This window comes from Perna viridis, chromosome 12 (assembly GCF_037379345.1).
Source record: "Perna viridis isolate PV_CMFRI_1.1 ecotype Kerala chromosome 12, ASM3737934v1, whole genome shotgun sequence".
Taxonomy (NCBI): domain Eukaryota; kingdom Metazoa; phylum Mollusca; class Bivalvia; order Mytilida; family Mytilidae; genus Perna; species Perna viridis.
The window spans coordinates 36120712-36264890 of record NC_142456.1 but is presented as its reverse complement, the minus strand read 5'-3'; the positions used below and the strand labels follow the sequence as shown (position 1 = coordinate 36264890).

The 144179-nt window shown below is 32.3% G+C and overlaps 6 protein-coding genes and 1 pseudogene across 15 annotated transcripts in view; 3 read left to right on the top strand and 4 right to left on the bottom strand.

Annotated features, from left to right (window-relative positions):
• LOC148602142 (uncharacterized) overlaps window positions 1-11149 on the bottom strand; it is a 16538-nt gene extending 5389 nt beyond the window's left edge. Inside the window, exon 1 of the mRNA XM_088555759.1 lies at window positions 10999-11149. Coding sequence (XP_088411885.1) covers window positions 10999-11094 — 96 coding nt within the window. The 5' untranslated portion in view covers window positions 11095-11149. The remainder of the gene's footprint in view (window positions 1-10998) is intronic.
• A 27410-nt stretch (window positions 11150-38559) lies between these two features.
• On the bottom strand, window positions 38560-54060 carry LOC148602141 (forkhead box protein J3-like). Its single transcript, XM_088554986.1, has 9 exons — window positions 53683-54060; window positions 49344-49418; window positions 48509-48595; window positions 47565-47675; window positions 46948-47062; window positions 45946-46068; window positions 44591-44728; window positions 42825-42952; window positions 38560-41800 (listed from the first exon to the last, which is right to left on the bottom strand). The coding sequence occupies exons 1-9, from the start codon at window positions 54046-54048 to the stop codon at window positions 41687-41689; spliced, it is 1257 nt and encodes a 418-aa protein (XP_088411112.1). The 5' UTR covers window positions 54049-54060; the 3' UTR covers window positions 38560-41686.
• Window positions 54061-61983: 7923 nt separating this feature from the next.
• Window positions 61984-86982, top strand: LOC148602139 (uncharacterized). Of its 10 annotated transcripts, none has more exons than XM_088555314.1 (19): window positions 61984-62002; window positions 67660-67753; window positions 68769-68825; window positions 71210-71336; window positions 72265-72354; window positions 74199-74386; window positions 74819-74867; window positions 76279-76399; window positions 77182-77273; window positions 77717-77810; window positions 78925-79030; window positions 79412-79923; window positions 80518-80653; window positions 81072-81164; window positions 82077-82193; window positions 82844-82983; window positions 83338-83403; window positions 84179-84323; window positions 85012-86982. In XM_088555314.1, the coding sequence occupies exons 2-19, from the start codon at window positions 67705-67707 to the stop codon at window positions 85239-85241; spliced, it is 2412 nt and encodes an 803-aa protein (XP_088411440.1). In that variant the 5' UTR covers window positions 61984-62002; window positions 67660-67704; the 3' UTR covers window positions 85242-86982. The 10 variants fall into 10 exon arrangements, with proteins under 10 accessions (XP_088411440.1, XP_088411437.1, XP_088411436.1 ...); XM_088555311.1 differs by having other exon boundaries at window positions 61986-62165; window positions 67663-67753; XM_088555310.1 differs by having other exon boundaries at window positions 61986-62165.
• Window positions 63046-66832, bottom strand: LOC148602140 (uncharacterized; annotated as a pseudogene).
• Window positions 86983-93526: 6544 nt separating the features above from the next.
• LOC148602138 (proteasome subunit beta type-6-like) lies at window positions 93527-102598 on the top strand. Its single transcript, XM_088556930.1, has 6 exons — window positions 93527-93656; window positions 97352-97419; window positions 98869-99000; window positions 99751-99880; window positions 100644-100788; window positions 102386-102598. The coding sequence occupies exons 1-6, from the start codon at window positions 93570-93572 to the stop codon at window positions 102514-102516; spliced, it is 693 nt and encodes a 230-aa protein (XP_088413056.1). The 5' UTR covers window positions 93527-93569; the 3' UTR covers window positions 102517-102598.
• Window positions 102599-104680: 2082 nt separating this feature from the next.
• LOC148602137 (pleckstrin homology domain-containing family M member 2-like) lies at window positions 104681-130854 on the bottom strand. The gene is made up of 16 exons (XM_088556929.1): window positions 130697-130854; window positions 129446-129555; window positions 129003-129112; window positions 127380-127504; window positions 127087-127149; window positions 126447-126578; window positions 121993-123089; window positions 121340-121409; window positions 118441-118596; window positions 116451-116539; window positions 115306-115432; window positions 113823-114046; window positions 111998-112232; window positions 111135-111308; window positions 108867-108986; window positions 104681-106663 (listed from the first exon to the last, which is right to left on the bottom strand). Exons 1-16 carry the CDS (start codon window positions 130766-130768, stop codon window positions 106562-106564), a joined length of 3006 nt encoding a protein of 1001 aa, XP_088413055.1. The 5' UTR covers window positions 130769-130854; the 3' UTR covers window positions 104681-106561.
• Window positions 130855-130975: 121 nt separating this feature from the next.
• On the top strand, window positions 130976-138783 carry LOC148602136 (uncharacterized). The gene is made up of 6 exons (XM_088555306.1): window positions 130976-131206; window positions 132162-132227; window positions 132635-132720; window positions 133395-133512; window positions 134604-134662; window positions 134961-138783. The coding sequence occupies exons 1-6, from the start codon at window positions 130994-130996 to the stop codon at window positions 135064-135066; spliced, it is 648 nt and encodes a 215-aa protein (XP_088411432.1). The 5' UTR covers window positions 130976-130993; the 3' UTR covers window positions 135067-138783.
• Window positions 138784-144179: the final 5396 nt, after the last annotated feature.

Here is a 144179-nt window from a genome sequence, read left to right as displayed (position 1 = left end):
AATTTGGTCACTGGGTATATTAACACTTAAACTTTAGTTTCGTTCAACCACAGAAAAGTACGGGAACATTTCCAGCTAGAATATTTTGCACTATAACCAGTGATTACAATTTCAATATATATATCAGATCCAAGGAAATGAACATAGTAAACGTTGTATTTAGGACGTTACAAATGTATTTAATAGTTGCATTGATTATCTTGAGATATATTGAATCAATCCTTACCTCGTTTTTGTACAGACTCATGTTGCATTAGCTGCATCAAGCAAACTAGTTTAAAATGTCAGCTTAGCCTAAGCTAATTCATTCATTCTTTTACAGTTATCATCAGGTAAATATTGATGTATATTCTTGTAAATAAGTACAGTTAAATAATTGAAGCAATATAGTATCACCCTGTAGCATACGCGAGTACTTTCTTGGTGTTTTACTATCCAGGTACCACTTGGATCTTTACCGGTAGTTTTATCAAAGTTCAAGAGATTAAGCTTAACAGCCTCGCCCAATAAATCTGAATTGTAGCATTATCATGTAAGTTGCTAAATAATGATCAATATAATAAAAGTACAAGGAATAAAACTGGATGGAAAAATTACGCAATGCACAGTAGTATTACCTAAAATGAATATTAATGATGAGTATATTTTTTACAGTGTCATAGTTTTCCTTTACTATTTTGTCTTCCCCGGAATAAACATTTTTTGAGCGACTCGGCGGGTGTCTTTTTTATTAGACGCTTACCTTACCAGTGCACCTGTTTTTTGTTTGTGTCTGAGTTGGTCATTTGTTTCTACTTCTTTGTACGTGTTATTTTGGTTATTTCATGTTTTTGTTGTGTGTGCCTGTTGTCTGCTTGTTATCCTTCGATTATTATTTCGACTCGAATATCGGTTGCCTTGATTACTCTTTGGTACATTCTTCCACTTTCACAAGTATAAATGACAACAGATATTTGCTATTTTAAAACAGATAATATGTATTTTCTTCCTGCAAAATATTCGATAATAACACTTCCCATACTTAAGTGTCTTTTATAGCTATTATGTCATTATGTGTTCAATGGCAGAAAAGGTTCCGGTAACTTTTACCAGATTTAACTTTAAAAAAAAAAACAAAAATAAAATATCATATTCAAATGAAAGTACCGATAAAAATAGTGGGTTTTTTTTAACCTTCGTCAGATGCCGTTCGAATATACCAATGATTAAGTGAAATATAGACACTGTCATATATTGAAAGAAATGTTCTATCGTTGTCTAGGTAAAATACATCAGGCCAAAGGGCCACAAAAGTAAAAAAAACCTTAATTTTGAGAGTATTCTTAACTGCCATGGTAACTCTAATCAAATTCTTTGAAATTGATGATGTCACAAACAGTTAAGATTTATTCTCAGACTGAATAATTTTTCAAATTTTGTGGCTCTGGACCTACCAATTTAAAAAAGGATCGAAAAGAACAAAAATTAAAAAATGTTAAAATTTATGCTCGTAAAATCAAATTATAACTCAATAAATTGTGTTATTTTACAGTAATTCTGATTTCTTATCAACGTCCTATATTTGAAAAAAAAACATAAGAGATAGACTAATCAAAATAAAAAAGATATTGATTTATCCTCACTTATTTCTGTCAGTTGAAATTCTATATCGATTACATATTTTCCATTGTTTTGCAGTACTTCAACACAACCTTTCCTGTATGGAATTATTAACGATGCGAAGAAAACAAAATCAACATAAAAATGAAAGTCAAGCCAGTCCGTGATATTTTATTCTTTGTAAAAAAAAAGTTTTCAAAATGCAACTAAATGAGACTGATATAAACAGGACTTCTTTTTCTCTTTTTCACTGACTCTGTTTATTGATATTTTGAATTTTTCTGAATGGCTTATTCTAACTTTCCATAATCGTTCGTTGTATAAATCTTTAATACTTTCATTATATCTCAGAGTATTGTCTTACATTTGAGTAACCTTGACTTGTATTAAGGGAGTATTAAAGTAATCTACTAACCTCGCTAAACAAAGTCAATCAATGATTACGTTTCTGTCATTGACATCACCAGATTCTACGCACCTTTTACACCTTTACGTAAGTTAAGCAGCTAGATCGTTCTCGGATTAATCCTACATGAAATCTATTTTCTGGTGTTTACAATAACAATTACAGATGAACTTTCTATTCATGTACTTTTCTTTGTTTATACACTTTACTTCTGATGAATGGCAGAATGTACTGATACTCATAGAATAAGAGTGAATAAATAAACCGATTTCGAGTATCGTACGAGTGAGCAACATTTGTTCCTTTCATACGAGTTAAGATCTAGAAGACACAAGTGTAAAAATAAAGTTGTCAATATTTTTATTATGTTAATGAATAATAAACGTTTGTAAACGGTGTTAATAGAGGATTGATATTCTTATCATCAATGATGTCAAATAAAGATTGCGTTTTTAGAGAAGTGTGGAATGGCCGCAGGAAGTCAGAAACCGAACTTACAAAGCTTGTGGCTCATGTGTGTTATCGAAATGTTTTACAATTAGACAGGGAATATCAAATAACTTACATCTACGTATATGAGAAAGATAACTATATTTCTAACTTTAAGTACACTCAGTACAGCCACTTGATGAATTGAATGCTTTCATTTCAGCAGTTTACAATTAAAATAGAATGTTATTAATTGACTCTATCGTATTGTCCTTGTTACAACATAATCTTTTCTTATTATCTAAAATCATTATATAAAATACTTAAGCCTTTATCTGAAAAGCAAAGCCAATATTCATTTTCTCAATATTTGCCGCGTTCCGATCCCTGTCGTTCGGAAATTATTGTGTTCAACGTAATGCAAAACGTTCGAAAATTTCGGGACCTCACCATGAGCAATCTATTTAAGAATATAGAAGATTTTGTGGAATTGTACACACGGTAAAAATTAATTGTTGTATTAATTTAGTTAGAACATAAGCCGATGAAATTTTGTTTAGTCAAAGGAAGTTAAAGAAACTTTGCATGATGTTACGTGACATTTTAATGCTTATGATCGACCTTTTATCTCACCCTTTTGAGCTGCATGTGAAAAAAATCTGTAGTCCTTAAAAGTGACTTTGGAAGCTATAAGGGACTGTGCAATATTTATCTGAGGGAGGGGCCAGTGCAAATGCAGACGGGGCAAGTACTTTTTTCGTAAAAATAATTAGCAGGGTAATAAGTTTTTTTTAAAGTCTTTTGGCGGGGCACAAACTTTTTAAATCCTAATATTAAAGACATAATAAAAGAACCAAGTTTTTCAACCAAAAGTAAATGAAATAACAGTAAACTATAAAAATTCTGACTAGAGTACATGTTTATTTATGAGAAATTATATCAAATGCACATTTATAAAATTAAAAATTTCATTTTATTTTATGAATAATACCAATAAAAAAAATCCAAGTATCACTTGTTCACGAATTCTAAAATTATATATCATAAGCAGACAAATCAATTTGATTGATGATTGATAAGTGACATATAGTCATTTGAAAAAGAATGATAACTCTTGTAAAATGTGAATTTCAAACACGATCCATATATCTTTTTCCTCAAATATCCAACCTCCCACTGAAAAAATACAAGTGGTTTTGTGATCCGCAAATCTAAGGTTTCTATGCAGGAAATAGAACAGAAATTGGCTGGTTTTTGATATGCATAAATGGCCTTTTGTATGATTTTTATACAGACTGCTACTTAAATGTTGACTCTTGCAATTTTTTTTATTTTTATGGAATTGAAGATGCGTTATAATTTAAGATCTATTTTTATATTATGATTGACAATTAGCGGGGCTGCAAGTTAACTAAATTAATTGAAAAAGGTATCATTACGTAGTGTATTTCATATTGATTGAGTTATAGATCATCGACTTGTCATATGCCGAGCCTTGGAGCTTAATAAATTTGTACTAAGCCAATATAAAAATTACTACGTAAAGATACTGTATTATTTCAACAATAACAGCGACAACTCCAGCTAATTAAGAACTATTGTCGGAAGTAATATTGAGTTCATTATTGAATATAGAACAAAACGTAATCAAGGAATGTTCCATTGAACCTGTATTAGTGGGAGATGCGACGATCATTGGTCATAAAGAAAATCATATATATTTACTACTGTATATATAAAGCCCACAGTTGTTTCTATCGAAATTTTATTGGTCTAAAAACTGATACATGTTTTTAAACATTTATATTTCATTTCTATTCGCGGTAACGTCCTTGCTTTGAGTGAATCAAGTCCCGTGTTCGACCCGGCCAGTATCTTAAAATGTATGGTCAATGTCTCTCTATACCAAGCACTCCATACATATACATTCCGGATTATGATAATTTTGTAAACATTATGTGTTTGCAATATAGATAGATGAACAACTAAGTCTGTTTAAGTAAATGGTACAAAGTTTATAACAGTAAAAGAGTAACCAAGGGAACCAAGGTTATAGCGTTATAGCGGTAATCAAAATAATGTATTTCAGGGACAAAGACCAGACATGGAAAACAGACATACACAACAAAGAACATAAAGTAACTAAAATCATGCATACAAAGTAACAAAAGTAAATGAGTAACTCGGACTCCACTAAAAACTGGAAGCATGGACCAGGTGCACCGGTAGGGTAAACTTTAAGCTTCAAAGTTTCACAATGATTAAAAGGTTGTCTGTTTATTCTTCACATTTTGGCGAATTTCAATACTCAAAGTCAATTGTTAAACGACCACAGCCAGTCCTGTCGGATATCAATACTACAGTGATACATGTCTAAATCCGAAATCATGTCTAACCAGACCCTTTTAAAAGTCGCCACATATAGAGTTCTTTTTCATATTCCCGACTTTGGTTTCGATATTTAATATTTTAAGCAAAGGGGAGCAACTCTGTACAAAGTTGTTATCCGACAAATTGGTTTACTGTCCAACTGGAGCAATGGACAGCAGTAGACTTTAAATTCAAATATTTAAATTTATTATATCCTTGGTAGGTACCTGGATACTTTTAAACAACTTATTTCAAACCGTTCAGGTACTTACCGAAGTGAAAATAGTTTAAGTTTACAAGACAAATGTTAACTGTTTTTCCTTTCCCCAAAGAGACCGCCAACTAGGTTGAGGGGTGTTGGTGGGTTACTTCGTTTTGAAAAACTTGCTAAATTGGCTTGCATTTCGTAAATATGAAAAACGACTATTGTAGTGTATTTCAACCGAACATCTGTTTAAACTAATTTCGAAGTCGATTAGGACAGTATAACGTATAACAAAATTCTGTGAATTGTGCCTAAATACATCAAATGAGGTGAGATTATCAATTATAACTGTTTATTGTGGTAGAAAACAAATCATTAAATTGAGTGAGAAATGTTAATGGCTTGATATATTCTCGGGTTATTTAAAGAGTCTTATTTCATCAAAATGAAACCAATTATGAATTATATTTCTTTCTTTTTTTTAAATAAGAGTATTATATAGCTTAGTGTAGGTAATTAGTCATAAAACCATCTTTGAACCGTTATGTAAACATCTACAGGAATATTTTGTTCACATTTAAGAAATAGACATAATTCAAGGACTAGGAATACACCGTCACAGGGTTATTTCAGATCTGTGACATGGTGTATTTACTTTTGGCCGAGCAGGTTTGGCAACAATTAAGGCAGATGTAAAATACTTTCTGAAAGTGAGAATAAACCTATTATGTCAAATCATTAGCTCACAAAAGAAATTACCACAAATGTTGCACAGCATGTTTATTGCTGATCACAATGTCGGCTTTTTGGTTATTTAATATAACTAATCAACATTGGTTAAAAAGGCAGAACCAGTCAGTCTTTCTATATTTCTATTACTTTTCCAAAGTACACTGTGTTTTTGTAGCCTTAGCAGTAGGATTAAAAAATTATAAAAGATGATTTATTTGCTAAAAGTCTTAAAATAACTAAATTGATAAAACAACCATACAATCTAAAAAAGAAAAAAAAATGAAATTGAAATTTTAATGGTAAGTTATGACGTCATAATAGAAAATAGCATCGTGACGTCATAACGTGATTAATGTTTATACTATCACTTCCTTGAGAACTTGACTGCTTACTTTTCAATAAATATGATTACTTTCGATATCAAAGACCAATGGAAGGAAATGTTTAATGCCTAAATGTTTTATTTTGTTTATATAAATTTATCTAATACGCAATTTAATATAATAATGTCTAATGAAAGGAAAGCGTTATTATTTTTGCGAGTATTTATGGTGGATTTTTTGTCGGTAAATAGTATTGAACAATTTTAACATCTAAATTAGACAATATATTGTTTAAAAATAAGATGGTGATTAACTTGATTGAAGGTCTTATTATTCCGTAGAATCTTCTGTTTTTCAATTTATGCAGATTACAGCGTGAAAATTACTCGATTTGATCTTCCTATCCAAATACGATAAATACGGATGCAGTATGGATGCATTAGGGTGTTTTAGCAGTAAGACGCATTTGTTACAACAATAGTTGAATTTTTGCTAGACTAAAAGGTAACGTTGGTCAATTTTTGAATGAAACTGTATCATATAAATGGCAGAGAGGTTATTTTAATGATGATTAATTACATACAAGTTTCTACTGCTTTGCGTTGGATCTAGTTCTCAATACAATGCTATATTTGTAACGTTATCATTCTATTAAAGCTGGTGGGCTAATTCATCCTTTCACAATGTGCTTATATGTTTGTATCGTTTAGAAAATTAACGCAGCTTTTTTTTTGTTTTTACCTTTTTGTCAATTTATCTAATTTTGGCAACTACTTTTGATTTCAAATTTTTACCACAACACGAATTTCCGGTTATTATAAAAAAAAACTCAGCAGTTGCTTAATGGCTAAGTTTGATCAATGAAACTGGGGTTAATAAAAGGAAATGTTTATAACTTTTAATGCCAACTTACTAAAATTAGCATGGATATTACTTGGCAAGCTTCTTCAAATTGCTTTTAAAAAGACATTCCTTGATCAGTCAGATGATGTCATTGGATATGTCACTAGATATTGCCAGTATATTCTAAAAGATAAACATATTAAAGATGTATGTGATGCTAGTGTTGCAAAATTATCTGAAAAATAGTTAAAATCCCATCGGTCTGACTTTATTTCTTTGGCAGGAGGGCAAATAGCAAATAAACAATCCAAAAATGATGTTTTTTCCCATAATGTGTAATCTATGTACTGCTTAAAATTACGGTCACTGAAACTTATATCCGAGTGAATATGTTAGTTTCGTATTCGAGTTGATAATGACGACGTAACATTTTTAGCAATTCTTTAGACTTTATTTCTAGATAGGTGGAACAAAACAGGGAGATTTTTATTTTCAAAAACGAAATGAATTTGTTGCAATTTTTAAATAAAAATAATTACCCATTCCCTCAATAAGAAATATTTATAATACGGACCACCACAAGGCATGTTACCATTATGTATGTTGGATAAAAAAAAGTGAAAAATAAGATAAAGACATTTCTTAATTTCCACTTCACGACATACCGAATAGAGATGACTGCATATGATCTAGTCTTCATTTGATTGTCTCAATGGAGAAAAACAAACATCGATTGTTCTCCTCAAGTCTGATGACAATTGAGTTTTAGTGATTATCTATCCCTCTATGCGAAAACTAGTATAGCCCCTTGCAGGTCCGGGTGTTAAAAGAATAGGCCTGCAGCAGCGCTAAGCTTGTCGTAAAAGGCGACTAAATAGTGCTCAGAACCCTAGCCGGGGGCTAAGGCGCTCTGCCCACAGAGCAACTGGGATGTGTGCCCCAGGTGGTGGAATGGGGTATCCCTGGCGTGTTACATGCTGGGGTTGTCAGGCTATAATACGGAAAACCTGACCGCAAACCATAGTGGTGCACCGTGTTGGGAAAGATGCCACGTTCCTCGCACGTGAAAGATCCCTACTGTGGTATTCTCCCGGAGTAGGAACCATAGGGCTCCGCCACAGGAAGCTAAATTGCCCGACCCTACCCACCTCTCCCTATTTCTAGTGGCAATCAAAATTTGTCGACCCCATTGTCCTTGTGTCCCATCCCTTTTTCATTTCATTATCATTTCATGTTCATTTTATCATCAATTTCATGTTCATTGTCTGAATATAGCTGAAATAGTGCTGCTCGGACGTTAAACCCCAACAAACAAACAAACAAACATAAAACTAGTGTACAATTGATCGTGTGTATCTTTTGCCCCCACCCCCCATTATTACAAAACCGACAATTAGAGTTTTAACGATCACCTCTCCATGCCTTATTCTTACTTAGATTGATAATTACGGACTTTATTGGTCAAGTCTGGCTGCCTAGTTCTTACTGTAATTGGCACTAAAGGCATGATTTAAACTTACATCACTAATATCGAAGATCACACCTTAATTGACCTAAATAATCAAAATAGAAGTAAAATAAAAGGAGGGCAAATTTGAAAGTAAATGATTACTCGAAACGTTCATGCTTAATTACTACAAGTTAGTAATTCAAGGCATAATTATTGAAAATTAGATCTTAAAGCATCAATTTGCTATGAAAACTAAAGCAAACTTTTAGATGGATCGATCGATTGAATCTACTTACGTATATCGATCTAAATTTTCGTGTTTTTTTCAAATATAATTTAATCAGTAAATTTGTGATTTTGAACGGACTTAAATTTCGGAGTTTGGACGAATAGTTTTGTGAAATTTATAATAAGAATATTTCATATCACTTTCAAATTTGACAATAGATTTAAATTTAGAAAAATCAAAATGAACATGTTGTGCAGTTAAAACGGAATTGAAGAGAGCCAAGATTCGACCTGTAATCAAATGATAGAAACAAGACATTAAAAATAGACAAACACAACAAAGTACCCGGAATAACCTAAGAAACACGCACATAAAAACAAAATAAATGAGCCATCCGAATTGTGAAAAAACTACGAGCATGGTTCAGATGCAATCGAAGGACAAGCGTCACCCGAAAATTCGTAATCACGAACGTCACGATCTTTGCAGTACTTCCGTTCCTTCGAGGAAAAAGGACCCATACTACCGTAGATAATGTGTCGTGATTGTATTTGAAAATAAATTGTCATGTAACCTATAATACAAAATCGTGGCTTGTATTGTAATCCTTTCAATATCGATAATAAGCTATTAAATAAACCAAGCCACTGCTTTAAGTCATGTTTATTATAACACTTGCTTCAACAATGTCACCAATTAATGCGACAATGTTTAACAGACAATACTAGGCACATTATAAAACGAACTAATTATAAGAGACACCTGTATTATTAATATGTTATGGTAACATTGGCACGAATATTGTAAGTCGTTCACATGCAACGAAATTCAATTTAATCAATATTAGTCTTAAACATTTTAAGTAGCAGTTTTATAAAACTCAGTCAGAAAGTGATTCATGCATGTCAAAAACCCATCAAATTCATTTTCTTTCTTAATTCAAAAACGGTTTCACAGCACAAACCAGTCTTAGTTTGTCATTTTGGTTCTTTTACTTTAAAGATCAATATATGCATAGATTGTGAATGAAATTTTTTATTTTGCAAGATTTACCATTCTTGATTTGGTTGGATTTGGTTAATTGTAGAGGAGAGAATTGTATTGGTAAAACGGAATTGATTTAAGCTAAAAATTTTTCAAAACAGAAGATTAGTTCAGAGACAAAATCAGAATACAACAAACATGACTAAAGCGTGAAAACATGAGACAAGAATCGATTGAGAAGCAGAATAAAATATAGTTACATATAAAAATGAAGATAAAAAAAAAACATTACACACAAAAAAATCAAACATTTGCAATATGAACTCCCACAAAAACTCAGCATTGACATCAGATGCTCCGGAAGAAAAAGCATGTCCTGCTTCGCTTGAGGTACCTAGCCCATTGAAAGCGAATAATTTATGATGGTTACCGCCATATAATTAAGAGTAATTGAATTTCTAGTAGTCATTTGTATTTCAAGTAAGCAGGGATAAGATAATAATGTTTGACTATCAGCAAATCATTTTCATTGAAACTCCAAATCAAGCATTTAAAATAACAATTTACTCTATAGTACAAAATGACGCAATTACAACCGCCCAAGGAGACAATGCAAATTCAATTTCAAACTTTAATTTCATGTAATGCAAGACATTCGAATTTATTAATCCTCATACTGATTTTATGTAAATACCAGAGATAATTGGAAAATCTAATTGAATAAATTTGTTACTTCCTAGAACAGATCAAAATTGTTATCTTTGTGGTAAAGAGGCTGTAATTATTATGCTTCATTTTGTATCTACTGCGAAAGTTCTTTAATTCGTTGCAACCAATTTTCGTGGTTAAGGTAAAAAAAAAAGCTAGTTCGTGGATTTTTGAAATTCGTGGTTTCGAGGTTTCAGTATACATATCAGTGGGATTCTCTATTTTGTTGGGAACCAAATTTCGTGGTTTGGGCTAACCACGAAAACCACGAACAATATTACTTTCAGAGTATTTTTTTTCTTAGATAAAATATTTCTTCATGTCGCATATTGTATACGTATCTAACCATTAAGCTCCGCGGTTAATTGCTAAAATTTAATTAAGTTTTAAATAATTACATTTCCTTTTAATAAAATAGAAATAACACTGTAAAGGAAGATTCTTTGTTTGTAAACACAATAAAAACAAACGTTTGTATATTGGAATCTTAAAGGACAAATATTTTTGAATATAAAATATTTTTTTTGAGAATCGATAAAATCAAATGAAATCTCTCACCATAGAATGAAAGTGCCAAAAATATCTGTAAAGGTTTTGCAACCCATGAAAGTTCGTAAATAGCGAAAATTCTTGAAAATATAAAAAAAAGTGCAAGTTACTAACTTTGTATACAAATTATCTTATTAATACGACAAAAATACAAACAACAAATTATCCTACCTTTTGTCTTAGTATAGTTCTCAAGGAATCATATTCTGACTTTACCAAACATATAACAATTGCTGTTAAGAAAAGCTTGAGAGATAGGTGAAACATGTTGATGACAGTGATGATGACACTTCTAATGAAATATATTGCTTATATATGATTATCCTATCCGTAGGTGTAACAGACCATTTACCATCTTTTATTGACAGTATGACATGGAAATAAGCTAATTATTGTTTCATTTACATTTAACAATGGATTTTAATGATTGCTGGTGAATCACAGTAGTTTGTATTATAATTTTGTATTACTTCGTTACTTGTTGTGTTCCTCGTGCCGAGTCGTATATTGTGTGGACAAATTTCAAAGGAAGACGTCTATGGTGAATATTCCTTATAAAATATTGATGCAGATGCTGAACAGGTGAAATAGTAGGAACAAATTTGGAATCAAGTCTTGTTTTCGACTTTAAAATTACCTTAATATCCGTTGTTTAAATAGATTCGCGTGATTTTTTTATGGGGAAGAGCGGAATTGTCTTGTATGAATAACTCATGGATGGATAATTACTTCCTACTATCAATAGAAATTAACATAAGTATCAAAGCGGTACATCAATATCATTGCTACAATCTAATACAAATGTTTACTTAGCTTTGGGTATGTTTCAAATTTGGCTGAATATACACAAGAAAAAATATGTGTTTTAAAATACATGTTTTGGCTGTAAATCTACATAACAATTTACTCTTTTTCCAAAATCTTATAAAATGCTTGTGACTTTCATAAAAAATAAACATGTGGAAAACTAACTTTTGTTTTTACGAGTTTTGTCTTCAGTCCAACTCGAGTGTTTCCATATGATGCACACGTTAGTCCTCGGCGAGTGAAAAACAGACGTAGTCATTTTTTTCTATGGAGAGATCATAGTTGACTCACTAAAGAGTTGGTAATTTTGGATAAAATATATATACCGGAGTGCAAGCAAAAAAAAAGGGAAAAAAGCGGAGACGGGTACGATGACCCGTCCACTATGATATGTATGTACGATCACCTGGAGAAACCCTGGAGAGATCGAGCCCGCAATTTTCGTCAGGACTTGAAACCGTAACCTCCGGTTGTACTTGAACGTCGATGACAGTCGAAATGTAATTAAAGGAGTCTATTTCACTTAAATAATAGATATTTTGATTCGGCCTGAGTTTTTTTTCTTAAATTCCATATAAAATCCCTAAATTTCCGTTCATATTTACAGATTTATAATTTCAGCATTCTCTGTTTTTTCTTATTTATTTGTAAAATCTTTTATTTTAAATTATCTCCTGTGCAAAAAACCAACACGTAGGTCCTCGACATGAATTACACGAACTAAATAAGAAAAAAAGATACAAGGAACAGACAATCATTAATCATGAGCTGTCTTCAAAGAAATCAGAAGAATAGAAAATAAAACATGGTAACCTATATAGTCCTTCACTAATCCGTCACAGAAATCTTTCGTTCTATATTTATGTTCATATATATCTGACATTTTCATGCTGTTACAGCCAAGGGAAATAAAAATTATCATTATCGAAAAGACTTAATTTTGGTGCTTTTGACACAACAAATGATTTGTCACACGACTTATCTAAGTTATTTAAAACATCAGGTACATTTCCAGATGAATATCAAATCAAGATTGCCGAAAATGCAAAAGGTATAGTACATCCACCAAGACGACTGCCTGCAGATATAACAGATAAAGCAATCATTAAGCTGAAAATGTAAAACAACACGGTAACATAACAAAAGATGAAGAACCAACAAAGTGGGTCTTCTTACCTGACCACAATCAATACTTCTATAGGCTGGTTTATGTGGTTACGATTACCTTTCGAAATAAATGTGTGCCGCTAATTTATTAGCGCATAACGGATCTGACGTTCAAATGTATTTCTGGTGCCACTGCCGTTAATGATGGCAAAAGATGAAGAACCAACAAAGTGGGTCTTCTTACCTGACCACAATCAATACTTCTATAGGCTGGTTTATGTGGTTACGATTACCTTTCGAAATAAATGTGTGCCGGAAATTTATTAGCGCATAACGGATCTGACGTTCAAATGTATTTCTGGTGCCACTGCCGTTAATGATGGCATTATTATTGTAGGCTATAACACTGAGGGAAATGACAATATATCATGGAGCGTGCAACTAGCCACGACCTGCCTCTGAACATTGACAATAATATTTCATGGAAGTCAGAGGTTGCATACATGGGACACGTAATATCCGATAAAAGCTATGCCCAGATTCTGCTGAAGTGATAGCAGTTAACTACATGCCTCATGCTCAACAGACCAAAGAATGAATTCGAAATTTCTTGGACTAGCTTAGTACTTAGCAAAGTTCTTGCCTAACCTGAGTCAAGTGAATACTCCAGTTACATTTCTCGTGAAATCTGATGTGCTTTTCACGTCGGAAAGCGAATAGGAAAAGAGTTGGATGTTATGTTTGTCGGGACAGTATAGGAGCTTTCTTGATACAGGAAGACTGTGTCATTGGTTATGCTTCACGTTCGTGGTCTAAACCTGAGAGGTGATATGCACAAGTTGAGAAGGAGATGATGTATATTGTATTCAGCGCAAAGACATTTCATTGTTTGTTTAATATGATAAAAAAGACATTTTATTGTTATATTTTGGCGAGAAAACAATCGCGTACAATAATCATAAGCCACGGGAACAAATATTCTAAAAGCTGCTGTTAGCTGCATCCCTACTCAGAAAATGACGCTCAAGTTACAGTGGTATGACATTCAAGTATGCTATAAAAAGGAAGGATATTGATATACCCGATGATCTTTTGAGAGCTTACTTAACCTGCACTCACGGGAAAAAGGAAGGGAACATAGTTCAGGACATGATGTGTATAATATCAATCAGTAAGGACAAATACTCACCTAAATTAAGGTGACGACAAAAACTGAACTACATTTATAGCATGAGATCATCCTTAATGGATGAGGAGGCACGAAAACAGAATTTGTAAGAGAGTACGGAGATTCGAATGATCAAATATCTGTTCCAGATGGTATCATTTATCATTGCGTATGGAATGTTCAGAAGCTTGCCGAAACTACGCAGACTTTTTGTATCGCACTAGAACTCTAACAAATAGGCTTCTGGAACAGGGTTATGTTGCTACAAGATTGAAGTCATCACTACAGAAGTTTTATGGTCGTCATCATCATCATGAACACGTGCATAGTTATGGTGTTTCTATCAGCACCATGACAACTGATTTATTCAACGGGTCATAGTTTTCCTTTCCTCGTTTGTCTACCCCAGACTTGACTTTTTGAGGGCAACTCGGCGGGTGTTTCTAGAAAAGCAGAGGACGCCTACCCTACCGGTGCACCTGGTCCATGCTCCCAATTTTTCGTGTATGTATGATTTTAGTTACTTTATGTTCTTTGTTGTGTATGTCTGTTTTCCATGTCTGGTCTCTGTCTCTGGATTACATTCTTTTGATTACCGTTATAACCTTTCACGCGGAAAAGAAAGGACTGAACTATTTCGTTGATATATGAGAAGTACACGTTTCAAAAGTTGGTAATAACTGTAAAATAATTTCATATCTAATTACTTTATATAAAAAACGGTAACAATTATTTTTTTATGACTGTACTAAGCCTCAGTGTTAAAAAACTAGTGGTTGTCTCTTTGTTAGGCATCGACCTTTTTTATACTGGGAGAATTATATGGAAAAAATAAAACTTTCCAAATTTGAACAAAATTATTTTTTATTACTTAGCCATGGATAGACAAAATATGATTCAATATCCCCTCATTACTTAACAATGTAGATTTTCAAATAAAAATGTTCAACTCCGGCTGCTACTGAAAAAAAAAAAATTTGCGCTTACACCAAAACAAAAATTCTAACTCAACGTAAAATCCCATGCCCCATCTCCATAATAATGGTCTGTGCCTTATGTTCCGAATTTCATTGATCGGTCAATAAATCAAAAAGTCGGTCAACCAATTACTAAGTTTTCGAACCAGTGTTTGACTTGATTTTTTATATTCAGCGTTACGTTGGAGTCACGAATTAGGTGTTTTTCATTTACATTTTTGTATTTTCATTCTAAAACAGAGCTTTAAAGTTTGCATGGTTTAATTCATTTGTGAATTTAACAAATCTGCATACTTTTTATCCTAGAGACTGTTAAAAGTATGAATAACTTAATTTATTTGAACAGAACACAAGTTGAAAAGAACAGAATATGTATTGGTTAAAATATAGAATCCACATATTTGGATTGCTCGCAAAACAATACCAAACAAACAACATATTTATGAACAGTCATACAAAACACAGTGAGAATAAACTATATATCAGTGAAAATAGTTTATTTAAGACACACATCGTGAAAGAAAGGAAACGTAATGTTATGGTATTTAGACATATATTAACACACTGTTCGTCACCTACCCCTTTCCCCAGATTCCTTTATAATTTGTAAATGGCCCCAGTATCGTATTGCATATCCCTGAGCGGGTGTACCTCAAAATATGGATGCTATAAAAATATAGTACATTTTTTTTTTTTGCCTCTCTATAAAGTAATGTTCTGTCAAAAGATATGAACATTGACTTATAAAATAGAGCAAACATCACACTGTAAGATGAAAAACTTTTTAAAAAGAAAATCTATCCTAATAGCGTATAAATGTTCCATGGAAAAGTTTGGGCTTGATGAGTGCAAAACGAAAGTGAAAGTAGAGAAAATGGCTATTTATAGTTCAAGACTTTTCTGCCCGATCTTCGTGGACTCATCCTATTTTCTTTGCGGGAAATTATTTTTTTCAAATGTCATTAGAAATGCTACATAAGTGAAAGTTTTATTGAATCTATTTACATATTATTTTTTTAAATCCTAAAAATATGCACTTCACTTTAGAAGTCTATGGGAACATTAATACGATATTGAGACCTAATAAATGTTACAAGATGTACTAGTGTTACACCCAATTGTTACAGGAACTTCTTGTCTTTAGTGAGACCAAATAATAACATGGCTTTCCGGTCAGTCGTGTTGAAAAGAGTATTGACGGAGTTTTCCTGGGGTTTTCGTAGGCACAAAGGATCATCCGTCAAGAAATATAAAAGCACTGATTTGAAAGTGAACATACAAAGATTCTTGGAATATGAGGATTATAAATTAGGGACTGTTAAAGCATTTGGACATATGGATTGCATCATTAGTATGGTGAGAAACAAACGTCGAGACATGTCATTTTCGGTTTTGTCAGAATCGTTCAGCAGTGATGATTCACATTGGGGTTTTGATTGGCATACTAATGAAAACATAAAACAAAGTTACAGTAGACCAGTTATTTCTCTGACTTTGAAAATGGATATCAAGCTTTAATTGACAACGTAAATGGCAAAGAATTAGAATTAAAAAAAAACAACAATTGCTATACAAGTCATTGAGAGATTTTTCCATGAAAAAGGTGAATTTCCATTTTGTTTATCTCACCTAGACCAAAGTACAGTTACTCATTATGCATTTAATATTTACAGGAAATAATCCCCCAATGAAAATATCTATCTCACTGAAAAAAGAAATAAATAAGATACATATTTTTTTGGAGTTAATATAAACATGTATATACATGCAATTCATTATGAATCCCTATGGCCCGAAGGATGTGAACTTTTACCATCATTGTACGTCCGTCGACATAATTTGTTAACTGTTTCAAAAATCTTCTCCTGTTAAACTCGTGGACCAATACACCACATCTGACAGTCATTCCCAACTGTTGTCTGACTGATAGACTGAACTGGCAATTCCTAATTTGCAGTCCAGTAGAATACTATTCTTGTCTGACTGAATGACCAGTGCCAAATTCGTTGATGTAAATATAAGATTTCTGAATGAAATGACAGAAACTTGGAGATAGTGTATTGAAACCAAACTTAGCATAACTGTTCCTTAGGACGTCATCTATATGTACAAAACTGATGCTTTGAGTTTTGATATGTTGAAAAAATGGATATGATTAACAGAATCACCGATAATTTTATCATACCTTAAACATATATGTATTTGTCCTAAAGTCTCTTTTTAATTATTTTTTTATAGAAAATTATGTCGCAATCACATGTCCATCAAAGTAGAACTTTATAATATAATGCCTTGAAATGAAAGTATCTTGTTTGATACTTCCATCAGTCCAAAATTGGTTTCCGAGGCATAACTTAGAATGCATTAATGGATTTCCATTAAACTTACACTGATGGATACTAATGGCATAATGAAGATACATTGTTTTGTAACCATTGATTTTGGGGTCAGTACATTTGTAGTTCAAATATCAAGATCGCATGCACTTAATGAAATATGATTTTTCACCCAAGTTTTGCTGCTAGGAGGCATGTTCTTTATCACTGCTCTTTAAAACATGTAGTACAATTCTTTGTTGATTCTCATTTTAGAAGAACATGAAAGAAGGCTGGTCAAAATGTTTCTTAACAAGTCCCAAATGACAGAAAATAAAATATCCGCTATTCTTGCCAAACATCTTCTGTCTCAACTTCTCCAATATCCATCCAATTATTTTCCTGATGATCACTTTTAAAGGAGAACTTGATTGCTGTCCATGTGGGTGTGGAGTAACTATTCACTTCGGCGAGACTTATATTGGTAATATATATTATTATAACACACATGCATACAACAATAAATCCGTTTCTTGATCTCTAATTATTCTTGTTTATATGATTCGCTTCTACTACATACACTACTATCAACCAAAATTTTAATTTCTCCACTCTTCACGGTGAAGTCACTCATGTCCTCCATTGTGACTCCACCAAAGTGAAAACCGGGATAAAATTGCTCCATTTCAATAGTTTTCAATATTTTTTGTTCTGTCAATTACTTAGATGTTATTAAACTGCTAGAACCATTAAATATGCTTTGGTATAAAGGCGGGAGAAGTTAATTACAGTCAATTTCTGAAATGGTGATTCCACTGTGGAGAGTGGAGACATTGTGACTCCACTAGAAATATCTCCACTGCGGAGAGTGGAGACATTAAAATTTGTGTTGGTAGTAGTGTATGTGGGTAATCTAAGGAAATTGTGCAGTTGTGTAATATCAATGTTCCCCTTGAGGCTTTCCAACTGTGTACAGTAATAAATGGGGCAGCATTTTGTTGTTTAGATGTGGAACTTTAAGTAGAAAGAAAGCATGCATGTTAGCTTTAATTGTAAGTAGACCACATGGCAGCACCCCTAAAAACATTGAAAATCCTTTCTAAATTTAAAAACAGTCCCTCCATTAGCATGGAGTCCAACATACGTTGGTTTGAGAAACCTAGATGAAATTGTTTCTGAAGGATTCACTAATGTCGATAAAGGTATTATCTTTCGGCCATGACCACATGAATGTTTCTATTGAAATTTACTTTTAAATATCTAACATATATAAAATGTTATTGACCAAAACCATTGACGACCAACATGTACATTATGAAGTCTTCAAATTTTTCTCAATACTTTTTCTCCAATATTTTTCAAGATGTTCCACTTATTACTTATTATCTAATTTAATTTCAAGAGAGTACGGCTCGCAGCATATTCTGATAAATACATGGCACACCTCATACCTGGCATCCAATGCCATGTATTTATTGCTTATTGGCTCCTAATTAACAGGATCCTCATCCCCCAGCATCACCTGTATCCAATATACAGAAGGAAGTGACTAATTAACTGAACAGGTACATTGATCTACTGGTGGTTTTACCTGTATAGTTAATTATCTCACACAGCTGGCTAACTGTGTATCTTAAAATTGATAAAAAAGTAGAAAAGTTAAAAAAAATTGTGTTAAAAGCAAGTTTTTATTGTTATTTTCATATTTTACAAAATTTTAAATATATAACATGACATTTTGTTTTCTAAATGATTGAATTTGATTTAATATCAAATTTTGCATTTTAAAAATAAATATTACTTTTTTCTGATGTAAAAAAACAAATTTTGACTATACAATCACAGTGTGTATTTGTTAACTTTTTTCAATTTCAATTTGAGTACAAATTTGAAAACCATAACTGTGACATTTGTAATTATTCAACTCACTTTTTTACTTTGAAATTGAATAAGTAAAAGAATTTTTTTCTGCATTGAAAGAAAAGGAAAATAACTACTTGTTGCATTTTATGCACTATTTTATTAAGGTTTAACCAGTCTCTTCAGTAGAAATATATAGATTTATTCTTATAACTCTGATAAACCATTTATTAATTACCTCAAGTGGTTTGTGTCAAGAAAATACTAATCACAACTCAAAAATTCACTAAATACCCATTTAACTTATCTACTTGTACCTGTTCAGGTGAATTGGTAAAATTTACATGGGATACCAAAACTTACCTTCAATTAATTTATGAGTTGTATATTAGAAATAACAGAGATAAACTTCTCAGCGTTGTGCCAGGTATGCCAGGTATTGGAGGTACGTATACCTGGCATTTATCAGACTATGCTGCGAGCTGTACTGTATATATCTGTTGCCAGAAGGTAATACATGTACATGTAGTTTTGTCAACCATATTGACCTTACACTTGTTACATCCCAATAATTGATCAAAAACAATTTTTTCAAACCAAAACGACCCCCTCTCAGTGTACATTGGACTCCCCAATAAGAATACATGGCAAATTATAGCATTACAAATGTTACGATTGAGCTGAGAACATTAATTCTTCTCTAAACTACATAAAAATGGGTATCGATTTATTGTTGATAGCCCGCTGCATATGTTGCGCTTCGCCATAACTACATATATATGTTCTTTTTCAAATAACTAATCTTATAAAAAGATATACAATAAATACGGTTTTTCGGTTTTGGGTCAAATTAATTTCATATTTGATTATTTGGATTTATGCTACATGTACAAAGGGCTGATAGACCTCAATGCATGTACATGTATCCATGATGGTTGTTTAATACATTATGTACCAGTATATTATTATTATAATTATTTTTTAGGAAGCCCACACCTTTTCTACGGCTTTGCAGATATTGTCATTTTTCCAACAAACAAAGATTTATTCATTGATGCTGATAATTTGTTAATTGCATTTCAACATGAAATTGGACACACAATGACTTAAATTCAGTAAATGTTTAGTATGGGAGAATCAACACATTATATTTTGAGCATGAGGAAGGCGCAGATTAAATATTACAAGTATTTACCTATTTCCAGGGAAAAGTATCTGTCCAAGACTGACACATAGTATAAAAATGTAAAACAATACAGTTGTAAAAGTTTTCAGTATCTGCTATAAGACATATTGTGGTAAAATGTGATACATTGTACATGTATATTAAAAGAAAGTTGAATACATTAAGTATGTTCTTGTTTCTGATATGTGGCAAAGCCCAGTGGAAATTTCATTATTCTGATATCGGGTACATTTACTACATACATTTGTACATACATGTACAGTATGCATTAAGGTGTCCATCTCTTTTTTTCCACTTGTGTTTACACATTAAGCCAACACAATGGACAGTCCAATTAAACCATACTTTTAAATTTAAACTTAACCATTACTGTGAACAAGGATTTATATATAACTCTGTGCTGTGAACACATATTTTGCATAACCAACCAGTTTATTACTTAAAGCAGTCTTCTAGGATTCTATTTCAGGAAGCCATGCAATCAACAAAGGCTAATTTTGGTATCATTATCGCCAGCGCTTGTGACTTTAGTGTGACAGGAGTGACATACAGGCTTCTCTAATTAAAGAACATTATTATTTTTCATTATTGCCAAATGTTAAATGCATACATTAAAAATAAAAAAATATAGCATTACACCACAGCGAATATCATGGATACGTGTATCTGGACTTACATTATATCACTATACTGAAAGTTGTACAGTATGAAAAATTAATATGGATGGTCTTTAACATCATGAAAGTGAACTGCTATATGTACAAAAAATGTAAAATATTTTTATAGTTGCAACCTCTGCAAAGTCTACTTAAAACCTTGCAATCCCTTGTTAACATGAATTTTCAGAAGGGTCTCTGTACCCTCATTGTGTTACAGACCTAATTAAGATTACAATGTACATGTAAGTAAAGTTGCCACATTTTGATCATTTTAATGTATAAAAATGGTACATTATCTGCATCTTGAAATTTACAAAATAAATCATAGCACACCTTCCAAGTCATCCAATTATTAGTGGTATAAACAATGAATTCTCCGGGAGGAAGGATACAATATCAAGACTGATTATATTTAAAAGGTAGAATGTAATATTGAGTATGAAGTTGAATAGAAATTTACCATGACATTAAATTTAATGTGAGCATTTTAAACGGTGTCATTTCTTTTATTAAATTTCACAAATGATAATAATACATTATGATATCAGAATCAAAACAATCCAAACAAAAAGAATCTTAAAATAAAGTCCATATAAGTAAGCATCTCAATTTAAATGTCCATAATTAACACAAATATTATTCATATACACAATGCGCAAAGAGAAAGGCAGGTTACTCCGTCCACATTGCTTCTAAGTCCACACACAAGTACACGTAGTCTATGCGTTTGCACTTATTTAAAGCATGTGTGTACATTATATGTCTATTTGAATAACAAAGAAGTGAACTTTACCTTTGAATATTCAATCAGTCACTATGCAAATTATCTATCGTAGTAAGTTATCTGAACCAATCAAAAAAAATCCGGAACTGAACTTGTTCACTTAATTTTTCTCTGAAATAGATGACAATAATTAGAGAGGTTCCGATGATGTACGCCATATTTCATTAACATCTGAGGCGACTTAGGTTTACCTATCTATGCACTCCCCTGTCAGGGTAGTCACAAAAAACTATGGTAGGGAGGGTAGCAGGAAATATATATACTATTTTGTTTGCCTAATGACCACAGCACAAATGTGCATGTACTTGACATTTGGTATCTGGTTTTAACAACTACATGTAGTCACATTCATTTTGTTAAATTAATATAAGACTTTTTAACTGGATTTTCGTATAGAAAAAAGAGGTTATAAGTGTGCGGGTGTATGGAGGGCTACCTTGCAAGCGACTTCCATACCTTTTCCATTAAATAACTTGAATAATATTTGGCTGATTGTTTTCAAATTTTGAAATTATGTTAAGAATGATAAAATACATGTCAAGATGAAATATTACATATATTGGCATTTTTAAGCGGCAGTCATTTTTGTCCCAAAAATAGGGACTTTGTGCTAGAAATATTTTGACAGCTTCTTGTCCTACTACTTTTCTGACACAGTTATGATATCTGGTACGCGATCATACGAAGCATCAAATATTGTGTCTAGTTTATGGAATGTTGCCTGTAATGACATACACATACGTTATGTAGGATTGGGCCTAAAAAAATTATGTGTTTCTGGTAACCCGATTAACCTATTTTTAACCCTTGACTTTTTTATGGCATCGGTGAATTTTTTTTAATCTGGAAATTCATTAATTGCTGTCATTGATTCCGCCTTTTATTGTGTTTAAATTGCTCTCAATTACCACCATCAAGTAATTGTCATCGCAATGTATTGAGCATAAAAATGTACTTATACCTAAGAATACATTATATATTTATACAATATAAAGACTGTCCATGTATATATGCATGAAATGCAGACATTAATGACTGGTAAACATTCATAGATTTAAAAAACAAAAAAAACAAAAAAAAAAACCTACCTACCAACCCTGTTTTTGAAGGGTACGTTACTGGAAACACATTTTTTTAACATGAACTACATATGGCAGAAATGATTAATAATATTCTATGTGCAATTGTATAAGAAAACAATTGAATCAGTTTTATTACATACAATTGTATGCTTATATATGATTAGAACAGATATACTGAATATGAAAAAGAGGTAACGTTCCCATCAGGATGAAAATGTCAGGCCAAGCCACTCATTAGTCTTTAATGAATGATGAGGGAAAACCCTCATACCACAGGGCATGCTGCAGCTGGCCCCAAAACATCACTGCACAAAGTCCAACGCCCTAGACCACTCGGCCAGCTAGGCCAGATATAAACTTCGACCAAATAACAAATTAAAAACAAAAATCTACCAAAATTAATACCTGATTTCAGATAAGGAAGTCAAATGACTCAAATGATCATAGCAATATCCAATCAAACGTATTGATTAAACGATCACAGTATGAGCTGTAATAATGTATAATGTTATTATATACACCAAACCCATACTTCATAAGTAATATGTTATCTACTATGATATAGGCATATACATTGCCTATAGAAGCTAGCACCGATTCAACATTTTTGAGCCCTTACTTTTACCTTAACGAGGAGCTCTGGCTATATCATTTTAAGATTAAGTTGGTCCAATATTCAGAATATGTATCTAGTCCAGAATACAAACAGTTCTCAACGGATGGTGGTAATATTTTCTACATAGCCTGTGACGTAAACGCAACTGACAGTTACACAGAAATTCGAGATATGATTGCCTTCCCTATCTTAGAAATGTCATTGCTGTAACGGTATAGCAGCTTCATACTGTTGGTTAAGGAGGTAGACCTCAGATATATGTAAGGGACACAACTATTGCAAATCATGGAAACGTTTGTATTCAGTGTTTTACATCAATATCATGTTAGCATTAAAGTAACTTGGGTTGATTTCATTCTGTTTTAAATGAAAGCTTGATAGGCTTTGGTGAAATTGAATAAAATACAAACATATCACTGACTTCTAGAGTTATGTCCTTTACCTTAGGTATGCTTCCTTAAATTTAGAGCAAATAGTAACATTTTTTTCACTTGTCTGTTTGACAGGAACTTCGAATGGTAGGTCAAAGAATATTTTGCCTGATTTTGCAGTAGGAAAAGTAATTTTCACTTTCATGACCGGATTATGCATGATATACCATTGCAGTCACGGTCCGTTGACTTGTGAATTTTATTTTGACTATGTACAAGTGATGTCTTGGTTGAACTACATATGTGTGAATGCTTCTGTGTTATTTATTATACCGGTATACACATATTCCCTGCAGTTGTGGGAGATACGCGGAAGTAACACACGAGGTAGATATGTCACTCGGGACATAGTTGAGGGTGATATTTTCTGAGTGTTACTCAGTTTATCACCCTCTGCTGCAGGCAATATGTATTATTATTATACTTCATACAAAAATCACAAATTTCTACTTGGAAAGTACTATTGTTCGTGGATTCCAATTTTCGTGGTTTTCGTGGGAAGGCCAAAACACAAATTTCGCACCCAACGAATATGTAATTTCTAATGATGTGAATGCTGAAAACCTAAAGACAACGAATTCAAGAATCCACGAACTTGTGTTTCTTCTTAAATCCGAAAATTGGTATCATGAATAATAGTACTTTCACAGCATTGAAAAAGCATTCATATGTTATTTTGTTCTCATTGAATATTCCTTCAAGTGAGAGGTTTGAAGACTTACCTTATTAGTACTGGAATCTTAAAGTATATAAAAACCCATATAAGCAAATGTAAATAGCAGGATCATCTTCTTGTTCAACAAAAGTGCTGTCTGTATGAGTCTCCATAATTTCGTCCGAAGTGGAGGAAAGATAACTGTGATACTGTTTACTCGAATAGTGATTTTAATTAATTAAATGTGGTTCTGAAAAAATCATTGTTTTAGGCTACGATTTTACAAGCTAACTTCATTTAAAAAAGATAAAAGTTGCTACAACGAGCAACAGGTGATCAGTATGCGAGAGTATCACCTTAACTACATATTTGTCGCTTTTGGAGGTACAATTCCTCTCCTAACCGATTAAAAAAATTACAGTTCTTTGTTCCTTCAAAATATTGTGAGAGACAAAGATATTACTTTCACTTTTCGATATATCGACGATATTCTCTACATTAATAACTCTAATATTGAAAATGGCTTACGTTTATTTATTCACCAGAACTAGAAATTACAGAAGCTATTGACACGGCGTCCTCCGTGTCATTTTGGACCTTCTCCTCAAATTTGACAGTAGTAATCTCAGTACCAAATATATGACGAACGAGACGATTTTGATTTTAAAATTATAAATTTCGCTTCTATAAATGATGTTTCTCGCCTTTTAAAGTATATCCGAGACAGTAGGGACTATTCTGACTTGGTTCCCTTGATTACTCCTTCAGACTCCACCGTTACCTTAGAGACAGGCTTTCGATCAAAGATGACTTAAAAATACGTCTCATACGCTGCCTAAAAGTCCCAATATTTATATCTTATTGAAAAATATTCTGTTTCTAACAAACGTATAATTGATGGATGTTCATAATGACTTCAAATTTATTTTCTGTAGTTTTTATTTGTATATTTTATCATTTCATCTTTAACTTGACGTGTCTTCTGCACAAAGTTCAAGACTTATTTTGAAGTTCCTTAATATTTTTGTGTAGTAGTTTTTTTATCACTTATTGCTCATATCTTAGGCACTCTTCTAACCACTCAGTATTGCCCATTTGTGTTAAAACAAATAGTCATCTTTAAACAAAAAGACGCAGTAAAATATTATTATTCTTACTTATAATTTTCATGAAATAATACATGGCACGCAATTTCAGTTTTCGATACAGTTTCTTCGAACGCCACTAAGTCATCTGTATTTGGCCAATCGGGAAACAGAATTGCTATCAGGTGACTTGTGTTTCCATAGAAAGAGAATCAAGGGAGCCAAGGTTATAGCAGTAATCAAAAGAATGCAATCCAGGGACAAAGACCAGACATGGAAAGCAGACATACACAACAAAGAACATAAAGTAACTAAAATCATACATACAAAGTAACAAAAGCAAATGAGCAACTTGGATTCCACTAAAAACTGGGAGCATGGACCAGGTGCACCGGTAGGGTAAGCGTCCTCTGCTTTTCTAGAAACACCCGCCGATTTGCTCATAAAAAGTCAAGTCCGGGGTAGACAAGCGAGGAAAGGAAAACTATGACCCGTCGAATAAATCAGTTTTCATGGTGCTGATGGATACACCACAACGATCCACGAGTTCACGATGACGACCATAAAACTTCTGTAGTGATGACTTCAATCTTGTAGCAACATAACCCCGCTCCAGAAGCCCATCCGTCAGAGCTCCAGCGCGATACAAAAAGTCTGCACAGCTTCGGCAAGCTCTGGCATAATGTATGAGTTGTAATATGAACACTCCATACGCAGGTGCTGATTTGATGTTGCCACAGATGAAAGGAAAGTTGACAATTCTGAATGAAATCATCACGTTTGTCGTAAAGTTTGGTCAATAGTTTTCCATCGATTTTTAAGTGTAGGTCAAGATATGAGGCTGACCTTACAGTGTCTGTAGTATTCTTTATCTCACGTTCCCTGAGGTAGATGCAATGTATCAAATCCCCGAAATTAGGATTGTTTGAAGATTCTATAATTCTGAATGAATATCACGTTTGTCATAAGTTGGTAAATAGTTTTCCTTTACCATCGATATCTAAGTGTAGGTCAAGATATGAGGTTTACCGCACAGTGTCTGTGGTATCCTTTATCTCAAGTTCTTCGGGGTAGATGCGATGTATCAAATCCCCGAAACATGTTAAGGTCAAAGGGGAAAAACTATACTGACTGCGTAGTGAAAAAATACCGGAAAAAATGGACCGTGAAAGAAGCAGGAGGTTTTACAACATGATTTAACCCATCTTTCGTTTTGGAAATGCCTGTACCTAGTCAGGACCATTGCGGATGTTTCTATCTCAGTATTTCACCCTCATATTACGAAGTGTTGTACCGACTTTCCTGTTGACTTTTGCCTAAATCTTATATGTTGGGTAATTCTGTTATTGCACTTAATTCACCACAGAACTTGATTTCTATGTACAGCACCAACATGATTTGACTATTAAAGCCAGACGCTACATGAAGTTCTACCTCTAGCATTAGAATAAAGAAATCAACTCCACTTGTCATAGCAACAGACACCGTGATATTTAGTTATTTAAACAAAATGACATTCACATTAAGATTTTTAAAGAAATTTTATCAGAAATCCTTGTACTCCGCAGACTGGTTATATAATAATACACCTTATTTTCAGACACTATACGACAATCGAGTTTGAGTACATACATGAAGAAAATCACTAGCGTAAGTAAGTATATTAGCAATTTTTTCTTTTGTGTGATGAGAAACAAGGGTCGATTTAAGGTTTTTCTGGTCATATTTACATTTATTTTGAATAGATTTAAAGATGTAAACGAAATAATTCGATCATTCTTTTGTGCCTTAGGAAATTCTACATCGGAAACGAAGTGTATATAACAGGACATAATATTTCCGAACCGTCACGTTGCTATTGAAGCATCTGAAATGACAAAATTACAGGAAACACGATGTAATAAAGTGGTATAGAACGTATTCGATGCAAAAATTATTTCCGGGAGTCAACCGCGGTCATTTAAAAATAGTCATTGATATTTCTAATTGAGAAGTTATATGGGTTTACAAAGAAGCATAATTACTAGACGCTTAGGGTACGTCTGCGTGATATGGAGTAAACGTTCTCGTAACCCATCTAAATCGATTGATAAATCTTATTATATCTATAGCGATAGGCGTTCGTGATTCCTCTGTATGGACGGTCAGTTTTCTTATCATGGGTGTTAGGAAATAATTTTTAAACTTTTAAATCGATCAGATGTGGTCATTTAAAAATTGAGCTCATCACATCAAATGTACTTTACAGAACTTCCACTATCTGTAATGTGTGCGAATTATAGTTTGTTAAACAGTTGAGCATGGGAGTTCGTTCCACATACTTTGACTACCCCCCCCCCTTATTATAAACACAACGCATCTTCATTATTCTATTCCAACATCAACATAGTGTGCTTCTGATTCACTAAGAAATCAAGGGAAACAAGATTAGAACGTTAAATAAAAAGAACAGAATCCATGGATAACGACTAAGCCAACAAATAGACACCAAGAACTATGGATAATGACTACACCGAGAAAATAGACACAAAGAACAAAGAATATTATCCATCGATAGCGACTAGACCGAGAAAATAGACACAAACAACAAAGAATGAATCCATGGATAGCGACTAAACCGAGAAATAGACACAAACAACAAAGAAAATAATCCTTGGATAACGACTAGACCGAGAAAATAAACAAAGAACATAATCCATGCCTGGCGACTAAACCGAGCAAATAGACACAAAGAACATAATCCATGTTTAACGACTAGACCGAGAAAATAGACACAAACAACAAAGAACATATTTCCATGGATAGCAACTAGACCGAGAAAATAGACACAAGCAAAAAAGAACATTATCATTGGATAGCAACTAGACCGAGAAAATAGACACAAACAACAAAGAACATATTTCCATGGATAGCAACTAGACCGAGAAAATAGACACAAACAACAAAGAACATATTTCCATGGATAGCAACTAGACCGAGAAAATAGACACAAACAACAAAGAACATATTTCCATGGATAGCAACTAGACCGAGAAAATAGACACAAACAACAAAGAACATAATCCATGGATAGCAACTAGACCGAGAAAATAGACACAAACAACAAAGAACATATTTCCATGGATAGCAACTAGACCGAGAAAATAGACACAAGCAAAAAAGAACATAATCATTGGATAGCAACTAGACCGAGAAAATAGACACAAACAACAAAGAATATATTTCCATGGATAGCAAATAGACCGAGAAAATAGACACAAACAACAAAGAACATATTTCCATGGATAGCAACTAGACCGAGACAATAGACACAAACAACAAAGAACATAATCCATGGATAGCAACTAGACCGAGAAAATAAACACAAAGAACACACTCAATGGATAACGTCTAGACCAACAAAATAAGCACAACAAAGAACATTACCCAACTAACAAGCAAAGTAAATGAGAAACCCAGTCCTCTAAAAGTGGTAATATTGACCACATGGATCCGGTCGTGTGAGCGTTTACAATATTAGGACAGACAGACAGACGACAGGGATTTCTATGTCTGTTCCCGCTCTGTGTTTGGGCACGCGACAATTAAGTACAAAACACCTGCATAAAATAATACAAAGATTAATAAATTGATCAAAACAAGTTCACTTACAATACCTTTGTCCGCCCGTCCAATTATAGCTGGTAGTTTTGACCAGATATGATAACAAAACAATTATCTTGAATTTTGGAAAGCTGGTCTGCTTGTAGTACTAATATAAATATCATTAAAATGCATTATGTAATCAAATTGAGCAAACAAAAATTATGCAAAATAACACCCAAAAACTAAACAAGAGGTTGTATGCTATGATAGCAAAAGCTCATATATGAGTGGCCATTCATGTCAAAATAGCGTTATTTTCATCTAGATGTTATTTTCTATCTAGATACTTCTAAAATGTATCTAGATGCTTCTAACAACTATCTAGTCTAGATACTACTAATAAGTATCTAGATACTTCGCATGACTATCTAGATGTTTCATACAAGTATCTAGATGCTTCTCACAAGTATCTAGGCACACAAAAACTCCTCACGAGTATTTAGATACTTCGCAAAAGCATCTAGATGCTTCGCACAGCTATCTAGATACTTCACAAAAGCATCTAGATGCTTTGCACAACTATCTAGATACTTCTCACAAGCATCTAGGTGCTTCTCAAAGGTATCTTCATACTTCGCGAAATCATCTAGATGCTTTGCACGACTATCTAGATACTTCGCAAAAGCATCTAGATGTTTCTCAAAGGTATCTTCATACTTCGCGAAAGCATCTAGGTGCTTTGCACGACTATCTAGATACTTCTCACAAGCATCTAGATGCTTCTCAAAAGTATCTAGATACATTGCAAAAACATCTAGATGCTTCTCAAAAGTATCTAAATACTTCTCAAAGGCATCTAAACACTTCACAAAAGCATCTATATGCTTTGCACAACTATCTAGATACTTCTCACAAGCATATTGGAAATTTCGAGAAACAAAATTGAAAGTTGGATACATTGGCAATTAAAACATTTGCATAAGAGAACACATTTTCGCAATTATAAAAAATATCTTGAAAATAAAAAAAAAAGCGAATTAATAAGTGTGATTATTACCCGAGAGAATTATTGTTAAAAAGTTGAAAAAGAATCTCAAAATAGATGGTAATATCTAACATAAAATAAATTATTTATAACGATAGAGGAACCAAACGAATCTAATCCAATATAATGTCAAAAAGGAACAATAGGTCAATTAATGCCAGAGATTAAAAAAAGGAATATGGAAAAAAAAATGGAAGAATAAAAAACAGAAAATACAATAAAATGAAACAAAAAAGGAAACGTCAAAAGAAGTACAAGCCAAAAATACAGAAAGCGACGAACTATATCGATATGTTCACAAAAAAGACCCTGAAAATAATCAGATATTACTACGCGCCAAAGGCCTGAAATTTGTACCCAGTATTAAACCAAAACATGCTGAAATATCTCTTATACAAGACTTGGTAGAACTAGGTAGAAAAATGCGATTTTAATATTTATTTGACTGGATCTAATGAATTCAATTATCATCCCTTCCGAACAAAAACTGGATTCAAGCCAAATGCAATTGAAAACTACATTTTTGCAACCAAAATCGAATTAAATAAAATACCAATGAAACCATTCCGAGACAACTTATCAAAGCATGAAAGAAGCATGAAAGAAATGCACTGCACACATTAAGACAGAATGATCGAATAACAATTAAAAATAAGCAGACAAAAACTCATCAACGGTTGTTTTAGATCTTAAAATAGCTAGAAAACAACTAAATGAACAAATTCAAGAATCTCACACAACAAAAATATTACAAAGTGTTAGTGCAATCATTTATCATCTACACGATAACAGTTTCATTGACGACATTACATTCAAATATCTGGTGAACAATAAATCAACACGATTAGGTAGACTTTATTTTCTACCAAAAGTACATAAATTAAGTTCCAAAGACAGGGAAAGAATTAAAGAGAGTATAAACAATATTCAAAATATAGAAATCTCTGGGAGGTCAATTGTATCATTATGCCGAAGCCCATTGGGAAAAGTAGCAGAATACATAGCTTATTATTAGTCGTCAAACAGTTCTTGGCATATACAAAAGACTCGACTGCATTCATTAATAAGCTTGAAAGTGTCAATATCAATAAGTTATCTTGATATTACAAGTATGTACACAAATTTACACCACTCCGAAATAATAGATACCAATAATAGAGCGTCGCCTAAAATACTAGAATGTAAATTCGAAATTCCAATTCCTCCAAAAAGAGAGTTACTAAAACTATTAATATTAGCACTTGAAAATAATTTGAATTCAATGGGCAAATATATATACAAAAAGTAGGGATGACCATGGGTTCACCAATGTCTCCAAGTTTGACTGATTCAAGAATGTTTAAAATTATCTCCGAAATACTAGAACGATTCCTATACTCATCGAATTCTTTATTATCAATATATAGAGACGATGCATTTTTACTATTCAAAGGCAGCAAGCATCTTTTGGAGTTATATAATATCGCAAATAACGTACATCCCCTCCTAAAAATCTGATCAACAAATACAATTTCTAGATGTACTGGTTTATAAAGACTAACAAGACACTGGATGTCAAATTGTATCGTAAACCCAGACAACTTCCAATACTTAGAAAAATCGTATACGCCCACCCAACCTCTGTCTTCAAAGGATTCATAATTGGGGAAGTAACACGATTCATTAGAACAAGCAGCAACAATGATGACTTCAACGCACATATAGAACAAACTTTCCCAAACGGATTACAATTTGTATGAAATTAATCCATGGATACTAAATACGCTTGAGAAACTTCGGAAAAATACATTAGGGTATTAAAACTAAAAATAAGAGATCTCCGCCTTAAGATTTTGCTACTAAATTCAATTAAATCCATTGTTCAAACAATTAGGAAGATGTTTGAAATAAAACACTGGCATTTCATCGAAAACGACGAAGAAGCACGTGCATTATTTCTCAGACCCCCGATAATAGCTTACAGAAAAAAACAAAACAAAAAAAACAATATAAAAAATGTCTAACCTCAGCAAAATAATAAACAATCATAGAAAATGGAAAGTTTACAAATATTTTCAAGTACAAACAGATTCACCGGGTGTAGTACTCTCTGTCAAAATGAAATATACTTAACACTATCGATATGGAAGGCTAGAGTACCTGATGAGGATGTACGTCTTTGGTCATCTTGACCTAAATGATATCCGAAACACAAGGGGAAGATTCCTACTGACTTAATATAAAAAGAAAGGTAACTGCTACCCTTATGAGTAAATTGAACATTACAGGTCTCAGTATCGTATTAATTTTCCCATATACTTCTATAGTAAAGTGCATATTTTTAGGATTTTTAAAAAAAATATGTAATTTGATTCAATAAAACTTTCACTTATGTAGCATTTCTAAGGACATGTGAAGAAATAATTTCCCGCAAAGAAAATAGGGTGAGTCCACGAAGATCGGACAGAAAAGTGGTCTTGAACTATAAATAGCCATTTTCCCTACTTTCACTTTCGTTTTGCACTCACCAAACCAACCTTTTCAGTGGAACATTTTTATGATATTATGTTAGATTTTCTTTTAAAAAAGTTCTTCATCATACAGTGTGATGTTTGCTCTATTTTATAAGTCATTGTTCATATCTTTTGACAAAACATTAGTTTGTAGAGAAGCAAAAAGAAAATGCACTATATTTTTATAGCATCCATGTTTTGACGTACACCCGCTCAGGGATATGCAATACGATACTGGTACCTTGCAGAGGTGATAACATTATTAACAAAATCGTGTGTAGAGAAAAAAAATTTAAATAAAAACAGACAATAAACTCCTAATACTTATTGGAAATATGCAGAAATTCTGTTGAACCCAACAAGTGAAAATATATATTATGAAACAATATAAGAATCAAAATAAACATAAATATGTTGTAGTTCAATCCTTAATCATAGGAGGGATAAGACAGATGTTTATCTATTTAAACAAATGCAACTCATTTTGAAAGGTATTGGCATTGAGTTCTGCTGGGGTAGGAATACGGACATGTTTTATTATTACAGTTTATCTAATTAAACAACTGCAACTCATTTCGAAAGGCATCGGTATTGAGTTTTGCTGGGATAGGAATATGGACTCTTTGAATATGAAATCTTTAATTATTTGTAGCTTTGACATTGATCGTCAAGCGCGGACTGAAAAGGTTGGGTGAGAGAAACGGTTCGTCTAGTTCCTAAAACCCCGCCAGCTGGAAGTCCCGTGCTAACCAAGAGGCAATGAAACAGAGAAAAGATGTTTTGCAAAGTTTCTAAATGCTTGTGAAAACTATATAGATAGTTATACGAAGTATCTAGATCCTTGTTAGTAGTATCTATATAGTTGTGAGAAGTATCTAGATATATGTTAGAAGTATCTAGATAGAAAATAACATCTAGATGAAAATAACGCTATTTTGACATGAACGGCCACTCATGCTCATATGGACCGTTGGGTCATGCGAGCTAAAAAGAGAATAAAATATGCAAGTCACCAAAAACTATTGTATTGAACCTTTCTTATTTATACACATTTGATAGTTACTCAGCTGGATGTAGAAATTTTTACAAATCATTAATTTTTTATCTCATAGTATACAATAATTATGATAGAATTATAAACTTACATTCAATTTAATGAACCCTATTCACAATAGATAAACTGTTAAAAGCTCCTAATCAATACAAGCGACGTAACCCAAAAATTAAACCTCGTCTTCCTCAAACTGAATGGCATCTTGTGATATAACTTCAAAGAGATAATAAATTATTGTCAGGACATCAGAAAAAAAACTTGCTTCTAGCCCTTTCTAGGCCCTCATTCTGGAAGGTCATAACGTGCCCTCCCCTAATTAATCATGGCCTTCCTCTGTTAGAATTTCAAGGAGATCCCGTCAATTTTACCTAAATTTCTACCCCCTTTTAAGCCTTCATTCATTGACATTTCAAGTCACAACCTCAAAATTCAATTCCATCTTTTTTGAAGAATGACAAATGCGTGGTAAAATTTTAAATAGATTGATGCACATTTACTAAAAGTTTCTGCCTGTACATAAAAATTGAATTCATCTGGCCCCTTTTTGGCCCCTCATTCCAAAATAATTCATGTCATAACTCCAAATATCTTCCTAAGCCTACCTTTGCTAATATGGCAGCTTGCTCTCCAATATCAAAGAGATCCATTCTCTTGAAGTCATAGTTAATATCAAGATAATATCAGGATAATGTTTTTGGTCCCCTTTTGGCCCCAAACCTCAAGGCTTCAAGTCACAACCCCAAAAATCAATCCCAGTCTTCCTGTTGTTGTATGGCACCTTGTCACAAGACAAATTGCCAAAATTTCATTAAGATCTATACAGTTATACACAAGTTATTGAGTGGCCATGGAAGTGTCAACAGACGACGGCGACAACAATAGCATGATACCATTTTTTATGGTCGAATAAAAAGCAATAAAATAAAATCATATTTGTAAATAGACTACATAGCCTATAATTTATTTAGATTTTAAAACAATCCATAAACCAATTTTGGTATATATAAAACAAAATTATCAACAGTCATGACAGAGATATTAACAACATTAGATGAATTTCTGCATGAAAAATTATGCTCAGGTGATCAACAATACCTGGTTTTTTACCGGCTCAGGTGTGACATAACATGTTTTTTACTGTAAAGGTGTGTCATGAGTCTTTATATATATTTTTCTACTTTTTTTTCAGCCCAGGCTTTGTACTATTGGTCTATCTTCTGTACCCGTGGGATATAAAAGCTGAAAAATGATATATGTAATACTATACAAAATAAAGTTGGCAATCAATGATATGTTTTAGAATGCTGTATATTAGTTCTAATGGCTGCAAAAGCTAAACAACCAAATATAATTCCTCAAAAGAATCAGGCAAAGGTGTAAAAAAACACTGATGCAATAAATTTGTAGTATTAAATATTGCCTGTACTAAAATTGACCAACATTATGTCTTGACCGAACTTGAAATGTTGAAATAGAATGTTAAAGAAAGATCAAAGAAATTTTGTCCTGAACTTTTTTTATTTGTTGTGCACTTACGTGGGTACAAAAAGTGAAATTAAACTGGCATAGCAGTTTTTTAATCATATTTCATCAATTGTCTGATTCTTTATGTGACTAATTCTTAACATACGAGCAAAACAAAAAGATGATACCATTTGTAATACAACTGAACTTATACATTTTAATCTGCTTGTATAAGCAAAAAAAAAAGATGGGTTTATTTTAGCATATTCTGACACAAACAAAGAAAAATAAGTTAACTGATATCAATGATACTTATCAAAGAGCTTGAAAAGAAGGAATTTTTAAACTAAAAAAAAAATTTTTTTTTTAAATTAAATACAACTCGTCAATTTTCAAATAGCAAGAAGCTTGCAGTGAAGTTGATTATTATTTTGAAATCTACTCTATCCACTTTTGATTAAGATATGTGGATTTATTTGGGGGGAGGGGGGACTTAGAATAGTTTAAATTATTAATCATATAATGGATAACTGGAAGGTCTTTAGCAATTAATATGTACAATTTTCCATCATTTTGACAACTAATGGGGAGATAATTTCCATCACTATGACAACTAATGGGGAGATACTTGATCTAATTTGAGATTATTTTTTAGCTTCATTTTTTTAACAAATTGGGAAACTTTCTTCAATAGAAACAGCCATATTTACGTATTAGATTAAGTCAAACAAAGGTAAATGAAAACAATTTCCTCTGTTAAACATTTAACATATATATACATGTACTTTGCATTTTATCACTAAAAAGATGATAAGGAGTCACTACACATTAACAAGGACATTTAAATATAACTCTTGCATCTTTGAAATTTGATGAATTTTGACACAACTTGATGATACCATGTGATTACAATGGCAACAGAATAACAACATATGTTTTATTACATGTTTTAGATATTCACCTTCAAAAGATTTACTTTGTTCACATAGAGGACATGTTCACATGAACTTTGTAGAAGTTTCACATGACTTTACATTATGCCAGATGTTCACATGAACTTGTTATGAAATTCTCAATATCACATGACAAAGCCTTATATTTAAGTATAACATATTCAAACTACAGTGAAAACTTCCTAAACAGAACCCTTCTTGGAAAATAAAATTTTGTTGGGTTTAAGTGTTCACTTTACCAAGGTTGGAAATGCATTTGAATTGATACCAAGGAATTTTAAGTAGTAGTCTTTGTAAGAATCATGCAAAGTCCGTAATATGTGATGTATCCCCAAAAAGCCTAATTTTAGTATTAAGTTGCTTAACAGGTCTATATGTCAAAATGTATAATTATTTGTTCCAATCTGTCTGATCTTAGGAGATAATCTGCATTCAAAATATTGTATTTTAGTATCATTGACAGAGTTATCTCCATGAATTTAGAATTCTACAGTACATTCTATATAATTTTTATCTCCTAAGAACACGGGTTACATGAAAGCCAAATTTTAATTTCTGCTTTTCATAACATTTTAAACAAAATATCAAAAATAAAAATATGTATGCTTTCCAACCATGCATCACATTTTGCACAATTCTTATCTGGTTTGGTTTTGACAGGTTTTTGACTGATTCAAAGTTTCGTTTAAACAGATTTCACTGTAACTTCATATCAAGATAAAACAGACATATTTCACTTTAACTTCATATCAAGATAAAACATATTATGACACTGACTTTTTCATCAGTTTCACACCAAAACGTATCTTATTAAAGATGGATATTCTCAAATTAAATTTGTATAATTTTTACATAACATGTAGTTACATGTATCTCTAAAATCATGTTAAATTTCATGTGAAATTCAGATGGATTGAACATGAACCAATTCTATTAGTGTAGTAAACCTTCAGGCATCATCCAAATAAAAACGAATTAAATTAAAAATTTCCATGAAAATACTGTGTAATATTAGATACTAATATCTCTATAATAAGGCCTGAGGCCAATGGCTGAGGTCAACACTGTTTCATAATGTCAATGACCAAATATGATACTAAGGTCTGAAGATAAAAAATTGAGGATGATACCAAAATATATGAATCTACATAAATTCTATTTAAAATTTTGTCCTATATTCAATTTGCTTTTAATTTTTGGAACAAATATAGGACCTTGATTGATACATGCATCAGAATTTTTACTATCACAATAAATTGGTTACAAAATACCCTGTTTTATTCCATATATTATTCTCTCCCCATATTTTTTTTCATATGGCTAGAAAATACACAAAGAGTGTAAACTGTCTTTAATACTTTTATAAATAGCCTTATTACCAACTTTTTCACCTAAAAAATACAATTGAGCTCCTCAGAAAAACTGGATTTTTTATACTATGGGTGTGAAAGTCTCCAATCTTTCATTACACTTTTCTAAACATAACTTAAAAATTCTCATTTAAATTTCAAGCATTCATAGAAAATATGTCTAAATATTTGTAATAAACTTTCCAGATGACATGAAAAAACAAAATGTACTGAATTTGGCAAGTTCTTTTCGATGCTGATAATGTATTTTGCCTTTAAAAATGATATTCTGAAAACACTCTTTAACTCAGAAACAGTCTATTTTCATTTAAGCCGATAATTACTTCATATATCTATCATACAATTTACAATTTTCCATAAAAATAAAGTACTACTCTGTCTATGAATCAGGCAAAATGTGTATACAGTCTGGCACATGAAGGAAAAAAAACACAAGAGATTTTATGCATTACCCAAGTACTTGTTCCTGATAATCTCCAGAAATAGCCATCAAAGTGTTTCTAAAATTTACCTTTTTCAGATATTCAGTTGAAATGCACTACAAAAAAGGCATGAAAATTTTCCTGCAATTTTTCCTTATGAAAGCAGTCAAAAATAAGTATGTTATAGATTCTTCAGGATAAATTTAAATAGCTTTTTGGTTGTTTCCTAGATGTATTGAATATATCTGAAGCAAAAAAGACCACAATCAGACAAATGATATGCCACCCATTGCCTGATTCTTACAGAGAATGGTACTTAAAGTTTTTAAAAGTTCAACCCATTAAAAATATTACATGTATAAAATGTATGAAATACCATTCAGCAGAAAATTTTATGAAGTTCTAACTTCACAAAATTTACAAATTTTAGCAGAAGTATCTGAAAATGTCTCGAAATGGAAAAATAAAATAATGCCTTAATTTAAAAATATAACAAGAATCATCTATCATATTGTATTACTACATAATGAGAATGTTAACATGGTCAACATTTTAAAACCTTTTACAATAGTAGCAAAATTTTAAGGCAATGGATTAGTTTGGGTTGTTTTCTAACTATTAAGTTTTTGTAAGAATCAGGCAAAAGGGGAAAAATTAGAAACATGCATATCAAAACCCCACTGATCTGACAATATTATTTCGTTCAAAGATGCTCTTTTTATTTGAAAGACCATTATTTGATCTCTGTATCACTGGATTTGCTGAGATTTTTTTTAATAGAATGTTAGAAAAACAAGGTTTTTTGACAGAGTTATCTGCCCTTGAAATGTTCATTACCAGTGCAGTTTAATGAAATCATAACACAATTTATCAACGGATATGGAAAACCTTATATTTTATCCTTGTTTTACTCACTGCCTGATTTGTACAGAGACTGACACTTAAGTTACATCTATATGGCAACAATTAAGAAAAAATTGGACATTACGTACACTAGACAAATAATGCATATACATAGTGGACGGCTTTTTGGTGTAATATCTTCAAAAAATCACAACATAAAATTTTTGTACAAATACATTTATGGGAAATGCCCAAAAACATGTAAAAAAAAAAGATAAGAAAATTTATCACCATGAGTAAAGTATGAAATTAAAATGATATTTCACATTAAGGCTGCATTTAGAATAAAATATAATGCATTTTTTTAATGAAAAATAAAAAAAAAACCTTTCATCTTTTCAAATTACAGTGACCATACAGTATGGTTAAAATGAAGTTTTAAACATAAAATAAAAATGGAATTCAATCACTTTTTCAATACATGCATGAATATATGAGATTTGATTACTGTCATTAAAAAACTAAAAAAAAAAAGATCTAAAATAAAAAACTTCCACCAACATTGGTTGTTTGGGAGAAAACAATCATAAATTCAACTCTTTTGTTTCACCTGCTGTTAATGGGAGCGTAAGTTAATGAAAACACAAAAAGTTGCACACGTCGTCATACTAGGTGTACCTCTCACTCGTACTTGAAGTCAACATCAGTCAGGAACCAAAAAAAGGCTTACAACTCTACATTAAGCCACACACCAAATTTGAAATCAATCTGTCCAGGGAGAGCCAAGATTTTTGTGGCGAAAATTTTTGACAGACGCATGGACAGACAAACAAGGTGATTCCAATATACCACCTACTTGATGTGGATAACATACATGTAAAATAAGTACAAGTATTAAATCATCAAAAACTAAAACAGCTTCTCATAATACTACGCATACAATCATTTATAACGCTTGTTCATAGAAATAAACTAATGTGCTAAAAAACTACATAAAAGAAAAGAATTGCACAAAAAATATCCTCGTATACAATGATTGTCCAAAACACAGGACAAATGACATGCCAGCATGCCTTGAGCACTTAGATAAAAGGGACAGGAAATCATTGTTTACAAATTATAAAATAGAGTTATTTCCCTTCCCATGGGAAAGGTTATTCAATAAAAGGGAGATAACCCTAATACAATAATTTGTAACATTACAGTGAAGGACAAAAATATATGTAAAAGAAAATCTTGATGAATTTACTCTTACAAATAGAGTAAAATCTAAAAATAAGCAAAGGTATAGATCATTTTTCATGAGATACAACTTATCATTCATTCCAAAAATGACTCAATATACATCAATCAAAAGTGCACTGCAAATGTACTTAATCAGGGCATCAATTTTCCTCGTATGGTCAAAAATTAGAATTTTGAATGTACTTATTTATTTGAGAATTAAAAATATCCTCACACCTACCAAATTTTCAACAATCCCAAACTGTTTTTCACTGATATAGATTAGTTAAAGAAACTTCATAGTAATCTTAGCCAATAACATATGTAAAGTCAAGACTGGTGTACTTCATATATTTGTATACTAAAAAAGGGAAAAAATCTATTAAGAAGTGGACACAAGATAAATTTTAATTAGACTGTAAAACGAAATCTCTCATTCCCCAAGTGGGAAATAATAAATGAATATTCCAGTATAAATAAAGAATTCCCTTATACAAAAAAAAGATGAAAAAAAAAAACAGGAAGAATAGAGCATCAATTTCACAGAAATCTAAAAAAAAATTATTCTATATATATTTTGAAAAATAAAACTATATGGTATCATAAAGCAAGTAGAACTCCTAGAGAATACAATCTATATAATTGTCATTACCAGCTATTCATTAACTTTGTTACAAGTCCGATACCCCTTGTCCTCTCCACAATTTTGTTACAAGTCTGATGCCCCTTGTCCTCTCCACCCATCCCACTTAGGTTTCGGCTGTCTATAAATTTAGGATTCAAAGAACCAACAAAGTCTACCATAAAAGGAAAACCAGTACCAATCTGACCCATGATACAGATGTTCACAGTACCTTCTGTATTGAGGATGAGCCATATGGAATGTGTCTGTCTGCACATTATTTACAAAGCAATAAAAAATGAACATTTTTTTTATAAATATATCTGAATATTTGTAAACCTCAGCAGTATACAAAACATGTGAAAGCACTTATAGGTAACAGGTTAAAATCAGATAGGGACTTTTCAAATATTCTATGAGTAATTGATGGGAATGTGCTAGATTTGATTTATAAGAATAAATTTTAGATCTCTGAGCATGTGGATCTGGCTAATAAAGTATCAGAAAAAAAGAGTAAAGTTTAAAACTCAAGAAATAATAAACATATACAATTGTGCAACATTCTGCAAAAGTGCAACTACCAATGCTTTTTAACTACAATTTCACTTCATCACACTGAGAAAAGACCCACACAAAATTATTGTATTTTTCATATATCAGTTACACTAGAATGGGTTATACATTTTATGAAGACTTGTTCGACAAAGGTTTGTGAATAAATACATGCATAGTTTAATTCCAACCAAACAGTATATAGCACATATTTTGCACTGATGAGATCAAACAACAAAATTGTCTTTTACTGAAAATATGGATTTCTTAATGGGGGACTAAATATTTCATATCAATGAATCATTTACAAAAATGCATTATAAATTTCAATAAACCAATAAATAATTGATAAATATCTAACAAAATTTCATAACAAAACAAACTTTTAATGAAACTTGATGAAATAATGACACTTGACATTGTGTGCCCTTTTGTCATGTGATCAACTGACACCTGGTCAGCTGACTATGTCATATGATGATCATGTGAAAACAATAACAATCACAACAGTTTATCCCAGTCTATTTCCTCATCATCATCTTCATCTTTACAGATGAATTGGGCTGTTTGTGTAGGCTGAACAATGACAGCTTGATTGGACACTGAATTATAACCCTAAAAATAAATAAAGATATCACTTAAATAGTATCAAAAACATAATTTTTCGGTTATCCCAAACTGCAGATCCATTAAATATCACCTGCAACATAGGCATTTCTTATTTAATTGTACGTTTTAGTAAGATTCAGGCAAAAATAGGGAAAAATCAGAAACATGCCACTTCTACTTGGAAAGAACATTATTTGATCACTGTATCACCAGATTTCGTAAGAAATTTAGTAAAAGTAAATTTTGTTAAACAGAAAGTAGATGTTGAAATTGAATCTTATGATATGGAACTCATACATGATGCTGGATATCCAATATCAAGAGGCTGAGAAAAGTGTTACGAAAATAATTTTCCTATACTGTAACCTGATTTTCAGATCTGAATTTGGCCAAAAATGAGGTTTTTGACAGTTATCTGCCCTGGAAATAATTATTTTTAGTACATTTAAATGAAATTATAACTCAATTTAACAAAATGAAAATCTTGTCATTTTTCCTTGATTAGTCAAGTTAAACTTTCAAATTGGTGTTTTTTATCTTCTGTTTTTTTTAGACATTTCTTTTTAGCTGTTTCAGTGATAAGGATCCTTTGCTCAAAGTTCAATAACTCAGAAAACAAAGAAAATAAAAATAAAGATTAAATTTGCCTCCGACTTACAATTGTTTACGTAGGTAGACCTAGGGTAAGGGACACAACTCTTATAAGTCATTGGAACGTTTGTATTTAACATTTTACATCAACCTCATGTAAGCATCAAAGTAACTTGGATTGATTTCATTGTTTCAAATGAAAGCTTGATAGGCTTCAGTGAAATTGAATATGATACAAACATATCACTGATTTTAAGAGTTGTTTCCCTTACCCTAGGTCAAACTCATTAAATGATTGATATAAAACTGATTATCGACAACATCTGTTGTTAAATAGTTCTTGCACTTTGGAAAATCTCACTAGTATGTACCAGGCAAACATTCTTAGCCAATGTGACGTCAAGTATGAATATGCACTATTTTGTTGTACATAACCTACCGCTAATGGCCTGGGACTGACTTGTGGACTCACACTTGATGGGTTGTCTGGAATGTTTAGATGTGATGCTGTGTTGTTAGATAATGGTGATAATGAGTTGGTATTGTTGTTAAACAGCCCTGGATTATCTGAAAAAAAATAAGTAAAAAGTTAAATATAAAATTTCATATTGTCAACTTTCCTTTCATCTGTGGCAATATCGCTTTCAACATCTGAGTATGGAGTTTTAATATCAAAACTTATATGTTATGCCAGAGGTTTTCATAACTATGCAGATTTTTTGTACCATGCTAGACTTATTAATAATAAGGCATCTGAAACATGGTTAAGTTGCTATAAAATTGAAGACATCGTGTTGCTATAAAACAGAAGTTTTATGAGTGTCATCATGAACTTATGGATTGTTACAGTGCATCCATCTGCACTATGAACTGATTTGTTCAATGCAGCATACCTTTACTTTCTTCTTTCATCTACCAGGACATGAGAAACTGAGTGGGTGTTTCTAGAAAAGCGGAGGATGCTTACCCTACCAGTGCAACTGGTCCGAGCTGCCTGTTTTTAGTGGATTCCGATTTGCCCATTTACTTTTGAGGCTTTGTACATATCATTTTGATTATTTCATGTTCTTTGTCGTGTGTCACGTTTTCCATGTCTGGTCTTTGTCCCTGGATTAAATTCCTTTGACTTCAGCCTATCAGTGTATTTAGTCAAGCAAAAAGCTACAGATTGGATCAAGTGCATCATTTTTTATTTATTCAATAGTTCGCCTAATTTTACTTGATGCAAAACGGATTATAAGTTACTGATTTTGAAAGACTATTTTCTTTCAGTCTTTGAATTTAAAATTTTAGAGTAATAAAGTTGTGCACATGCCTCATTATTGATACTTTTTTTTATTAACAGTCACAAAAAAAATAATCATGTTTTGGGTTTTTTTTTGTCCCAAATCACAACACAATTGATATACAACTGACAATTTTTTTAAAATTTAAGAAATACTAAAACACAATGAAATAAGCAGTAGGAGCACAAATCATTCATAAACACAAACCAGTCAATATATTTCTGGCTTATTCTCCATCCCATCACAGATTTCATGCACCTGTCCTCAGCAAGAAAATGTTTGTCATTAATGTGTCTTTGTGTCGTTATATTACTTTTCAGTTGATTTTGAAGAATTGTCATGGTTCAGTTATGGATTTTATTACTTTGTTGAGCTACGTCAAAGAATATGTTCATGCCATACTCACTTACGTTAGGATCTTGATAAGAGCTTGGTAATCCAGTTTGGTTAAAGAGTGTAGAGTTACTGAATGGTGGGTTATTTTGGTGGGTGCAAAATTTGATTTTTGGGCAAAAAAGTAAATGAAAAATTTTGGTGTTTCTTATTTTGGCAGATGCTTAGTAGTACTTAAGGAGGTAGACCTAGGGTAAGGGACACAACTCTTCAAATTCATTGGAACGATTGTATTCAGCATTTTACATCAATCTTATGTAAGCATCTAATTAACTTGAATTCATTTATTATGCTTCAGACAAAAGCTTGAGAGGATTTGGTGAAATTGAATATAATACAAACATACCACTGACTTCATGAGTTATGTCCCTTACCCTAGGTCTACCTCCTTAAGCCGAAAGTAAATATTTCATGAAACCTGTTATCGCTTTTATTAGAAAGACCACTAAAATATGCCAAAATTAACATCCCATAAAAATTACCAGCGATAAGGCAAGTCAAGAGAATTTTTTTATACCATACTTACTTAAGTTAGGATCTTGATTTGAGCCTGGTAATCCAGCTTGGTTAAAGAAAGTATTGAGAGATGCAGCTAGGTCAGAGAATTGATCCTGTGAGAGCTGCCAGTTTGTCTGATCCAGGTTCTTCATGGAGTCCATCAGACCTGTTGATAAGAATAAAAAAGTAAGTATACCATCGGACTGGATCCATACATTAGAACCAGTCTTATTAAATACATCTTATGACCAGAACATCATGCATGAAAAATTACTGAAAAAAATTCTTGTTTGTGACATCATCAATTTCACAGATTTTAACTAGACTTGCCATGGAAATTAAGAATACTATCAGACTTAAGTGTTTTATCAACTCCTGTGGCACCATGGCCAGAAAAAAACAGGTTATTCAGTATTCAGGGGTAATTTTATGAGGTCATCAAACAAAACGATAATTGGTAATATCTGAAATAAATAAACAGTAAAAACAGAATCATGACTGTAAACTTCGGATTCCAATTAGCAGAATTCCGCTAAAAAGCAGAAAAAAATCATCCCTGAGTATTCTTGAATTGTCAGTCCCTAAGGCAAATGAAAGTTTGGTGCAGGAAAGTTACAAGAAACGTAAATTTCTAAATTGATTTGAATAAACCATTGTTGGAAAGAAATTTTTTTTTTGCAAGCTATCATTTTTTTTAAAAAATGAATTAAATAAACCCTTCAACAGTTGTTAATGCTAAAATACACAGATTTTAACAAAGAACAAAACTTGTGGTGTTTGTTTCTGTGTGTGTAATTTCTTGTTCATTTTTGTTGTTTGAGATTAGTTTACAACATGTTTCCAATGTTCCAAGCTGTTACTTTTCTAGAATGACTTAAAATTGCAATAATGAAACTCATATTATAGAACTTTTCACTGAAGTAAACATATTAATAACACATTTTACCAAAATGACAAACTCACAATTACTGTAACATACTATTTTCTTGCAGTGGACAGAAAACCACTATGAAATAGTTCTCGAAATTAATTTTTAACATTATATATCTCTAAACATTTATTTTAAAACCACGAAAATCAATACCCACAAATATATTTACTTGAGAGAATCTAAAAAAATTAATATATTTACAGTATTCATGCTCAACATAACTTCTGATTTTATAGTAAATTGGCTTGATTATCAGTGTATAGATAAATAAGTCTTAACAAGGTTCCATTTTAATCATTTATCATATTTATATACATGTCCTTTAATTTATTTAGTATCATTTCCATGACATTGGTTCCCTTGATTGGTTCCCTTGATTGCTCTTCCACGTGTTTTATGTCTTTATTTTTTTCCTGCCTAGGAATGTTGTTAAGTACTCTTAAACAATTTACCTTGAAACTGTGTTAAATCTATATTATTTAAGTCAAAATTGCCTGATCCAGCCAACCGTAAACTTTCTTTCAAAACATCAACATTTTGCACCCAATCATTCAAAGTTGTCGGAGTATTACTACCTGTAAAGAAAGAGATAAAAACATTGTGACCAAAGCCTTGAAGATAAAGAGGTATACTGACATAAAAAAAATATTTTCAGTATAAATATCTCAACAAATAGGAGATATTATTTTTATAATAATTTAATTTCAGAAAATTCTTTTTGATTTAATGGAAAATTTTGCTATCTTCATTTCAGTGTTGATAATTATCCACAAGTCCAAGGCCTTATTTTGGGCTTCTGAAATTTCACCAAAAAGTGGAGCAACAAGCCAATTTTATTTTTAAAAAAATGTCAAAACCCAAAGCATCTCATGGACCAAATTTTGTTATAGATGTGACTGTGATTTTTTTCAATGAACTACTTGTTAAATTTGATACTAAAATTAAACCAGGATTGAAGGCGGTTACATTTTTGTTTGGCTAATTTCAATGTTCATGTTACACATGAAGTAAGTAATTTAGTGTGCACCACATGATTGAGCTTATTTCCAACAAACACAAAAAATATTACAGAGATTCCTTACAATCTAAAAAAGTATTGAAAGTATTAAAATTTAATTAAAAGCTTAGCCAAGCACAGCATGATACAATCCTAGCCAGATGAACTCTGTTCACTTGAGTCAAGTGTGGACACAATATTAGTTTTTGACACACTAAACACAGAGACTTACAGTTCATTAAGGACACAACAATTCAAATTCTTTGTGGTCGTATAAAATGAAAATGTAAAATATGTTGAAGGTTTTCTGAAAATAATTGAAAAAGTCCCAGTACTTGATAACATGGAACAAAAAGTTTATGGAAATCAAAAAGATGCTCTTTCCACAGATAACTTTTAAAGCATTGATGAAAGGCCTAAGAAACAAATATTTTTCTTTGAAGTTTGCGTTGCTTACCCTGATTGGTGTCAAACATTGATTTGTAGAGACTTCTGAATGAAGCACTGAGATCGTCAATTCCTCCATTCATAAATGGCATCTGTTGCTGTGAAGCTGATTGAGACTGTGCACCCTGAGAGGTCAAAGGTAAAAACAACAAAAATAACAACATAAAAAATTGCATGCAACGTAAGACAATAAATTCAGCTACTGCCTTTTTTTGTTTTGTTTTTTACTGTTATTTATGTTGTAGTGATTTTGTAAGCTTAGTTAGAAGTAAAATTTGTGTAAGATGCCAATATTCTATTAAACTATGCAACACAAGATGCAAAAGTACCTTCTTCATGTTTAAGTGCAAGCTTTTTTTCTTTTCATTTCATTGTAAACTTTTACAAGTATATTTTTTTGCATTGCAACCTAACAGAAAGAAAACAAATGTGTTACAATTTTTGCAAATAAGAAATCCTTGATAACAACCTGAAACTAGAGGCTCTAAAGGACCTGAACTGCCCACCTTGTTGGACAAGTAATATTCTATTTTTATAAAAGCGACCATGTCCTTTCTTGGATAAAAACTCCTGATGACTTGAAAACATTTCAGAGCATAATTTACCCTTTGACCCCTATGACCTTACCTGGTTAGGTGAAGGCGCTGGTAATGTGGTGACCTGAACATTAACCTGTGACAAGTTAGGTGGTGACCCAAGAGATGACTGACTTCCAGACTCTGGACTGTATGGGGAACACTATCAAAGAGAATATCATTGTAATTAGCATTCAATACATTTTAATTCCTACACTAAAGAGTGCATTAAAATTTGACAACACAGTAATGAGTAGCACTAAGTTTCTATATATTTTTCCAAATGTTATTTTCTAAATAGGGCAAATAATACTTGATGGCATTTTTTACTGTGACTTTGAGAATATATACACATATGTAACATTAAAGATCACAATAGAATATAAATGTACATGAAGGTGTAAAAACTTCATAGAAAATTTTTCCCTTTACAATTCACTGACGAAGAAGCACAGTTTAAAGGAGAGAAAAGGCCAATGATTTGGTATACATATGCAAGTAAGTCCTTCAGCAGCAGTTGACTAGCAGAAGTCTAGCAGGCTGACACATTTGCTTAAATCAGAAAGTCCGTAACATATACATGTACAGGGATGACGCTACTATAGTATTTGGGGCCTGCCATGTGGCCTCATTCCCTTTCAGGTGACACCATCCCCTAATTGGAAAAATTGCCAATTGTCAGTATCAAAAATTTAAATCCAAATATTTTATGTCAGTGTCCCACATCCATTTCCAATCCGGATCTTAACCCATGTTTATCGACTGAGACAGCTTTTATTATCATTTGATGGTTATTTTTTTAAATAAAATTAAATGTGAAATGTGTTACTTTACTTCATGGTATATTGTTATAGTATCTGCAGTGCCTTACTGTAGTTTGAAAATTCCCAAGTGAACTGATGGGGGACACATTTGAAAGAGTTCAAAATCATCCCTGATGTACCATGGTGTTCTTTCTAAGACAGAACAATACCCACACTTATCTTATACACTTACCCTATCTGTAATGATAAACTTCCTCTTCTTGTGTCTTGCTGGCAGTGGATCATCTGGTGGGTTACTATCTATGGCCCAATAAGACCCCTGAAATAAACATTCAGTGGTGTAGGAGGAGTAACACATATGAAAGAGTATGCCTTTGACTGGAAGAAAGGATGGATATCCCTATCCATACACTGTATATACATGTACTCTCCCCCCTCCCCCAACAACTCTTACAAACCATTGGAAATTTTATTCAGCATTCTACATCATTTCAAGTAAACATCAAAGTAACTCAGACTGATTTCATTCTGTTTCAAATGAAAGCTTGATAGGCTTTGGTAAAATTGAAATGATACAAACATGTCACTGATTCAAGAGTTATGTCCCGTACCACAGGTCTACTTCCTTAAGAGACCCATAAAAATTGATCAACATTGGTCCAACAGCTTGAAAACCATTTTAAAAGTTCATTAGTTCATAATATTTTTTTTTGCCCACTGTCAACATTTCTGGCAAACCACTGACCCATTATATCAGGATTCAAAAATGTTTGTTGTGTCTACATCTGTTACGGCCAAGAAAAAAATATATGCCTGCATAAGATTACATTGGATGAACAAAATTGGGTAGATACATGTATAGGTAAAACCATTTCATTTTTTAAAATCAGCTTATATAGACACTTATAGGAGGAATTCTTCACTTTAATTGTGTTTAACTAAAAAAATATAAATTAGCAGAATTTCAACAACAAAAAAAATCCAATAAAATGTGCTAGGGTAGGTAGAGTAACCTTAAACAGACTTATTTTTTGTCTTGGTCTAAGCATACATGTACATATACATACCTTTCCTGGGTCTTCCTTTGATCTTGGAACTTTCAGAAAACATTTGTTCAGAGACAAGTTGTGTCTTATTGAATTCTGAAAAAGATTAATGATACAAGTTTGAGTTTGATACACATTAGCAAAGAAAGCTTACAAATGTCATGCATGTAATTCTTCTGTAACAAGTCCGTGTAAAGTGTAAGTAGTAATTTTGTACATGTATATGAAACAATATGAAAAATGAAAAACTTTTAATAGAGAATTCTTACAGCACATCTTGGATACATACATGTAGTTCAAACTCGTATCCTTATAATTTCAGTCTTCATAACACAGGCCCAAAACACATTTTTCAGAAATATTTGATAATAGTGACTACTGGCCTGTAGTAGGTAATTTTACAGGCCCACTTTCATTTTGAAAAGCCTTGGACCTTGGACTACTGCGTATTAGTGAAGACTGTAATTTACATTTTGTTACAGATGCAGAATTAGATGCATGTGTGCATACAATGTAAGAAAGTCCAAGCTTGTGTACTGTACAAGTAATGCATTTATGATAAAATTCTCAATTTCAAATGTAACATTTCCTTCATATCAAAATCAAGACCATCAATAAGCTGATCACCTTTATAGTACATAAATTGTAATTAATAATGGATGTCAACCAAGATAATAACATACGATTGTAATAAAGCTTAGAACTGAGCAGTAAATCAATACTCTTATGTCTGATCATAAGAAGAAACAGTCAGCTTTATCATGTTCACTGAAGCATTTACAGTATTTTGTATTTTAGTTCCTGTCGCTGCTTAGGTATTAAGTAGGCAAAGGTGTAATTCATTTAGTGCAAAATTTTCTCCAAAATCAATGTGCACCTGAAGAAAGTTGTATGATGAAATTTCTCAACATATTTAATGAATATTTCAGTCCTTTCGATTGAATTATGATTATATTTGAACATACAAAGACAAATGTCCCTTAAACTTAGCTAAAATGGTGAAAATCTGTGATAAATGTCCAAATTTATGCAGTTTTTGCTCCTTCAATATTGGCTATGTTCGCGTTCACTCTTAAGCCTAGAAAATTTTTGTGTAATTGTCTAAACACCTCATATCCAAATATCTTAAGTGAACACATGTGCAGTCACTTCCATTCCACACGTAAACTACATTTGTATCTTAAAAATTGCTGAAATGTTGAAACTTCGAGGGTTAGGTTTATTTTCGTCAAAAATAACTCGTAATTAGCAAATACTTTACTATACTACTACTCATATTACATGTACATAAAAAATGGACATGTGCTTACAACTCTTAATTTAGTGAAAAAAAATAGCCAATGCAATTAATTTTTTCAGTCACAATATGGATACTGTAAACTGCTCAAGTTGTGATCAATTGAATGTTGTTTGGTGTATAAAGATGTTTTTTATAAATGCTAAGGAATAAGCTCTTTAGCACAGGAATTTGTATGTACATGTAAGAATAGTTCACTCAACTTACAATGTATTTGAGAGGCTAAATTTCATTTTGCTCGGTCAAAAACTGTCCCAGCAAATCATCAATGTCCTAGCTAGGGCAAAATGGAGAGGCGCCATGCCCCGCCCCTCTGCCCCTATTGAACACCCCCTTAGTGCCCATTTACAATTAACTGAATGTCCCTTTAATATTACACTCGAGTTTATAAATTATCGGCACCCCAAGTCAATAATAAAGAAGTGTCACCTTCATTACCTACATCCTGTCGTAACTAACCTTCGGGAATTATCGGTCATTAATCAGCTGATCAAGGTTATGGATGATGATTGACAAGTAGAAAACTTGTCCGGATTGGACCTATCACCATTTTATGACAGCCAATCATTGGTTAATAATTAATTTCTACTGCACAATCAATTTCACAAAAATTTTTAAGTTAACAAGTCCAAATTTTGTAGAACCACCCTTGTAAACAATTGCATGCTGCACATGTTTGTTTATTCAAAATTCCACAGTCACCTCCCTTATAATTTCAATATTGTAAAAACATGATTATATCTTCAACAGTACAAGACATTTTCCAAAAGTTCCGATTGCAATAGATATAGGAAATAATAATTCTCTTAATTAAAGAAAGATTTTGAAATCCAATTTAAGCAATATCAAATATTTGTTATATTTCATGCAACATTTCACTTTATAGTGTGTCATAAATGTAAAGAATCACTTGCCCATAATCATTATAATATTAAATGCAGCATATCTCTTTGAACAATGATCAAGTTTATCTACATATTCTTTTAAGATGAGAATTGTGTAGGATCTCAACTATATGAAGGAGGGTAACTTTGAGCATTAGTAATTCAAATCTGGCTAATATATTTCTACAAATATATACTTTCACATGGCATTACAAACTGTAGGTCAATTGAGAAAGTTTAATAATACAATATGGGTGTCATGCATATATTAATGCAGTAAACCTTATTCAGTTTGCAAGATATGATGCAACATTGTCCCACCTTCATTTTCAAAACTAGGCAGGTACACTACCTGAGGTATGTAATAAGAATACAAACATACAAGAAAAGAAAAAAATGACGTTAGATATATCTGACTTACTGCAAACATAAACCTTTAAAAAAAACTAAGATCAATGTCCCTTTTTGGTTGAAAAAAAAAAAAAAACATGCTACGTGTTAAAGTGCCCTCTTCCCTGTGCCCCTCTATATTCAAATCCTATCTAGAACACTGATCATGTACGTATAGTGATTATCTGGATAATGGCAGAACATACTTCACTCAAACTTACAGGGTTCATGCGCAAAATTGCATATGTACATGTATAATGTCTCCATCAGATTACATTTTGTACATGTACAATGCATATCCTCAACATGCTTGAAATTAAACAATGTATATACAGGATATGGTCCAAAATGTGTACCCTGTATCCATATAATATTTTGCCAATTTATTCATTATTAAGCAGGGCCTAATCTAGAAGGCGAAATGAGCAAATACTACTCCTTGTCTATGCTCACTTATCCCATTTGTTTTTGACAGGGAGAAGTTTTTGTAATAGATTACATAGACAAAAATGTCAATATTGTTAATTTTCAAACAGAATTTACTAAAACTTCTCCTTGCCTTTGATGTGTAGATTAGGCCCTGTTAAGGAGTGTTAAGATCTGAAAATTGTATGAGATACATGTAAATGTATGCTAAAGTCCTTCTGAATTCATTCATAGTCATGAAAATGATGTATTTTTTTACAAATAATTAATTATCATTTGACTCGTTTTCTCTTTTCAAAAGGCCCAAAATGTAACAGGAAGTTAAAGTTCCAAAATGATAATGAACTAATTCTTACATTCCTGCCCAAATTTTGTTTTTCTGAAAAAAAATTCAGAGGTTTAAACATCACTTATAGTCTTCCATGTAGGTACAAGTTTTAAAATATTTAATATTGTGTCACAGCTAGCATCCATCCCTGTACCAGCAATAGATACTATCTTACCAAGAATTAAAATTAAAACCTCAGAAGCATAATCTCATGTCATTTTAACATACAATCCATGTAAATTTTGATCATATGATGTTCTAATGTACTAACAAAAATACCAGACTTTGATTTTGGATACTGAATAATTCGGGTTACACATTTCGAAAAAACGAAGTCTAATAAAAATTAAATTTTCGAAAAACATTGATTCTAGCCCAGCCTTCATGACATTTTGAAAATGTGTACTAACTTCAGCTGGAAATACAGGTATAAAGTGATAATCATTACTGGAAAAATCAGCTAAATAGTATTCGAGAATTGGTATGGTTAGACATTTTAGATCATACCATGTACAAGTACATTTTTGTACGTGTTGGCCAACCTCACAATAACAGAGTTTGGGAAAACGAAGGCAATTTTTTTGACAGTCCTACTGAAAATTTGCTAGTGCCATGTAATCAGACTTCACTGAAAATTTGCTGGTTCCATGTAATCAGACTTCACAAAATCTTTTTAACTGCTGTCAGCCATGGGACCAGCACAAAAGGTTGAAATGCAGGTCCTACCCAAATTTTACCTGTCTGGACTTTGTTCACAAACTCTACAATAATACTGATACAACTGTGTACATTTTTTTGTACAATGCACATGCGATCAGAAAATTTAGCTTGTACTATTAGTTGTAAACATGTACATTTATCTGTATACCAGACGACTCTGGAAACGATATTTCAAGAGAAAACAACTACTGCATTAACCATTTAACAAAATGACAGATTTTGAAATTCAAACAGAAAATATTTTATCTGGGCCAAAGCAGTTCCAATTGTTGACATTGTTTTGAAATAACATTTTTTGTAACAGTGCCAAATTACCTTCCAACCGTTCCCAGCATCTTTGTAATAAGGAAACTTGTCACAGATCCATTGGTATATTTCACTAAGTGTCATTTTCTTTTTATGTGAACTGTTTATAGCAAATGTAATCAAATTAGCATAACTGTACGGAGGCTTTCCATCTCTGTGGTTTGTGGCTTCGTTCTGATCGAGGGTTGCGTTTGTGTCCAATGGTGAATTGGGAGCCTTCCGTAATGCAATATTTCCACCTTGGGTTTTAGTTAACTGTCCATTTGATACACCGTCTTTACCTACAGCCCCGGCCATTGCCCCGCCGACGGTTAAACGGGGAAGCCAGTCCATAGCAGTTAGCGAGCTTTCTAGGTCCGCCATCTTTAAATTCATTAATTAAACCGCTTTACATCATTCGAGGGGCGTATTAATTTGCAGAATGTAAACATTAAATATTATGGATTAGACCGGGTTTTAAATTCTAAAAATTAGATATATATCCAATCAACAGAACGTTTTGAACTCAAAACTTATGCAGAATTGAAGAAATGAAATGTATTTTGGCCTTTAATATTTTTTCAGCGGAGTGATCAAACAGTTTACTTTTCCGGAAATTACTTTGACCCCAACGACGTCGCATAGCAGCGTAAACATTCCTGCGATACCTCTCGGGGCTCGTCTAGGCGGTAATCTAAATGTACGAGGATGAAATTGCGGGAAAATCAACAGGTGCGCGATTTCACCATGATTCCACATTATGTGCGTGGGCTGAGGGTTTCCCGATGTTTTAAAGTTATTTTTGTCAAAAATAGGGATGGAAGACATCAGACATGTATAGTCATATTAAACAATCGTTCCCAGTAGAATGTACATTTTATCCTCGTTTCAAATATTTGTTATGAAAGCCACGGGACAACTCGATCAGTTTAAAATAAAGAGGATGTTTTTATATGGTTCTTTTTGTAATAAAACCATGTAGTATTCGGGTTTCCTGACCGAATTTAAGAATTCGGTCAGAATATATCCCATGACACGATCGTAGAATTCTGTGAACCCCGTCTTAATGTAAATCTGATCCCTTTAGGGATTCGATCGGCGATAGAGATATTTTTTGTTTTGACCGGTGGTGATGAAAAAATCTATCTAAGGGATTAACTGTCAGGCACTTCAATGTCTTGGGCACGGATGGCCTAGACAACCAATATTTCGATAGGGTTCATAAATTAGACTAAAACTCGTTATGTTTTCAGTTTATTTTAAGTATAAAAAAGAAATGCCTAATAACATACAGCATCTAATAAAAAAGAAGACTAATATTTATTTTATGCACTCCCGGGTCACAGTCATGATCTTCTTTCTCTGTTCACATGCACTGATTTCGACCTTCCCCTTTTTATCAATTTAGATCGAAGATCAGAATTGATATAGCAGTCACCAGAGCCTTTAAATTTGTAAATCCTGATAGCATATGCAATTATCTTACACTACCACAGGAAATTAGTCCCATATTGGCACACCCCATTAAGGTTAAAATACAGAAATTTAGGTCACCTTTATTGGTATTTATTATATATCAAATTCAATTCTATACTATTTACACCAATAAACAACTTTTACTGCCAATTGAATATGCTTATTAATTTGGTTTGCATTAACAACGATTCAATTAAAAGTAGTTGACATATAACCTAATCATTACCTGCTTATTTATGCATTTCCCCGAATAAACCAGTCGGTTAGTGTCGATGTATTAATGTTGCCTCTTTATTTTTAGACGCATAATAATTCATTTGATGCTTAGCGAGAAATGAAACCGTGTGAGATTGTAAATAGTCATCAATCAATTGAATTATAAAGAGGAATGCCGAGTACCAATTGAAAGAGCTAGCTGTCCTCAGATAATTCATGCAGGCCCTGGCGGATAAAAGGGTGCATGTGGTTCCGATCAAGAAACTTGTATAAAGAAAATGGATTCAGGGTATTTTTTGCCGCTCATATTTTGGTCATTTTTTTACAAAGGGGTAACATAACCCCCAAAAACATCCTGACGTATCTCCCACTATATCGTGTATTTTATTACGGTTTCTGCCTCGAGACATCGGAAGCCGGGAGATTACAAATGAAAATGGAACTTTGCATAGACGATAGCATAAGAATTTCGATAATTCATTCCTCGGGAATTGTGTCATTTTTTGGTCTGGTATTATTGCGTTTTTCTTAATCATTCTTAATTTATTTGACTATTTTGGCCATGTGTATGTTATTATAAGAGAGCTGTGGGTGCATGGCCAATGTTCTTGCACTAGACACGATTATTGAATTATATTCTTAGACTTTATGGTTCACGGGTATGTTACTGTACGTGTCTTAAGAACTATGTGTCCAGAAACTAAGCGCTTTTACATGACACATACGTGTCTAAGGAATAACTTGTGGCACTTGAGCTATGTAGCTTACTAAATGAGAAATGTAGCAATTTTAGAGGATCATTTATCTAAGGATGTGATATATTTGAATGAATCTGACTTAAATTTGAATGACTTAACAGTTTCGACATGAGGGGCGATCTATTGAATTTCGACCTAATAATTTAAAAACTGATAATGGCCAACTAGTAGATTGAAGTTCAATTATGCATTATGCATTATTAGAGCTTTGTATACATTCATCTATAGATGTTCCATGTAAACTGATATCGAAACTGAATATTACGCAAACTGGCGCACTGTTACATCATCATGAATTGTGTGTGCGTGTTTTTTTAATGACCTTCGTAATCAGAATGGTGAATAAAAAAATAAAAACAGTTCAATATTAACTATTCATAACAATAAGCTTGTGTGAGATACGTTTGAATTCGATCCCCGTATTTTCCTTTTATTCCACATTTTTGTACTTTGACAATAAAAAAATCAAACGATCGATATAAATTGATTCAGTACATAAGTACTTTGACTGGTATAGGACATGCTTAATGCATCTAATAAAAAAATGACTCGGGTAATAGTACCGCGTCGAATTGATGCTATTAGCCATTTTTTAAAATTATATTAACGATTAATGGGCTCAGAAAAGTGGTCGCAAGAATCATCAAGGGAACCAAGATTCTAGCGGAAATCAAAAGAATGTATATAATCCAGGGACATTGGACCAAACATGGAAAACAGACACACACAACAAATAATATAAAATAAGCAATATAATACATACAAAGCAACAAAAATGAATGAGAGCAACTCCGACTCAACTAAAAACTGAGCGAATGGACCTAGTGCGCCGGGAGGATAAGCGTCCACTGCTTTTCTAGAAACACTCGCCGAGTTGCTCTTACTGAAAGGTCGGTCCGGGGTAGACGAAAATGGAAAAGAAAACTATGACCCGTTGAATAAATCAGTTTTCATGGTGCAGATGGATACATCATAACGATGCACATGTTCATGATGACGACCATAAAACTTCTGTTGTGATGACTTCGATCTTGTAGCAACATAATCACCGTACCCAAATGCTTGTGTCCAGATAGAGATGATCATGCATAACTGTGACCTGCATGCGACTGTGAAAAGATCGACAAAACTGATGTCATGCAAATAGTATTGCAGCTTTCAGAACGAGGAAGGGTGAAGCAATATATCTACGATGTATTTGTTTCTCTGTTCACTTTTTTTACTTTCTCAAATCACTTAATGACAAAATAAAAAAAAAATTAAAAAAATTAAAAAAAAAAGATGTCTGTCAAAATAATAACCATTCATGATCACAAAGAATGTATCCCTATTGAACAATGTTTCAGAAAAATTATAAAGAAAACTTTAGATCATCATTCGATTATTTTCTCTAAAAAATATATGTAGCAAATCTTTTTTATGAAGCAATACTGCAAAACATGTTAAAATTTTGCTATGTATTTTGTAAACATGACGAAAACTGCAATATTTACAATAATCATTAAATCATGTTTACGAAAAGTTGTTTTCACCTTCCGCATGGTTCACAATTTAATTGCATGATGAAAATCTATATGATTTGATGGACATTTCGCTATTTGTATATACAACATAAGTGCGAACGAATGTGTATTATTTATTACCGAAATACCATACTTTTGTTTATACCTTGAAACATGTAATTTGTTTACATTTTTTGTGTTAAAACATGTAAGGCAATACCATTCTTGTAGAAACTGGACTGTTGGATGAATTAACTATCACGGTGAGATATAATATAACATGTTTTGTTCACTATCTTAATTGCAATATCCTCCATTCTCGTTCTTGAATACTGCAGTATTTGACACGTACCCATTATCGATCTGTTCACGATCAATTTTTCGCTTAGCGGTGTGACGGGTGATTTTTTGCTTAGTTTATTTTCTAACCTATATCTTATTTGGTATCATCCTTTCATTTAAGAATATTCTATAAGATCAGCAATCATACGAAATTAACATCTTCAATATTTGAAACCAATGATATACGATCAGCTAGTGTCCCCCTTTTCGTTGTTAAAAGCCTCATACTAAATTGAAGAAAAAAAATATTGGAAATTAAAAAAAAGTTCTATAATTCCAGGACTATCAACTTTGTACTGAAATAAAACACAACTGAAATCCTTCAGATCTATTTTTAGAGTTATTAAGCGACGTGTTTTCCATATAGCGGTATATCTAAGATTGGGACATAACTACATGTAATTACCGCAACAAAAACAAAGAGTTAACAACAACATATTTAAACAAAACAAAAGCAACGAAAAAGTGATATATGAAATAGGCAGCCTAAAACAACTACTATGTAAGAAAACAGAGAGCAGTGGCGGATAAGGGCGGGGGAGAGGGGTTAGCACCCCCTTTTTGGCGGAAAATTTGTCATTTCCATGTGTACAAGGAATGGTAAATAATGTCCTAGCACCCCTTTTTTTCTAAAGAACTCCGGCTGGCATCCCTCCTTTTCAAAGTGTCTGGGTCGCCCCCGGAGAGGATAGGCCGATCGGATCCATCATTTCTCAAAGTGCATAGATTAATTGCAAGAGAAAAAGATCCTGATTGGGTTTGTTTTTGTTTTACGTGTATACTTTAAAAATAAAAAGCAGGGTATGAAAGTATAGAAAGAGTAATCAAGGGAACCAAGGTCATAGCGGTAATCAAAAGAATGCAACCCATGGACAAAGACCAGACATGGGAAAAAGACATAGAACATAACATAACAAAGAACATAAAGTGACTAAAATCATACATACAAAGTAACAAAAGCAAATGAGCAACTCAGACTACACTAAAACTGGGAGCATGACCAGGTGCACCGGTAGGGTAAGCATCCTCTGCTTTTATAGAAACACCCGCCGAGTTGCTCACAAAAAGTCAAGTCCGGGGTAGACAAGCAAGGAAAGGAAAACTATGACCCGTTGAATAAATCAGTTTTCATGGTGCAGATGGATACATCATAACGATGCACGTGTTCATGATGACGACCATAAAACTTCTGTAGTGATGACGTCAATCTTGTAGCAACATAACCCTGTTCCAGTAGCCTATTTGTTAGAGTTCTAGCGCGATACTAAAAGTCTGCGAAGTTTCGGCAAGCTCTGGCATAACGTATGAGTGGTCATATGAACATTCCATACGCAGGTGCTGAAGGGATATTGTCACAGATGAAAGGAAGGTTGACAATTTTGAATGAAAATTCATCACGTTTGTCGTAAAGTTTGTCAATATTTTTCCTTTACCATAGATTTATAAGTGTAGGGCAAGATATGAGGCTGACTTCACAATGTCTGTAGTATCCTTTATCTCAAGTTCTTTGGGATATATGCAATGTATCAAGTCCCCGAAATTAGGATTGTTTAAGGATACAATGTAATACATCATCTATATAGCGGAAACTGAGATTAAAGGATCTAGCCAAACGATATTCTTTCTTCCGAATCAGATCAGCTATAAAGTCAGCCTCACAAGAGTGGAGGAATAGGTCAGCAAGTAAACTAATGGAGCACAATTTCTTCCCATTGGAATGCCGACCGTTTGTTGAAAAAACACGTCCACCACACTGGACAAATATGTTGTCGATTAAAAATTCCAGCATTTTGTAAATATCTTCCTCTGTATTTTTGGGGGATGATTTGGAATTATTTCTTACAAAGTATGAGGAATCTCTACCAAGAACTATATATTTGTATCTAGGTGTACCATCTTTTTTGGAGAAACAACGATGTATAATGTTTTTAAGTCGGGATTTTAACTGAGTTTGGGGAATAGAAGTATAGAGTGTTGAAAAATCATAGATTTTAATGATGTTATATTCAGATAATAGTCTTGAACTGATTGTCTCCAAAAGATCTTTCGAATTTTTCAGGATCCACATTGAATTAATACCACTACGGGAGTAACAAGTGTTGTAGTAGGACTGCAGACCCTCTTTGACAGTTGTGAGTATAGAAGTTAACAGTTTTGAAATAGGTTTGGTGGTACATTTTGCAGATCCAGCTATGAAACGTTGTTTGTATGGATTCTTGTGGACTTAAGAAATCCAGTACATAGACGGTAAACCACAATCATCGTCCTTGGTAGAGAGACCAAAAGAGGATAGCACAGATTCATGGTTTCAACACTCTCTTCTTTGGAGAGTGTGGTAGCAGTTTAGGTCTTATCACTGCTATTATTTTCTACGTCTACCTCTGATAATAATCATTGGATGTAAAAGTTTTGCAGACAAAAACAACAATGTTTTGGGCTTTGTCTGCTGGTACGACAACATACTTGTCATGCAAGGGAAGAACATTTTTGGAGGTAGAATTTGTGAATAATCAAGATTTCATGCAAACAATTCTTTTCCCCCAAATTTAGAGGGCGTGTGCCCGAAACGCCACCGGGTTAGGTTTAGCAGTATGATACTTGGTTAGAAATGAACAATTTTGCCCTAATGTCAATGTAGTCTTTGATATTGTTGGTCATTAATGCGTCTTTGTGTCATTAACGTTATTTGACGTTTTAGTTAATTTTGAAGAGATGTCATCATTCTGTTATATATCGTGGATTTTGTTACTCTTTCAGAGTTTACTTGAAGGTGTGTTTACACTTATTGAAGACCTTTTGGTTATCTCTGTAAGTATTTACTATTTTTTTAAAGTTATATACGACTTAACCACATCTATTCCTTTTCTATTGCATAATAATGTTTTAATAATGCAGACGCCAAGTGCATGTGGAGTGTATGGAATAACACCACAAATAATTGGAAAATAAAGGACATAGAACGACAAATCATCACGTTTGTGCTATATGTGAAGATATGAAGCATTGTCTGTGGTGTCCCGTCTCTTGCGTTCTTTCGGACGCAAAATAGATAGTTGTACGTATAATCACCGAAGCGATAATGAATGTTAATGACAAAATATGATCTTGGAAAAAGTTTTAATGTGGCACAGGGACTAAATGTATAACACTTCCTGTGAAGCATAAAGAACTTGCCTTGATGTTTTATATACGAATGATTTTTTTTTTGAGAAACGGACCCATCACATATTTTAAAGCGGAAACAATTAACTTATCCCACTGAAAATATGAATAAATTGAATCATTTCATCGGAGTAGAATGCTACTATTTTGATCTTCAGAGTTTTGCCATATCTTAATATATTCAGGGGAGGATCCAGACATTTTGAAAAGCAGGGTTGCCAGGACATTATTTACCATTTTTTTGTCAATTTTACACAAATTTCCTAATAAAAAGGAGGGGTACTAACCCCCTGCACCCCTAGATCCGCCAGTGACACTTCTCTGTAATCATATATGTTGGTAACTTCTATAGCCATGCTACACCAAAATTAAAGGCGTCACGGCAAATAGATTTATTGCGTAATATATATAATTCATTGATTATCAGTAAATTTATTCACACGTTTTAAATTAATTATTATTGCCAATAAATGATTTATTGCTTATAAGAATATGCTAGAATATGAAAATAGAATAAACCATTTAAAAGACCGTGAAGGACAAAGAATATTAAATTGATGAAAAATACAACATGAAAAAATCTAGGGCCTATATTCAAATATAATAAATAAATAACTCACAATTAAAAAAAACTTTTTCAATCTGTAAGGGAAAATGACAGTTAAATGTACAGCTGTAGTCAAGGCATTTATTTATTTATTTATTTATCTATTTATTTCTTATTAGCTCCTTTGTCCATGTACAGATTACACATGGGACCATATTACATGTGGGGCAAATAAGCTGGGACGAAATGAATTTAATGACTTACGATCTTCAAAGCGTTTTAGAAGAACTGCATTTGAATGTAAGGTTTAAGCAAACAATCTAACCCAGAGTAAAGCAGACGACGCAGTTTTATTTAATTTCTTGATCTTCGTCTTTCATTATTTGACTTCATACCACGCTACAGAATACTGTGAATGAGGATTGTATTTCTATTACATAATTGTTCTGTTTACACTCTGTCAATGAATCCTTAGATGTAAATTGTAATAAGGAGTGGGCAATGCTTTAAGTAAATTAAGATATATAGTCCCTTTTGTCGAGTTTTGGGATTCACTATCCGGGGCTGTTCTGATTTGGACATCCACTGGCAGTCCAGTCAAGGAACAGTCCTTGACACTGAATCCCAAAAGGGATTACCTAAAAGTGAGCACAACATTTCTTTTTTTTATGAGTATATTATAATAATGTTTTACTGAAACTGAAAGGCACTTATGAGGACAGGATATATATTTTTTTAAATATTGAGCACCACAAAGCGGTGTGAACTCTGTGGTTATCGCATGTATACTGGGGTACGCCCATTCTGTTGGTCAAAATAATATTTTTTCCAATCGAGTTACGGATTTGACCAGACGACGCTAATATTATTTATAAAAATAAAATTTGGACATTTTACTTTCCACTTCTGTAAATTACGTCAATTGCAGTTCTTTATTTAATTATTACACCAGAAAATCAAATATCGTACCCTAATTCTGTGCACTTCCGGTTCAGAGATTAAACAAGTATGATGAGCCATATAGGATACAATACAAATCCACTGAATAGATTGAAATATGTTAGTATTGGATTTATTGAAGAAAATATAGTATTGGACAAAAATTAGTATATTGAATCTATTTTGTCAGTCTAAAAAAAAAATATTTATATGTGGGGATTGTGTTTTTTACACTGTTTTTTTTAAGGCAAATTATTTCAAAATGATGTTTTAATTATTGGATTGAAATTGATTAAGTACTGAAATCATTTAGATTTTTTTTAACTCACTGAAAATTGTTGTATTGTAGGGTGATCTCCATCATTACATTATTTTAAGTTGTAAATAAAATCATTAAATATTTAAACAACTTTAATAAAATCACCAAAAAGAAACTGTTAAATAAAAATATTTAAAATTTTCAATACAGGAATTATTTGTCAAACAATGGAAATTTAACATAATAATGCTATGAACACTTCATTTGTTGTTGTTCTAAACAATGGGGGCAAAAGAACACGTCCCCTCTTTGGATCACTCGGACGTGACTACAAAACTGGAGATGTGTCCAGTGTCTACAGTCAACATTGTCACACTGCGCCCATTTTACAAACACAATTCCAGCTAATTTATGAATTTCAACAGGGGACATCTTATTAAAAACACAACATGTCACTGTCATCATCATCAGCGAGGTCGCTGTTGCTAAATGAGTCTTCTATACAAATCGAACCCCCTTTATGTTTGTTGAGGCCAGATGTTCCTAAACCTGCACTGGCAGCTTCATCTGATAATTTAATCTTTTTTTCCATTTTTAGCTTTTCTGTTGTACTTTTTCTTTTTATTGGTCCATTATTTTTTGACACACCTTTGGTTTCCTTCTTTACATTTTCCACTAATTTAGAGTCTGATGTTTTATAAGGTGGTTTGAAAGTTTTTTGTTTTTTTTTACATTGGTTCAGGTGGTCCATGTTTTTCTTCTTTCCTAGATGTCCTGTAATAGTGAAATGGTCCCTTTTCTTCTCGATTTTTGTAACTGAGACTATACATCTTTTCTGAAGGAATGTTGATGGAGAACTGCTTCCAATGATTTCAGTTGAAGAATTGTTAGATTTGTTACTTTCAGTTAAAGGTTCTGCTGTATAATATATCGGAACATCAGACTGCACGTTGTCAACCTGGACAAGGGGAACCTGTGGGAGCAGAAGCTGACTCTCTGATTCACTGTCAGATGTGATAATATGTAACTCCTTATCAGACTGATTCAGAATGGTAACTGTCTCTTCTGAAATATTTTCATTGTTGACTGTCGTTTCAGTTTCAGTATTGGATGGTTCTGTATTGTTTAAAGTGGCTGGAGCAAGCTCATTGGTGTCAACAACCTTCGGGTTAAAAGGATGTATACCACTTTTCTTGAAAGATGATGTCAAATTCTATGCAGAGAGTCCTCTCTGGTATGCTGAACATGACAATTGACCAATATTGAATTTTGTTATTCTACAACCTGGATTTCTGCACATAAATAGCTGTGCTTCTCTGTTGTAGCATTAGCCTTTAGTGGTCCAAAGCATCCTATATCTAATGGCTGAAGGATGTGACTGCAATGTGGTGGCAGAATGAAAAGGATGATGTTTTTTTATTTTGCCCAATCTTGTAGAGTTAAGCTAACAGGAGAGCGGTGTCCATCAAACAGTATCAGTAGAGGAGTGTCAGATTTATCATGAGCAACATACCTTAGAAAGTGCTCTTCCAGGTAGGTTTTGAAAACATCGCTGTTTGACCACCCAGTTTTTGAGCACTGGCCATCTGAACCAGGTGGAGTCCCATCCAGTAGCAGAGATCTGTCAAACTTTACCCCTGGAAAGATGTAATAAGGTGGAACAGCATTTCCAATAGCATTTCCAGCACCAATTATTGTAACATTTGAGGATCTGGGTGATGTAACTGACTGAGGTTTGACAACTATATCATGTACAATTTTACCCGGCTTGTGTTCTGTCTGCAAAGCACTCTCATATATATTGAAAATCTTGTGTGGTTTATCATGGAGATAATTTTTTGTAAGAATTGTGCCAAGCTCTTTGTAGTAGTTGGTAAGTGTCTCTTTAGGTGCACATCGGGCTCTCTGCATAGCTAATTTCTGAGGCTTGCTAACTGTCAAATTAGGCCATCTTTTCAAGAAAGAATAATACCATTTATAGGACAAAATACCATTGGTAGCTTTTCTTTTGCCCCAAAACACAGCCAAATCAGTTGCCAGATAAATTACATCCATTCTGGAATAGCCGTAACCAATACTGGCCACGTGTGATATGATCTACCATTTTCTTCTCTATTTCCTCATTAAACAGGAAATTTGAGCACCGTCCATCCACAGAAACCAAACCAAGTTTCCTGTCTCTAAGAGTACTTTCAGGAACACCATAATTCCTTGAGGCTTTATACACAGACATTCCTTTTTGAACTGCATTGAAGGCAGATTTTAATGCATTTGGATGGTATTGCTTTTTCTTTATTTTTTGGTATCTGTAAATAAAAAAAGTATCTCAAATTAGCTTAATTTTGCTCATTATGTACTTTTTTATTGTTTAATTCTGTATATCTATTCATTTCAATTCATTTTTTTCAAAGTAAAATGTTTTTAAGATGGGGAAGAAGTGTTTGATATTTTCAATTGACTAATCTTCTGAAAATGTTCATTTTTTATTTATCTGGCTTTCTATAGTTTTTTCTTATGACATATGACATATTTTGGTCACGTGACTGTTGTTTGGGAAGCTTTGCAAATCGCAGACAATAAATCAATGTCGATTGATTTGTTTCACGTGTATTTTCTACATTTTGGAAAGGGATTAAATAATATGGCATACAGAGGTTTTGGAAAAGTTGGAAATATTGTATGTTGGGCTTTAAACTAAAAAATTATCTGCAATACCGGCAATCTTACATCCAACGCCTGGTTCAGTATCGGCAACCTCTGACCTCTAACCCAAGCATGTGCAATCAGTTCCATACAAAAAGGGATATTAATAATACATCGGAACTACATTGGAAAGAAGGTACAGCAGTATACTATCTAATTTTCATTAAGGTTCCCTAATACATTGTATACTAACGAAAAAAAAGTCATGTCTGAGATTAGTAACAAAAAGTGACTGTCCTTATGGAGAAAACTCATCATTTCCTTCAAAAATCAGTCAAACAAAAAAATATATATAGGTTAAGATTACATTTCAGTAAAAATAACTTTTTTCGCTGTTCCACTGTTGCTGTTGTCAAGAACCAAACCCGCTTCATAAAAAGAATGTTACTCCAATTGTATTATCCAAATTGAAGCATAGCCTTTCTATAATAGGAAAGGCAATCGTTTTCTTTTTGGAATTTTCAACCATCAGTTGCGCCTGAATTTTGTTTACATCACATCATATGTGTAATATATTTCCATCATTCATGGACAACTATAATACTTTTGGTAATCTAGTTTAAACTGAAAAAGGATAAAGCTAGGATGCCCTAAAGGGTTAAAAATTGTGAAGTATGGCAAAGTGCTATAAAGTCTTTGACCATTTTGAAAGCAAGGGGAAAAGACAGAGCTGGTGGCTGGGATCTTTTTTTTTTTTTTTAAAAATGTAAATGTTCATAATTTAAAAAAAACAATTATTATGTAGAAAGCAGTGTTTTATCGAATGTTCCCAAAGTAATAATTTACACTGAAATAAATTTGGTAATTTCACTCTCGTGCTTTCTCCCACCAAAACGTCATAACTTTGATAGCAATCCGCCAATCACAGAATTCAAAGTTCATATGGAAAGTATCGATAAATTATGAAGAAAATCTATATATTAAATAATAGGATAATCAATTGGTTATCGTGAATAGCCAACATATTATCACTCGTGCCTAGAACGCTTGAGGATTTAACTCGTGCGTGGAACAAGTTCCACCCACTCGTTAAATCTAGGCGTTCTTCGGCATTTGTGATAATATTTTGGTTAATCAATCTTTCCAATTCATTATCCTATTATTATTTACTCATTCATTGAATAAAAAACCATTTCCCCATTATATAAAAAAGCAGATTTTCAAATAAATATATTGATTTCGCTTGCTGCCTTTACCATTCTTATGAGTCTTGCACAGACAGTACAACTATTGTACAGCTCATGGTGCGTGCTGATATAGGACATGCCTACTCCATATTAATATATTGTAGAGAAAAACAAGGGACTTTATTGGTATCAAAGATGCTAAAATTACTAAAAAAAAAAATGGGTCAGACATGTGTAGTAAGGCTTTTTAAGGGTTCATTAAATAAAAACAACGAATTTATTTTTTTTAAAAGTTATAAAAAAAAATGTATCCTGTCCTTGAGTGCCTGTGGTTTCACTGAACAGAACAGAATATGCATGAGCAGTACTTAGTCAGAACAGATCACTGAATATTCATAGAGTCCATTTAAAGTGGGGACATGTATACTGGTGACATACTGTGAAGGTACTTTAATTCATGGATACCAATTTTCATGGATTAGGGAAGAAACACAAGTTCATGGATTCTTGAATTCATGGTTTTGATGTTTTCAGTATACACATCAATGAAAGTCTCGTTTTCCTTGGGAACCAAATTTCGTGGTTTGGCCCTCCCACAAAAACCACAAAAATTGGTACATATACAAAAATGTATTTCAATCTCCATGGTTAACTTTTTTTTAACAGAAGCCCAAAACTTTATATGTATGACATTTTCGTTTATATAATTGGCTTGTAACTCGACAATTTAGATAAATTTCAGAAGCACAAAACAAGTTTTACCAGCCAGATATTTAGATTTAACAAGAAGTAAGAAGTGATTTTATTATATAATTACTGATTTTAGAGTAATACCAGGGATGTCAGACTTGTAGTTTATTTCAAAAACTGATATTTAGATTTTAACAAGAAGTCAAATGTAATTTTATTATGCGCTATATAATTACTGATTATAGAGTAATACCTGGTCAATTTCAGATCTTTAGATATTTTTTAGTAGCTTGTGCAAAGTTGCAGTTTATTTAGCAGAAAGAACAGTCAAATGGACATGACAAATGTTGCTGATTTAGATAAACTCATCCAGAACTTTGGTAGGCATGAATAAACAATTTTATGACATCACAGTGAACTTCAATAATTGCTTTGAATAATATTTACTGGTATGAAGAATTCTAAGAATTAAGTCTCATATTTTTCTGATATTGCCTATATCAAACCCATCCCACTGTCAAGCAGAACATGTGATCACAAACAGATTGACGATGTATGTCAAGTACATATTACAGCTCCTGAACAGAGGATACTAAGGATCATGAACAAAAAAAAAAATTACTTTTTCAACAATTTCATAAAAACTGCAACTTTTACAAACAAATCAAAGATGTCTGACAAAATGATTACCACTTGTGTTTTTTACTGGGGTGTATATTACAACATTACAGTGCATTACCAACAGTTTGATTTTGAGTACAAATAGCTTTTTTTTCTCATGATCATAGTCTATCATCATATCAGAAACACCATAAATTAGAAAAAATTAATATAAAAAGATCAACTGCTTTAAAAAAAATAAAATATACACAATTAAAAAAAAATGTTATTTTGTAAATTTAATTCAAAATACTGAATAAATCAATTTAACTTAATGGAAACGCTTGATGGTCTTTATAAAAAAAAAACAAATAGAAGATGATTCATGCATGTCTTGGGTACTCACTTTTGTTTCTAATTCAGAAATAACCAGTCATTAAGTCACTTGGTTGTTGCACTTTCCAGATTAAAATCATTTAAATTGTGTATGAAATTGGCACTTTACAAAAGTTATTTTTCTTCATTTAGCTGATTTTAGTAGGAGATGATTGGAATTTTTTTTTTTTAATTCAAATGTGAATTTGACTACAGAATCAATGGATGGTAAATATGTGAAAAAATGTCATGTGTAGAACAAGAAAGATATTGCTTGTTCAATGGGTTTTTCTACACCATAAATCACTTCTATCGTAGGCAGTGTCTGAATTTTATATGGACTGGTACTGAAATTAGTGGAAAGGTATATTTTTTTGTTGTTGTGAAAATTCATGCTTATTACCTTTCTTTTATTTTCAGAATATGAGAATCAGCAGTACGTCAAACTTATAGAAAAGGAGAACCAACATATTGAAGGTAATATCTGAATCAAGGAAGAAAATGCAGTGACATGTTTACCCATCAAGTAGTTTGATAGTGATGGCTATTGTTTTTTTTTTTTTAATTTTTGGTTGATTAAATTCACAATTAGTGAAAGTCTGGTTATAGTATGATGAATGTTGGTCAAGGAGCGGATAGGGAAATTATTTTCGTAACACTTATCTAGGCAACTACTAATCACAGCCTCTTGAAAATTTGTTTCCAGCATTAAGTACAGGTCCCATATGGGGGATCTGATTTAAGGCCTATTGGACATCTATTTCCTGTTAAACGAAATTCTGACATATCTGTTTTTGTCCCATTTTTTTATTAGCTCTTTTCTGAGTAATAATCATCAACAACAACCAGATGCAAAAATGCCTGAATAAACAGTTACCATTGGTGAAAATTTAAATAATGAAAAAAAGACATAGAAAACCATAATGTCAACTATTAATGTTATCAAGGACAATAGTTTTTCAAATCACATAAATAGTCAGTGTAATCCTGGAGCTTTTGAAAATGTTGCATGAGTTCAAGAATAATCTGTGAAGGATTTCTGAATTTATTAAAGTATTGTAAAAGTTGTAGATTTTTTAGGGTTAAGATCTCAATAGAAAGACAATTAAAATTTCAGATTTCTGTGAAAAATAATTGGATGTTGTTTTATGTTGATGTTAAATCTCACAGAGAACATGGAGATCTGGCAAAGGAAAAAAACACTGTGTTTCCATTAATATCCTCTAAAAATCAAGGGTCAGTAGGTTTGCAAAACTTTGTCTATTTTTTTTTTAAAAAATTTTGAATGATTTTTTGGGATAAACATTCAGATTTTAATATTGCTTGTCAAAAATTGGCCAAAAAATCTTAAAGGTTGGCATAACAAATTAGGGTCACTAGTAGATTTTAAGGCCTCAGGTATATTTATATTTTTATAATTTCTGACTTCTGAAAAGTTCTGAAAAATATTCAAAACAATATTGTTTCTATTCTGGAATCAAATACAACATTACAATTTTCATAAATATTTATGTCTTCCTTGTACAAAGTGAGATTTAGCATTAACCTTTATATCATATTTTGTTTTATAGTATGTCATTAACTAGGACCACATCACAATGAGAACATATTGAAAGCATCCAATTGTACTGTTCGCCTTTTATTACGTTATGAAATGTTTTTCCCTCTGGTGAAAGTTTCCCTTTCTTTTAAATTGATAAAGACATAAATTATTTTCCATTTGGTATTGTTAGATATGGTGTAATTTCTAAGATTAAGACTGATTAGCTTATCGTATTTACTTTGCGACTTGTATTTTTTGTTATCCTTAAATAATTTAATTTAATTTGCAACAAGCTTTCTGATTGGTTGATTCTATTTGTGCAGTCCAAATTATTTTGCATAATCTGGCTTGGTACTATGATATCATTAATGTTAATTGATCCACACTCTGCAATTCAACTAATCCCCCCAAAAAAAGTAAAGTTTTGATTACAAATCAATTCTTAATATTTGGACTGTACTTAATTAGAAATTAAATTATAAGGAATGTTTCTAATTTTTGAACAGCTTATACTAAATATTAAACCTGGTTTGGGTTAGTTTACACATTTTTTAAACTGTGAAAAGTGTAGTTTGCTGCCAAGCAGGTTATTTATAGCCAGTTTAAAAATAAAAGCATTCTTTATATTGATATTAATGACTTTTAAAGCTACAAATTCAAGCTAGGTTTTGGGCATCTAATTCCAGAGCTTTTAAAAAAAAACATATTTTCTTAATAAAAAGGAAATTGGACAGCTTTGAAAAAGACCAGCAGTATTATTGCCATAGAGGACTTGAACAAAACAAAAGTTTCAATATAAAACAAAATGGTCATTTGTATATAAAACAGTCTGCTATAAGAAATTAAATTCAAGAAACAAAACAAAATAGAAATATCAATTTGAAACATGAAACATGAAAACAAATGATAGATATATATTTCAAAATCACGTCAGGTTTTTATTAAGAAATCCACAATGGTAAATTTTGTATGTGATGGAATAGTCTAAAGCAAAACAATTTGTTGCAAGTGAAATATAAGTTTACATTGGCAAAGTTTACACAAATATGTCTTTTAATCATTAAACTGAAAAGAAAAGACATGTTTCTGTGAAAAGATTGATGTGCTAGAGTTATGACTTGTTTTTTTCTTTTTCTGGGCAGAATCTCCCCTCTCCCATGTACCATGTAATGCCAAAAAAAAAAATGTTCTCCAATATCACAGATGAAGTATTTAGTGTAGACTGATATTTAGATACTGCTGAAAGATAACATACTTTATATGATGTGAAAAGTGATTGTGCACATGGTTGCATGTTAAAATATTCACCTATTTTCAGCACTAGGTTCAGAAATACAAGTGAAAAAAGACCAAGGAGAACAGCTTCAAAGGGAGATAACTCAGTTAGATGAGGATACAAAAAGAGCTCATAAACAGTTCGTTCATAATAGAGAAAATGGAGAAAGGTTTGTTATGCAGTAAAAGGCTGGTATTTGTTTTTTTTTATGATGTATGTGATCTAGCAGTTTCACTTAGAAAAAATTATTGTACATATGGGATGAGGCAAAAACATTGGATATGAACAATTTTTACATTTTCAGTTGTTTTTATTTTAAACAAATTCTAACTTTCATGGCTCCATGATTTTAAATTCTATCACATTTGTAAATCTCAAGAATCAACTTTCAGCTTCATACTACAAGTGATCGAATGCCTCCTATCTAATGATATCTTGAATAATACAGTAAATGCTAATATAACTGTAATTCATTAAACAAGGTAACTTTGTTTGTCATATACAGATTGTATATCAGTACTTTTGATAGTACTGTAAGTAAAATACATGTACCATCATTACCTAAGCCTTTTTTCATCAATATTCTTTTTGAAAAATCAAAGCAGCATATTATGTTTTTTAATATTCTGATCTAAATCTATGTAAATTTATTGTATTGCCCTGCAGTGAATATGAGATCAGGTACAAGTGAACTGTGTGCGTGCTTGAAAGTTTAGAAATTTTCTTTTGGGCGTTTGGACGACTCATTTTATTTCATGACACCACACATATAATGGAAGTTTACTTAACAACTAAGGTTTTTGTAAAAGCATCCCCATCCATAAATTATTAAAATAAGTGCTGTCCAACCCCACTGTCAATCTTTCCTGAAATAGCCCTTATTTCACTTGCCTGAAGGAAAGAGATTTTTGGAATTAAATAGCTCTGATTGTTAGTATATCATGCTTGTGAAAATATTTGAAAGTAACAAAGTTTTCTATTTTCAGTTTACCGAAAGTTTACACTTTGAAAGAGTGATATTAAATAACGATATTTGAATATCATTAAATGAAAATTAGAAATTATTATGAAATTTATCATTTGCTGAATTTCTTTAGCCTGAAGAAAACCCTTGATGTATTAAAAGATCACGAATCAGCTTTAGGGCAGAGCTTGAAGAGTTTGGTCGACAAAGGCAATGATATCAGGTAAGTTAAGTATTGTGAAAGTACTTTAATTCGTGGATATCAATTTTCGTGGATTAGGAAGGATACACATGTTCATGGATTATTGAATTTGTGGTCTTGAGATTTTCAGTATACACATCGATGGGAATCTCCTTTTTGTTGGGAACTAAATTTCATGGTTTGTCTAACCTACGAAAACCACAAAAACCAAGAAAATTGTTACCCCACTAACAATAGTACTTTCACAGTATGTTACAGAATAAATAGAATATAGATAATGAATGATTTTCTCTCAAGAAAAAAAACCCATTTCTACTATAATTGTTTTTTTTGTTTGAATTCAAGATATTTGGTAAGTTTGATGCTAACAGGTTTATTTAACAACTTTTTTCCCAAACTTAACAGAACTGGCCTGGGGTCACAAAATTTAAAAAATACTTAAGTCTGAGAGTATTCTTTATTTTCATCATGATAATTCCAATCAAAGTCTTTGAAATTGATGATGTCACAAACAGTTACTAATTTTCTTTTTCAAGTTTTGTGGTGCTGTTGCCTGAATTCAATAATGTGTGCATGAAAAAAGTGAATTTAAGTTAAAAGGACATTTTATTCATCTAGGAAAACATCTGGCTGTTTCACATGAAAAATGGTGGGAGTTTTTAGATTTCCTCCGTAGTTCATGAAACATCTAGAAAAAAGTTAAGTTGTCCAGACCTTTAGGGAATATATTTTTGTTTAAGTTGTAAGGCAGATTATATCCCTTTTACAAAAAGTAAAACATAATAAATTTAAGGACATAGCATCATTACTGAATAAATACATTGGTATGTTATTCACTTGTATATAAGAGTAAATTCTTTTCAATATCTTTGTTTATGGGTTTATTTCTTAACCATTTTTTATCAAAGACCGTAAAATGTAGATCTATGATTTTTTCAACACTTTATACTTCTATTCCACATACTCAGTGGAAATTTCAATTCATTAACATACCGGTACATTATTTTTACTCAAAAGAAGACTGTACACATAGATATAGATATTTAGTACTTGGTAGAGATTCCTCATACTTCGTAAAAAGCAGTTCCAACAAATCATATTCCAATTATACAGTAGAAAATGTAGACAAAATGCTGGAGTTTTATCAACAACATGTCATGACACTGTGTAATTTTTTAAAATTCATTGAAATTTGATAGAACTGTCACCAGAATGACCTACATGTGAAGATTGCAATACAATGTAGGATAACAAAAGCCAAGAATTGAGATGTTATTGAATCATGAATAGGTGGAATTGTTACACCTATACTAACAATCCTAACTTGAAATGAATACCCATGGAATTAAGGTGCTTCGAAGAATGCATTAATAAAATAAACTTAGCAAGGATATTTAGAACTATGGTATTTAATGATTTATTTTTTCCTTATTTTATAATGCTATTATCAGAATTTGTAGTGTTATTAGAAAATTTATTGGCACTCTTTTTCCAGTTATTATTCATTCTGTTTTTGTTACAAGTTCACCAAATTTCTAAAGTCTACAATATCAAAAACATGCACTATGACTTTTGATGGACAAGTTAACTTCATATATTGTATCATATGATGAATAACTTGACCTCACATATTTAGTCCAGTCAAAATAGATTTTAAACTTAAACAAATTGCAACGGAAATGTTTTGATTAAAATATTTAGCAATAATGACCGAAATAAACACGGAAAAAGCTCTAACAAAATCTTACGCAGGGAAACCCAAAAATACATTAAAAATTTAATAAATTTTATACGGGAGATAATTCAATTGTTTACCTCAGTGCTTTTTGAATTATAGTTGATGCCAGCCTTTTGTTATTTTTTAGGAAAGAGAGAAGTATGATGATTGAACATTACAGGGGAATTTGGAAAGATTATGAAGAGAAGTATAAATCATTTCCCCTTGCACAAGACTTGAAAGCAAAGCAAGACACTGTTAAAAATCTGCAGACTGAAGTACAAATGACTGAGCAAAAAATACTGAATTTACAGAACCAGATCCATAACTTCAACAGTAAATATTTATTTTCTTAACAAGGAAATAATTCAGTTAGTTATAGTTTACAAACGCAATTCTGAAAATCCACTCTAATCATTGGAATTTGTATAAGTTTGCAAATATTGACTCAAATATTCACATATATCATATTAAATTTGTGCATTATCAATGTAAGTGTCACATTAACCATTTTTTGTTATCACGCACTTTTTTTATCTGAAATTAATGAGCTTAATTTCCAAAACTTCATTCAAAATCATTGTTACTTACCGGTAACAGTAAAATTACAATGAACCAAAAAAGAAGTGATGGGTTTCTTTTTACATTGTGTAGTCATTATGACGTGTCAGAATCTGTGAGATATGATATATATCCTGACAAAGATGCAAATGTAATACCAGTTCTATTAAATATATATTGAAGTTTATGTTACTTTCTTTCTTGTAGACAACAACAATGTTGAATTTAGGGACATGGTGAACGTGATCATCAAAATGTATCTTTTTACAGAAGCGTCTACGTTTACAGGTTCTTTGTAGTTTCTACAAATTTTGACTGCAAATTACACTTTAGGGATGTAGATTCTCCATTGTACCTAATGTAGAAATCTCACAATGTTGAGGATTTTACTGATATAATTCATAAAATATGGCAGAAAATTTGGATTTTCGTCAATTGCACATATCATTTACTTTTAAAAAAAAAAATGCATCTGGTCCATGCTCCCAGTTTTTAGTGGAGTACGAGCTGCTCAATTGCTTTTGTTACTTTGTATGTATGATTTTAGTTACTTTATGTTCTTTGTTGTGTATATCTGGTCTTTGTCCCTGGATTACATTCTTTTGATTATCGTTATAACTTTGGTTACCTTGGTTACTCTTTAATATGTGGTTTGATGATTGATTTATGAAGAGGACCTTAAATATTTCTGATACAGCAGGTACCAGTATAATTTCTTTTGCTTGCACCACTTAACGTGCAGCCTTGTTATTTTATGAAAAAATCAGCTACCATCTAAGCAGACTGATTATTATCAGCATTTTTTTTTTAAATAAAAGATGGCTAAGGCCAGAATTAAAATTGTTCCTGTTTGCCCTAGCCCTAGTGCTTGAAAAAGAGTAGGTCAATAGGTAGGTAGATATATTTTTTCTTCCAAATTATTCCAGTTCTAATATTGATCTTTGAATGATTCATATAAAGATTAATTTATAATATATCAATACTGTACAGTGTTTACTGATAATTTTTGTTGTTAATGATGTAACTCTCATCATTTAGGTCTTAGCTTATGAAGTCACAGATGAGATTACTAATGAAATCTAGAAATCAGAAAAAAATGGGAAACAAATTATTGACAGTATTAAAAAAATTAAAAAAAAAACTTTTCATTTGCTGGGTTTTTGTTTGGTTGGTCAGGTTATGACAAAGAAACTTATTTTCAACTTTGTTATGACCTCAGTGTTGATTTAATACGATATGCCTTAAACCACCTGAGTGGTCTCAGGTTAGCATGCTTGCCTCGATTGTTGGAGTTTGTGAGATTGATCCTTGGCCAAGTAAAACCAAAGAATTTAGAATTAGTAGCCACTACTTCTCCGCCAGTCATGCAGTATGTTAGGAGATAGAGTGAGGACTGGCAGCTCAAAATAAGAATAATGTGTCTTAATGAAATTACATGCCTACCTGCAGGCTGCTGCTTCCACGAGATAGCACAACTAAGATCCATCTCACTGTGTGGAACTAGTACAATGTAGGGTATGTTCAATCTGTCAGTCATTCTCATTCTGAAATAATCAACCATAGAATATTAAACCATAATCAATCAATCAATCAATCAATCAATTAACCAACCATTCAATCAATTAACCAATCAATCAATCAATCAATATGCCTTAACATTTGACTAGAGCTAAACTAAAAACAGATACAAATAATATTGTATCTGCATTAAAAACTGCAAATGAAAAGAAAATGAGTATTGAAAAGGAGATTAAAGAAGCTGAAGAACAGAAGAAGGCTGCAGAAAGGGTAATTAAGAACAAATTTCATAAATAGGATTAGAAAATTAAAAAAAAATGTGAAAATGTCTGAGTCAATAATACGGTGAGTTTAGTTCTGTTGTTAAAATATGATGATCAAATACTGAAAGGAGACAATGATTGGTCTTTGAAAATCTGATATTATCGCTGCTAAAAAAACAAGCAACTCATAGCCATTATGTCCCCCATCGCCGCATAAAATAGAAGAGCAAAAGTCCTAAAACTCCTGTAAATTTGTCAAATCAATTTAGTGGCACATTATGATCAACTACAAATGGTGACTAACCATCCTACAAAATTTGAACAAAATCCATCAAGCAGTTTCTGAGGAGTTGTGTCCACAATTTTGACTGGACTGAGGGATACACAGTTCTGTTTCCTTCTGTGTATCGGTAGAGCACAACAAGCCATTGTCTACTCTTGACTTATAGGATATTTAGAAAAACCACAGGTTTTATCAAGTGGAAATTATACAGGGAACAAGTCCCACAACACAAAGGAACTGAAAAGTACACACAGATAAACATCAAATAATTGTCACGCCTCTGCACTTTAAAGTTAGATAGGTATTAGTGATCTCGAAATTAAATGCATTCTAAAAAATAGGAACAAATCAGTTACTAAATTAATATATTAATTAGTCATAATTAAGAGTGAACATTTGTTTGTGACAGTGAAAGTCTTTTATTTTATATATTGATATTGATTAATATGTGTTGTGATTTAAATGTTGATAGTAATTGCTGAACGAAATGTTTTTGAATGCTGTAGGCAGCCAAAGAAGAGCTGGAAAAGCTGAATCAGAGTATGGAACAGGATGATAGAGATACCAGTGATGGTGGAGAGGCTTCAACTCTTATCAGGTATTGTCAGGAGAAATTAAAATCAGGAAAATAATTGCAAATAAAATAGTCCATTTAATGTTGGAAAGTTGTAGTTTGAATTTTCTATATGTACACAAGTAAATGGCTGGGATTTGCTATATACTACAGGGAAACATTGTTTTTTGTATTTGCCTTTTTTAACTCAAATTTGTTTAGGTTAGAACATCACATAATTTTCTAAAGGGACATATATTTTTAATATTGGTAATACATTTTTGTACATGTAATTTAGCAAGTAGGAAAAAAGGTGTTGTAACTTGCATAGTATGTTCAATTTTTGCTTTTCTTTAACCCTTAGTAAAATTGGAAAGCCTTTTACCTGAAATACTGCTATTTTCATTTTGAAAAGTTACAATCAATGACAAAATGGCGTCAATTATCTCTCAAGAGCTGTATTGTTGATGTAATTTGATACATTTCAGTATGATGAAGGATGATGGAACAGATGACATTGTCTTAGAGACCCCTCTTCCAATGAAGAATCTTACAAACAATATGGCTGCTTTGCACACTCAGGTTTGTTCAGGGTGGAAACTTTGTTGTAAGTTGTCATTGATTATGTTCAAGGCAAACAAAGTTCAAGGGTATATAAGACATTCTGTCTGTCTGTCTGTCTGTCTTTCTGTCTGTCTATTCATTTCTCTGTCCTCATATCTTATAAGTGCAACTGCCCTTAAATACTTAAATGGATTTTAATGAATTCTATGATTTATAGGCATCTTATGTAATGTGCATGATGGAAGATGATTATTGCACAATGCCTGAAAAGGGAATTAATCTAGCATAAGGGTTTTACATGTTAAATTTCATAACACAACTACTTCTAAAAAGCTTTCTGAATTTTTATGAAATTTTATAGGAAGATAAGGCTACATATGTAGATACTATGATTGGAGATATTTAATTTCTGGTCTCTGCAAAGGGAGATTATCCAACTAACTGGATTTAAATGGACTAGTTGTAGGAAGTATACTCTTATAAGTTTGCCCACAGTATTTCTAGTTTAAATTTAATTATCATCTCTCAATAGTAAAAAATCAAATTAGAACAAACTCCATTATATAAGCCAAATAATCTACTTCTCTTTTCTTGTTTTTCTTATGTGGAAAAACTTTGTTTTACCTATTTTTTTTTTATTATTTATACCTCCCCCTTTCAAAAATGGGACATCTATGATGATCATGTCGTCGATGTGTTTGTTCATCCATCCGTTGTTCTAATCTGCAAAATTGCTGAATCGAATTCAAGAAAACTTTCACTCATTCTTTTTCACATGATGCCATTCTACACTTTTATTCTTATTCCATCTGACTTTTGGGGTTTCCTATATTGTTTCTATGGAGAGGTGTTATCAACAAAGTGAAGCTATTTCTAGATTATTTTTTTATTTTTAAGCAAAAGTGCCATTTACTTGGTTATTACGAAAAAAAAATACTTAAGTTTACATTATTTGCCTATATATATATATATATATATATTAAATTGATTAAGAATCAAAAATACTATTTCAGCTGCCCTTACCATTGTTTTAGTCCTATTCAAATAAGCTGAAAGGAAGAAATAGTTGATTTACCACTAAAACATGCTATTTTCTTTGAGAGTACATGGGCATTTCATCTTTCTGTTTCAGTGTGATGTTTCCCCAAGTCAAAAAGCAGAACAAATGGAAACAGATGTTGTTAGCCCAGCTCAGATACATATAGAAGTTGAAACAGGAAGACCTCAAAATTCATTGAGTATGAAATAGAGCTGTATACATATACTTTAAATTATTTCATTCCCAAACTTACGTTGTCACAAATAATTTCAGTAGGCTTTTCAGAGTTTGTCTTGTTATTTATTTCTTCTTTTTTGGCATAGAAATGGTGTTAGTGACACGGCAAGGATATTACATGAAATGAAAAAAAAAATAAATTGACTTTTGTCTCGAAAAGTTTTCAAATATGTTCTTGTAAAGGTTTCAGATTAAATGGAATTTTTTTCATGGTTGGTTTTTGGTACAAAAAAAAGATGATTGAAGAACATTCAAACAAAAAAAAATTTTTAGGATTGTAAAGTTTTGTAACAAATGTGAGAAACAAACATTAAAAAAATAATTGTGCTTTTATGTTTTGTAGAAAACTCCATCAGTCAGCCAGCTCCTCAGCCAAAGCCAACTGTGCAGACCTTCATCAGACCTACAATGCCAGTACCAAGATCACAGCATGGCACAACCTCTAACATACCTCATATTCCTTGTCAGAATTTTTTGAAATGCTCCCCTCAGATGCAACATAGGCAAGTGGCCAGAACCTCAGCACCTCAGCAAGTTGTTACATTCTCTAACCCCAGCATGTTAAGACAGGTTCCGAGAGTTTCGGTTCCTCAAGTAATGAGCCCGTCAATACAACAATTTGTCCAAGCAAGAAACCCGTCCACACAGCAACAAGATAGAGTTCTAACATCACTTCAGCAAACAATAAGAAATAATCCTCAGCAGTTTTTTAAACCTTCATTACCCCAGGTCTCTCAGTTAGGAGTGAGATCTGCTGGCCCACAGATTACCAGGCCCTGTGTTACACAAAGCAGTGTACAGCAGATTAGGCCTTTTGGGGTGCAGCAAGTTGGACAAAGGACTCCAGTTACTCAGGTAAACAAAATGAGACCAGAAATTCCAAGGTCTAGTTTCGTAGTCTTAAACTAAGATTTTTCCTTTAATCCTTCCTCAACTCATATTTCAACAAATCAGATTATTGTCCAATTAAGGTGATTTATGACAAACAATTATTGAAAATTTTCAATTAGTAAAGTCCGTCATAAAGATTCATGTCAACCACAGTTTTGTCTTGGTTAAATATTTCAATATCAGAAAAATAATGTTTTCTTTTTTTGAAGTTAACTGAAAGCTTGCTTTAAAACTGTACATTTTCTATTAAAACAAAAGTGACACATTCATTTAAATGGAGGAGAATAATTTATTATTGCAATTTTCATGAATACTGTAAATTTATTATATTTCACAGTTGCTAATGAAATCTGTTAAGTGACAGTATTTGCTGAAATTACTTTTTGTGGTTTCAAAAAATGATTAGTGTTTATAGTGATAGAAATTAATTTCATGGGTATTATGTTTTGTGCTTTTTTTTCCATAGCAAAGATAACATATTTGTATGTTTACAGTAACTATGTATTTAAAAATTGTAAAGTGACTACTTTAAAGTGAGTTATTAATGATAACTTACAGCCATCAAGACCAAGATTAAGTCAACCATATCAAGCCATGGAAGAAAACAGAAACCCACAAGTACAAACCCGGATCAGACCTTCAGCGAGGCTTACAAGACTAACAACACCTAGTATTCCTAGTCTCCCAGTAATAGGTTAAACAAATGAATACAAACTGATTTCTTTTTTCTGTGATTTCTTTTCTATGTTTTTTCTCAGAAAAAAAAGTACATGTAGAATGAATTACTTCTTATAGTTAATATTATGCATAATTTTAGACTCCTAGTAACAGGTTAGATCAGAAACAAAAAAAATTCTTTTTCATGCTACATATGTACAGGTCTATCTAGTATCGCTTTTTTTCTCAGAAAAAAAAAATAGGAAAGTGAATTGCTACTCATTTAATACCATGAATTTATTCCACACATTAAGGTATTAAACGTTTACTTTATTGGTGCTCATAAAAGGTGACTATCCATTATTGTATTGAATTTGAACCTTATTTAAATGTGAAAGGTATTTTACATAACCCAGAAATTTGACTTGAAACTAATACTTGATTTTTTTTTTCAGATCCTGTGAAGAAAATGCAATCAACAATAGCCAAACCAGTAGCACAAATTACAGAACAATCACCTAGGAAATCTCAGTCTACCAATAAGACAGGTAATTCTAGCTTGAGTTCACCTAAAGGTTTATATACTGAGAAAGTACTTTGATTCGTGGATACCAATTTTCGTGGATTAGGGAAGAAACACAAGTTCATGGATTCTTGAATTTGTGTTTTTGTGGTTTTCAGTGTACACATCAATAGGATTCTCCATTTTTGTTGGGAACCAAATTTCGTGGTTTGGCCTGCCCATTAAAACCATGAAAATTGGTACCCATGAACAATAGTAGGTACATTTATAGTACATCCCAGCTATCTATAGTCAAGGTTATATTGTGTCCCCCATGTCTCCAAGAACAGCTCAACAAAATATTTCATTACAACCCAGTGCTCTTGACCTTTAATAAATTTCTAGTTTTAGTATTTCATTCAGGTGATTTGGCTCTTTCCTACTTTGAAAATTGTTTGAATGTGGATATACAGTTAATTATCGATTTTGTATTGTGTTAAAAGATATTTACAAAATAGATACCATAACATCTCTTTTTAAGGAACCCTGAATGAACAGAGAACCTGTCTAAACCAGACACTTTTTGAAGTCCTATTTTATCAGATTAAATATATTTCAAACCTTGGTAAACGAAACACTTGCCTAAACCAAACAAATTCTACAGGCCAGAAGTTTGGTTTCTCAGATTTAAAAGTCATAAAGGCAACAATACCATTAGGTTAAGAAGAGTAATATTCTTCTGTGATAATTCCTTCAGCAACAGAAGTATCTCTTGACAGAGATATAAGATTTTGATTGAACCATGTATACATTTTGTAAATAAGTTTATAGGTGAAAGATCTAGGTCACGGGATAGGCATTTTTAATGATGAAAGGGTACTACATTTTATGGCTGTGTTGTTCTTGTATGCATATTTTTACTTTTACTTTTTTTAGTTTTTTTGTTCTTGCTTTTAAGCAGAGCCACCTAAACAGCAGCAGAAAAGATCACCAGTCCAAGAATTGTCTGATGAGAATGGGAACCCTGTACTATCATATAGTAGTTCTCCATCTCAACAAAGGCCTAAAACACCAGGTAAAAAAGAACTATTATATAGGATTGTTTTTTCCTTAATGTTCATATTAAAGCTGTATACTGGCATATTATTATTTTATTTGCTTATTTGGTCAGAAGGTCCATGCGTACTATAACAAACTAATCATCTTCCAGAAGCCTAATTGTAGGAAGTCTAGCACGATACAAAAAGTCTGCGTAGTTCAGCATGCTCTGGCATATCGTTTGTGTTGTGATACGAAAACTCGGTCAATAGTCACTATTGATCTTTGAATGTAGGTCCAGATATAAGACTGGCTTCACAGTGTCTGTAGTATCCTTTATCGCAAGTTCGTTGGGGTAAATGCGATGTATTATATCCCCGAAATTAGGATTGTTTAACGATAATACGTCATCTATATAGCGGAAACTATTGTCATCACTTTGCATTCCTCTTTTGTCTGTCATTAACTTTTCTTAACAAATCTTCCCCTCTGAAACTGCTCAGTTGATAGTTATCAAAATTGGTCACGTTTTGGTACATAGTACCTATTGGTAGGTGCTAAAACATGGATGCCATTGCAACACTAGTATTTTTAGGAGTTGGTCAGATTTGTGAGTATGCATTTATCCTAATATTTTGAAAAAAAAACTCATAATTTCTCTGAATAAACTTCTTGTTTTTTGTGCAGAAAATGGAATAATGAATTTAGGTGGGGGTGATTATAGTCCATTTGATTTGGAAAAACACAGGAAGCATCTTGAGGAGCTAAAGCAATCACCTGGACAGCCATTAAAAGAGCGCAGGCCTATGTTCTCCGCTGATAAACTTGTAAGTTACAAATAAAGTCATATTAGTCCCTGTCTACCTTAACTGAGCATTTTAGAAAGATTCAACAGTCCAAGTGTTGTTTTACGGTATGAAAAATATGCTATATTTTGCTATTCAATGACATCATTTTATTTCAGAGAATTTAAGAAGTATACTATTCTGGCATCTGTTATTGTGTTATTTCATGGATTTTAATATTTATTGATTTGATTTATTTGTACAGTAAAGATTTCACTTGAAACTATATGTTTCATTTAAAATTTGAATGTGTGTTTGATGAACATATGAGAAACCACAAACAGCTAATTTTTCACAGTATAATCTGAATACTAATCTTATAAATTACTGTTGGAGGATCCAAACAAAAGCACGGAGTCTGGAATTTTTACAGGATTTCAAACAATTGGAATGTTTGACTCTGTGAGTATATCTAACAGCTGTATGTGATGAGTGTACCTCTAACTTTGGACTATCTTGAAAACACTTGACACTTCAGGGTTTTGGGTTTTTTTTGGGGGGGGAGGGGATGTAATTAAAGAACTTAATTTGAAATTAAGTTATTTTATTAACCATTTTTTAGATACCATATATATTGTACAATATACATCATATTAAGAAAAAAGATATCATATGTACATGAAGAGACATAATAACTGTTGAAGAACTTCAAAGGGAGATAATCTAACTGAAAGATTTTACATTTTTAAACATCATAAGTGCAAGTCTTCAAAACCGTGCGTGGGATTTTATAGGAAGGTTAGGCATGACATGTAATTGTGCATTAAGGAATATAATTATTGCTTGAAAGACTTAAAAGAAGTTTGAGGTTATTGAACTTTAACATGTAACTCATTTGAATGGGGAATATTATCTTCGTGGTCTAGTCAAGTGCCTGAATAGAAAAAAAATTGTACATTTGCTAAGTTTTACTTTCAGGTAGGACTGGTTTGAATTATTTCTCTACTTGATTTCAATTTTCTGCTAAAATAATCTAAATCAAGACTTGATAGAAGAAAATGATTTTTTCTTCAAGAAAATTGTAGAAAAATATAAAATGGAGAGAAGATGTGTGCACCATGGTGTGCACCAATATCACCGCCCAGTAAATAAATAGTCATGTATATGTTTAATCTACCTGTAATCTCTTATAGAGAATTGTGAAAAATATTTATCTGATCTCTGTTAATACTTATAGAACAAGAGTAAAACAAACAACCAAGGTGATGGTGATTTTAATGGATTTGGTACAGAACTATCAATGTTTCAATCAAGTGAGAAAGATCGGGGAGAAACAGGAAACTTCTTTGGAGAGAAAACAACCAGCTTCTTTGGCTCACCAGGTATAGTAAAAGTACTGAGGACTGCTCCAGTAAAACAAAGATACTGTTATCTGTGAAAATTTTGTGGCCATTTTGTTTTTGCTATTTTTGCAAATGATCTTTAATTAAATTGAACTGTTATGATTATTTTCTTTAAAAAATGTTAATTATAATAATATATGTGACAAATGATTTAAAACTGCATCACAGTATATGATCTATTATAGATAAAAATGAAAGAAGAAAAAAAAAATCTTGACTTGCAATAAAACTAATAATGGCTGTTCCATCCAAACATATAAGGTACCCAGGGAAGTTGCTTGAATTTTAAAATGGTGGGTTATTTTTGAACAGTTCAGAGTGAGAATTGAAATTATGAATAATCTTAATTTGCTTCAGTGGGTGGTTAATTCAAAACTGAAAGTGCCCTGGGTACCTCGTATGTTGCAATGGAATAGCCCTATATAAAAGTCCCCTTTTTTATTTATAAAAAAAAGTTGTTACTAATATTCTTTTGGCTGAATTTTTTTCTGCTTTTTAGGCAAAAAAAAAAAAAAAAATCAGGATTCAACACATATTTATGTGTATGTCATAATATGCTGGTGTTTAAAAAAAATATTTAAGTCTGTTTTGATGCTGATCTGTGAAAAAAAATATCAATCAGTTTGTTTTGCTGTTATTAATTTTTGTCTTGTATGTATTTCCTTAGATGTAGGTGGAGGAGATACAGGGTTCAATTTTGGAGGGGATAGCAATAGAAATGCTGAGAGTTCTGGATTCAGTTTTGGAGGAAATAATAGTGATGATACTGGTTGTAGTTCCATCATGTCATTGTTTGGTGACAGTTCTACAGAAGACCAACAGGAAACTAGTTTCTCATTCAGTTTTGGCGGAACCAGTAGCAATGAGTCACCAGCTCGAGGATTTAGTTTATTTTAACATTTTATTATTGTTAATTTGAGTTTACTTTTATCGTTGAAAAGTTAAGAAAAGGAAAAAAAGTGTTGTTGTTAAATTTTTTTCTTAAACTGAATATTGTAAAACATATTTGAGGTTATGACTTCCATATATTACCTTATCGAAATAATGTTGCATTACTTTCATTTATGACCATCATTTTGTTATAAAGTGTAAGTATTTGAAAGAATCAGGCAAAATGGGAAATATCAGAAACATGCATGTCAAAAACCCACCGATCTGAGAATGTAATATCACTCAAGGATACTTTCCCTATTTGAAAAGACCATTATTTGATCTCTTCATCACTGGCTCTGAATTTTTTCGAGAGAATGTTAGAAAAATAAGGTTTTTGACAGTTATCTACCCTTGAAATGTTCATTTTCAGTGCACTTCAGTGAAATTGTAACTCAATAGTCCAGCATGATTTGGAAAATCTTGTCTGTTCTCCTTAATTCTGATGTTGCAAATAGTCAAATTTTTTTATACCATGTTTCACCTACTGCCTGATTCTTACAGGGACTGACACTTTAAGCTTTAAGTTTTATTTTGGTATTATATACGCTGTAATGACCAAAAAATGTTAACTGTAACATTTTGCTTAAATTAAATAAGTGTTATTGAATAAATTATTATTTATTTACAGGTAATACAAATTTATATAATTAACAAGTATATGTCAAATTGTTTTTACTCACGCCTAAACAAAAACAAATACTGTGAAAGTTGTTTTATTCATAGATACCAATTTTTGTAGATTAGGGAAGAAACACAAGTTTGTGGATTCTTGAATTCGTAGTTGTGATGTTTTCAGTATACACAGTATGTAATGGAAATCTCCATTTTGTTGGTAACCAAATTTTGTGGTTTGGAACCATGAAACCATGAAAATTGGTAACCCAAGAACATTAGTACTTTCACAGAAGACTACTACTTTACAGTTTTATGTACAGTCTAAAATTCTTTAATGAAAATGTAACATTAGCCATTCTTTAAAATTTTATTAGAGGCTTTACAAGAGTTAAAGACTAAGTATATAAAACTCTTTTTTTGTCTTAATTATTGTAGATTTTGTTTTATCCATGTTTATTGGATTTTGATATATAAAAACATTTCTCCTTCATATGTCAACTAAATCTTTCTTTATAGGATTTGTAAGTCTTGTTCTAGTTTCAGTTTCCCTTCCGGAATTTCCGGTGTAGAACATATTGAAATCTGAAGACCGATCTGCATTTTATTGTGTACTTGCGGGAAATCCAAACGCTGCTTCGTAATGCAAAATCTTCTATTTTATGCCATTCCTAACATTTTTATCCCTCGGAACTAGATATTTGTCATTTTTAATCAGTATTTTTACCCAAAAAAGATACTTTGCTTTTAATATGGAACTCAATGCTATGTTAATGACGAATCTCCACACATCTGAAAGGTAGGATAGGACCCATTCTTATGAAACCACAGAGTCACGTGACAAGACTTACATACCCTATTTGTAAGGGTTTCAGCATCCTTAAACTGTAGTTTTGAAGGTTGACTGTAAGCAGAGTTTGTTAGGGTTTCTGTAGTTTTGAAGGTTGACTGTAACCAGAGTTTGTAGTTTTGAAGGTTGACTGTTTGTTGATAGAATTTTTTCTTTCTAAAAGATATTTTTATGTTTATTATTATTATTTTTTTATAATTATGTTATTAATTTATTGAAATTTAATAAAGTTTAAAAACTATACTTTTATGCTTGGTTCTTTCTTGTTTGAAATGCTCAGGTTTTAACTTCTTTTTCAGTGTAGAGAGTAAAATATATTTACTGTTTTATGAATATATGAGCAGTCTCCAGGATTTATAATTGTATCCCTTGAAATTTCCATTTTTTATTGACCAATATACTTGTTGTATGTCAGATTAACACTGTCCACTATTCAACCCCCCCCCCCCTTCATGGTGATTTTCATACCTTTCTACCTCCCATTACCATATCAATTTGTTGCCAAAGAATATTCTCAGATTTTTTTTCAGTATAAGCTTATATTTTTACCCCACTCAGTTGTTTGAAAGTCTAAATCTTCCTTGAACTGCATGTGTAAGGAAACTAAACAGATATAGGTATCAACATGTAGCCCATTGTCTCAGCTTAACAATGGTATCAAGAAAGTTGAGGTAATACATAGGATTTGGGATTAAAATGGAAAAAAAATGTACTCCTATCCCAGGGAAAATTCGCTTGAATGGACATATTTTTTAATGTCAAAATCACTATAGTATTTATGCTTCAATAAAAATGGTGTTAAGCTATTTTCAGTTTAGTTTTATCACAATTTCTGGTAATACCTGAGGTTCTTTTGATGAGTTTTAGCGATTGTTGTAGTCAGAATTTATGAAATAAAATGTTGTTTTTTTGTTTTTATTTTCCCCAAAAAAGTTGCATAAATTTGATAACATCGATTATATGCTAAAAATTAACATTTTGGTTCATGTTGAGGTATTTTTTCATGGGTAGGGGTGGCAATTTTTCACCTACTTGTAAAAATTGGACATTGAAAAGTTCAAATATTCATTACTTGGGCTCATTAGAAAGCTAAGAGGCTATATAATTGTACATGAATATACAAAAGCTTGTTTGAGGTACGGTATTTAAAAAAATGACAATTACCAGTGAAATGGAAGAAAATGTGAAATTTTGAATATTCACCTTTTAATAAAAAACTCATTATTGTCACATTGAAACTGTGAAATACATCGATAATTAAAACAAAAGTACACAATATGTTTATTGTACTTCGTTTATATGCTAAAAATTAAGGATGCTCCTTCAGGTCGCGTCATTACAGGGGATTAAGCATCATCGAAAACGAATCTCTGCCTAAGGTCCTTTCTAACCTTTCTTAAGGTCCCAAGTACCGTGAACCACGCTACATAAATTGGAATAATAACTTAGGAGTTCTTATGGATGCCGTGTGGATGATTACGCAATAAAGTAGAGAACAAGAAGACATTGATTCCTTGTCAGAGTGGGCAAAGGCTGTGAGGTCTTTAATTTTGAAACGAATGAAAGTTTTATGGGGGTCAATGAGTGTCAATGCGACATCAGTTTTCAAACGCGATGTATGGTAGCAAAAACATTGTCTGCTATACATGACAAATATGTTGTCATACCAGCAGACAAAGCCCAAAACAAAATTGTTTTTGTCTGCAAAACGTTTGCATATGTATCCAAATATCAGTTAATTATCAGAAGTAGACGTAGAAAATAATAGCAGTGATAAGACCTATACTGCCGCTACACTCTCCAAAGAAGAGATAGTGGAAAACCATAAATCTACGCTATCCTCTTTTGGTATGTCTACCAAAAACGATGATTGTGATTTACCGTTTATGTACTGGATTCCCAAACTCCACAAAAATCCATACAAACAATGTTGCATAGCTGAATGTGCAAAATGTACTACTAAACCTTTCAAAACTTTAACTTCTATACTCACAGTTGTCAAAGAGGGTCTTCAGTTCTTCCACGACACTTGTTACTCTCGTAGTGGTATTAATTCAATGTGCATGGATCCTGAAAATTCGAAAGATCTTCTGGAGACCCACAATTCAAGATTATTATCAGAATACAAAACCATAAAACCTATGATTTTTCAACACTGTTTACAATGTACTTCTATTCCCCATACTCGGTTAAAATCCCGACTTAAAAACATATATATACATCGTTGTTTCTGCAAAAGAAGATGATATACCTAGATACAGATATAGTTCTTGGTAGAGATTCCTCACGTTTTGTAAAAAATAATTCCAAATCATCTTCCAAATATACAGAATATGTCTTCAGGCTAAAAACCACTAATTCCACTTTCCATAGGCTTCTATGCTAATTTCACAATATTCAATGGCTTCTCTGGACTTTACCTTAACTTTAACCTGCAGAGGACTATATATCAGCATGATTCTACATATGTCAGCTCACAATCCTCAGAATGGCATGTGGGGTTAGCAGACTTGTAGTGCAGTACTGGTCACCGGAAGTGAAGGGTCTATAAATAGCATGGGAAATCCCAGTGTTTTCAAAAGATAGGGGTATACTTAAAAATCATTATGGAGATTAGGCTTCACATCACAAGAAGCAAAATGCACCTATAAAATGTACAGAAATGTTTTTCCTTTCAGAAACCGTTTAAATGTTTTAAATAAGATGAGAACTTTTTTCACAGCACTATGAGGAACAGGGGTAATTTCTGCGTAGGACTATTTTTGCGTACGTTCCAAATGCTCATTGGTTGAATTGGTGGTCTGTAACCTAAATTCAACTCGCTGCAATTTTTTATCGATAACATATTTGTCCAGTGTGGTGGACGTGTTTTTCAACAAACGGTAGGCATTCCAGTGGGAACAAATTGTGCTCCTCTACGTGCTGACCTATTCCTTCACTCTTATGAGGCTGAGTTTATAGCTGATCTGATCCAAACGAAAGAACATCATTTAGCTAGATCCTTTAATCTTTGTTTTTTGCTATATATATAAGTCAAGATTTGAGGCTGACTTCACAGTGTCTGTAGTATTCTTTATCTCAAGTTCTTTGGGCTACGATTGTTTAACGACAACATGTCATATATATATATACGACATGTTATCGTGAAATTTCGGGGATTTTATGCATCGCATCTACCCCAAAGAAGTCAGCCTCAAATCTTGACCTACACTTAGAGATCGATGGCAAAGTAAAACTACTGACCAAACTTTACGACAAACGTGATGACTGTTCATTTAGAATTGTCAACTTTCCTTTCGTCTGTGGCAACATCTTTTCAGCACCTTGCTCATTTACTTTTATTACTTTGTATGTATTGTTTAGTTACTTTATGTTCCTTGTTGTGTTTGTCTGTTTTCCATGTCTTTTCTTTGTCCCTGGATTACATTCTTTTGATTTCCGCTGGAATCTTGATTACTCTTTCATGGGTAGGTGTGATGATTTTTCGCCACATTGGACTTAGGAAAGTTCAGAGATTTATTACCTGGGCTAATTTGAGATCGAGCTAAGATACAATGTACTATATAAACGTACTGTATCACAAAAAGTTTGTTATCATTAAAAAAAAATGATAAAATTGATTTTCAACACTATATAAAGATAGCCATATTTTATTTTTTTTGATTCCGCAAAATTGATACCCACAAATATGTTCACTTGACAGAATCCGCGAATATTAGCAACCTCGAAAATTGGAACGTTTACAGTAATGTGTGAGAAATCTTTCAATGAGGGAGTTTTTATAGCCTCTCACCCAAGAGACACACACTTTTTTTTTAGACAAAGCTTAAAATGTAGAAGTCTCCCTCCAAATGTAGGAGGTTTAACAGGTATGCACCCATCTCAACATTAAAAGAAGTGGAATCTACGTATACATTCACACAAAATAAAGTCAATTCTACATTAATCTGATTCTCAATTAATTGCTTACGAGTGTATTCATTAGCCATAATTGGGTTTAATCTTCGGCTGGCTTCATCTCTATGAACAGCACGTGCATAAGTTGGCTCCAATTCTTGTTACAGCCGGTCAGAAATTAAACTTTGAAGAAAAATATTAATTTAAGACCTTTTTTATTCAGAAATTAAACAAAAGCACAAATTTCTTTGATTTCTGAAATTTTATTTAATACTGGTAAACAAAATTGAAAGCTGTCCAATTATATACATATGCAGGTAAATTTATTTTACTCTCAGCAATAATTGAAATATCAATCGTTAAAAAAATTCTTGATTGAGTAATTAAAACAAAATTTGATTTCCAAATTGAATCGGTATTTCTTCCGTTGTTGAAGATTCTTGTTATAGATAGAATTTTGTAATCGTAATTATAAATCTGCCTTTTTATGCATCATAACATATTTCATTTGTGCATCTATCTGTGTAGATGCAAGTGTTGCACCTCAAATTATGTTAGAATTATAGCTTAATTTTTAATGATGAAATTAATACCAAGAACCATGGAGGGTAGTATACAACCGCTATACTGAAATTTAATGTACTTGCTGCATTTTTCGTGAGGTAATTAAGCAGCACGGATTGGAAACAGGCATCGTATTTCACGATAAATGGAACCATCTAAAAAATTAATACAACAGATATATATGTTTCTTGACATTTTGATTTTACTGATTAAGAGTACATTATTAAATCTGGAAATTTGGTTCGATTTTATTTGGGAAATATTATGGAAGCTGGCTCTACATGTACGTATGTAGATAATCACACGAGGATCATTTCAAAGTTCGAAAATGTTATTTGAGAACCATGCATATCCATTTATCTTTTTCTAGTAAAACCAACAATAAATGTAAGCCATTAAACATACATAAGATTGTGCATTGAAAGTATTCTAACAATGCAAGAGGTCTTTTTTCAGAGTTTTATTGAATTATGTTCAGTCAAATAAAAGACAATTTAAAAAAATGCAAAACTGTTTCTGAGAAGATATGTTGCATCTGCTTATGTTTTCAAGTTAAGTATTTAAGTTATTTTAATTAACGGGGTATTGAGTTCATTAAATTGTCTATAATTCTACTAAATGACATTTTAACGATTTTTGCCTTTTACTCATGAACGATTTACTATCCATAGCCATACACTCATGAACGATTTACTATCCATAGCCATACACTCATGAACGATTTACTATCCATAGCCATACACTCATGAACAATTTACTATCCATAGCCATACACTCATTTTACTATCCATAGCCATACACTCATTTTACTATCCATAGCCATACACTCAATTTACTATCCATAGCCATACACTCATTTTACTATCCATAGCCATACACTCAATTTACTATCCATAGCCATACACTCATGAACGATTTACTATCCATAGCCATACACTCATGAACGATTTACTATCCATAGCCATACACTCATGAACGATTTACTATCCATAGCCATACACTCATGAACGATTTACTATCCATAGCCATACACTCATTTTACTATCCATAGCCATACACTCATTTTACTATCCATAGCCATACACTCAATTTACTATCCATAGCCATACACTCATGAACGATTTACTATCCATAGCCATACACTCATGAACGATTTACTATCCATAGCCATACACTCATGAACGATTTACTATCCATAGCCATACACTCATTTTACTATCCATAGCCATACGCTCATTTTACTATCCATAGCCATACACTCAATTTACTATCCATAGCCATACACTCATTTTACTATCCATAGCCATACACTCAATTTACTATCCATAGCCATACACTCATGAACGATTTAATATCCATAGCCATACACTCATGAACGATTTACTATCCATAGCCATACACTCATGAACGATATACTATCCATAGCCATACACTCATTTTACTATCCATAGCCATACACTCATTTTACTATCCATAGCCATACACTCATGAACGATCCATAGCCATACACTCATTTTACTATCCATAGCCATACACTCATGAACGATTTACTATCCATAGCCATACACTCATTTTACTATCCATAGCCATACACTCATTTTACTATCCATAGCCATACACTCATGAACGATTTACTATCCATAGCCATACACTCATTTTACTATCCATAGCCATACACTCATGAACGATTTACTATCCATAGCCATACACTCATTTTACTATCCATAGCCATACACTCATTTTACTATCCATAGCCATACATTCATGAACGATTTACTATCCATAGCCATACACTCATGAACGATTTACTATCCATAGCCATACACTCATGAACGAAACACTTTTGACATACAATTTTCCTGCAATTTCTAAAACACTATACTTCATACTGCAATCTAGGATAGTTTTAAAACTGCAAATTTACATTAAACATAAAATCAAGCCCATGTGTTTTAATTGTGCATGCTCATTCTAGTTTCAAAACTGTTTTAAAAAGGTTACAACAAAAATTTCAGCATTATCACTCTTTTCACAACTTGATATTTCTTTTTAAAAAAAATCAATTGTTTTATTTGTCAGGAACTCTTAAAAACTTTCACACTGTTTAATATTTTTCACACAATTAATATGATGATAATTTTGTTCTTTGTCTTTTCAAGAAAAGAAAAAAGATGGAGAATATGAACTTCACCCTAACTGAATTATAACTTGAAAAGTATTAGTATATTATATTCACCATAACTTTAAAGAATTTGCTGTATTGGAAAATGTTCAAGGCAAGTAACCATTATGGTGCGTTGTTGTTAAATACATTGATTGGTGTTTAGCTAAAGTAAAGAAGAGTAACCTCCCATGTTTTGAACTTGAAAATGGCAACGATGACCAGCAACTTTCATTCTACCGGCATTTTTTGCCCAGAAACTCCTGACTGGATGAATGCAGAACATGAAACTGGGGTAATTACTTTTAAGTATTGTCTAAATGAAAATACCATGTAATTTGACGACATTTTCAAACGTCCAGAAAAATAGAGAGGCTGAAAGTGAAAGATAATCCCTTGTTTCTGACAATGACAGGGCTTTGCTGTCCAAATGCACGTACTTTTCGGTGGGTACGTGTGGATAGTTAAGCTCAATCATTGACAGAAAGAAGTGCTTGTGAAGATAATCCTTTTTTTGGGGATTCGGCACTAGAGTTAGTAGAGAAATTTTTTAAGACCAGGGACATTTGGTATTTGTCCAGTAAAAGCTGTATAAAACTAACTTCTGAAAAAATCTCAGAACACTGCCATGTTTTGTTGATTGAAGTATATCACATTTTTATAAATGTGATGACCTTTCATTCAGAATTGTCAACTTTCCTTTCATCTGTGGCAACATCCCTTAGGCTCCTGCATATGTAGTATTCATATCACAACTCATATGTTATGCCAGAGCTTGCTGAAACTACGCAGACTTTTTGTATTGCGCTAGAACTCTAACAAATAGGCTTCTGGAACAGGGTTATGTTGCTACAAGATTGAAGTCATCACTACAGAAGTTTTATGGTCGTTATCATGAACTCGTGGATCGTTATGGTGTATCCATCAGCACCATGAAAACTGATTTATTCAACGGGTCATAGTTTTCCTTTCCTCATTTGTCTACCCCGGACTTGACTTTTTATGAGCAACTTGGCGGGTGTTTCTAAAAAAGCAGAGGATGCTTACCCTACCGGTGCACCTGGTCCATGCTCTCAGTTTTTAGTGGAGTCCGAGTTGCTCATTTACTTTGTTACTTTGTATGTATGATTTTAGTTACTTTATGTTCTTTGTTGTGTATGTCTGTTTTCCATGTCTGGTCTTTGTCCCTGGATTACATTCTTTTGATTACCGCTATAACCTTGGTTCCCATGATTACTCTTTATCAATATCTATATGTACAGCTTATAATTCTGCACATCAATTGACTTGCATTTGTAGCCATTTTAAAAAGCTTTTAAAAACTGGGTACACTAAAAGTTTTGTAGTTAATTTCAACCAGCTTCTATGATGATGAAATATTTTTTTAAAAGTTCATGAGTGAGTAAAAGACGATAGATTGAATTTATTTACTCAGTCATTTTAGTGAACATTAGACATGCTATTGCCATTTGTTCTTAAATTTGTTGTTTTTTTTTAAATTATTTTAAATGATACATGTACATTATTAGAACTTCCCAATTTAACATCCTTCTGCCCTAAACTTACTTGGATGGCATGTACAGACATATCAGTGATTTAGCTAGCGCTTGCCATTTTCGCCATTGACGAATGATTTTCGAAAGTGGCGAATTTTTCTCGTGCACGATTCGTCACTTGATGTTTCGCCCCCCCCCCCAAAAAAAAAATATCGGTAAAAAACCTTTTATGTTCCCATGACCCCATAATTGACAACTTTATTACCTTTCCCAAGCCAATTAGGGTTTTACAATAAACAATCATGACCAATGTTTAAATTGCATCACCTTTGATCACACCTTGCTTGATCACCTGGTTAAGGACAGTGATTTAGCTAGCGCTCGCCATTTTTGCCATTGACGAATGATTTTCGAAAGTGGCGAATTTTTCTCGTGCACAATTCGTCACTTGATATTTCACTCCCCCAAAAAAAAATATCGGTAAAAAAGCCTCTGATGTTCCCATGACCCCATAATTGACAACTTTATTACCTTTCCCAAGCCAATTAGGGTTTTACAATAAACAATCATGACCAATGTTTTGATTGCACCTCCGATCACACCTTGCTTGATCTCCTGGTTAAGGCTAATTATCCCGACAAACAAATTAATTAACAAATTAATTAACGGTAATGATTTGTTTGTTGAGCTGTGACATGTTCTCAAAGTACTCAAAGTGTCATCGTATATATTTAAAATGGAAAGATGTTTGGATTTTTCAATCACAGTTCGAATTGCAACTATGTCTGCCATTACGAACTATTTTAGTTCGTCGTCACATGACAACGTACCTAAAGGTCAAAAGTCTAAAAATAAGTCAACTACTACAAAGAGTAGCAGTGATCGACAATTAAAGTCAAAATTTAAACCAGAGTGGTCAAAGATATTTCCATGCATATACTACAAAGATGGGGCGATGTACTGCCGTGACTGCCAAGATGCTGGACTTACCAATACATTTTCTATCGGAAGCAACACATTCCTAATAGATAATATACAGAAGCACATCAACACTGCTGATCATAAACGGGCAGTTCAGACCAAATCCATGAAGCATGGGCTTTCACTTTGTGGTGCATGGCTAAGGACAGGAGGTTTATGCATTTCTGATCAAGTAAACAGTGCTTTAGATTCTAAGACACATGCCAACAATAGTAGCTGATGTATATAATTTTTAGATTTTTACACACATGATATGTATGACACAGTAACAAAGTATTTTTTTGCATTTTTTATTCATGAATAGTTGCTAATGTAGAAACTGTATGTTGTTATATATTTTTTATTAACATGAATTATCTGTTATTTATATACCAGTGCTGAAATAGAAATAAACATGTTATTATTTATAATATAGTTGTTATAAGTACAGTAGATTCCACTCAATTGCATAGCCTATTTGCCAGTAAAAATTATGCATCAATGTTTGCAGTTTTTGGGCTTTTGAAATGGTCTGTGTGTTTTTATTCCTCTGTTCATTGTACACTGATAGTTGTGTATTATATGCGTCATTGACTTCGATGTATTCCTATGAAGAGTGGATAGTATGGGGCACCTTAGAGTAGTTGAATTTCATTAGACATTGTACTGAATGAATGACTTTTAATTTTTGTATGATATTTATGCCTAGTAACCCAAGCTCACTAAAAACTGTTCAGCTCATTAAAGAAAATTAAATTTACATTGATAATCATTTGTAGTCGGAAGAATTTAAATAGGGACAAAAAATACCCCAAGCCGAACCTCAAGCCACATCATAAGGTGATGTTCGGCATGTCGTCAGAAGTCATTGTTCACCTAGGTGCTTGTTTATTTTAATGTAATTAGAAATCATTTATATTGTCTTTTATGTCCATGATTTTTTAATCCATTATTAACACCTCCTGATTGATGATAATCTAGTTTTTACAACAATAAATATGATTGACATATTTATGACCCGAAGGCTTAAAATAGAATTTGGGAAAACCTGTCTTTACCTGGACGAGGCAAAATTCTCTATGCAATAAACCGAAATGCACCTCCAAGGCCTATGCAAATAAGCGATTTTTTCCCTAGTAGAATAATAGGAAATGGTTTTGTGCAGGAGAAAATTATGCTAATAACCGAAATATGCAATTAAGCGATATGCGATTAAGTGGAGTCGACTGTATATGTATATACATGCATGCTGATAAATTTGCGACGCGAAAAGAAAAAAACAGTATTGAGATTTAGTCTAACGCAAAAGTGACTAATGGGTTGAAAATCCTGGCTAAATCCCTGCATATAAAATGTAATACAGATAACCAGTGTAAATAAACAGAGGTACGAACACTAATTCCTTTAGTTTTGTTTGTTGTATTTATTATACATGTATATTCTGTTGGAGGAGATATTTCTCCTTTCTACTGTTTAGTTTTTGTGAAGTATATGTTACACATGAGAACTCTTTAGTTTTTGTTTCTTTTTTCAGACAACCATTATGGCTGTTGAGTTTGATGGAGGTGTTGTCATTGGTGCTGATTCAAGAACTACTACTGGGTAAACTTGTTCAAGTTAAATCCATATTAAGTACTTAATGTGTAGTTGTAATCTTTGAAGTTTTTCAGTTTAGTGTGATATGAATTGTTGTCAATATACCCATAGCTGAGAAGTTAAATATTTATACCCCTACAAATAAAGTTGAAAGGATACATATACACTCCTTGAGACATTTAGGTTTCCCACATGCTTGCTAAATGCTCACCAAATGCACGATAAACAAATACTTCTAATGTGCATTTAAACGCACGATAAACAAACGCTCCTGGCATGCGTTTAAACGAACGATGAAAAATAATGATATTAGCAAATAATGACGAAAGAAAAAATATAAAATAGAATTAATGAAGATATGTAAATTGATAATAGCGAAAATATGAAAATATAAGTTGAATCAAGGAAATAACGCTTATATTGTGCGTTTAAACGAACACAAAACCATGTGTAAATGTTAAATGATGCAGGAACGCTAAAATGGGAAACATGAATTTTTCAAAGAGTGAATGTAGGAATTCCTGTCTGTCTGTTGGTCTCTGTCCACACATGTAACTATGTAATAATGATAGAGGATTTATGGAAGAACTTACAAAGTATCTTGATTCAAAATTAGGACTTCAGATGACTTCTAGAAGTTTTAATGAATTCTCCAGAGATGAACTTTTTCAAATATGTCCTCTGTCAGTTCATTTGTGAATTTTCCCCTGGAATTGGGAATTTTCAAACTATGATCAGGCACAAAAATACCACAATAAGTACACCATGAAGTAAAATAACACATTATACATTTAATTATATTTAAAAAAAAATAATCATCAAATGATCAATGTACCTGTCTCTGTTTATAAACACAGTCTTCGCTAAGCCATATGTCCTTCAAATTTGACAAGAATGTGTTTTAGATGTAAACATCCTGTTGATTTACAATGCTGATCTGGATTGGAAACCCATGTCGGACATGGACATGCAAAAAATCCAAATAAATAAAATTCCAATATTGGGAATTGGAAATTTTCTCTAGTGAGGGCAGTGGCCACCTGAAGGGGAATGAGGCCACCCAGCAGCCCCAAATACTATAAATTCAACATAAAAATTTCATTTTCTTTTCACTGAAACCTGCTGCTTTTATATGAAGCAATATTCTGATATACTTGCATGTACCTATGTGGGCATATTGTATGGACCTAAATATTTTCTCTTGATTTTCACTTGAATTTTGCATGACTTTCATCTGATTCAAGCAAATTAATTTTGTGACACTTCACATGAAGTTCATAAAAATTTAGGGTTTATGTGAATTACATATGAAGTTTTTACATCTACACCATGTAAAGTGAACTTCATGTGAACAATATCTGCCTGTGTATTAGATAAAATGGTGAAATTTTTTAAATTTTTCTTTAGTTTTCAGTTTTAATTTATTTCGAAATGTTTTTACAATTAATTTTGAAGGTCTTACATAGCTAACAGAGTGACAGATAAGCTGACGAAAGTTACAGACAGAATCTACTGTTGTCGATCAGGATCAGCTGCAGACACACAAGCTATTGCCGATATAGTTAATTACCATTTAAACTTTTACAAGTAAGTAACAATAGGATGTTCTGAGTATATTATTAGTGAAATATATTTTTTTGAAAATTTACAGTAGGAAAAATAAGTCACATTAATCTGTTTATACTTCAAACTCAACAAATGAATGGCATATTGGAGTCAACTTGTCCTACCATCCAAATTCTGTTGCAATTATCTCAGCTCTCAATGGATGATTGGTTTCAAATTGTATATGTATATGTATATTTCAAATGTATAGTTTTATATGGGTGTTGTTGGATATCCTCTTCTGTTTTATGGGGCTGCCATTTTTTTGGGGGGTAATGGAGATAGAAAGATAGCGAAAATTTGCATCACAAAAATCTTGGCTCCCAGTGGATGGATTGATTTTCAAATTGGTGTGTGGCTTTGTATAGAAGGGGAATGTGTTATAAGCTGTTTTTGATTGTGTCCCATATCATCTTCCTGTATGAGTGGGAGTATGCTTAGCATGACAACATGTGCAACTTGATGTTGTTACTGAAATCAGAAGGATATGTACAAGTCAAGCTTGGTACAACAAAAACTCATTTACAAGGTAGTTTTATAAAATAATTTATTTGTTGTTGTTTACTTTGTCCTTTATAAAGATATCCACATTTGTACATTTTTTGTATATACCATATTTAAAATTCTTACTATACAGCTAACAATTTATTGGTACTATTTTTCACCCCTTTCTGTCCACTGTGAAAATTTATGTTAACAGTATGCATATATTATACAATCCTTTCTTTTTAGAATGGATTATGGAGAGGAACCTCAAGTAAAAGTAGCTGCTAATGTATTTAAAGAATTATGCTACCAGAACAGAGATAGTATTTCAGCTGGCATACTGGTGGCTGGCTGGGACATGGTTAATGGTGGCCAGGTATGTAATACTGTAATATGAAATAGTCACTTGGAGCTATGAAATCAATAAGAGAATCTGTGTATTCTTTACAGTAATTTTACAAAGTAAAAGTAGATGAAAATTTTGACAAATTTGACAATTTTTTGTTGTACTCCTTTCAGGGATTTAAGGGATTTTCACATTTTTTTCATGGTAAAAAATTGGGCATGTCATAAAAAATGCACAAAAGAGGATATGGTGGTCACTATACTTTAAAAATTGTTTTTTAAAATTTCTATTCTAGCAAATTATTGTATACACTTTTATTCATATTTGTAGTCACAGATAAGAATAATTTTAAAAACATTTACCAAAAACCATGAGACTTAGTTTTCTGCAATGGATATTAAATGTCAGTCCCTGTAAGACAGGCGGTAGGTGATACATGGTATGAAAAAACCCATCTTTTAGTTAGTGTAATTTGACTATTTGCACCATTAGAATCAAGGAAAACAGACAAGATTTCCATGTCATGCTGGACCATTGAGTTACAATTTAATTGAAATGTACTGAAAATGAACATTTCCAGGGCAGATAACTCATTTTTCTAAGATTCTATTGAAAAATTTCTGAGCAAAGCCAGTGATGCACAGATCAAACAATGGTCTGTTCAAATAGAGAAAGCATCCTTGAGGGAAATCATATTGTCAGATCAGTGGGGTTTTGACATGCATGTTTCTGATCTTTCCAATTTTGCCTGATTCTTACAAACACTTACAGTAACTACATGTGTTTTGTACAGATCTACAGCGTACCATTGGGAGGAATGTTGACAAGATTACCATTTGCCACGGGTGGTTCTGGAAGTACTTATGTATATGGATATGTTGATTCTCACTATAAAGAGAACATGTCTAAAGAAGAATGTTTAAAGTTCATTTCTGAAGGTGAGTGATGGTATTATACTATAGGGTTATTAAATGGTTATTTTCATATTAATCCTGTATTATGTCCTCGTGCAGTCGTATTGGGTTCGCCTCGGGCCAATACAAGTGATCTCAACCCAATACGACTGCACGAGGATATAATACAGGATTAATATGAAAATAACCATTTTATGATCCCTTTATTAACTGATGACTTAAAATAACAGGAGTTATCTGTACAAACCTTTAAATAAATTGTAAAACTATAGTCTATTTCGGATAAAAGCGATAGTTATGGTCTATTCCACATAACACTGCAAATTTATAGTCAGTTTTGGCAAACAAAATTCTATAGTCTGTTTCAAACAAAATGGCGGACAAGTTTAACTTTTATACAGGGCCAGAATTAATACAGGGCATGTGCCCTGTATTAAATTAATACAGGGCAATTGCCCTGTATAAATTATGGTTGCTAAAACCTCCTGTTGTATTAAAGGGGCAATTTACATTGTATTTTAAGTCATCAGTTAATAAATGTTCCAATCAGTAAATTGTAAACAATGTTAAAAGATCCATCTTTTAAGGCAATAAATTGGTATAAGAAGATGCCTTCCTTTCTTATTGGATTTCCTAAAAAAAAAAAAAAGAAAAGGGCCAAGAACCAAGACATTAACTTGGAAGGGCCAAATGTTTCTAAGCAGGCATAATGTATCTACTTAGCATGCATTTAGCAAGTTTTTTTCCATGAGAATTTAATATTAGTTACCTTACTTTTTACCCTCTTCTTTTCTGGCATGACAGGCTTAGTGATGTTAACTGTGTTAGAGCATATGGTCATAAATACATGTGTATGTTGTGTACAAACTTATCAGCAAAAGAAAAACTCTCCTATTAAAGGAGTGATTTGAAAGTGGTATGTAGCTTTTGATGAATTTCACACTGGGTGTGATACAGTGATATTTAATACAATGTACATGGTTTTATTTCTCTTTTCTCTCTTTTTTAACAGTTAAAGAAGGCAGCCATGTCCAATAAACTCATTTCTTTTGGCCTAATACTGTGAAAGTAATTTAATTCATGGATACCAGTTTTCCTGGTTTAGGGAAGAAACACTAGTTCGTAGATTCATGAATTTGTGATTTTGAGGTTTCAGTATACACATCAGTGGGATTCACCATTTCGTTAGGAACCAAATATCTTGGTTTGGCCTACCTACTAAAACGACAAAAATTGGTACCCTATGAACAATATTACTTTCATAGTACATGTAGATACATATATAGGGAATTCTAGATCAAAGATTATAGATAAATACTGAATGTCTAGATTAGTCATTGCTTTATTTTGTTCAAACTAAATTATACACATATTTTGCCTTTTTGCAATTAGTTATTTAGAAGACAAAATACCAATGAATATGACATACATGTATGCATAAACTGAACTTTGAGTTTAACATAGGTAGCTAATAACATAAGATCATAGAACCGGTTAGAATTATAACTTAAATTTTTTTCTGTAAATGTTTTTAAAGTTTTATCATAAAGATCCAATATTTAGACACGTATGATTGGCTTAATACCTTATGATTAATCTTTTTTATTTCTTTCAATTTTAGCTGTTGCTTTGGCTATGAGTCGTGATGGATCTAGTGGAGGTGTGATACGTATGGCTTGCATTACCAAGGACGGTGTAGAGAGATTTGTACTGACTGGGAAGGATATACCGAAATTCTATGAAGCATACTGACAAAACAGACTTCATTCTCATAGTGCTTGTTAATTGTGTTGCATACATTTTTATTTCGAATAAAACATTGTCCATTTCTTTATGAGATCTAGTCCTGTTTTTTTATGCTTCTTATAATGCATACAATGATGCAGTTTTCTGCCAATATCTTGAAAACTTTGATGGACAGAAAAATACTCCCACATGATGAAATGGTACTTATGATAAGGTCTACAAAAGTTTTGAATTTTTGTATTTCTATTATGTATGTTTTCCTAATCTTTCTTTCAAAGATGACTTTTAATGAACTTATTTTAGAATTTTTAGAATTAGAAAACGTAAAAAAACATTAGGTTACTTAACTTTATTTTAAGATAATTGAGCCTAAATGTGGGCATTTTTTTACCAAATTTTATACGTATTTCCAATATTTCATTAATTTAAAAAAAAAAAACAGGTATATAGAATTCTTTAAAAATTTATAACATAACTGTCATTCTGTTATATTTCAAAGAGATAGTTTTGATCACTGGACTTTTTTTCTTGTAACATCAGAAAGACTTTTCCTGCCAATTATCTCCCTTTGTCTTGAAATTAATGTTTGTAATTTTACCTTGAACATAATTTACAAATTCTTTTGAAGTACATGTAGTTTAAACAAGTTATTTGATTTGTACATTATTTCAAACAATATTAATTAATTGAAAATATATGTAGACATGTAATTTTGCAAGATGACACAAAAAATGCTCAGTGTAGTAGGTGTGATCTACAACTAACCATCCAAAAAAGAAAAAAATATATATAAACAAATAAAGAATTCAAAATCCCTTACTCATAATCAAAATTGGTCTTCGTCTTTGCTTTCCGCTTTCCATTTCGGACATGAATTATAGAACCCTGCTGAAGACTTTCCAGTCATCATTTGAGAACTTGCTCACTTCTGGAACTAGACAATTAAATACGATTGTCTTGAGCCCATGTGTCCTGTACCAGGCCCATACAAAAAGGGGGGTTGCTACCAACAAGCACTACTAAACTCATCATCTGTGACTATTGGTGTCAACATTACCCCCAGCCGATTAAGTTTGCACCCCCTTTGGGCTTGTGTACATATAATAGGAATAGAAGCTAGCATACTCAAGCAGTACTGAGGTTGTTCGGCAAGGTGCAATCCATTGGAGTATGGAGAAACTAAATTCTGATTGTTATGTTGGAGGGATAGTGGCAAGCTGGGCAAATTTAACATCCACAGAGAATTTAAGACTAGGTAAGGAAATCTCTGACATCTTTAAGGCAGGGTCTGCCGGTAAGAGAACATAGAGAATCTTACTCTTAGGTGTTTGATTTTTTTTTTTCAGTAAATCTGTCGATTTGGTTTTTGTGTATGTTTTCATGTACATAATGAAATTTGGTTTGTTCACAGATATACCTTTTTTTTTATAAAACTTGAGTACAGTATGTGGTGCTTCTGATATGTTTCAATCTCCTTCGCAGACCTATAACTGTTTCCTGATTAACCATGCATGACTTCCTAGCTTAAAGGATCTGTTATACAGGATGTGAAAAAAATCAAAGGGCATGAACACTACTCATTGTAAATCTGTGAAGCTGTTACTGTTAAACTGAACTAAATTGCATTAAGAGGTGAGATTAATACTGAGTGTGGCTGAGGTACAAATCTTTCAAAAAACAAATATACCATAAATCCACTAATTATCACAGGGGTGCTATTTTTGACATATTTTAGAGGTCTGTGTACAAATTGTCAAAATGAATTCTGCAAAATATTTACTCTGGGCTTTTAATTACTGAGTACACCACTTGCAATCTGCCAAATATAGGACCACAGAATTTTTTGTGTTATGTATATCTTTTTGCCTTAAAATCACCATTTTACATCTGCCATATAGTACTCTAAGTACAGAAGACGTTTTTCTTTGACACAGAATCAAATCTATCAGGTCCTAGACAAATTGTTTTACATCCTATGGCAGATATTTCATGCACCTAGTGATAATGGATCAATTCCTGCTTTGCACTAGTCCAACATGCAGAGCCAGATGTTTATGCTCTTGCTCAAAGAAGCAACAGGTTCTTGTTGGGCAAGTCAGCTCACTTCGACTTTCATACAGTGTTTCATCCAAACAGTAAGATTTCTACTGAGACTTGCAATAAAGATATATGCAACAACACATAATCAATTTATTTATAACTGTTTAACTAAATAAAAATCATATCATTAATCATAGAATTCATTAGGCCGTACAAAATGAATACCTTGGTTCTCAGGCCACTTTTCATAGAATTTATGAAAGAGGGAGGTGATTTTTTGTTATCATTTTAATGCCCCAGTCTGATGAGGCACAAATCCACAAATCGCTGAGGGAGGGGATAATTTCATTCTTCAATATGTTAAAAAAGGGGCACCCTAGAAGAGATGAGAGCCTACAACACAAGAAATTTACTTAATATGGCCTTATATTCATAGTTAATCAATACAATCTACCCTGTGAAGTATGGCTCAACACAAAACTTAGCAGACACTTTTTAACATATTTATAAATCAGTTTTGCAAAACTTTTCTTAATTTTAAAATAATGATATACAATTATTTAATTCAATGATTTAGATCAATTGACTCAATTTTTTTTCAGCTCGATGAAGACATGAAAACTTTAACAAAAAATAAACAAACAAAACAACCACCAAGGCTTTAATTCAGGTATTCTTGCACTGGAATCCTCTGCTACAACACATTTATGGGTGTTATACACAGGAAAAACTGCAACATATGTCTTAAAACATACTGAAACATGTTTAGGATCAGTGTTAATAAACATGTTCTTGTGCATTCAAAAATACAAAAAATCGATTTTTGAAAATTTTATGAAAATCATACTCTTTTCATGTATGAAATCCTTTTGAAAATATAATTACAATAAGATTTGTATTTTACTTGTTTTTGATATATTGATTAGTCAGAAACATGTTTTCATATGCTTTTCATGGTGGTTCTAAAGAGTAATCAAGGGAACCAAGATTCTAGCAGAAATAAAAGAATGTAATCCAGAGTACAAAGAACATGAAGTAACTAAAATAATACATACAAAGTAACGGAAGTAAATAAGCAACTCCGAATCTACTAAAAACTGGGAGCATGGACCAGGAGCACTGGTAGGGAAAACACATGAAAAACATATGTTGCCATTTTTCCTATTAGTAGATTGTTCACATGTACGATTATCAACCTGCTCTATTTACCATTGCAAAAAAGCAAATTAATGAAAGGAAAAATTCCTGATGCAAGTAGCAAAAGCAAAAAAAAATAAAAAAATAATTATAAAATAAAAATATTTGTACATATTTGTACATAAAAATATTTTTTTTAAATGCAAGGCAAGAAACACAGTTTTTTGTACAAATATATGTACCAAATTACCATCACTTCGAAAGAGAAGTCACTGAAATGTTTTGTAAAGAAAAAGTTTGAGTTTCTTTATGTAATATACAAGTAAAATGGCTGAAGTTGAGCATAACGATGAACATAGACGTATGAATTAAATATTAACAATCAGATTTGAATTAGAACAATTTGTACAACACTTATGGAATCATGAAAAGAAGAAAGTTAATTAACTGTCCTGACCTGTTAGCAGTAGCTACCATCATCCTGTCTTAGCATGTTTATGGGAAAGAATGCATACAAAACGTTTTTTTTTATGTTTTTTGTAACAACTTCAATAAACCTAGATTTTATAGCCGCAATAAACAAACTAAAATCATTAAATTGATAAAATCCTTTGTTTCCCAAAATTATAAATTTGTGAATCTGTAAACTTTAAAAAAGGAACAAAAAATAAAAACAGAAACTAGAAAGCTTCCATCTTTATGCAACATACATTTGTGTTTTTTACAGTTATCTCCCCATACAGAAAACCTAAAACTACTTAAATTGCAATGAATATAAAATACTGTAAATAAATACATGATAAAATAAATCTTTTTAAAAAAAATATCACAGAAATCAGCCAGTGGGAATATTATACATTTAAAGCTGAAAGAACTAGGATTTCCGAACAGTCAATTTGTCCTTTAGAGTGTTTGCCATTTCTCGACAAATCTTTGTCAATGTAAAGTCTTCTATTGGAATGACTGGAACTTCAACCTGAAAAAATAGAAACAGAGAAAAGATTATAAGAATTTTGCCCTAACCCCCCCTAATAATAGATGATGACTCAATAAAAAAAAATCAGAAAATTGTTAAAACTCACACTAGCCTATCTATCCTGTAGCATTAGTGTTTATATTGAACACATTAACATTTGGAAAGCCTAATATCAGCAGTTCTGAAGTTGTTCTATGAAAACAAAAACTACTTAGAATAACACCTTTTAAAAGTTACTTTCAGCCTGTCTCATTTTGATTACAGTAGATGAAGTAGACTAAGTTCAGTGGAAGTGTTTGCAAGAATCAGGCAAAATTGGAAAAATAAGAAACATGCCTGTCAAAACCCCAACGATCTGACAATATTTCACTCAAGGATGCTTTCTCTATTTGTAAAGACCATTTTTTGATCTGTGCATCATTGGCTTTGCTCAGAAATTTTTAAGTAGAATCTTAGAAAACTGAGGTTTTTGACTGAGGTTCATTTTCAGTGCATTTCAATGAAATTGTAACTCAATGGTCCAGCATGATATGAAAAATCTAGTCTATTTTCCTTGATTCTGATGGTGCAAATAGTCAAATTGCAATATCAAAATGATGTTTTTTTTTTCGCACCTGATTCTTACAGGGATTTACACTTCATACACAAAGAACTGGTACAACATATATATAAAACTGCAATGAGTGTGAAAATATTTTTAGATACTGTGAAACCTAAATCAAACCCCATTTTGGTCTGAAGAGTTTGTTTGGTATAGGCATATATTTGGCTTACCCCAAATTTAAAATACATATACATATTCATGAAAGGTCTCTAATCAAAGTACAGTCAGCAGGTTTTAGATTATTGTGAAAATTATAGCATGAACAAAATTTTGAAGATTACATGATGATTACAGATATGAAATAAAATTGTGATCATACATTTGTATTTTTCATATTTAATATCAAGAACTGTTTTTCCCCAATATGTATAAACTGAATATCAATCCATACTTCTGATCCAACTTCTCACACAAATACAAATTTTGTTCCATTTAATCTTTTTCCTAAATTTTTATAACTATCAAAAGTTAATTTGGACATTAAAAAAATTAAAAAACTATAGAGATGAATTATTTATTATACTCAAATAAAACCAATTTCAGCTTAATAAAACAATTTCCTTGATGAACACGAGATTTCCAAAAACACTTTTATCAATTTGATATTTCCGGCAAATTTAATTTGGTTAAAACACTTTTCTTCACTTCCTGTTTATTAATGGTAAACTATTAATGAAAGAATGGATAATTTGACTTATAAGTGTGTTAAATGAAACATGCTTAACATATCTTATTCTTCTTGATACACTACTACAAGAACTACATTTTCTAAATGCAAATTTATTTAAGGAATGACTATTATATTTTTTTTGTCTATGCTATGAAGAAATAACCTCAATTATGTGGTGCACAATAAATAACCTGGTAGACTGATAGACTGGCTAAATATATAGTATTCTGATCCTGAAGGACCAAAAACTGAAAAAATTTGTCTGTTAAGAGGTTTCTGGTTTATTCAGGGTTTGGTTTAGATAGGTTTTTGGTTTATTCAGGGTTTGGTTAGATAGGTTTCTGGTTTATTCAGGGTTTGGTTTAGATAGGTTTTTGGTTTATTCAGGGTTTAGTTAGATAGGTTTCTGGTTTATTCAGGGTTTGGTTAGACAGGATTTTGGTTTATTCAGGGTTTGAATGAAAAAGGTTTTTAGATCATTCAGGGTTTTTTGGTTTAGATAGGTTTTTGGTTTATTCAGGGTTTAGTTTAGACAGGTTTTTAGGTTATTCAGGGTTTGAATGAGACAGGTTTTTAGGTTATTCAGGCTTTGGTTTAGATAGGTTTTTAGGTTATTCAGGGTTTGGTTTAGATAGGTTTTTGGTTTATTCAGGGTTTGGTTTAGATAGGTTTTTGGTTTATTCAGGGTTTAGTTTAGATATGTTTGGTTTATTCAGGCTTTGGTTTAGATAGGTTTTTAGGTTATTCAGGGTTTGGTTTAGACAGGTTTTTGGTTTATTCAGGGTTTGGTTAGATAGGTTCTTGGTTTATTCAGGGTTTGCTTAGACAGGTTTCTGGTTTATTCAGGGTTCGGTTTAGACAAATTTAACTGTATCATCATACTGAAGTAGAGTGAGCACTGTACCATGTATAAACTGGTAGAAATTTACCTCAAAATGAGTTTGCCATGAATCAGATAAGGCCTGAATGAATCTGGACTTCTCGGTTTCTGAATTGAAGTGTAGCACCCACTGTTCACTGCTAATATTGGTATCATGGGACTCAAATACCTATAAAAAGAGATCCATGAAAAATGAAAAAAAAACTGGTACTGTACTCAGTACATGGTATATCACATGATTACTAATAGTTTTGGCAATCACAGGTTTTTAACGTATTTTAATATGATTTCAGGCTTTGCCAATGAGGCACAGAGCTTTAACATACATGTAAGCTGATGTACCGCCATGTTGCTATTGTGATTTCTTCACCAAAAGAATATGCAAGACTTCCTAGAACAATTGCTTTGTGCCTGAGTTGATTGTTCAAACAAATACTTCTGAATTACATTACGTCATTTCCAACAGAATGATTTCAAGCCATTCAATGTTTCAGATCACCTACATACATGTACATGTATATAGGAAGTCACTGAAGCTCCCTCCACATTTTGGTTCTAGAGATGGTGCTTGTATCCTGTATTGACAAAGAAATACTTTGTTCCCAAAATCCTTTCTACATGTATCATGGAAAAGCATCACAATGTGACAGATGAATGAATTTTAAGAGCTGTGTTAAAGCTCATGACAAGCTCATCTCCCTATATATTAGGAGTTTAAAGTAAAAAAAAAGGTTGAAATTAATAGGGGAGATTTCTTCTACACAGCAACATTGAAACAAAGAGTTTATCAAATTCTAAGAAGTGATTTCAATTGTTACAGAATGTATGGATGGACACACAGACAACAAAAAATGATGAAAAATTGAATAAAAGTACAAAATTAAATCATTTTGCTACAAATAAAAATCGAAGGCAAAACCTGATTATAAAGTATCAGTCTATGTAAGAGTTTGGCAGTAGGTGAAACATGGTGTGAAATAATCCATCATCAGAATCAAGGAAATGACACAAGATTTTTCATATAATTTATGATAAAATTGAAATGCACTGCAAATAAACATTCTAGGAGCAGACAACTCAGTCAAAAGCCTCAATTTTCTAAGATTCTAATGAAATTCTAATGAAAAATGACATATCAATAGATGTAGAGACCAAAAAGTAGTCACTTCAAACAGAGAACATTTTTTTCTGAATAAATTTGTTTTGTCATATCAGTAGGTTTCTGACTACTATATTTAAGGTTTCCACCAATTTTGCCTAGTTCTTACAAAAACTTGTACTCTTATGTAAGTAAGAAATATACTACTCCGAACTAGAAGACCTGTTTATCCCAGGAGCCCCTGCCTCATTTGTTAGTAGTGATTTTTTATTTTATTAAGAAATCAACTGTGTCTGTAAGACATTAATGATGCCCTTGTTCGCTAGATTTGCCAAATTAGGAACATGTTTATTTTGTATGAAGACACAATTTGCAGATTCAGAAATTTTTCCAAGGCTTGTGTTAGTCATGGTCTGGGGATCAATTTGGGGATCAGAAATTCATAAATATATGCATATCTACATGTTGTATCCTGGCCACACAGTGTCATGAAATTCTGTTTGGTAGTGTCAGACTAGTTGCAATGAGAGAAGGAGACCGATGGACGTATTAATGGACACATAAAAAATGTTAATACCCCCCATAACAAATCCCTATCTTTGTTGCTTGGGATATATTTCTGACAAAAATAACAAAGTCTAACTATCACCCAGTTCCATAATATTTCATGAAAAAAATCAAGATTCTTTGGCCCTGCACACCTTCATTATATGTAGAAATATCCTGTAAAATATTTTAGATGTAGTTCAAAAACTGTGCGAGGAGACAACCTGACAAGCCATGATCCATATATTTCTGACAAAAATAACAAAGTCTAACTATCACCCAGTTCCGTAATAGTTCACGAAAATCAAAATCCTTTGGCCCTGCACACCTTCATCATGTGTAGAAATATCCTGTAAAATATTTTAGATGTAGTTCAAAAACTGTACGAGGAGATAGCTGGACAAGCTATGATCATGTGTAATCTGTAATTTTAAAGAATGAATACCATAAAGACAAGAAAGATTTACATGTATATGAATTCATAGAAGAAAGTATAAGATTTGATTTTGTTATGTTTATGTGGCTCAAATCTGATACTTTCTGCTATTAGTTTAAACAAAACCAAATTGTGTTCATCTTGAAAAGTCAAATAATTAATTTTTAAAAGTGTTCCTTAATTTATTTGTGGATTATACATTTGGAACAGAATTAACTTGACAACAATAGACTTACAAGGACACAATATGTTTTGACATGAGGGTCATCCAGAACTGCCGACACATCAATGACATTGGCACTGCCTAGTGTTCGGATGAAGTTAGACTGTAAATCTTCATGACACATTAGGAGTTTTTGTGGTGACAATACCAGACAGCAGGCCATACATCCTATCTTCTTTGTGGCTCTCTGAAAAGTTGTAAATAACTACATGTAGCATGAAGTAAACATTGTGTAGCTGGAAATTTTCTGGAGATCCTTATTATTTTTATGCTGGCAAGGTTTGAGGAATCACGAAAATAAAAGCTCCCCAAATTTAAGTCAAGATATTTCAAAGCTATCTCCTGTAGACTGTATGTCTGGACATGAAAATAAAAGAAGGCAAATATTTAATACTCCTTTTCATAAAGTAAATTGTGAAATTTGGCACCCACAAAAATAATTTCCAATATGGTTTCTGCATGCAATTCTGATTGGAGTCCACCCCTTTTCATAAAGAAAATCGTGAAATTTGACACCTACAAAAATTACCCGTTATATGGTACCTGTATGCAACTTTGATTTGAGACTGCAGCATAAAGACTCCCAATTGTCCAAACCATCAATGTACAGACTGTATTTGCTGTTTTCTAACATCACTTTCAAAACATTTTAACACAAGTTAATGGAAAGTATTATATATCAATGTGTTGTCTCTCCAGCTATACTTTCCTTCTTACATTTTATAAAAAAACTATCAAAATACTTTAAAGGTATTACACTTTACTGATTGAAGTTGAGGACAAGGTTTACACCAGTCATTGAAAGCCTCGAAAAGGCATTCACTAGCAACAAAGAAAAAAGCTGATTTCAAGACTGAATCCTGGTCTAACACTTACCATATCCAGTCCCTCTGCAACAACTTGACAGAGACTCTGTAACCAGTCACTAGCCTCCAAGCTAGAAGCCAGAGCTAGCTGTATAGATGAACCATCAGACTTGATAATCTGTATGCAGTGGTCTTTGTCTGTATCTAATGTACGACGACATCCTTTACATTCCTCCCCACCAACTTGTACAAACAGTATTGGTTTACTATCTTTTTTGTCATTATAAACACACAATAAGCCATCCCTGAAAATAATACATGTATTTTACTCCTTTCTTAAAGTACATGCACTTCAAACTCATTGTTACTATAGTTTTTCAGTTGATTTCAATAAATAAGTTCATTTTTATCACCTGACGCTGACAATTAATTTTCTTGGGTTCATCAAACTATGAATTAAGAATCCTACAGAGCTTAATTTTCAGTAAGTTGTTTTTCTTTTTTTATCTAAGACATATGTAACAATTAATAAAGATTGACATCTGAATCATTAAAATCTGATCAACAGTGAACTTTTCCAATCAATACTAATGATAACACCCATTTTCACACTTTGAACCTATTTTTCCCAAAAGGAGTGGGGCATCTTTTTGGCATATTCACAATATCCATTTTCCTTACACAAGACCCTCAGCCATGTCCCTAAGAAGAATGTGTTAAAAATCGAATAAGTTTTACTCAGATTATCGTACATAAACTTAAGTTAACGGATGCCAATGACGACAACAGGGTGATAACTTTATATAACTGAAAAATTTGTTTGCAGTCGTATGAAAATAGAAAGTAAAATTACAGCTTAAGTAGATATGTTGCTTTTAAGCATCATTGTTTTAGTAAAAGTAATCTAGTAGAGTTGCAAATTTGTTTGAAATGGGATAATTCACATTCCCATCCAATTAACAATGTACAATCGGAATATGAAATACAAATAGAATTAATGTTTTGCAGGGTGCAGCTTGATACAACTGCAGACAGTTGGGGCAAGTATGGATACACGATTCAAACTTTATATATCTTTGAATTAATTGACACAGGATAAGAATAGGACCAAAATTGAAATGGCCATCTTTTTGGTCCCTTATTCCTGAATGGTTACCTCATGTCTATCCCAACCTGCCTCTTGGGATAAGGCACCTTCTGGTACAAATTTCCAAGAGATCAATTCACCTTTACTCAAGTTACCATCCAGAAATCAGAAAAAATTGCTAGTTTTTGGTATATTTGTGGCCCTTTGTTCTTACATGGCTCAAGTTAAAAGTCCAAAATCAATCTCTGTCTTTCTTTTTGTGGTATGGCATGTTGTTGTGAAATTCAAAAGAGATCCATCCATTTTTATCCAAGTTCATGTCTGACCATAGGAAAATGCATGTTTCTGGCTCCCATTTTGGCCCTATATTTCCAAGAAGATCAAGTCTTAACCCAAAAGAATCAATCCCAGTTTAATCATTTTGGTATAGAATTATGTGGAACAATATCAAAGACATCCATATGCTTTTGCTAGAGTTACATATTGGTAGTTAAATTCAATGAAATGCTTGTTTAAAGCCTTTAATTCTAAAGCGGTTCAGGCCATAACCCAGAAAATCAATAGCAACCTTCCTTTTGTGATTTAGAACCTCGTTATATGAAAGAAATTTCATAAAGAACAACTAATTAGTATTCAAGTTATTGCACCAAAACAAGGGTCTACAGACAACTATGCCGACGATGGTGCCATACCATTACATTGACAGCAATTTTTCTGTGGTCATATAAAAAGTTATTTTCAATCAATTGCTCTCAGAAAATTCCCCCCAAAACCTAGAATTTACACTGCTTAATACTAAAGCACTTACTTCAGAATAACATATGCAGATTTCCATGGCTGGCCATATATCAGGGAACTTGGATTCTGGATAATAGCTACTGAGTTCTGTAGTAACTGACTTCCAATGAATGATGATGTTGGCTCTATGATTTTATACAGAAGATGACCCTCTCTGTGAAGTGTCTCAGAGTTGTTGTCCTTGGGAGATGGAGTATCCCAGTGTACAAGGGAATAACAGCATATTTTACCATCCTTTAAAAAAGTACTTGTGGTATTGGTTATTTGTTGCATTTAAAATCATAATTGTTTACTATATGAATATTTCACAGTTTTTACATACATGTATAATCATGAATCCTGTATCAAGAGTACAATGTATTCCTGTTAACCTTTAGAGCAGTTCATGTGGGAGATTCTCCCTCAAAAACACTGACTCATGTGGGAGATTTTCACTTAAAAGCAATATTCTAATGTAAAAATTCAATTATTTTAGTATTTTTTACATAAAACATTGTAATTCTACACAAAAACTTCCCACAAATCTTATATTATTATGCAGGAGATTCCAAACTTTTCATTGATTGTGTGAGAGTCTCCCCTCTAATGTTGGAGGATTAACCACTAGTTGTGAATTATAAGCAAAAATACTGAACAGAATGGATGTACCAATAATTGATAATCAATTATGCCTATATAATGAGACTGTTTGAAAACATCAGCCTGGTTTATAAATATTTTTGAAGTAATTTATTCTAGCTCTAAGTTGTTAACATGGGAAAAAAACAAATATTAAGGCTAAATACTCAACCTTTAAATTGACAGTTTTCTTCACAGAGAATGAAAATAAAGAAAAACATCTTTTCCATTTCCTAAAGAGAGATAATCTAAGCACAGCTAATAGTCTTATTTTCAATAGAAAATGGGCCAGAACAACCTTTTATGAAAATCATGTCTTATTTAAAATAAACATGCAGGTAGCATGTACACATACTTTTCCATCGATAAAAAAATCTGATATTACACATGTGAAATAACTACAGGTGTAAGGAATCACTGAAGCTTAAGAAGATCAGGATCATCAGAGCTTTACCAAAGTATTGTGAAATGGATCAGATTTGGAAAATGGAGTGGTATCAACCCTAGAAATACATGTTACTTGTTTTTGTTGCAGATCTGGTTGCAGATTTAACCAGATCCTGCTTTGAACTAGTCCCACATGCAAAGCTAGATTTTTATTGTGCAGGCTCACAGAAGCAAAAGCCTGCAAGTAGGCACACCACCCCACTCTAACACATGATTCTGACTCAAAACCAAGCAGTCACCACTTTATCTCCTTCTATATTACCTCCTTGGCAGATAAGCCATGACTATCAATTTGAAAGTCTTTGGTGTGACTTGGCCAGGGATAAAACCCACAACTCCAAGCACTTGAGACGAGCATGCTACCCCGAGACCACAGACTGAAAGGTAGTCAGATAATCAAATCAATATCTGTATTCATGTCTACTTACATCACTATTACATTCTTTATTTATGTACTTTTTAAGAGAAATTTTCTGTGTTGTTGCATCTGTGAGAACTAAAATATTTGGTAACCCATTCTCTTTACAGGTTAATGTTACACAATCAATAATTCCCCTAAAAATAAATCATAATCATAAATTTCTACAGTGTCTAAATCACAACTTCCATTTTTCATAAGATCATGCATTTCACTAAGTTTTAAAGTGCAGAAATGTTTAATAATTTGAATACAATCGTTTTCCCTCAAGAACAGATTTTAAAAATTGGCATCCGTGGAAAGTACCCACTATGTAGTAATTAATTTCTATCTTCTGAGTACCTGATTTTTTTCACAAAGTGAGAAAAAAAGTAAGATTTGGACCCTTTAGTAGGGACTTAGTGTCCACAGATACACAAAAACATGAATGGACCAAAATCATTCTGTCAGAAGTGTCGTTTTTCTAAAATGTTGTATGCAGTTAGGAAGTGGTTGCATGAATTGTTAACACTGATGCACAGCATGTTTTAAAGGCAGGTTAATATATTCCTCCTGGTTGAGACATCGGCGATATAAAAACAGTCCGACATTATCATCAATATATAACTGGTTTTTGTGTTGTTCAAATAGTGCCACCACTTTTCTCATAAGCCTTAAATCCAATTAAATTCATAAATTAGAATAAGAGAATTTTAAAAGTTATTGAACTTTTACCACTTTTATCATAAGCCTCAAATCCCATTCAATTCATAAATTAGAATAAAAGAATTTTAGAAGTTATTGAACTTTTACCACTTTTTGAGGTATGACTTGATTTTTTTTCTCTCATTGTCAATGTGACATCACACTTACTTTTGATTAGTCAATTGAATAAATTTAAATTGACTGGTAGCTATTCAGATCTACCAAGTTGATCTGCCAAGATGAAAGAATCCTTATTTTTCTATTGTAAATACCTTCGAATATAGAAATTAATATTTAAAATACTCTGGATTGTCCTTTTAAAAGATTGAAAAAGAAGATAGCTGCCACAGATTTTGAAATAGCTTTCGGGGTTCTATGTATGCTAACCAAAAGCACATATGAAGCATCATTTCGCTACTTCTCCTAGATTTCAAAGTGCTCAGATGTTCAAAAGAGAGAATATCATCCTACCTGGTTAGAGCCTGGTTCCCAGTTGTGACCCAATACTGGTTCCTTTTGTTGGTACACTTTATGTGTATTGTTTGTTCATTAATGCCCAACTGAAAATAAAATAGATAGTAAAATTTGATACTTTGTTAATAGTGAGTTGAAAAAATCCAGCCAAAAATCGGAATATTAAAGTCAATTTGAGTGGTAAATATAGGTGTAAAATAATCAAGAAATTAAAGTTGAACATGATTGAATTTTTGATGTTAATTCAAAAGATGCAGATAAATGCTTGTTTGTTTTACAGAATAACTTACATATATTTATATTTTTTTTTAATGAAACAGAAAAATATCAGATTGAAAGACAGGAAGTTTTTTAATAAATTAGCTCAGAGACCAAGCAAAAAACTTAATTCCATGAAGAGCAGGAAATAACATAACAAAAAAAGGTATGGTGAATATGTCAAATAGACTACAACCCACCCCAACAGTTTGAAAGAGTAATCAAGGGAACCAAGGTTATAGGGTAATCAAAAGAATGTAATCCAGGGACAAAGACCAGACATGGAGAACAGACATACAAAACAAAGAACATAAAGTAACTAAAATCATCTAAAATCATACATACAAAGTAACAAAAGTAAATGAGCAACTAGGACTCCACTAGAAAATGTCACACCAAGGCCACCCATCGGTCTTCAATAACTATTACAAGGCAGGCTGCAACTGGCCCTAAGACATCACAATACATGGGTACAGGGAAAGAGTTGCCCAATTACAATTAAGTAACATAAAAATAAACTACAAGTAAAGGTAAAAAATGAAATAAGACATACAGAGGCCAGAAATTCCTGACTTGGGAAAGGTGCAAAATTATGGCGGGTTAAAGTACTTTTGCATGGTCACAATGCTCCCCCTTATAAAAATCCAGCTACTAAGGAAAAAATATTACACAATTCAACACCTTAAAATTAGTTCAAAAAGGTCTGAGTCCTTTATTACAACGATAATAAAGAAGCTGAGTATAAAATTACAGTGAAACCTCCAAACCGGCCATTACTAGGACAAGAAAAAATAGCCAGTTTATATGGGTGGCAGGTTTTGTGAAAAACAGCTATGCATTCTAAGAGCAGTTTCCATTAATGTGTTCTAAAACCCTACACCTTGTCAGTGTGTTGGTAGCGACATCTATAATGCCATTTCAAAACTATTGGCCTATTATTACGCTTTAAAGCTTGCATAATATGTTAATGATTTGATTTTACAAACGGTACTGCCGACAAAATAATGTTCACGGTTTTGAAAGAGTGTGTATTAAAGATCAAAGGGCTATTGATGGTAATTAATTATTTGTATTGTTTCTGTAAATTACCTATCAACAAAGTCAAATAATTTCACCCCTATGTTGTTTTTGGCTTGGGTACAAGTTACATTAATTGACAGTTAAAATATCGTAAAGATCGAACTATTAAATGAACCCAGTTGCCTGAGGCAGCCTGCCGTATACACACCTATTAACAGCCAACCAGTAACAAAATGTAATGTCTAGATTAAATTTGTTGTTAAAACTACTGTCCCCTTCAGTTATCATCTGTCCACTGATGAAATGCAAACCGGTCAGTGAATGAATTATTAATTACGTAATCATTTACAGTTTTGCTGACACATTTATTACAGGTGAACAATAACCGGAATTGAGAGGTTGTTTATATTTGAAATATGTAACTAAAACTGTAAAAACCGGCCGATGTATGCTTTTTAGGGGGTGGCTGGTCTATAGTAGACAAAACAAACAGGTTTTAAGATTTATTGGCCGGGACTTTTGAAAACAGCCGGTTTGAAGGGAAGACCGGTTTTCTGAGGGTCACTGTATAGTCTTTTTTCTCATAATAATTAAAAATCAACAAAAAAAGATAAATTATACATGTATTTAAAATTTTAACGAAATAACTTTCTGAAAATACATTAGAACCAATCCGTTAAAACCCTGTAGAACAAATTTTCAAACTTACAGCAATAAAATCGATAGATGAGAATGGAATTGAGACATCTTTGTGGAACCTATGATCACTGTGTTTCTGTGAGAGGAAGTACATAGATCTGTCTGTTACAGTAACAAACACTGGAGTACTTTCACCATCTGTGTGACCTTGGGTGGTTGCAAATATCTACAAAACAATCACAATTAGAAAGCACAAGAAATACAGTGAATTTGGGAAACATTGCAATGTTCATTACTGCAAAAAACGTGATTGTGCTGTGGAATTAATCACAGGTACTTGGGACCAGTGGTCCTCTTCACAAAAAGTCATAAGTGTAAAGTTTATCGTAAGTTATGACATCATAGTAAATCAAAGTATTGTGACGTCATAACTTACGACTAGTATTACTCTTATGATTTTTTGTGAAAAGGACCACTGGATCTTTTTTATCACCATGATAGTAATAAATCATTTGGTTTACCTTTATGGACTGTTATGTGAGCTCTTTAAGATCTGCACCTGACATTCAATGCTGTCAGTGCTATGCCAAGATAGAGGAAAATCTTGGCCCTATGCACTGAAAGCATTAAATATCAGGCGAACATGTCAGAGATTCTCAGAACACACATACAGTCCAAATACATATATGGAAACAATGTGATTTAATGATATTTTGGTTAAAAAAAAATAATTATGGGCCCAAAGGCATGTGGAGATAATTAAATAAATCTAGCATTATGATAATTTTTACATTACTCATTAATCTTCATTGATACTGCCAAAATTAAAACCACTTTTAATTTCTTAACTGACACAATTGCAATACAGAATGAATTGATTTCTGAATTTACAATAATGTGATGCATTATACTGTTATCTTTGGAAACACAGAAACATTTATGTCAGAATGTCATCTCTTTAAGGCATCCAATAAAAAAAATGCCTTCCTTTGTGAATATCTATTTATAAGACACTAACTGCATATTAATATTTATCATGATTTATACGGAAAAAAAGGACAAGTCATCCATACAATATGCATGAAAAATCAGAAGGAAGGACAGAGTTATTCCTATTATGTAGCACTCCAGCTAAGAATCATGCAAAATGTGATTCATGGGTGAAAAGCCTTCATATTTTCATTTTTGATATTTTGTTTGAAATGTCATAGTAAACAGAAATAAACAAATGGTTTTTCATATAACCTGTGCTCTTAGGAGATAAAAATTATAAAGAATGCACTGTAGATTTCAAAATTAAGGGAGATAACTCTGTAAATGGCGCTCAAATACAATAGAATCAACCGTATTTTCAATGTCAATTGTCTCCTAAGAGCAGGCAGATTTGAATGAATAATTACACATCTCATACTATAGACCCATAAAACAACTTAATTACAAAAATAAAAATATGTAGCCTTTTTCTAGGTGTATCACATTTTTCAGATTTTGCATGATTTTTCTTACAAAGACAGTTACTTATATCCTAGCAGACTTTGTTTATAGAAGTTATAACTAATCCTATCTTTTAATAAGAGATTGTAATTTAAAGTATGCTTTTAGGCTTTGCCTATGAGGGATGGAGCTATTTGTACTCAAATTACATTTTACTTTACTGTTATGTATTTATATCACTGATGTCTTGACCAGTGGGAATATGCAAGACTTCCAACAACAATTTTTACTCACATAAACCACATATTTGGTACAGAGACACATTACATATATACAATAAATGCTATACAAAACTATTTACAGACATGTTAGACACATTACAGTACTGGTGAAGTTAGTCAGGAGGACTCACTCTTTATTTATAATTTTAATAAATTTACACAAATTAATCAGCCTTTTTTTATCTCTCATTGACGTTATTGCCCTAAAACCTCAAATATATGGGGGCTTATTGATTTGTAGTTTTCTCTCTGTTACAAGTGATAGACATTTAAAAATAAACCGGTATTCGTCCCCTATTTCTTAATTCAATAGATTACAAAAACTATTTTCTCTACTGATATTTTGCCAATGACCCATTTCTATTGGTTATCTATGGTTAACTGTTCTAAATCTACATAATACTAAAGAGTTTATCTCATTGAGTTTTAAAATATTCTTCAAGACTAAGAGTTTCTTTATAATTCCTATAGTTTACAGTTTTCGCACCAATTTTGATACTTTCGTGCTAAGATTGTCTGTACTGATCAGTAAAACATTGCATTTTAACCATTCAATGTTCAAAACATTTTGCAATAACCAAATATTTCATAGCCCACACTCATCTTAAGTTTCTGCAGTACTCTGTAACCACTTAAAGTTTACATTTTGCCTCATATACTTATTCAGCATCAGTTAATAAGCAACACATGAGATTTTAGACATATAGACTTCCTACACAACATGATGTAAGTCTGCATTTAAGTTCAATCAATGAAATCCTAACTGCATACATCATTTCAGACAAAAAGATTTCGAGTTAATCACATTTTGATAGAGGATCTATATATGTAGGACTTTGCTGGCTCTCTGTCCCTACTAAATGCATATTTCACTGGTTGTGAGCAGCTTTAAGTTAGTATGGTAAGGAGCATTTGTTACATCCAGCCAGTTTCAAGCTACATGCTTTATGCAAGGCTTCTTGTAGATTCATATAAAAAGCAGACTTTAAGCCAAAATAAAAAAAATATCCTAGATTCTCACCCCCTCCTCATCCAATTTGTTCACCTTCTACGAAAAATCAAGTTAGATTTCTTTCCTAATTTAGGTAAATTTCTTTAAATTTGACAACATTTTCCACTTTAATTGATGAAAAAAAGTGTCCACCTGTCCGTCCCTAATTTTGAAAAATGTTGGATGTGAATCTAGGAATTTTTTTTATGATGGCCTTACTAGAACAGTTATAATGTGTCTAGTTTTCTTCATGGTACCCCTACCTTTATAAACTGTTCCTCAGAGTTATCAAACACATCCAGCATTAAGTACAGCAAAGTATTATTATCCAGTCTGAAATAAAAACATATTATCATCTATACATGTAAAGCAGGCCAGGAAATAAGCACTAAACTTCAAGCCCAAGACCTGTGAAAATCTATTCGAACCAGTAAAATTATGCAAAAATATTTCTTTTAGTGCATAATTTTGCATAAATTGCCAAAACTGTTAACTTGGATCGGTGATATTTTTGTCAAACATGAGAACTGTGATACATTAGCCCCTTTTTTATTTTGAACAAATATTGGAAATCATTACAAAATCAGACAATATCCTTCCATGAAGACAAACATGGTATAAGAAAATTATAGAAATCTCTCAGTGTTTTTTGAGATAGTGTATGCTATGTAGATGACCAGCAACTATTACAATGTATCTGTCAAAGGACAGAAAATGATAAAACAATTTGTTTTGAACATTAACCCATAGCATGACCGGATATGCACATGCTTAAATGAAAGATAAACTTTGACAGTGATTATTGCTGCCGTTTTTTCAGTTATCAGACATCATGATTAATGACTTAATTTATGCTTACAACTCTCAGTATATTGATACATATATCTCTGACCACCATCAAGAAATCATAACTTACTTCAGTTCTCCTTCACAGGTCTGATTTTTGTTCAAGGAATCATCAAGTTTTACATCCTCCGGTTCTTCTTCATACATATGGTGTTTTAAAACTACATCTGATCGGTTAATCATGTTGTCAACAAGATCAGCCATCTGGGAGGTAGAAGACTTCTCATTGTTTGTTGGCTCATCCTTGGTAATGGTTGATTGCACTTTGTCCACCTGGCCTGTCATGTTGCTGCTGTGATTTTTTTCTGAGTTATCATGACCCTCAGTTAAGGAATCAGACATTCCATGAAGCTTTGGGCCATCTTGTTCATCTATTGCACTTTTATGAGTATTACTTTCAAAATTAAAATCTTTGTTGGGACTATCACTAAACTTTCTATCTTCTATATCTAAATTACTACCTGCAGATCCACCAGAAAGGCTCACATTGTGTTTATTTTCAAATTCTTTAAGTACCTTTTCAGCAAATGCATTATCAGCTTCATCACCAAGAGTTTCTTGATTTATACAGCCATGCAAGTAATCATCCTCGATAAAATTATCACTATCATCACTACCATAGTTCTCTGACACGTCTAAAGATTTGTCATATATAAAGTCCTTCTCTAAATCAAGTTCATGTGTTGGCTGAGCACCAATTCTATTACTATGGCAACTGGCTGAACTTCCTGTTCTGGATTTTCTTATGACATCAGGTGTGACCAAATCCTCTTCTTTCACATCAGTAGTTAGTTTGTAAAATGGTTTTGTGTCTTTGTCTAAATTTTCAATTTGTTTGTACTGCTCCTCTTGTTCTTTAGGCTCATTTTTCATAAGGTTAAGCTCATTTGGTCTTTTTGCTTCATTTTTCACCTCACTCAGTTTGTCTTCCACAATTTTTACTGGTTCCTTCTTGTGCTTCTTTCCTTTTGTTTTTTTGGTCTTAGTTGAACCTCTCCTAACATGAATGACCTCTATACTGGTATCTTCTGGTTCCACATCATCAGTGATGACAGAATCCAGTCTGTCGAATCTTGTCTCACTGTTTTCGTCTATCTGGTCTAAGTATCCATTTACTAACGAACCATGATTCTTTTCACAATCAACAGTGACTGGACTATCCCTGGCCTGAAATGATAAAATAGAAAATCAGAAAAACTTGAAGTTGCATGCATCGTCATGATAAGTATACCCTCACTCCTAAACAAAATTGATATCAGACAGCAACCAAAATTGCTTATCATGTATGTCCCGTCTATTGAAAGCCACACATGAAATTTGAAATCAATACATCCATTAAGAGCTTTGTGTCAATAACTTCTATATCAAGTTCCATGAAACAGGAAGAGGATCTATATATGTAGGACTTTACTGGCTCTCTGTAACTACTAAATGCATATTTCATTGGTTGTGAGCAGCTTTAAGTTACTATGGTAAGGAGCATCTGTTACATCCAGCCAGTTTTAAGCTACATGCTTTATGCAAGGCTTCTTGTAGATTCATATAAAAAGCAGACTTTGAGCCAAAATAAAAAAAATATCCTAGATTCTCACCCTCCTGACCCAATTTGTTCACCTTCTCCGAAAAATTAAGTTCGATTTCTTTCCTAATTTAGGTAAATTTCTTTAAATTTGACAACATTTTCCACTTTAATTGATGAAAAAAAAATGTTCACCTGCCCGTCCCTAATTTTGAAAAATGTTGGATGTGAATCTAGAAATTTTTTTATGATGGCCTTACTAGAACAGTTATAATGTTATAATTGGGAGAACATGTAATATTGCTTACAATGTACGTCCCATCTATATAAAGATACAAACCAAATTTATAATCAATCCATTTATTTGGAGTCGAGATTCTTGTGACTAAACTCAGACAGACAGAATGACTGGGTAATTTCAATATAACATCCACTGAATAGGAGGTATCATTGATAAATATTATGTAATAATTCTAATCATGAGATTCTTCATTCTTATAGCCGTTTTGATTGGTCGAGAACGTCATTGCCAGAAAGTTTATACATAAATGAACTTCACCAGATTGTTCATACATGCATGAACGCCAGTCAACTTGAAACCAATATGGTGGCCGTGTAGTTCGAAAGAGTGTGGCAACGAACTGAACGGCATAATATAGCCGTAAGAATAGTTTATTACTATATATTGATTTTACCGGTCAAGTTTGTTTACAGAGAGTAATTTTCAGCTCGGGGAAAAAACTTATAACTGAGTCTGACTGAACCCTTGAAAACACCTTATTGTAATTTTCCTTCTTCCTTTTTTTTATTCCATTTGAATTATTTTCAACTCGTATTTTCAATGCTAACTATCATTTCATCCATACTGCCTTCACTGTTGTTGTGTGGCCGATTATGTGTAAATATTCGTCCGCGCTCCCATACATGTGCAAAGGAATGTGTGTGTATTGAAGCATAAACATTGTATGTAAATATAACTGACTGAGGCTTTCAGAGGGTAACTTTGACTACTGGATAGTATTACAGTCGAACCTCGTGAAGTCGAAGTCGAAGGGACCATGCAAAAATGTTCGAGTTATCCAAGGTTCGAGTAATCCAAGGTCGAGGATAAACCGGAAATACTAGTAGTTTGGTCCATGATTGTTTCTGTATTTACATCATATGTTGCACTTGTACATGTACAAAAATGTACTTCGCTTTACACGGTACTTCCTAATGTTATATGTTTCATATCGGAAGACATTTTTTTGTATGTTGTATATCATGTTTGAAATACTGAATGGCATCGAGTGTTTTAGTGAAATTTTCTTTTTATTTTTTCTATATCAAAAACTTCATAGTTCATATACACATGCTGTTTTGTTTGATTCACAATCAGGAGTATTGTCAAACCATGTGCTCTACAATATTACGATAAAATTTCAAATTCGCTAGCGAAATGAATGTAGTCGTTGAAATACCCTTACTATTGTCTGTTTGATGTTTCATTAAATAGTCAGATACCAATACAATTCATCTGTATTTTTTTTTTAAATTTCAAAATATCCGATATCACTGTTGGTGTAAATTCCCACGTGTTATTAATAAAATTTGTTTCTTTTAACAACACGCACAATTTTAAATTAATTAAATAAACAAATCAAACCATAAACAGTGTCAACAAATTAATTTTAAAAGCCACGCTAATTGTTGTTAAAACACACTTCGATCATGTTTTGTAATAAAGCAATCAGTTTTCCAACTAATTAGTTGACTTCGAGATATCAGGGTTAATTAACCTCGAAGTCCGATCAAGGGGACTGATTGATTACCTCGAGTTATCCCAGGTTTCGATTCATCCGAGTTCGAGTCATCCGAGGTAAAATTGTATTGGAGTAAGGGGAGTTTTGCTGGGACTTTATAATTAGTTCGAGTTATCTGAGATTTCAACTAATCCGAGTTCGACACATCGAGGTTCAACTGTATAAGGATTGAACGGCTATTTCCTGTTCTTCATGCATGTATGAACGGATCTCTATACTCCCAAACATTACATGAATGACCTTTGGCCGTTCATTGAGTTTGGGAGCTCCGAGAACTGTTCATACATGCATGAACGACTGAAAAAAGCTAATCAATCCTATATGAAATGGAAAAAAAATTGTGGATGGATTAAATGTGTTTGTATTGTATGCAACTTTATATATCAATTAACACAACTGCTGAGAATTGTAAATTTTTTTGTTTTTTGGACTTCACATCCAGAAAACTATGACCACACCCAAGAAAAAACTTTATATTTTAAAATATGATAAATTATGTAATAATGAATGTATTCTCTGAATTTTACGTTGTTTATTGAGTGTGGGCACTGTTTACTTGTCAAAAATATGACTGGAAAATGAATAAAAAGTAGAAAATTGACAGAATAACAGAAATTTGGTAAACTTCAAGCAATTCTTTTGTTCTTTTAATGTAGTAATTACCAGAAGTCTTTATGTCTTCACATCTGTTATGAATTCAAGTCTCAAAATTTACAGTTAAATCTTTCGACACTTTGTGTTTTAATATTCAGTTGTATTAAAGACAAATGGTGGCCTTTATTATCCCCTTCTTTGATTCCCAAAGATGAGAAACATAACAAATGCACTTGGTCATGTTAGTAAACAATTGTTTTATAAATAATTTCACAAACAATTTTCTTAAGACTCAAAAATTTCAAATTAAATAATAACATTGACTGTAAATATGCTATTTTCATTGGATTATCGGCTTTATACATGATGTTTCACGAGTCAATGAGACACACCTTTGAGTTATTTACATAGGCCACACCCACAATAAAAAAGGATTCCTATGTACATATATTGAACAATAAGTACTGACTGTTTTCTATTTCTTGAAAAAACAAATAAAATAAGAGAAAAATATAAAATGTAATTATAAGAATTGAATGTTTCATTTTTGAACATCTTATTAAATGTTAGATAGATATAAGCTAACTTTAGAATATAAAATAAACTTACAATATTTCTACTGGCATTGGATGCAATGCTGTCCATACTACACAGGGACAATCTGTCACTTTCCGTTTCTTCAGAATCAGCTCTACTCCTACTCTGTGGTGGTGCTGTACTAAGGTCAAGATATGGCACATCCTACATTTAAAAAAATTAAAGCCTCAAAAGTAAGATAAAGCACATTATGCAATGAACAATTTACATGAAAAAAATTGGTATTTTTTTCATCAAATCAATGTTAGCATCCAGATGTGAACATATGACATTCATCACAGGTGAAAAAGAAAACAAAAAACAAAAATTGAGACTTTCTGCTTTTTGGTTAATTTTTTAAATTAGAAATTGATAATAATATTTAAAGTCACAACCTGAAAAGAATTCGTAAAAAAGTTATGTTACAATGATAGAAAGCATCATCAAGTATAAGATTAGCACAACAAATTTTCACAAAATGCATCGCCATGGACAATTTTCACTTGTCTGCATCGCTTTTGTACTTACAAAAACTAATAACACTCCTCGAACAATTAAAACCCAATTGAACGCTCTCTGCTTAATAAATAATATGGGTGTCTCAGCGTTTTATGGCATGTGATAGGCGAAAAAATATGTGACATGATATATGTACATATGCTTTTGTACTTACATAGTCTAGTTGGAAGACCACTAGCTCTATACCAGTAATTAAAGTTATCAGTACATTCAACCTCTGAAATAGAAATCATAACAGTCCTTGAAATCGAGTGTAAATGCTAAAGATGAACCATTTTTTGTTGGTATTTAACCATGCTAAATTTCTTACAAATATTCTTTAGGAGCAAGATTATGTGGCCACAATGCTAAAGTCATCACTTCAAAAGTATTGTTTTTTTTTTTTAAATCAATATAGAGAATCAAATGCATTGCATGGAGAGTACCATGCATATTTCTAATACCAACCTGTTGATCTAGAACTAAGGCATCTCTGACATAATGTTTCTTTACAAGTTTGATATTTCCTTCAAAGCACCTGAAATAACTCTCCATGAGACCCTCGTTTAAGGCAACACACATCCATGCTCTACCTGTCAAAATAGAAAATATATCCATGAGACCCTTGTTTAAGGCAACACATGTACAGGCTCATCTGTCAACATAGTAAATATATCCAGGAGACCCTCGTTTAAGGTAAAATACAACCATGCTAAACCTGTAAACATGGATAAATATATATATATCAGTACTATTGATTGAAGGGAAATTGCCAATTTCTTGAGCAGTGCCATATTTGGGGTACAATTTTAATGGGTCAAATAAATTTTGAAATTAAACAGAACTTATTAGTCAAAAATTCCATATTGTAAATGTATGTTGTACTGTAAAACTACATGGAATATTTAAAAAGAAACACTAAAATCTTTGAATTCACATGTTTTGTCCCTCCATAGACGAGTATATTCCCTCAATGAATATTGAAATTTGGTTGACCACTCTCAGTGGTGGGACAAATCATGTGAAAAGGCAAAAGGTCAATCTAAACCAATTCCACTAAAGACATAGTGCAAGTATGAGAAGATAAAATAAAATTCACCATGATAGTTCTGTGTTTTTTTTTATAATAAATCATGGTCATATTCAATCTGATTAAAATCCAGGCTCTCAATCTCCATTAATTGGGTTACATACAGCTAGGGAGCATATGGCAGTGTAGCGTATCATAACAGCTGATTTTAATCAGATTGGGTCATATTAAGGATGGTTTCATTACCTATTTTTCTTTATAAAAGCTGAGTATTAATCAAGGAAAGTGATTTTTCTGTACTAACTTTATTATTTTAGTTACTTTATGTTCTTTGTTGTGTGTGTCTGTTTTCCATGTCTGGTCTTTGTCCCTGGATTACATTCTTTTGAATTCCGCTAGAATCTTGGTTCCCTTGGTTACTCTTTCCAAATTTGAAATTTGTATTTCAAGATTACATTTTTGTAAATTATTCTTTGAGCTGATATGACCACAGATTTACCAATTATTACACTATAGCATGCAAACAATTTTTAATCACCACCAATATATTAATGTAAAACCTAGATTTAACCCACAATTTCATTTGAAATGCCTGTACCAAGTCAAGACCATTGTGCTTCCAGCTGCTTCTGTGGTGTAATGTCGATTTTGTCAGATTTACATTGTAATTTGGACTAGACATGATTATACATTGGATTTAGAATTTTATTGTTACCCTTATTTATTCAATAAATTCAATAAATATCACAGAGGACTGTGTACTGAAGTACGGTAACCAAGCCTATTCATTAAAACTAGTTAATTACTCTTGATATCTAGATAGAACTTCACTGATATTTTATGAGTAGTGCTTGCATCTTGCGTAAATTTTCATTGATTTTGTTTTTCCACTTCCATTCATAGAGATGTACATTTCACATCACTCCACTAGCTAAAAATAGGAATAAACTTTTAAATAAAAAGCATTTTTAGATGAAAATATTTTGAGTTATTCTAAATAATTCCAGTCCTTCACATGTACAATGTACTTCTTGAATCAACAAAAAGGCCTTGATAATTACCTCTTCCTAGATCTGTAGCAATGTTGGTCAATCTTTTCAGCTCTCTGACTAAAGATTTATTGGTGAACTCTGACACAATCTTCCAGTACCCATCAGTAATGTGCCGTAATCTACAGTATACATTTATATAATTTTATTTTATTCCATTGTCTACCTTGTGTATGAACATGTATATTGTAGATTGCCGATATTTGTTGTTTTCATGTTTTGGCCATGTACTTTGATTAGGATGTCTCAGAATTATTTTTCTAGAAACTGTATTCCAATGCTTTGATTTTTTTTCCGATAACGCCATATAAAAAAACTTAAAAAAATGTACATGTATTTGGTGCAGGCTCATAAAAATTTTTCTGTGTGTTGTTCATTATGTATTTGTCTCTTGTTGGCCTTGTATGTATAACAATCTTTTTATTATGTAATGCATTTTCTGATAAATGACATACCCATGTAATAGGACATGGTCAAGATGCTCTAGTAATTTCCTAGCAGGTCTGTCATGGCTCGTAAGAGTCACTGCATCATCAGTAGTATGGTATATCTGAACCTCTTGTATCTAAAAACATAATGTCTATCCTAAATAATGCATTCTAGATTTGGTATAGATCATTTGATTAAAATACAAAATGTATATATATGTATACTGATATATAAAGTACCAGCCATACATGTACATGTAACGTTCCTTCATGTATGATTTCTTGGGACAGCCATAATATAGTTGTCAAAATATAATGATTAATGTTTATATGGGTACTCACTCCCATATATCTTCCCAAAATGTATGTTACGCAACTGGGGAGATTGAGAGCCTGGATGTTTGAAAAAGAGAATGGCTGTCTTGTAGAATAGAAGCTAGGATTCCACATGTTTTCATTTTAATGAGAGTCAGTCTGGATAGAGACTAGTCTGAATTTCCTCTGACCTTGCAACTCTCCTTGTTTTTTATTTTGATACTGATATGACCGGTTGGGGTCAGAACGATGTGCAATACAAAGTTTTGTGCAGAATGAAGAGGACATAATTTTGAAAACCGGAATCTACAAGATTTAGGCGAACAATTACATTGTACGTGTCTGGTACCGCTCCGTTCCATAAGTAACAAGCTCCACCTACTCACGCCTCGCCCCACTACAATGTGTATTATGTTTCAAAATGTCAACAAAGCAAGACCGCTCATGAAAAATGGTCAAAACTTCAATAAAAAAGTGTAATATTTGAAGCAAATATGGTATCAGCTTACACGAAAATGATTCAGCCATTTCAGGAATCGAACTAGGTACAGTAGTGTAGGTGTGACCTGCATGATTTTAACTGGAAAGTCGTTCGAGTGATTAAAGGGTGATACTGCAGAATCTCCATCTTTTTGAATGGCACATTGTTCTGGCCCAAACTCGACATATCAATATCCAAATAAAGAAGAGGAGGGTTGCAGGGTCAGAGGAAATTCGGACTAGATAAACATTTGTAGACTTCATGAGTGTTTTGGTCAGAATCTGACTCTCTATTTTGATAATTTCATGTTCTTTGTTGTGTGTGTCTGTTTTCCATATCTGGTCTTTGTCCCTGGATTACATTCTTTTGATTTTTGACAACAAAATCTGTGATCATCTATTCTATGTCAATATAATGACTTTCCGTCTTGGTGAAGCCTAATTTAAAAGATTATGGAGAAAAAAGCAAGTAAAAAAGTTCACCCCCTTAATGGCTTTTGCTACATTTTCTAGAATTCTGTCTTTGTAGCTTGAACGATTAATTTGAACAGACATCGCAGTTTCCCTTTCGTCTTTTCATCTTTTTCTCAGCTGACTTCGCCTGTTATTGATTAGTAATTCGAAAGGAAAAAGTAGTGAATGCTGAAACAAGGAACCAGTCGAAACTTAGGTAATTAGACTAATAACCGAAAGATATATTTTCGTTATATTTAGATAGTTTACATTCGGAAGTCTCGAAATAGCCGGTCTTTCTCTAGATTATTCGTTGAGTTGTCAAATATGTCTGGACTAGGCCAGGATCTGAAAGATTATCTCTCCAGAAATCAAAAAGACACACAAATTTCCTTGTCAGATGATAATAGTGGATCTAGCTTTGGTTTAGGGAAGTTAAACTTTTTCAACAAGTCAGACAAATCGACACCAAGTGATTCAAATGACGTGGCAAATGGCTGGTTCTCACAAGCACAACAAGATCCTTACCTCCCAAGTCTTGTAGGTTTACCATTTCTTCAACTTGTCATTGAATTTTGCCTATTAATTTTGTGTGACAGGACGAACTATCTGCATTGTAGTAGGTAGTGATATTTAAATAGCCATTTTAAGTTACTTTTTTATAAATATTTTCTAGTTACTTATTTTCTTAAAGTTAAATCCAAAATAATTCCAAATAAAAAAAAAATACTTTGTTATATGCGTCTGGGGCAAAATCTCAATTTCATAATGATGTATATACATGTAGACTGAATTCGATAGACAAATCAATGTACATATCCCAGAATAAATACAAAATAAATAATATTCATGGAAAAAGGTGAACCAACGAATAAAAAAATCTTACATCAGTAACTCATGATGGGGTAGTAATTTTGAATGCAATTTAGGTATCCTATTTTGGAGCTGTTAGATGGTGTTGTGTCTGTTCGCTGTGTGTTCATTTAACCCGAGTTAATTCGACTTTGGAGTCTCTTCCCGCTATATATATATATATATATATATATATATATATATATTCTTACTCATTAAAAAGTTACATAATACTATCTTGACCATGTAGAGGGATGATTTCTTTCTGTTTATAAGTGGAATTCTGCTAATGTTTAAATTTAATGTTATGATTCTTTTTTTTCCCTGTATATTTACTTTGCCAATTTCCACTTTGTTTGTTGACCTCCTAAAGTCATCCCTGCAAAGTGAGAATTAAAGTATAACTTTTTTCTTATTGCTGCTGTTGTTGTGGATCCCAATATACATGTATTTCTTACTCTTACTTAAATTATAGACTTATATATAAGGCAAACAAGATTTAAGGCTAGCAGACCCAGATCACTGACCCAGATTGGTGTTAGTAAACATGTAAAATTTTTGTAATAATAATTATAGATTGTATATACATGTAGTTAATTTGTCTGTTTTATGCTATTAATTTTATCCTTAACTTTCATTTAAGACAAAGAAACAGAGAATCCTTGGATTTGTGATGTGTTTGTTGATGGGAACATTTTGTTTCTCACTGGTAAGAATACATGTACATGTACAGCATGCCCGCTAGTTTTTGCATCTGCTAGTTGATGCGCCACAACCTTTGGTATTTAGGGGTATAGATGGTTTTTTAAAGGTACAAATTACCTGTCATATTCTGACATAAATTTTATTTAATATGTAATCAAACATTATTCTTGAGTCTTGACACATTTTGACAATGAACCTCCCGTTCCATAAGACAGAACTAAGGGAAGACCAGAAATTCAAGAATTAAAATAGAAGTAGAATATTGCTAAGGTATTTGCACAAACAACACTATACAAGAAAAAAGATACTGCAGTACTTCAATGGGTATATTGATGTAGTTAATATTTTTATAATGTTGGAGTTTTTGCAGATCCTTGAACTTGACCTTTAACCTTCTTTTTCTATTTACAGGCTAGCCTATACATTCCATTGCTTTTACTGAAAGCTAGAAAGTTTGCAGTTTTGTATACACTCGGAAGTTTATTTATTATTTCAAGGTAATGATAAAATATACTCATCAGTGCAATAACCATGATAATGAACCTAATTCATTGACTAATTTGGTAATATAACATTGACGACATCTTGATTGCATGAAAAATGTAGAGTTTGTATAGAAGATAAATATAAAAAAACAAAATAATTTTATTGATTTTTATTGATTTTTAAATCCTAACATAGGATTCTCATCCATTCAAAAATTCCGACACACGTGACCAAGAACAAATTACAAAGAAGAAAAAAAAAATGAATATTGGACAAGAGTCTGAGAATACACCATTTGACTTAGTATCAACACAGCTGAGGCAATATAATATACGGTAATATGATATCTTAGCTACTATTCTTTTTTGGAGTGGGGACCAACCAACATTAATGACATCATAGTACCAAGCCAGGTTATACAAAATAACCTGGTTTGCTCAAAGAGAACCAACCAATCAGAAAGCTTGTTTAAGTTGAATTAGATTATAAACAAATAATCAAAACTAAGTTTAAAAAAAATACACATCCTTTTTTTCTTTTTCTGGGAGACAGTTTAGCTTGAGTTACAGTTTTACACAGTTCCAACAGTACCTGATGGTCACATTTTATATCACAGATTATCTCCCTTATAACAGAATATTATAAAGAAAGTATAACATACTATCACATGTTTTTGTAATTTCAGTTTCTCATTATTATGGGGACCAATGAATCATATTAAACATCTGTTCTCAGTTCAGAGACTGCCATTTACAACAGCTTATTTTGGTTCCATGTTAGCAACTTTATATTTTTCATTATGGGTAGGTATGGTATGCAAAAGGGTTTGTGGGTCTTGTTTTAGTTTCATTTTCCTTTCTGGAATTTATTATTGTTAAGAAGGAATCTCCATGTAATTGAATGGTAGACGAGGACTCATTCTCCTGCAACCATGGAGTCATGTGCTAAGACTTACATTTACATACCCTATAGTCAAAGAATCATCAAAACTTTGAAACTACGAACAAAATTCCCTGTTGTGATATTGTGCATATTTGTATCCAAACTTCTGAAAATATTTTCTAAGCTTTTACTATACAGAATTTTTATTTACCATGTAAAATAAATTTTAACAGTTGACTTTCATATTCACGTCTGTTCCAGAACAGTTCTTTAAATATATTAAGGTCAACTTGGGTCAGCAGATGTAAGATCCAGTAACATTTTAATGGTAGCCAAGGGAACAGAAACTTTATTTGATTACTCTATTTGTACAAAGAATTTTTAAATGATACATATAGAAGCATTTCAGATATTTACTCTTACTGCTCTTGCAGCCTTCAAATCTGATACCCTTTCTTTGTATAGTATGAAACCATAAACTAGTTTCCACCAGATTTGATGTACATTGTAAATGGTGAATGTGACAGTCCTCTGTTGTTAAAGTTTAGCTTCCAATAACATTTGGAATAGTTGTCAGTTATGATAACCTTACATATGTATACATGATCAATTCCTTTATAGTCTTCTTGTATGTAGTTCTGTCCGAAAATCTGGCAGAGGGTGATTCAGCATATTTCAAGATAATCATTGAATCAGTTCTTCCTACATTCATTTCCTTAAATATGTTATATATCATGAAATAATTTTTGAATGGTCATAGTGTAAAAATTGTGGCTGGCAGTTTTCTTGTTCTTTTCTGTAGTAGAACCTAACCAAATTTTAAGTGTTAATATCTCCAGTGGGCAACTTTCATTTGCACTTTTATTTTTCAATCCAGTTTCTAGGGGACCTACAGAAGGATTTCCAATTAAAAAATATTTGGGATTAAGAAATGCATGAATCACTAATCATAAGCTTTTGTCTGGTTTTATCTAGAGCTGTACTTAAATAATATGAATTGCTTTCATTACAGTTGCGGAGTACAGTTTTCACAGTTATATTTGCAGTATTACAAATTTCAGCATTAGTGTGGTAAGTTTTGTAACTATGTTGCAAGTGATAACTTGAATCTTCTTATATTTGCATTACAGTGTGATTTTTTATACTCTTTTGTTTTAGGATAAAAGATGCATTTTTGCAAAAAACATCATCTTTTTTAAATTTTTCATTTGAATGTATGGTATACATGTATATGTTGGGTTATCGTTTTATCTTATGATTTAGAAAATTTTTTGTTTCAATAAATGCTTCTAAAATTGAAAACGGACAACTGAGAAAAACTAGACACTATTAAAATTATAGTTGACTTACATATTTTGCATCTTTGTAGGTATATTGTCAGCTACATCCCTGGTGGACAAACAGGACTGAAATTTTTCTCTAAAATATTTTATGCTGCAGCTTCAAAGACAGCTGCGAAGACATTGCCTGTATAGTGTGATCAGCCCCAGAAATATTTTTTATTTTACATGTATGGCTAGTCCGAATTTCCTCTGACCATGCAACTCGGTTTGGGCACCCGACATATCAATATCCAAATAAAAAAGAGGAGGGTTGCAGAGTCAAAGGAAATACGGACTAAAATATGGCTATTTAAAATCAAGTCCTTGGTTCCTAGACATGTTTTTTTCCTGACAGTTTAGACTGACAGCTATTTCTCACTGTACATAAATTTCCTTTTATCAAATGGATAAACCTTAAATTTTGGATTGGTGAGCTTTGGTAGCCAATATGTATAATTCTATACAATCACAGAAGAAATTTCAGTAGCTCTCACCAAATTTAAGGGCCATTACCGAGTGAGTGTTTAAAATGATTTTCTGCTGCTTCGTTTATTTTTATTTTAATTTGTTTTTATTTGTTTTTATTTAATTAATAATAAACTGACCTAGTCATTTATATCCAATATTCTAACCTACAATAGAAAACAATAAGTAAATTAAATCTCTCAATGCTACTGAACAACAGTTCCAAATAAAAAAACAAGCATTATCTTTAAAAGTGAAAGTAAAAAATATTTCTCGCTTTCTTGTTTATATGTCATATTCAATAATGCAATACATAATGACACTCTTTTACCTCTTAAACAATTTAAGTAGCAGTTTTTGTAAGAATCATGCAAATTCTCTAAAATGTGATTCACCCCAAAAAGGCTGATATTGTTATTTTTGTTATTAATTTGCTTTATAGTTCTATTTAATGGAATATTTAATTATTTATTCCAATCTTTCTGCTTTTAGGAGATAATCCATATTGAAATCCAACAGTTTCTATTGTATTTTAGTGTCATTTACATACTTATTTCCCTTAATTTTGATTTTTACAATATAATCTACATAATTTTTATCTCCCAAGAACAAGGGTTAAATGAAAGGCCACATTGATTTCATTTTACTATAACATTTTAAAATATCAAAAATAAAAATGATGTATGCTTTCCAACCATGAGTTACATTTTGCATGATTCTTAGCTGGAGTGCTACTAAAATTATGTAGTATGCTGACTGTCATTGCAACCCCTTTATTTGAGCCTCCGTGACAAAACTGGCGTAATAAGAGAGTCTTTATTTCAGATTTTAATTAGTAAACTGTTTGATCACTGTATTATGTTTCATACTTCAATTAATTATTTAATTTATTCAACAAGTAAACTATTTACAATTATCCAATATAAAGTGAAATTCAAAGACAGTTACTGATTGAAAATATTTTGGGCAAAAATGTCCCCAATGGAGCCTTTAATTTCATGGTTATCACTTTTGTCCATTGAAATGCAAGGTTGTAAACTCGATTGGTTACATTGCCATTGTTAAGCATCATGGGTGTCACATGACACCAAAGCGAAATCAGTATTGACTGTGTCAAAAAAAGGGAATTGTAAAGGAACAAAATTGAAAGAGAGATTTTACTTATAACTGTTTTATTCTAGGACCAAGGACATATTTTTTTGTAGTCATAGTGGGAACAAATAAAATGCAATATTTATTAACATGATGAAAGGTTAGATAAGATACGTGTGGTTTTGTTTTAAGAATTACGTGTTACTATGAAATTTTCAACTCATTTCTACAGTTTTTGTGCTATTCTCTGTAAGAATCAGGCAGTGGGTGAATCATGAAAAAAAAACATGTCTTTCAATGAATCTTATTGAAAATGTTATCTGAAATGCAGAAATGGCATTCATTTATTTTTTAGTGTCAGTAATTAGAGGTATGAATATATGAAATGCATTTCAAGTTCATCATCAAAGGGAGATAAATCACTCCCCTCTGCATCATTCTATTTTAACTTTGAACTCACTTTTCTGCATCCTCTGACATTTGAAAGACAAAAAAATTGTCAATTACACAGTCTCCAATATAATCAATAGATAATATGTGCCCACATTGTCAGATTCATCTGTTCCTAAGCATGATTACTTATTTTTCAATATTGCCAGATTCTTACAAATTCCATCATCTTAATCTCCAAATTGTATTGTAATTACTAATTTTATATTTAATTTTGGGTACCACTTTTAGTGGTTTGTAAAATGTTTTTTGGGTAATTTTTAGGTTGTGAATTTCATAAGAAAGTTTTCAGTGGAAATTTTTAGATTTTTCTCGGAACCTTAATTTTATGATCAACAAAAATGCATGAAACTTTTTCAACTATGGTTATTTCATGGTACTTTTTATTTTTTCATGCAAAAGATATTTATTTTTCCTACAGATGAAGACCTTCAACATTTACTGTCCAGGTGTATAAAAAAACATGTATTTCCATACCAATCCTTATCATTTTCCATTTGTTTAAAAATATGAAGACATTTGGACACTTAACTTCATTTTTACTTGTGTACCAATGTTACTTTACCTAATGAAAGGTGTGTGTGTAAAACACAACCTTTTACATTGGCATCAAGTCAAGGTCATCATATGAGGAGCATTTGATCATGGTTTGCTACATGGTGTTTTTGTCACATTTTCATGAATGTTATTTCATCATTAACGTACATTTATATTTTGTTTTGTTGCTATTTTTTGTCAATGAAATGTTGGTTGTTATTGGGCATATCTTGAACAAGTACAAGAGGTTATTCTGTTCATCCCTTAATTATACAGCTTATGCTTGCTTGTATAAAGAGTAACTTTACTTATTGAATTTCTTATTAAGTGTAAGTTTCTGTAGGAATCAGGCAAAATGGGAAAAATCATCAACATGCATGTCAAAACCCCATCAATTTGACAATATAATTTCACTTAAGGACGTTTTCTCTGTTTGAAGAGACCTTTATTTGATTTCTGCATCACTGGATTTGCTCTAAAAATTTTCAATAGAATGTTAGAAAAATGAGTTTTTTTAACTTAGTTATCTGCCCTTGAAATATTCATTATCAGTGCAATTCAGTTAAATTATAATCCAGCTTAGAAAACTGATATGGAATATCTTGTCTTTTTTCATGATTCTGATAGTACAAATAGTCAAACTAATATTTCAAAATGTTGATTTTTGTCATACCATGTTTCATCACTGCCTGAATCTTTCAGAGACTTGACACTAAAAAATTAAAATAGTTGTATAGGAGACTTCAGTTTTAATTTTGGGCATCTCCATGTTAAAGTTACTGTGCCTAATTGTTATTGTATGAGAGAAAAAAAAGAATATTACCCTATTACAAAGTTATCTCAGTTGTAATTTCGGTGTTCTTATATTTGATATATTACAAAAAATGGAAGGTTATTATAATTTGTTGTCTATTAACCACAAGAGCTGAAATGTAAGATATATTTGTATTTCATATTGCCATTATTTATTGTAGAAACCAAATACTGTGAAAGTACTTTAGTTTTTGGGTAACAATTTTCAGGGTTTGGGGAAGAAATACAAATTTGTTGGTTCTTAATTTGTGTATTTTAGGTTTTCAGAATACTTATCAATGGAAATCTTCATTTCGTTGGGAACCAAATTTCCGTCGCTTGAAACCACGAAAACTGATACCCCCAGAACGAGATCTAGGGTTCTTTCACAGTAGATTTAAGTAGATTTTTTTATGTTTTTAATCAGATGTGTTTATTTATGTGGGCATTTATGTGTCCAAAGATACATTATATTACATTTATCTAACTAATTAATTAAATAATTAGCTGAATGTTGCTAAAATTGACAATATTTCCGATGGATTTCTTTTTGATGAACTTTGCCATGGCCTGGATATCATAAATACCTTGTATAAAGATTCTTCTTCAGTAATAAGTTGTTTAAATTATTTATCCACTCTTGATGGTACAAGTTCAAACTTTCAGACACTACCACTTCAAGCAACATTATTTATGAAATTTATGAAATAAATATATGTGGAAAAAAAACTCATCTTTTTTCAGAAATTCATGTACCCGGTAACAACTTGAATCATTACTTTTGTAAGAAATTTATAATGGGAACCTCAATTTTAGAAAATGAAATTAATGTGAATCTTTCCGAAAAGACAACAATATTCGTTCGGAAAACAGCACCATTCAATAATGCTTCTAGAAATTTTGGTGGAAATAGCATGTCTCAATAAAACTAAACAGTCGAGTTTCATTCCAAGAAATTTGCTTCGGCCAAGAGTGAAGGGAATCACTTGAGCAAAATGCACATAATTTTAAGTAGCTCTTGTCTGTACCGGGCGTAGGATGGATCGGATGAATGCCGCTCTAAATTTGTGGTAATATTATTTTCATGAAATGTTGATTTTTTTAACGATTCTTAACCCCCCCACCCACCCCCCCCCATTTTCTTGCCTAACTCCGTTCTGCGTTATATTCTATTTATGCCCTTACCTGTGATCCAGAATCCGCCCCTAAGTAGTAGTACCTTAGGTGACGGAACGAGAACTTCCTCGGGGATTTCTTGGCATTTATTAAATTTACGACATTGCATTCCAACCTAATGACATACTAGTATTTCATATTTACCCCATTTCAAATCAATTACAAAATGCATGATTTCAACTGATGTTTGTTTCATACTTCCATGAAAGTTTAGAATAGCAGAAACATAAACAAAGAAAACTTCTATCAAAATGGCAATATATGTGGATGGCATTCTTGCACCCATCCAGGCCCCAACCTGAAGACGATCAATGCGCGAGACTGCTTTTGTATGCCGGAAAAGCGGCAATATTCTTAATGTTCGGGGCATTGTGAAAGCTTGTCTGAAGTACATTGCTTAAGTTGTTTCCTGTAGATAGTACCATGAACGCGAGTAGTGAATATTGAAAGAAAAGGCTTAGTTACCGATTGACTATATGGATAAAAGGTGTATAAAATAGGCCATGTTTTTGGATTTTGATGCATTTGAAATTCAATGTTTTTCATCGGTATTCAATTAGACACTAAACTAATTTGTTTTACCAGATTTTCATTGTTTTTTTTTTTCATTTTTGGAAAACATACACAAACAAAACAACGCATGTCATTATGTTTATATATATTTATATTCTGTTCCAGGAGGTTTTAGTAAAACGAGTAAGCCTCTATGAAATCCTGAGAAGGGGATCTGTAAGTAGTTTCTCTGACTTACATTTTTATGTTCCAATGATTTACTTTTTAATCACTACATAGATATAGAGCAATTTCACAACTGCTAGAAAATAATTAAGAGCTACCAAAAAGAATTAGAAAAAAATGTTGTTATATTCCTGAATAGATTTATATTATGACAATAAGTGACTGTTTAAAATGAATCGAATCAATGCTACTTGACACTGCAGATAAAGTGGTCCCAAAATCTATATTGAACTGCTATTACAGCCGTAGTGGGACAATGACGGGTCGCGCATAAGCTTGGAAGAGGAATGCGAAACATTTTGGTATCTAAGGGTTTGTAGTGGTATGGAGCATCATTCTTATTCAAGTTATAAACGAGCTAAACGTAATTTTAGAAATATTCAAACGGCAGGTTATGATCAGTACATGAAACAAACTCTTGATGATATCAATACAACTGCAGAATATGACATAAGACTCTTTTGGAAAACAATCATATGCCAAAAGCCCAAAACAATGTCTACTGGATATAATTGTATCCGACAGAAAACCCGAATCTGTTGCAGGCGGCTTTGCCAACTACTTTGAACAATGGTATAAACATTCAAACGATATTATATTTGACAATATTATAACCTTCCATGATACTTAAACAAATACAGTCAGGTACAAACTCAATCTACAGGTTGGTTGGGTAATGACTGAAAAGGAAACTGAAAAAAAATACCAAGGAACTTGAGATGTAAAATGCCTGCAATCTGGATTAGATACATAATGAACATTTATTTTATGGAGACCAAATTGCTTAAAAGACATTGGCTTTCCTGTTTAATAACACCGTGGATAAATCTAACATCCTAAGCAATGGAAGGCTGATACAAAGGCGGACACAAAAGTTAAATCGTCTCCGGTTAGCTACAGTCCAGCTTGTTTACTATCATACCCATTGAAAGTATGAGAAATTGTTGTTAAATCGCTTACTGTTCCACTTTGCGACAACCGATATTTTTCGTGCTCCTCTTCATCAGGGATTTTAGGGCGGTTTCAAATACAGCCTCCTTTATATTTCATGAAACCATATTCCATAATATTGAATTACTCTGTAATGTTTATTGTATTCTTTGATAGTTGGGAAGCATGTGACACCATCCGGTTCGTAAATTGTTTAAGCTGAAGGTTGAAGGCAAATCTTGGCGAATTATTCATCATTTGTACTCTAATACTTTTTTATAGTACGGTTGTAATCATTCAATGTGAACCCAGATACTTGCAGATATCTGGCGATGTTCACAGAGCCGAACATTGACAACAATGAATGTAACAGATGCCACCAACTGTTTTATGACTTAATGATGCATTCGTCCTGTGCGTGGCGTCTTAAAACTGACCAAGGAGACATTTTTTTACCTTGTTATGTTGAACTAAGTCTGAATTTTGTACTCTTTGTTATATACATCTCATTACCCGCTGCAGCATTACGTTATCGAATGTGCTCACAATACCTTTAAACCGACGTACCTACTGCTGTTATATGTTTTAATGTGGTATGTTTGAATGATATTTATATATAATTTTCGAATCTATGTATGATAATCTATAAATATGAATTATGTTTGACATTTTGTTTTGCTGTGAATATATCATTTTATTAAAGTGTTATTCTCCCAAGAGAAAATAGAAAAAGTTACTGCGAGCAACTAACCCTTAGTTACGATTTATCATTTATGCCCATACATACATACATACATATATATATATATAATAATAATAAGACCATTCTTCTATGTATTTGGAATATAACCAACAGAGATGATGATAAAGTTTTGTTAACAGTAATAACATTTTCTTTCCCACATATCTCAAATGCTCGTTATTAATTCTGTCTACTCCAGGGGACTTATGTAACTTGAGTGATTTCACTTCAGTGTCTATTTCTCCTATGGAAAAATGATCGTTCAACATTTGACTTTCGACTTCATCGGGTGTATTGCCAAAAGATTATGTATAGATTCGACTTTCAGTTGAATCAGCAATTTTGCTATAAAATTTTGAGAAGATGCTAGCTATGTCAATAGGATTTCTGAATGTGGTATTATCAATTTTCCAATTCTTTACATGTAGCAGTTATTTTCTTTGTTGAACCGTTCCACAATTTCCAGAAGTACCTAATATCACATTCCGTAGCCTCGTCTATTTGACGAAAAATATTATCTTGGTATTCATTGTATGCGTCAGTTTGTGTGTTAATAAATAATTGTTCAGCAGCTTTATATTTTTAAATAATCCTTTATTCCACGCGGCCTTCCCTCGTCAATCGAGATTGCCCGCTTTTCTCTGGCGAATTTAAGTGCTTTTCTGACGTCGACTGCCCAATAAGACATAGGAGTTAATATTTCGAGTTGATATGTTGATACGATATCAACTAAGTAGTATTCACATCCGTACATTTAGAATAGTAAAGAGCAAAGATACGGAGAAAGTTTAGAAAATGTTGATAATTTTTCGAAGAACTGTTATTTGACTAATGATCTTTATTGCTAAAATATTCTAATTAATTATTATCGAAATGATTTATTAATGAAGATATATGATACTATTTTCTGGAAACATAGACAAAGGAAAGGGGATACCAAAAAAGTAACAAGACAACATAAACAGTAGGCACTTAAGCAGACGAAAAAGTTTAAAATTAAATGATTCTCACTGTGCAAAGCGCACCACGCGAATGCATTGTATTCGAATATAGTCCTTAATATCAATGGACTTTTTCCTTCAATGGTTCCAGACAAACACAGTTTTTAGCATCCTTGAGTGTACAAACTTGCAATAACACAAAAGAATGTTCTTATTGCTAGAATTTGTTGATTTTGGAAACACTATATGTCACATAGGATGAATGGTAAAAGTCTTATGTTTCTACGCCTTACGGTTTAAAAAAAGTTATATAACTCATACAAGGAGTAGTTTGAATGCTTTGATCTACAGGACATTTTGACCAAGTACAAGACAAACATTATGCACTTGTCAGTTTGCCTCTATCTATGGAAGTTTTTTTCGTATAGAGGAAAAAACGACAAATCGGTGTTTGGGGAGGTAACTCAAGGCGCGTTAATTTGTCATTTCCCTGCAAGTCCGTAACGCATAGTCCTTGTGATCTAGATCTATAGTTGAAGTCTCATAATAATTTGTCTCATACTTTTTTTGTCAAATCAATTTTCAGAATTAATTTAAAGGAGGAAAAGTAATAATAATCAAAAGAATTACAGTAAGACCCCCCTCCCCCTGTGGGGATTACAGTAAGGTCCACCTCCCCATTGGCGATTACAATAAGGTCCCCCTCCCCCTGTGGGGATTGACCGTAATAAAATTTGTTGCAAACACTGGAAATGACCAAGTAAATTATATTTTGGTGTCGCAATCCCAAGGCGGTGAATTTATTTTACTTTTTTTGAATTTTTGCAAAATGTCGTGAATCGGTGTTTTCCCACCAATTCCTTTAATTCACCATTTTTTAAGATAAAAATACATAACGACATTTCAAACGAAGCAGAAAAGGCTTATAAGTCGATTGAAAGCAGTTAACATTATTTTTCTTTCACCAAATTTGAAGAATTTGGAAACAAAATCTGTTCGACAAATAGTTTTCGATTGAATTATCAAATGATCTTGACCTTTGATCTTTGACATTGGTATTTTTAAGAAGCTATTAACTTACTGAGGAAGAAAATATGTAGTTGCTAGGTACTTTTCATACTAGAAAATGGCAGTTGCTATGACAAAAACGTTAAAAAACAGGTTTTGACCAATAACTCCTACAGTGTTGAAAATACTGAATGGAACCTTTATACTTTCCTTGTAGAGTTTCTTGTTCTGAACAACTTTGTCATTTACATTACACCTCTATCTCTTATGATTTTGTCTCTATACGCGAGTTTTAATTTTTAAAAAAGATTGATGGGCGATTACTCCTACAGTTCATAAAATACTGAATGGAACCCTATACTTTTCTTATACGTATTTTTTATCCTGAACAACTT

Coding starts and splice junctions, on each gene's coding strand:
- LOC148602141 (XM_088554986.1), bottom strand. CDS start 54,048: ATGAATTTAAAGATGGCGGACCTAGAAAGCTCGCTAACTGCTATGGAC. Junction 49,419..53,682: donor ATGCTGGGAACGGTTGGAAG/GTAATTTGGCAC, acceptor AATCTTTTTCAG/AATTCAATAAGACACAACTT. Junction 41,801..42,824: donor TCAGTCCCAGGCCATTAGCG/GTAGGTTATGTA, acceptor ATTTATTTTTAG/GGTTATAATTCAGTGTCCAA.
- LOC148602137 (XM_088556929.1), bottom strand. CDS start 130,768: ATGTCTGTTCAAATTAATCGTTCAAGCTACAAAGACAGAATTCTAGAA. Junction 129,113..129,445: donor GACCATGTCCTATTACATGG/GTATGTCATTTA, acceptor TGTATACTGTAG/ATTACGGCACATTACTGATG. Junction 111,309..111,997: donor TTGCAGAGGGACTGGATATG/GTAAGTGTTAGA, acceptor ACAACTTTTCAG/AGAGCCACAAAGAAGATAGG.
- LOC148602139 (XM_088555308.1), top strand. Junction 82,984..83,337: donor TGTTCTCCGCTGATAAACTT/GTAAGTTACAAA, acceptor TTACTGTTGGAG/GATCCAAACAAAAGCACGGA. Junction 84,324..85,011: donor CAGCTTCTTTGGCTCACCAG/GTATAGTAAAAG, acceptor GTATTTCCTTAG/ATGTAGGTGGAGGAGATACA.
- LOC148602136 (XM_088555306.1), top strand. CDS start 130,994: ATGTCTGGACTAGGCCAGGATCTGAAAGATTATCTCTCCAGAAATCAA. Junction 131,207..132,161: donor ATCCTTACCTCCCAAGTCTT/GTAGGTTTACCA, acceptor CTTTCATTTAAG/ACAAAGAAACAGAGAATCCT. Junction 132,228..132,634: donor GAACATTTTGTTTCTCACTG/GTAAGAATACAT, acceptor TTCTATTTACAG/GCTAGCCTATACATTCCATT.
- LOC148602138 (XM_088556930.1), top strand. CDS start 93,570: ATGGCAACGATGACCAGCAACTTTCATTCTACCGGCATTTTTTGCCCA. Junction 97,420..98,868: donor GATTCAAGAACTACTACTGG/GTAAACTTGTTC, acceptor TTAATTTTGAAG/GTCTTACATAGCTAACAGAG. Junction 100,789..102,385: donor TTTAAAGTTCATTTCTGAAG/GTGAGTGATGGT, acceptor TTTCAATTTTAG/CTGTTGCTTTGGCTATGAGT.